The sequence below is a fragment of the Melozone crissalis genome, unplaced genomic scaffold (assembly GCF_028551555.1).
Source record: "Melozone crissalis strain CALT ecotype California unplaced genomic scaffold, PUWL_Pcris_2 ptg000034l_1, whole genome shotgun sequence".
Classification (NCBI taxonomy): domain Eukaryota; kingdom Metazoa; phylum Chordata; class Aves; order Passeriformes; family Passerellidae; genus Melozone; species Melozone crissalis.
The window spans coordinates 14,335,010-14,443,671 of NW_026535812.1; the positions used below are offsets into that span (position 1 = coordinate 14,335,010).

The window sequence follows — 108,662 nt, forward strand, 5'->3', positions numbered from 1 at the left end:
TCTCTTGGCCCAACAGGCTACAGGCCTTTTCATCACAGAGCTTGATTTCAGTGAGGATCTGGGAGTTGCTCTAAGCTTCAGCAAGTGCTATAATATTCCCTTGTTTCCACATGAAAACAGCCTCTTGCCATGAACCACTCTCCAATGTTTCTTCTCTGTTACTCATCCACGAGTGGCATTTGTCTTTCAGGCTGGATTAGATAAATTCTGGTTTGGGCTAGGCAGAGATCAGTCAGCAAGTCACGATTTCTGAGGCACTCAGCATGTTTTTTTCTTGCATAATTATGCATATGTAATATAAATGTTGAGATAGAGTTATATTTATAAAATGTGACACATGTCTGTAGCTAAAACCAAGACATTAAAAATAAAACTGAAAAGGGACATGAGCAGTAGTAGACAGAGAAATTTTACCATATATTTTCGAGGCAGATTATTGCAAGCATCTCATCTGACATGTAGTACCTCACAGGCCAGAGAATGTCACCTGGTGAGGGTGTAATTTTCATGCCCATAGGACAGGGAAGGACAGGGAAGGAGGTTGTGCTGGCAAGGAAAGCAAACAGGGTGTGCAAAAATATCCAACAAAGCAGAGTCCAGAAATGAACCTCACTGGATAACCTATGGCTAGCTGTACTTCCATAAGCTTTATGGAATCCTAATTTTCAGGCACTAGCCAGTGTAAAATTATTTTCTTTTTCTGACAAGGGATGTGTTATTTCCTCCAGCTGAGGGAATGGACTTTGCATAAAGTGATAGGAGAGAAAAAAAGGACTTTTAAAAAGAGAAGCTCTTATTCTCCTTATAGCAATAGTTTCCAGTGGTAACGAGTCTTGGGTCATAAAAGAAACCTTTAATAGCTTAAAAACTGCTGTCTTGCAAAAAGATTTAATTGATCAGAACTTCCAGATAAAAACTAATTTTCTGGCCATTGGTGAGAGCAGAGTTATTATAAGAACAAAAGAGATAACATTGTCTTCCTGGTTATTGTTGGAAGATTAAAAAAAATAGTTATTTATATGTATTCTTGAAGGGCCTTATAAGGATAATATTCCTGCTGGTCTTGCTTGTGAGATAGTAAGGATGGCCTACACAAAGCTATACATCTGCAATACTGGAATCTTGTGAAAGTGTTAAATGTTTTAGCAAGAAATCCAGGCAGTGGGGCAGCAAAGCTTTTATCCATTTGGATAAAAAATTTAGCCCATAATTAGTCCCAAATTACAAAATAGTTTGCACATGCAAATAACTTTTAGTTTAGGTGGGTTGAGATTACAACTGTTCGATGAACTCATCATCCCCCTGATATACAAACATAGCACAGAGGAATCACAAATGAAACATGAGCAGAGTTTGTTTTGGGGATGACACAAATCTGTGCAGAATGTGGAAGTTTGCTTTTCAAATTTAGTATTACTTACTCCATAAGATGTCATTATTATTAGTCTATAACTGTATGCAGAAAATATGTTAATATGCATAGGCATTGATGTGATAGGTAACATCCCTTATGCTTGCACTTTCAGGCTACAGTTTACCAACAGAAAATCATTAGTATCTACATTTTTTAAGGCAAGATGGGGTATGACCATCCTCATTCATTCCCTTTATGCCTGTGTCTTTTGTATCAACTCTGAGGCCTGATGTTCTTACAGATTTGTCCCAGTGTCTGTTTTGGCTTGTGGAGCCTTTAGGAAAGGATACCTGCCCCACAAAGTGTTGGGCTCAAATGGCAAACAGGCCTCTCACCAGCTCTGTGCTGGCCTGGGCAGGTGGACACTTGAACTGGACACTTCAGGCACTGCAAATTTACCATGTGCAATGAAGGCTTGGAGAGAGCAGTATTTTTGCAGGGCCAGAAGCTGTACTTCAATGATCCTTGTGGGTCCCTTCCAACTCAGCAAAGACTATGATTCTATAATTTGTGCTCTCTTTGAGACCTTTGGAATCCATTACTCAGGAGGTATGAACAGTCCTCTAAACCTCATGGCGCTGACAGTGCAGAGGGCACATTTATGACTCTGCAGGACAGCTGTAGTGGTATTCTCACCTCATGGTTTGCTACTGCTCACATTCCTGTGGTCTTCTTTCTACAAAAAGTATCTTCAAGGATGCAGAGCTCAGACAACTGTGTGTAAAAAGTCCCATTGCTCCCAAGATTCAGTCCTGGCATGCAGGAAAGCTTTGCCTTTCTTATCATCAAAGATCAATCCCTTAAACAAACCCGATGCTCTTCAAGAAGTGTTGTGCCAATTTCAGACATCAGTCTGAAATACTCCTTTGAAAGCCACTGGTGTTTGGTGTGTGCTGTAGTCAGCTTTTGCCTCAGCCTCACCTCCTGCCCAGCTAAAACACATAACACCGGGCTGCTCAAAGGTCATTCTTTGTTTGCTTCTTGACTGCTCTTAGACAGATGTTCCAAGGCACGACAGAGGATATAAACACGTGCACACTGGGGGAAAAAAAAGGTGTCCAGGTGTTTAAGCAATGCCAAATGTGAAAGAATTCCAATTCACTGCCTTCTGCTTTAATCTGGCAATTCCAAGGGACCAAGCGTGTCAAGACTTGTACCCAGAGCACTTTCCGCTCGGGTGAGTTCAGACAAGGTCTGCATTAACTCCCCAACCTGCGAGAAAATTATTTGAAACAAAAGGTTCAGATATGTCCTTTTCCCTCCAACAAGCCTGGAAACAAATGGTACAGGAACAAGGTCAGAAAGGAATCATCCGCCTACCATACCCCTGAATTCATTTACCTACCTCAGAGCCCATTCAAGGAGAGGGGTGGGATGGGGAACAAGGAATGATATAAAGCGGAATGAAGCTCTGGGGTCGCTCGCTACATTACAAGATTTGACAAGCCTTTGCCAGCCTTCAGCTTCTTTGTGTCTTTCACATAATAGAGAAACACAAACTGAGCAGCCTGTGATCTGGGGGTTGCACTATTAGACAGAGCAAACCCTTTGCAAATGCTAATAGTATTGTAGCATCCTGTCAGGCAGCAACACAAAAAAGGATGTTGATTTTCACATGAACCAGAACAGACTCATTGTAAAGAAGGCTGCAATGAATGTTCCATCTCTAAACATCAAAAGCTACAGGCAATTGGCTTGTGGACATGAGGCAAACTGCTCCCAATGTTCCTAAATATAGGGGGCATACTGTTACCTTAATACTTATTTCATGAGGCTGGCAAAGAGAGGGCAATTGCTTGAAGCAGAAGTGAAAATGGTTTTCAGTTATGATTTCTGTAGTGAAAGAATATCTAGATCTAAAGAGGCTTTTGTTGTGCAATTTACTGTTTTTCAGCAGTCTGGAAGAGATGATCCTTTATGAAATGTGAGTGTGCAGATTCAGTCCAAGGCAGAGCTTCTGTCACTTCCAAATTGTAAGGTTGGTAGTAATAGGGCACAAACATGCTTGGCCTTTGCAGTTCTAAGGATGTGGCAGCTGTCACTCCTGTTCCAGTAAGGCTCACTTGGTCAGGTGTTTCCTGAAAAGATCTCTAAAATGGATGTCACACTCAAGCTTCTATTCTAAAACTTATTATAAAAAACCCTTTTAATTCAAACTTCACATATACCCCTGTACTAATAATGGTATAAGGCAAGGTGTTATTGCACCACACTGACTAACCTTCAAAAAGTTTGTTTTTGTCCTTTGGGTGAAAAACCTGAACAAAGCTCACTTTGCTGCTTGTCACTACAAAGGATAGTTTACAAAGCCATATTAAAGTCATATTGGGAAATCACCACTGCTCTGGAAGTCCTCTTGGAGCCTACAGACTGCCAAGAGCAGCAAATAAACAGTCTTCTATCAGTGTTCTGCAACACAAACACACAAGCATTTGCAGCTATGTGCAATGAACTGCCTTTCAGCAGATAGGACTAGAAATATTTCTGGAATTGGCACTGGAACAGCACCTAAAGCCAGTCCCAAGAAACTTGACTCAATTTCAGAAATGTTTCCAGAACAATTTGTGAATTTGGCTCTAGGACTGTTTCATCAGTACCTTCAGAACTGCTTCCTCAGTCACTACTAGTCAAAACTAAAATCATGTCTCTGACTTTCAGCACTTCTTACAGAACAGCCTGGATAATTTCACCTCCTGATGTGCTGAAGCACTGAGGTGATGGCAGATGCAAGCAAGATTTGTATACACAGAAATTTGCATGGGTTTTCCATTCCAGCACCACAGTATAAACAACTATTACAATCTCTGTACCATTTCAGCTTCTTCCCATCCTTTCTATATAGTACTTTATACGAAAAAATTCCTGGCAACAGCTACATGCTGTGAAAGCTCTGTGATAACAGCCATCTAGAACTCATAGCACTTGTGAAACTACAGCTTTAGGAGTTACCTATCTTGCAAAGGTTTTATAATACATTTAATTTATCTTACTGAATAAAAACTAGCAAGTGATTGATCATGGTCTATAAAGATTACTGCAAGGGAAGATGGATTACTGGACTAATTAAAAAATAGAACAGGATCCAAGAACTTTAGACTGACATTTAAAAAGAAAATGGTTCCTGGGATATGGTAAATCACTAAGATGGCAAGTTTTTTCAGACAGAAATCCCCATATTTCGACATTTCAAATTATGAAATCTCTTGCATCTTTTTAAATACAATTGTTAAGAATTACTAAGCTACATTAAGTTACATGAAAATTCACAAAACCTTTAGCCTTGGAACTACATCATAACTCAGCTTATGTTCAAAATGCACTTAGCAAAGAACCAGATTCATGTGGCTTTGATGATGAAAGAGCATACCAGTGTGTGAAATAACCAAGAACTTCATTGATGTATTCACCCTCTATGTTTGGTTTTCACACTTCTAAACATTTCCAAAATATTAATTTCTCTCATAGTCTGATAACTTAGGATGAGGTTACTAGTAACCACTGAGAAGGAGTAATTTCTGACATTTGAAAAGACATTATTTGTATCATTTTTACGAAAAAGTGTCATAATACCTCTTGGCCATTAGTATTTAAACCTTGACTTGTAAATGGTTCATTTTATAAAGACCAGAAATAACTTAGCATATCTACATGACAGTAATGAACATGCTTTGGAAATGAAATATCCATTTATGGAACAACAACAATATTTACATTAGGTGATTCTCCTCCTTAAACTTAAAAAGATACAGAAATTTCAGATTAGTCATTGCTCCTTACAATGAATTGCTGTCTCCAGAATCTGAAGGAAGCCTATGAAACACAGAAAAATATCATGAACTTGTGCAAACCAGTTTGGAATAACATACCCTTCAACACCACATGAATTTTAGGCAGTTCATATAATTGTGTTTTCTGTCTCAATACTGTTGTAATATTCAGCAAATCCTTCTTATGCTGGTTGATATAAGATCTTTGTCTAAATGTATTACATAAATGGTACATTAATTTATATAGCAAAGATAAGAGTAGGTACAGTCACCACTGACCTGGTGCTGACCCAGCTCTTCTCAATCAGACAATTTGATATCATTAACATGTACTGGTATCACTGATGTACACTTGTTCACAACTTAACCAACGAGAAAAAGAGGTCAAAGTGACTTCTCAGTTAGGTGCAATAACACCGTGTTCAAACCTCACATTTTATTATTCCTTCAGTTACATTTTTATTCAATAAATACCTAGTTTCCATGGAATACATCATGCTAAGTCTTAGATGAGCAGCACAGAGAAGTTGGAACTAAACCCATAGGAACATCACACTAAAAGAAATTAGCATTGGGCCACTGGATGCGATATTTTGCAACATTTACATTACACAGAAGTTTCAAACAGTGATCTCTAGGTAAATGCAAAAGTTTTTGTTTGTTTCTTTGTTTGGTTTTTTTTTACAAAGTACAGACTTCTTTCACTTGCTATACACAAAGGTGTCTGCCTTCAAAGTTGGGCAAACTCACGTTTCTGAAGTTATCTTCAGAGGATGGCCATGACAAAAGCCATTTTTTCATTTTTCAGTTCTTAAACACTCATTTTCAGGAATTAATTTTGAACAGAAAATCTCCAAACATTCAGTTAGATCATCCTGAAATATTTAAACTTTCAACATAATTTTAAGCTCTATGTTAGCTTTTTGTCCACATGGCTGAGTATTTTATGTCCAAACATTTGGGGAACATCTTTCCAAACTCTGTTTTGTTTCCTCTTAGAGCAAACCAAAAGGTATCTGTTGGAAAACATTCAGATTCCTCTCTTTTCATTTCTACATATCAAAATCAATTGTCTTTTCAAAAGGGAAAATAAATCCAGGTCACTTTTTCAATGTACATAATCAGATAACTGCAACACAAACTGTTTCAGGCCGAACACCTTCTTCCACACAAGTATTCAGAAGTGTATCCAGATCATTTGTGGCAAAGTGTGGGCAGAGAAATGTGGTGGTGATTAACCACCAGGCACCTATGATAGAGAGCTTATATCATGCCTAAATTTGTCTGAAGTAACATTTCTATGGCAAAACAGAAAGGCAGTTTTCAGTACCTTACTAATTTTACTGAATGATAGACATCAAGTGGGTGTGGAAGGACCTTGTGCATGACATTCTTATAGAAGTGATTTTGGTCTTACAGTAGCTATTAGTAAAAATTAAATTAATGAATTTTTTCCTTTTTTTTTTTTAAGGAGAACTTGGAATTGTACATTCTTTTTACATTTCACACCTATTCCATCAGGTTACTCTGTACCTATGGTGAAGGGAAGAGTTAACAAGGAAATCTGAGTCTGTGCAATCCCAGAAATGAAATGTAATCGGCTGACATTCAAAAGTAACAACATATATCAGGAAAGAACAGGTAAAAGGACCAGCTGCTGACATTATTTCCTGAGCCTAAACCTTTTAAGGTGTCAATGAATAGCAGTCTGTGCTTTCAGGTGAAAGAACTACAAGAATTGTTTGGCTGACATCTCTAAATAGTTTAGGAGTTTAACAAAATCCACCACTTCCTCTCAGGATGTCAATACAATGCTTTTAAATCTGTACCACAGTGATCAGCAAATGCTTCAACACAGAGCATAACAGATACAAATGGCATTACTTAGAAGGGCATTTTAATGTACATACAAATACTAAAATGTTATGTCAAACTCCCAGCATCATCTGCAGGCAAGAAAATGACAACACATAAAATCATTTTATGAATCTGATCCAGCTCTACCATACAAGACACATACTAAAAATAACAAGCTTTTTTCCACTTTCAGGAAAAAAAATCCTTAAATGTACAACTTCAGCAAGCTCCCAAGCTATCTCATTAATACACAAATCAGATTCTTCTGTGCATGTAGCTTCAAAAATTAAACGAGCAGGTGGATTTTAACTGAACTTCTCAATCCCATATTTTCAAGACGTTATTTTCTTTCTCCTTCAGCATTTCAGGATGCTCCCCAAAAGATAGGAAAGAGAATGGGACACAAAAGCCATTTCAATTCAGTCTTTGTGCACGGTATCCTGGAGAAGGTTGCATTCTTGTGTAAAGTTGCTGTTGAAACAGAATGACAATTATTTTAAAATATGTACAAATGTATGACAGTACTTGAGCTTATGGATTTGAAAATTAATATAAATGAGATTTGGAAATTACTTGTATGCAAATATTTTTCTAACGTTACACAGTGTCTGTAAGAAAAGCAAAAGAACTAAAATGCTTCAATAGAAGAGTGTTCTATTAATTTTGATTCCAGCTAGGTATACTTTCTTCTCATAATACAAATAAAAATATTGAACTGAGAGTAATCAAATAGCCTACAATGATTCACAGTACTGGTCAGTAATTGTATTTTTACTAAATTTCATATCTGCTTGTAGCGTAAAAGCAGCAAGTGTTGTTCTGCAGATTAGAAGCAAGAAGCAGCAGCAGCCAGAGAATGGAATAAAACAAATAGAAATTTTCACAAAGTCTGTATGAAAACATGCATTCAAATGAGATGGATAATTTTATATAGAGCAATGAGATAGCTGTAGCAATCTCTTTATGATCAAAACATGATTACCTGCTTGAACAATCTACTTTTCTTGATGGAGGGCTTCTATGAAGGCTTCAAGCTTCTCCTGGATTTCCCGAACTTTTTCTGGTGGAAATAAAAGATCCCTGTTCAAATACCTATTACTATTAAGTGCCTGAGGACAGGCACCAAATGAAAAGAAAACCCACACAAAATCCATTAACAAAAACATGCAAACACAAACAAAAATTAATGCCGTCATCGATATTACCCTAAGCATTTTGTTTCTCAATTACAGAGGTACATTTTTATGCATCAGAAAAAAGGAAACCCTGTCCTGTTCTAAGAACTCCTACAGATATATTTTAAGATTATCCTGCTAATTTAATAATTCAAAAATTTCCTGAAGGAATCCAATACTAGAAATGTATTTCAAAAACCTGAAATTTCCCTCAGATCATGCACAGCAGAACTACTGTACACTTGTTACACACAGGGAGCTCTTTGGTTTTAAATAATGCCCACTAGTCCCTTTCTTCTTTAACTAAATGTCCTCATTCTCCACAGCAAGTGTAACAAACACCAGTAATCATTCCAAATAAAGTTGAAAGCTCATGCCCTTTCACCCAAGAGAATTTCAGGGAACCAGATGTCAGTATTCAGGACACCTCCTCCAAAGGGCACACATGATATTAATGTTTAAAACTTGCATTTTATTTTCTTACATTTCAGTAGTAACCAGATGGATGTGGGCGGAATCTCATTTTATACAAAAACTAAATCTAGGAGTTTACTTCCCTAACAAAACAAGACTTGACCACAACTACAAATAGTTACTAGGAATGAAAAGGCAAAAATAGATTGCAAAAAATCCAGGGGTTTAGGCATTTTTCCACTCTTTTCTCAATTCCATACAACATTTGTCATCATATAACCTATGTGATTTATTAAATTGCTTATGGAGCAAGATTTAGAACACAGCTGGAATCCAAACCCTGTGAGATTTCCTGATTCTATCTCACCACATCCTCATTTGAAGCTCCTTCTGTGTGTGATTATAGGCATGAAAAACACACACTTCAGAAATATGAAGGAATGGGGGGAGAGCAATAGGACAGACAAAAATAAGTTAGATGAGCATAAACACAGACAAATATTTTTTTCCAAGCTAAAAATACTATTGGATTAAAGCCATATGTTCCCTTTTCTGAGATACAGGGTTTGAGCTTTTTTTAAAAAAACTTTTATTTTTTCTCCTCTTTATCAATACCATATGTTATCAACTTTGCTGAGCTGAAGTAACAGCAAAACAAAACGAAAAATAAAACAACCAGCTTTAAATGGGATATGTAAGCAAAAGTAGAAAAAATTACTTCTAAAGAGAACACTAATGTAGATATGGGAACTGAAAGTTTGATCTAACAAGATGACAACCCCACAAACAAACATAAAATCCATTTTAGAGTAAGAGTAATAATAATAACAACAACTCAACAAATCCCTGCAGTCCTGTTCTAACAGAAGTAGAGAATTTTAGTGAGCAGTTGAAATAAAGTATGGAAAATAGCCTGCATGAGTATGAAGAAACCTCAAGCTTCTCTCTTTATCTTGCAGCTCTGAGGTGATGAAGGGTAAGCTTCTGACACTTTCAACACTTCAGCAGGCCCTCCCCAGTGGGGCTTATCTACAAACACAAGTACAGTGAAGCTGAATCACACTAAAGTCCTAGAGAAAACACCAAAGCAGCTTATTGAATTTCAGCTGATTTTTTTTCTCTTAAGGTACTTTGATATTAAATGAAGATTACAGTCAGTGTGAGGGCAAAAGCTCTACCTTGGCAATTTAGAAACAATAGTAGCTGATTTTTACCAGGTTAAAAAGAAATTAATTCTGATTCAGTTCAGCAGAACCTTTGAAAGCCATCAATGAAAAACAAAAGGTAGTCCCATGATCACTTACTGAGCACATTCAAAGTGTTTTCACTACTATCTTTTTAAATGAAAAAAAAATGCATTGCATGCCAGTATATAAATATCTAGTGTATAGAAAATATTATTTCTATGGCATTAATTCAGGCAACTTCATTAATTAACTTAATTAGCTCAGCTTCCAATACTGTTGCTCTATGAATGTCTACAAAATCAGCCTTTCTAATAACATTTTACTATTTTGGACAGAAATAACTTATTTTTTGCCCACACTATGCTGCATGTGCTTTGACCAACCTAGAAGGGAAGTTGGAATGAGATGATCTTTACTGTCCCTTACAGCCCCAAATATTCTATAGTGATTCTGGGTTTACAGATTATTAATCTTGGACCCTGCTCTCCAAAATGAACAGCAGTTTCCTGTGATAATGGGAATAAGATCTCACAACTCAGAAGATCTCTTTATGTTGTACTTTCAGTGGTTTTCTGTGGCATCTTTTTTTCCTAATTGCAACATGTTTTCCCAAGTGTGTTCTTTGTATTGATCAAGCCATTAGACCCAGTGAAAGCAGGCAGATTTAGCAGTATTAAATGCAAGTATTTTCCTTTCTCAACCTCTTGCTAATGAAATATTCCAGCTCTGAAAATTAATAGCATCAGCAAAACCCTGTCATTATTATTTCACCCTTAAAAAAAGTTTTGTGCCAACAAATCTATTCTAATTTTCTGATTAAGGCATATTAAAATAACAGGATAGCAAATATGTATTCCACCAGAATATACTGAATCAGCTGTGTTTGCTCAGAGAACATGTATACTAAAATTGACTGCATACTATGAGCACTTTATTAGTTTTTATACTTGGACTGAATTGAAATGATTACTTAACTGTAGTAATTATGAAGTCTTGAGGTAATTTAATACTTTCAAATAATATGCTGGCTATTCTTAAAAAAGAACAGCTACAATGAGTGCCAAATAGCTGCAATTATTCATGCCATGCCCTGTATTTTAAGCCATGGTAAAGCCTTTTGCAGCAGCAGATCCCAGGCAACCTGTAACACACTTCTGCAAGTCCATTCTGTAGCTCACAGAAGCAGTCTGCTGGACTGGTTCACTTTTGAAATAGGCTGAGGGCAGAGTAATGCATTTACACAACACTCATCTTAATAAATAGTAAATATAAATGCTTGGATAGAATTCTGATAGAGGAGTGCAAGTGCAGGCCCTGCAGTTCTGGGTAACTGTCCACAGTTTCATCAGCACCATGTCACTTTGTATGTGCAACAACTATTCATTCCCACAATTCAAGAATCAGATGTTATCCAACTTCAGGGAAAGTGAAATGCACAAGCTCTGCACCTACAGCTGTAGGGTTTTGACTGACACTTAGATCAAGGTATCAGTCATTTATCCTTGTAAATTATAGTACATTCTGTTTTGAGGGAAGTTTATCAGCATGCCAAACAGTGAAAAGCATCTGGGTTTCAGGTAAGAATACTTACTGCAGAATAGGGGTAGATTTAGAGACCTGTTGCTCTATGTCTTGTGATACTCTGTTTTTCCAAGGATAAGTAAACCACAGATTAAAAGCATTCAGCTTGCTAGCAAATTACTTCTGTAACTGGTTGAACTACCCAAGCTCTTTTATACAATGCTCCCATGTCACAAAGGGGACTTTAACAAAAGTGATACACTTATTACAAGGTACTATGTAAGTTTTAATACACATATTGCTTACAGTGGATTCTAGAAAGATGATGTGCTCTTTGCTAGCTCTAATGCAGACCTAAAGTTACAAATAAGCAATTCTTCCAGCACCTGTTAAGCACTGATCAAAAATCAAATTAAATCAATGAAGAGTAACTGTAACTAAGCCCTTGTTTCCACCTTAGAACAGTAAAATTCACAGGCCTAGGGGCCATGAATTGTTATTCTATTTCCCATTTACCCCATGTTTACCTAAAAGATAAGCTGGTTCATACATCAACTCATTATGCCTCTTGATCTGGTCATGAATATTCCCATAATCCTCCCTCCATATCCCATAAAACTTCACGGACAGAATGAGGAAATTCTTTATTCAGATGTCTCGAGATCCTCATTCATGCTCAGTCCCTCCTTATCTCCATATGAAATGATATTGCTACCCGCTCATTTTCTGTTCATTAATCCTGTGATCCCAAATCTAAAAGGCTCAAAACCAGACTAATTGAACTGTAATGAGGATTTGGAATACACTGTGAATGCAGAAAGACACAGGCACAGATAGAGTTTGCTTTTCCTGCTATCACAGCCTGGCCAGAAGGGAACCCCTCTGAAATATTCAGACTTACAAGGAAGGTTTGTTTTCTGATTGCTGCCTGAGATACCAAGCTTAGCTAGCAATAAACAGTGCTAAAATGAAACAGCTGAAGCAACTTATCAAGCAAATCTCCTGACGTAAAGCCAAATAATCCCAAATAAGAAACACAAATTACAAAAGCAAAGTATATTACTGATTTATTTCAAACACACTCCTAGAGGCAAGAAAAGGTTTTCTTGTATTTTCCAGCTGTGTTAATTGGTTTACTAAGAGATGTGGCCTCTGTCCACAAAACCTGTCTTGCTTATGATTTTGAGGATAAATTTGAGACATTCAAATGCATATTCACCTGTAAAGAACCAATAATTTTAGCACAGAATTTTAAAAATATTCATGTCTGTCTGTGCCAGAGTACATGAGTACTTTGGGCAAATCAAAAAGCTTTCCCTTCCCAATTACAAATGTGCACATATGATACAAAATTTCAACTGCAGCAACAAAAAAAATTCTAAGATCTTTCTGGACAAAAATCCATTTTTATTTTGTACTTTGATGAAACCTACAGTATGAAATGACCACAAAAATGTGTTAATATCTTATAATAAATCCTCCTGTTCTACATTAAAGTGACTTCTGTCTCCAACTCATGTTTACATGGCTTTGATATTTGAAAGCTCATGGTTGTTGTTCCTTTTGCTCTGGATTGTGTTTAGACTTGAGTTCTCCCCTTCCTTTTTTTTTTTTTTTTCCCATCTTCCTTCCTTTCTTAATCCCCTCCTTGCCCATAAACATTCTCACTGCTTGCTGGGCTACTTCTATGTTATGGTTAGTTAACCACAGAGGCAGAAATTTGGAATTTACTGCTGTGAATGCATCATCTTTCCTCCAGTAAAAAGGAAAGCCCTGTCAGTCAGAATTCATCACAATGCCCAGAAATACACCATTAAAACTAGAGATGTCAATCCAAAGTTTTCTATTGAAAACTGATTTTTACCTTAGGGCTATCTAAAACACAAACTCCATAGTTGTACAAACCCCTGTGAACAGTCAGGTGGAGAAGGGGGGAGGGAGGAATCATCTCTTTGGAGTTCAGCCTTTGGTGCCACATTCCTTGATTTTCTAAGGGCCATGTGCAAGCTTTAGTTCTTGTTAAAATGGTATGAGATAGATAGATAGATACACTCCCAGGCACTCCAAATAATGCCTGAGAAAGCAGATTTCCCAGCCACAGTTACCTGCAGCAACATGCTTACTCCTGCTTTGTGCAAACACTGCCATAATTCCCTGATCACTGCAAGGTCATGTCCTGCTGAATTTTAGAAAATCCTTTGAAACTACCTATCACATATTTTGCCAGTTTCCTCTTGTTCACATACCATATTTTCCTCTGGATAAGACTGAGGCGAAAGCTAAAGTTTTAAGGGGGAAGAAGGAAAAAAAAAGGCAAAACCACCCAGGCTGCCCTTAAAGAGACAGAACATAATTTGTCAGCTGCAAAGACAGATTTATAAGTAGAGGGCCCCCTCTGTTCCTTTAAGGCTGCAAAACAGATGGGAAGTGAATGGACAGTCAAACGGTCAAGAAAACACATGGGAGGTGCTGCTTGCATGCTGTATGTTCCCAGCAAAAGAAAGAGGTCAAGATTGTAACTGCATGGCTGGATGCTGGAAAGGTCTTTTCTTTAAGCTGTTACAAAGACAAACGCTGTTCTTCATCCTGCTGTCAAACCGCTATAAATATTGTTTGTCAAGAGAGTTTCAGCAGCTAAAAGTTTTTTTTTAAAAAGGCTGAGCAGGAGGATGAATCATGTGAATGATTCTTAAACAATTAGCTCATTAGTGTAATAAAAGCACTGCAGAATCCTGAAAAGTTTAAATGGAATTTATAGTAGTTCATATAGTAAATCCATGAATCATGAAAAATATACAGCCTTTAAAATGCAAGCTTGCAGAATGTAGCTGGCATGGTCATTGGTTACCAGTAGTTAGACTGAATGAAGATGCCAACTGATGCTACATGGTAGTACCTGTCCTTGAATGTTATGTTTTTTATATGTGTTGCTATCTATCAGAACATTTGAATTTGCATCCAGTTTGATCTCCTTTTGCATGGCCATAACGGAGAAAACGTCAAGGACCCTGCTTCGTACAAAGATACAGTTTTGTTTTCCCTGTTGTAGGCAAATCCACCGATTAAATAGGAACAGATCACCTTCAAATTGTATATTTAGCCTGATGTAGAAATATAATAAAATCAAGACAAAAACCCCAAGTCACAGCCGCCATCACTGAAGTTACTTTGTTACAAGTATTACTATCATATGAATTATTAATCCCTTCATAGCACACCTGAACAAAGCTGTCAGCAGCCTGCAGGAAACAGTATTACCTTTATTTCACACTAAAGATAACCAGGCAGCAGCAGAAGCAGCTTGTCTGAAAACATTTCAGCTATTTTTGCAAGCTACGGAGCACTGCAACAATATTTTAGTATTACTAACAAGATCTTTAGCCCCAGAAATGGGAACTATGTATTGTGCTGTTGAAATAGTAGATTTATAATCAATGTCTTGATCTATAGCTGCTCCAGATTCCCTGGCCAGAGCTCTCAGTTTAACAAAACAGTTTTGGCCACATGTTTTCCCTCTTTGGTGGAACAGAACAGAAGCTGGCTGAGCTTCTTGGAGCAATCCCTGGGGCTCCTCAGGCTGGTAAGCATGAAATCCTGTCTCTGACAGAGCATTTCAGAACTGAGCTATGGGGCTAAAGCAAAACTGACAATTATGGAGACTACTGACTTTATACAACAGACATTTCCATGAGCTATTCATGCTCATGGAAATCCTGCTCATCTACAGAAGGAAACAAAATATTACCAAACAGTGATGTGAGGTCACAAACTATTTCTACACTGTCATTGAGGTTAGCCTAATGTACCAGTGATCATTATCCTGTATTAAGTTGAAAGTTTATGAGAGTCACAAGGTCTGCAATATCAAGGTAGGACTTGGGCATCTTTCAGTCCTCTGTCTCCATCTCAGATGTTTTAATTAAAACTGCTCTAACAACTCAGTCTTTCAACAGAACTTAGCTGTGTTACTGACTGGACAGCTGGAAAGAGCACAGTAGCAGAATGACAAGGCAACCTTATAAAACAATCTCATATTTTGAATCAGACTTACAGATACAGGAAGACTGAACTTCCAAATCTAAACTGTTAAACTAGAATGAATCAGAACATGGTGATGCTCATTTTTCAGTGTGCAAATAGTGAAAAGCATAGAGGCAAATCAGAAATACTACCTAACATATCCAGTGATGTAACAAAAGATAAACTTTTCCTTATGCAGAAAGGATATACACAGTGATGAAGATAAACTACTTATGTAAAGGCTACTGTAACCTTAAGGCTATAAAACTGTAAAGACTTTAACATAGGAAATAACTGATATATTTTTGGGTGTTTCTCCACCCAAAAGAAAGCATACTCAGTAATTAGTTAATGAAGTAACATGCCATCAGGACTATTTAAGTTAAAATGTCTCTAGAATATGGCAGAAAATGAAAAGGCGATTGGATGAATTTTTAGATCATAACAATGTTTAATAGTCAGGAATTTGAGTTGCCTTATCCAAATGGTTCTATTATTTTTTTCTTTGCTATCATTCCTATGGGCAAAGTGGAGTCTACTACAATTGACAATGTGCAACATACATGACACTGATCTCTCCAGCTTTTGGAAATGGGAATGTTACATTCCACAGCTCCATACTGCTTTAGAACAAAAACATATACTGGTCCATTTACAAGCCTGTAATTTATACCAATAGTAAATCTCCCATGATAAGTAAATCTCTCCATGATAAGTACTTAAACTTTGATTAATAAGTACCCTCACAAGGAACCAGTACTAAAGAGAAAATAGCATCCAATTAGATGTTTTGATCCTTGCATCATTCAGAAAATTTTAGGAAAACAATAAATTCAGCAGACAACACCACAATGACCCTGAAGTACAAAAGACATGGGTCTAGAGAAAGATTAATAGGCATTAAACATGTCATTATTCATGTAGCAGTTTATCACTATTTTTCAATGTCAACTTTAAGTGATAGGCTTCTTTTAGTCAGTGACAAATGTGGTGAACTTTGTAAGGATCCGTTTTAGGACCTGGACATCAGTGCCTAACTCTTCATCAATAACTAAGAAATCACAGCAGACAGGCTTTGGTCATCTGGGATTCTTAAGTTAAGTAAACCATCACTCCATCACAGGATGTCTGCAAGTGATGTATGTTCTCCCTTGAGGATTACTTCCCTCTGTGAGAAGATGCAGCCTTCTAAAGCACTTTCTGCCATGACACAAAGCAGGAACTACCTTATCTGCACTTTGACACACAGACCATCCTACACATTCTTCTGGTTTTAATTCATTAGTTTCATGCCGCTGCCCCAAAACTCAAGAGAAAAAAAAAAAGAAATTAAACATTTAACCAGTGTCTTTCACATCAAAGTACACTTGCTTGGGTCGATTTCTTAAATTATCTACAGGGAGTCAAAAACATGACGATCATACAAAAATAATTAATTTGCATTCTAACAGGAAGTTTGCAAGTCTACTGTGAGATATTGCTTGGGTTCAAACTTGGGGGAAATCGAAGACACGACCATACAGACTGATTCCAAGCACACTGTCCCCCAAGTTTCTGTGTCATGGAGCACCAGGACCTCTACAGAGCTCCAAGGGAGCACAGGAATCATGCTGCCACCAGCACACTGGGGACACCAGCACAAGCCTGAACTCATTAAGAAACAGCCCACACCTTGTGACTGATTGAGATTTGGGCAGAAACCAGAGTGCTCTAAATGACAAGCAGCCCCTGATAAGACACAGGCCATGCCAACATCCTCAGGGAAGCTGCTGGCAGGGGACTGTAAAGACAGCAGCTCCCTGCACAAGGTTAACAGAAGTTGGAGATTTGTTGGGGATTCCTAGAGAGAAATGGCTGCTGTGCATCTCCCTGGGTAGAAGGCCACACCATCTTCGTGGTGTAACGTTCTGCCAGCCCAGGATGAGATGAGTGAGTGCTCCTCACTGCTATGACCAGGGGAAATGAGAATGAGACTAAAGCGAGACTGTTGGCACCTCTGGAATTGTTTTACAACTATGAAGTAACCATATTTTTACTTAAGTAGCTTCTAAAACTCCAATATTTAGGCACTGTGGAAGAAATAAGAGCACAAAATAACCGTAATTAATCAGATTCTAATAAAATTACTCCTCCATTTGCACTTCCCAAGATGCTTTCCTCTTTCCTATATCTATCTTTGGGCAGCAAGGGTGACATTTGGGTGACTATCTTCAAATATCTTGAAAATTATACCTTTTTTCTGTATCTTGTGAACACTGAAAACCATACTGTTTCTGATCTAAGATCTACTAACCACTGTCTTTTGAGCTGTTTTGTCTAGTTTCTACAGGAAAATTACCTATGATCTGCTTATTTGAGAGATCTTTCCCCCTACAGCTGAGCTTTGCCCCTATGAAACACTGTGACCTTTTAAAAAAAAAAGTTAAAGCTCATAATAGAAGAGCAAATGGAAGCAAAGGCTTTAGAAAGTCAAGTCAAAGCCTGATTTTAAGGAGCACATGTAATCAACAATGTCATGAAGGATGGAGGTCAAATCAAAACACGATTGGCAGTCATCTGAAGGAACTGAAATTTAATTAGGCTACAGTAATGACCACAGTATAGAATTACTTTCACACAACATTTGTGTTCTACAGCTAACAGCAATGAAAGAAAAAATGGTTACATTTTTTCTTTCATTGCTGTTAGCTGTAGAAGCAATTAATTATATGCAAATATAATGTAGGAGCAAGTAATTATATGCAAAGTACTCTTCACAGACTTTATCCCCAACTTTGAACAAATGCATAACAAAAATGGGGACTCACTTGGATGAAAACCAGTTTGTTACACAGAACAGACACAACAGAACCCACTCAGCATAGCCAAATCACAGGAACTTCAGGTCCTGAGTCAGCAACTTGCATATGGAAGTGCCAACCTTAGCTTTCTAACTCCATTAAAATGGCAAGTTTATTATATGACTATATGATATTAAATCATTCATGCTCCAAGTTGGCAAATGGCTTACATTCAACAAGAGAAAAAGTAAATAAAAAATTTAATGCTGTGACTGCAAAGCAATGACTTTAGATATAAAACTTGAAAGTATTTCACTGTAACTCTGGTTTGCTTAGTTTTTATATGTTTTAGTCTTTACAAGAAAATAATTAAGTTCTGCAAACTATTACATTTCATAGCTTACAAACTTCTGACAGAATTGCAACAAATGGCCCTAAGCTGTATTTTCTTCATGTGAGGGCTCACTCCTCAAATGTTTCAAAAAGCTTTTGTGCAGAACAAAGTCTCAGCGAGCCCACGACACCTGTACAGGTGTCAACATTACTGACAAATGAACTTGGAGGCTGATCCATTCACATTCATTCCTAGCAATTTCAGAATCAAGTTTCCACAGGCATTCCCACCTCCTGCCAATGACTCTCCCATGCACATGGTTTTACTTATAATTTGGTGAAGAACTGGGTTTTCTTTTCCAACTTGTGAGGACACAGGATATTGGATGAATAGTATGCTGACCTAGGAAAGATGCTTTGCATGTACTATGTTTTGTTTATCCCATGGCTTTGCAACATTCATAGTTTTGCTGTCCAAAAGGACTAAAAGGAGAGGAAATAAATGAAGATAGGATATATGTATTGCGTTTGGGTCTGTGAGATTTCAAGTCTAGTGAAGTGAATGGCAAAGCTGCTGCTGCCTGCCTGAAGCTTGGATTCACCTGAAGCATTCAACATCTATGTGCACCACCTAGCAGGCTTTAGGTGCTACTGCAATAGGCAGAGATGGCACTTAGCTTTAGGATAAGACACTGGAAGATCCACTTCCTTTCTGAAATGATTAAAGGATTCAATTCCTAACAGTCTTTTCTTAATAAAGCTTACTAAACTAGTACTTTCCACGCAGTTGCTAAGCAGAAATGTTCAGCTCAGAAAAAAAATGACCGTCCTTTACAATCTTAATAAATTGTATGTCGTACAAACAAACCAGAAAACCCCGAGGGGGAGTGAAGAACAAGGGGGACCAGGGACAGGCAAGCGCATCTTCCTGCCGGCGGTGGGAGTGGAGCTCCGGGAGGGAGCCCCGTTAGGAAGCCCCGGGAGGGGATCTCCGGGAGGGGAGCACCGAGAGGAGAGCCCCGTTAGGAAGCCCCGGGAGGGGAGCCCCGGGAGGAGGGAACACCGAAAGGATCCCCGCCCTCCCTCCGCGGCCGCTCAGCGCCACCCCGCGCTCGGCACCGGCACCGCCGGAGCTCGCCCCAGCTGCTCCGGCCCCGCGGGGAAAAACACAGCACGGCCGGCACAGAGACATCCTGCAACCTGTGAGCTGCTTCTGCCAAGTGTGTTACTGGGAACTCAACATTTTCAACAATTCCCATGTTATAAATAGTCTACAAAAAGGTATGATTTATCCACGTGCTATCAGGCATTTCTGCTGAAATTACTAGTCTGTCATTTGTGTTAAAAATAAACCAACAGAAAACACATTATTTGTGTTGAAGCCTTTCCCCTAGGTATTACCTTCCTATTGCCCAATACTGAAGAACATAATTAATACAGTTCTAGGGAAGGTGTGACTTCAAATTATTGTCTTTTATAAGTAACCAACCAAGTGCCATTTTAAAATACACAGAATATTTAAAACCTTCAGTAACTTCAGAGGCAGTCTGCAGGAATATTCAATATCATTCACTTTGGAAAGTTAAACACAATTAGAGGAGAAAACACAGGAATTTACAAATACTGCAAATGTTCACTGATAAAATTGAAGGATATTTATTGACTCATCCATTTTCAAAGGTACTGTAGAAATAAAGGGTAATTAATATCCAAAACAAAGAGCAAGTGGAAGATTTGTGTAGAGGTGCGCACACTTGTGTATAACAGCTGCAGGAATTTGAAGGGACTGATTTGCCACCATTAGATTTTCCCTCCAGCCCAAAGCAGTGCCTTAAAGCCTGCAATACAAACAGGGCAGTCTTGCCAAGAGGCTTTTCTGGGAAATTCTTCTTTTAAAATACTAACTTTTTACCATTGTACTTTCAGGTCTCCTTCTATCCCATTTTACTTCTTATGGAACACATAAGAAGCATATTTAAGATACTGATATAGCTAAGCAAATACTTAGTTGTGTGAAATATAAATTTCAAATCAAAGTATTTTGTCCATCAGCAACAAGCACAATCAAGATGCAGGTGCCAACTGGAAAGTAAATGTAATTCCTCCTCTTTCTGGTGAAGCTATCCAAGTCAGGGTTATGTTTCCCAAATGACAGACAACTTTGGTGAAGAACTTCAATAAAAATAATCCTCCAGAGTTATGAAGGAGGTGGTGAACAACTGCATTAAAACAGGCTCCTATCAACTGCTGAATAAGCCTACAGTACCCAGTTAGACATGTAAGAGACAGATAGCAAATTACTCTTGTTTCTGAATCCTCATAATAAAAAACCAATAAATATATCTCAACTGTACCTACAGTTTTAAAACATGACAAGAAAAGGAAAATATCATGGCTGTTACTTTTCACACAAGAACTTTGGAGTTGTAGCAGATAGACCACTGCAGCATCAGCTCACTGTTCACAGTAACTGGCAAAAGAGGAAATAGACTACAAGAAATTGCTGTAAAAAGACCAGAATAAAACCCAGAAAGCATCATAACACAGGTATATAAATTCATAATGTAGATACATTTCAAATATTTTGTGCAAGGTCTGCTCTTTCACCTCAAAAAGGGTTTATTGCAACTAAGAAAGAGAAGAGTGGCAAGGCTGATTGAAACCAGGAAAAAAGTCTATGCAAAGAGCAGCTACACCATGAGAACTTTTCAAGTCAGAGAAAAGAACATCAAGTGCAGGTAGCATACACGTCTGTGAAGTCATGAATGGCAAAAAAATGAAAAGAAAAAGATTACTGAATGTTTTTCACAGTGCAAGAATTAAGGAGAACCAAATGAAACTGGCAGGTGGCTCAGAAACAAACAAAAGGAAGTACTTTTTCTCACAATGTGTAGTTGAACCCTGGAACTAATTGCCACAGGATGTTGCAGATGCCAAAGTTTACATGAGTTCAAAAAGCAATTAGAGAAATTCACAGGAGGGAAAAAAAACCCTCCATGAATGCCCATTAATCACAAAGATATTACCTCAGGATTAGGAAATCTTGGAACCACAGACTGGGCTGCTGTGAGAGCACAACAGGCAGGAACTACTGTGTGCTTATGCTGTTCCCATGGCTGCTCACTGCCAGGGTCAGGACTCTGGGACACATCAGCCACAGGTGTATCTTTCAGTGCAAGCATTCTCATAGAGTGATTGCATTTTAGGACATTTTTGAATTCAATTTTCCCAATTCAGCTGTTCATACTTTCCTCTGCCCCTTTTTGCACCTCATGATCCTTTCTTCCCAAAGGACCCTAATTCTAGGGCTTCTTTATTTCCACAAACTCAGTAACCAGTAACCATTCACTGGTACAAGTATCATGATCATACTTATGTTAAGGAGTATATTTATGTTACATGTAAAGCATGTTTTTGAAGAAAAGCATCCTTCAGTATACTAAAAAATTAATAATTTGTTCAAAGATCTGTTTACACTTTTTAAAATACCTGGAATAAAACTTGAGATATTAACAGTGAGAAGCAGCAAGATTCAGGGCATAAATGTCATATAAGGAATATTCTTATATAGGACTAAAGTACCATTCAAGGCTGTAGAACACAGACAACAAAACCTGCTCAAGTAAGTTTTGAGTCCTGTGTGAGCTCTCATCATGAGACTCAGTCACCCATGTGAGTAATAGCCATTAACCAGTATCCTGAATAAACAATAAAACACTTTCAGTGCTTCAGCACTAAAAGACTGATAAAACAGCAGTGAGACAGTGTTCCCATATAATCAGCATCAACAGAAGTCATCCCAGCCTCAGGTATATAAATAATTTACATTTGCAAGTAGAGTTTCTAATCAGGAAGTGAATCCCAGCCCCATATTTACAAATTTAGACTGGAAATTAGAAGTCTATTTGTAACCACCAGAAGAATGACATCCTGGAACATGTTTTCAGTGTCAATAGAGAGCCCCAACAAGTAACTGGTTTGAAGACAGAGCTCCAGATATTCGAATCAGCTGGGTTATATAAACACAGCTGCATGGAACAGAGAGACTGCACTTTGTGGCTCGGGAGATCTCTGCCCTTCCTAATTAAAATACCAATACTTTATGAAAGTGTGTCACAAGAGTCAGGATTTTTTCCTTTAGGAGAGTCCTGAACTTTACTAAGTGCTGCTAGAATGAAATTACAGCCATCTGAGAGTTCAATGCTCTATGCTATCAAAATCTATCTCAGGGGTATAAAAAAAGTCCTCTGCATCTTAGAAAAGCATTCTATTCACTAAGGGAAATGCAAAGAACCTCCCTTTTCCAGTCATATTTTCATAAAAATCACTTAGCAATAAAAGCATGCAGAAAGAACACAGCTGATCAGAGCACAGAGCTAAGCAGTGGTAGTTTTAAAATCTTCCCACAGGTACAATAAAGCAGAACATGTCATCATACATTGTTTTGTACTGAGTAACAATTATTTCTTTAGAATAACATGTGGGGGATCTGTGACCTCCTGAATTTAAAGAAATACAGTGCAGTGACATGTTTTTGCTACACAGTAATTTATGAAATGCAAACTACACACTTCAAGCATTTATACCAGGGCACTGACACCTCAGGTTATGAACACACACAGGCTGCTCCTACAGGTCGAGTCTTAGTTTACAAAACAATGACCTCAGCTGCCACTGCTTTGAAATGGAAGCCTATTACTGAGGCTGGGGAAAAGCAAAGTTGACAATACAAAAATTCTAAGTCAATTTCAGTGCAAAATAAAGACATGTTAATTTAAACATCATGGGCATGTTAGGATTTTTTAATTTTGTTTTAAAACACTGAATACCTGAGGATAAATCAAAACCACCAAGGTTCCCTCTATATGAATGTTTGTGCAGGAAAAAAGCCCAAAAAATCAGCATCCAGCATCACAGCAATAAAGCAAGCAGCACTGCTTGAAATAGAGGATTTCCTAAATTTTTTCCTACAAAGAGTCTGCATCCTACTATATAGCTACCACTCATTTTACCTCAACACATACACAGAGGAGGAGAACCTCTTACACTGTAAAACATGTTCTACTTACTCTAAAAGACTGTTTACATAAAGGTTGATACAGGATTTCAAAAGCCACACAGGGTGTTTGGAAAAATTATGCACCTATCATGAAAATTATACACTCATAGCACCGGTTTCAGAGATCAGTCAAGAAAACCTAGGCAACTTGCCCTAGATCACCAAAACTCCTATTCACAATTCTAAAATATTACATTTTCTAAAGGAAAACAAACACAATTCACTGGGATTTCAGTAAAAATACTTCCAATAAGTATTTTCATTATTTTCAGTGTAGCCAAACCAGCACTATTAAAAAGAAATACTTAGATTTTGAGTTTATTTTAAGCAAAACATTTACTTTATATTACATTTTGGATGTAAAATATGAAAAATATGCTTCATACTTAGGTAACTAACAGCTACTGCAGACTTCTCTGTCCTACCGAACCCTGGATATAAGAACTTTCCTAATTACTTTGCTAATTGAAAGTAAAAACACCGACCACAATATTAATTTATTCTGAATTAAATATCCCAAGTCATATTTTAAGACAAAAATTAGTTTCTACATCAAACACAAAACAGGTATCTAAGAAGAATGGTCACCTGTGATGTGAACATGCAGGTATTTATGTAACTACAGGAACTTCATTTGTCACTAGGGTTTTTTTCTTTTCCCTTTTGCACAGCACTGTTTTTTCCACTCCCAGACCAGGTGCACAGCTGGGGTTTAAGTGGAAGTCTCACAGAATGGCACAATGCTGCCAAAAAAAAAATGGTGTGTGTGCAAGACAAGTCAGTCTAAACTCTATTGGGTGTGCAGGCAGACAACAGGAGACAACCTCAACCTGGACTGTCACCTTAAGAACTTTCATTGTTTAAAATTTTATTATATTAATCATAAAACACTAATGGTTTTTGAGCACTTTTTGAGTTACCCAGAGCATTAAACTACTGTAATCCCTCTGGAAGGAGAATCTCCCTTTAAATATTACTCTGTTTTAACCACCCTTTTTCAATGTATTTATATAAGTGAAGTTACATCTAGTGTAAATTATATTATCTCACTATACTACCTATGTTCACCTTAGAATCAGTAAGATCTGACCATATTTAAGAAAAATCCGTATAATATTAAATAAATGCCAGCACATGAACAACCCACATCACACTGAATATTCTCAAGAACAGTTGTAAATTTACTTCATTTCAAGCTTATTCCAAAACACTGTAGAGTGTGTACTTACTGAGATCTTCTGCAAGCTGGACTCTCTTGCCAGTTAGGAGCATCACCTTCTTTTCATTGTCTTCAGCAAAATCTTCAAGCACTTCCTTTACATTCTTCTCCAAGCGCCTCACTGTAAAAAACCAAAACAACAAAGCAACCAAAAAAAAAGTGAGAGGCAACACTTTTGCAACTCCAAAGACCTAAGGACAGGATTTTGGGAAGATCTGTTGGAGATACAATATATGTTACCCTACTTCTTAACCTGATAGGAGAAAAGGCAAACTTCTGAACACAGAAGCCCCTTCTTTGGGCCATTAAGAATGGAAATTCTTTGAAAAAGATTTTTAAACTTCAAAGGGTATTTCCACTCTAAGCAAAATTATTATTGGATGAGTTTTTTAGAAGGAGATAATTTTTTGTTTCAAGCCCTTCCAGTGAGTGAGCCTTACCTTCAGTGTTGGTGAGCTGCTGCCTCAGGGTGTTTGCTGTGATGGCCAGCATTCGCTGTATCCGCCAGAAGAGCACGATGTCATTACATTCAAGCTGCAACAACAGAACTTGTGGGGTCAGACCCCTGGTGTCCACTGAACATCCTACACACACAAGAATCCCTTGACACTTTTAGCAGCAAATGTAACCTCATGTACCTATATCCAGATCTTGCACAAAAATCCCACAGAATTACTGGCGTAGGTAACAAGGAAACACATCAAAATAGACTTCACAGGAACCACATCAGCCTTATTTAATGCACTGCATCACCTTCATGTCTGCTATTTTCAACAGAAAGAGCTGTATCATGGGAAACCATGGAAAAACAATTTGCACACACTTTATGCACGCTGGGGAGTGTAACCTAATGCTCACTGGAACACCACTGCTGGTAGCAAATTCACTGAGAGACAACAGCTGAGCTCCAGGCTGTGCCTCCCTGCATGGCAAATGCTTCTGAAGACAGGGCTGGGCCAAGAGATGTATTTGTTAACAACAGAAGAGACAGTATCTACACCTGCAAGGACGGCAGGAGGGAGCATTAGGTTCACATCAGGGCACCTTAAAAAAAGACAGGAATACGATTAGGAGTTTAAGGATCATAAAGAGGGAGCTCTCCATATTGTGATCTCCTTCTCTCTTATCTCTTACAGGCAAAGGTATTTCTAAAGTAACAAATATTTCTGGCTTCATGGCTTAGTAAGAGAAAAAGTGAGGAGCTCTACCTTTCCAGCAGTTTCTCTTTGATTTAAAATATAATGGTAAAAAAACAGTGTATTCTTTGAGTGATTTGATCCATACTGTCATTTCTTGCACAAGCTCGGGTTCACAAAACTGGAAAAGTTATTTATAAAGACCTGTTTGGAAACTTCATAGCTGTTCATTTTTTCCCCATTGATCACACATGGTTCCAAGCATTAACGATAAACATTTACTGACCATAGTTTTCCTAAAAATCCATAGGGATGTTTTCTAAATTTTTTTGTATAAGTGAAGCAAATAACTATCAATGGGAAAGCAGGAGAAATGGCTATCAAAAACATATCAACAGCTGTACACTACCGGTTTTAACAGTGCATTTTCAATACACAAGGATTAGAAACAGATGTTTAGGTCACGGCTGATATCCAGTGGTCATTTTACATAATTACCACCAGGATGGCATTTTATCCATTACAAGCCTCATGTAAAACGTATCTGGGATCACCAGCTATCTGGTCAGGCTACTTTGAAGTACTTTTAGATTCTTTTTTCAGCTGAAATAGAAATATTAAGGCAAAACACCAGTATAGATGAAGAACATCTGTTCTTTAACTTACCTCTGAGTCCACAAAATGCCTCTGATAATAATAGAAGCCTCTTCGACATAGATTGCAGTGGCTCAAAGCAGACTTCAGGAAGTATCTTCTATAAATTTGGTGCCATGTGTCTTTAATCTAGGAAAAGAGTATTTAAATTTGACTAAATAAATAAATACATACACTCACTATCGTGCTTAGATTAATGATTGCATTTAATTTTATAATGTAACTCCAAATTCTACTGTTCCTATCATGTAACATGCATCTAAATATTTCCCAGCAATTTGTCTGCAACTGGGATATGATTAATGTGTTAGTTACACTTGGCAAACACTACAGATGACTTGTCAATTTAAAAACCTACTCTTCCATGAACATAACTGAATGCTTAAAAATACAGTTTCTGGCCAAAACACGTTTAAATTATATACTAGAAAACATTCTTTACATTCACACTGAGAACACATTTTTGAGTTGTACCCATTAATTTACCAATTAAACCAGAGTAAAGCTTAGAGAAATATTTAATGGGTCTTATGTAAACAAACATCTATAACTTGTCTTGATTAGGTTTATTATGTTTCAATTCTTCAAAATTAAACATGTGTATCAAGATGCCTCTCTGGAAAACCCATAAAACATAATTAAGAAAATCAGTTGCTTAGCTAGATAAACTTCAGTTTCCACTCAGCCTCCTCATGTAGATGATGTGGATCACTACTATGACCTTTATAAAAAAATGCTAAGTGCTGTATAGGAAAGGAGCAGCAGATATTACAACTCTTCTTCCTAGAAGAAGTGCATGTATTAATGGTGTAAAGGTAGCCAAAGTTATTGCAGAAAATAAATCACTGCTGTAGAAAATCTACATCTATTACTTATTAATGTCTGAATTCTCCTTTATTGAAAATCTCACATTTAATGAGACAAGAGGTCTAATTACCCTTCAGGGCCTTTCACTGCAATGAGAGATGTAATTTTCCAGAACATTTCAGATGTACAATACAATCCCTTGGGACACTCTAAAAGAATCCTGCCTTTTTCTAAGTATTTTTTTTAAAAATTTCTCTCTTCATTGTACCAGTGAACTGTAAACTTCACATACAACCACACTGAAAGCTTTAGGATACACAGTATGTTTTTACTGTAACTTGCTCACAAAGGCCTTGATTACATCTGAACAACAATTTCTAACAAGTTTTGTTACAATGTAGGCAAGAAAGTCTGCTCAGCAGATTCTGATTCCAGTCTAAAGGGACAGATTCCAAAGTGCTGCACAGCCTTTGTCTGCCAGCCAACACAAGTGTGTGAATTGCGTGCAAGCAGTCACTTAGGGATTTGTTTGGAAACATCTGCATTACAAACTCAGTATTCAGATGAAATCTTTTCTTTGGCATCTAGAAAACATTCAAATGTTCACAGGGGGCTTCCATGTGTCTTGTTACAATTCTGCATCTCACCAGACATGGATCCACTGCTACTCCTCTTGCTTCCAGATTCTTTCTGACAGTCGTTACTTCATCATTTGCCAGATAAGCTGGATGATCTTCATTGCACTTGATTAATTTCTCAAGTTCATTTTTTGTTTCATTACGAATATTCTAGGATAGGAATGATTAGTTGGCATTTATTATTAGCAACACAGAGATCATCAGCCCCTCCCCACTAAACACTCTATCTGCTTAACAAGCCAGGGCAGAAAAAACCTCTGACACTATTAACTATTACTTTTAAGTTACTTCAAAAGGAATTTGTGAATTTGTGCAAAGACACATCAAATATAGCATTTTTAATGGATAATTCACTGTCAATTTTTTTTTTTCCTTTTTCATTATACACAGAAATGCAGAACAAGAATAGAAAGGTGGGAAAAAAATCATTTGTGTTAGCCCCCTTTCCCCTAGATGAATATCTGCTAGCAGGGTTTCACACTCATATGTCACTTGTGACACTGATTAAAACTGTAACTTTTGACTATTAGCTAGCAGGAACTCTCAATGGGTTCATACCTTTAAGCTGCTGCTCATAAAAACCAACTAATATAGGCTGAAGTCACTACCATGCTCCAATAGCTGGCTGCATATAGCTAGCTGTAAAACTCTTTTCTGCAAAACAATTACTTCCTACTCTATCCTTTAAAATTCTGCTTACTTCTTTAATGTATGAATCAGTTTGAGAAACATCTAGGAAAAGTAATATAAAAAGCCTATCATCTCTGGGCATTGAACAAAAGGTGCAATTAAAATTCAAACGAAATTTCCAAAAGCTATGAGCAAATGAGAGGAGATATTATGATGAACAGGGCCTATCAGAAGATACAACTGGGATTACAATTCAAATGATAATACTATCACATACTAATTAAATCCAAACAGAGCATGACAGGAAACTGCATGTGACTTCTGTTTAGAAGGCAGGCATAAAAAGTGTAGAAGAGAATAGCCCAGTTTCCACCTGCTTACACTGATTTCTTTCTACTCCAAGAACTTCAATACACAGGTCAATGGCATAATAGCAAAGATTTAATTCAGCTGAAAAATGGAAAACAGTTTACAAGTCACTCTGTAGATGGAGCATGGAAATGTATACTAAATTCTCCATGCTATTTAAAACAATGACAAGTGAGGTTTTTTTGTAGCCATCTAAATAGTGTGAAGAGAACTGGTAGTTTTGAAAATTAATTGAGAAAAATCAAAGTTTTCTAAAGGTAGTGAACTGTAAATTCTTTATAATTTTTTTTCCTATTACCTGTTCTTTGGTGCGGCCTACCCAGTGCAACCACCTTTTTTTCCAGTCTGGACCCACCATATCCTCAATAACCGATTCAGCTGAAAAAGGAGGTATGATGTTAAGTATCAAACAAAATATATGCAACCAGCCAAATTTAAACTTTCAAAATTAGTTACGTGAACAAAAACGAACATTTAATGTTGAAGAACATAAAATACACCACACTGAGTTAAATCAGGCGTGTTTTACTTCAAGCAATGGTTGATGTATTTTACTAAAATTTAAAAATTACTTCCAGTAGATAGTTCAAGAAGTATATAAAAAACACAACAACCCTCTACTGAGATCACCCTCCTGGTTCCAAATTATGCACTAAAAAACCCTCAAATCTTACCTTGGCTGCAACTTGCATCAAAACTGATTATGTTAGAAACCATAAACAGACCAACTATTTTCCCTGAATTTATCCTGTTCTCCATGTGCATTTAGACCATTTTTTGACTTTATAGATATCTACTGCTTCTTATTCAGTTGCCTCATTTTAAGAGCAAGAGTATGAGAGTTTTCAGGCTGCATTTTGCTAAATATTTCAGTATCAGTACCACTGCAAGCAGTCACCACTGTATCAGTTGGGCTGATATGAAGGCTGCCCTTCAGTGACGTGAGCTAGCTCAAGATTGGCTTAGATTAAAAGGAGAAGAAGAGTGGAACACATGACACCACTCACTGTCTTTGAGCCGACTCTGGAGCGTCTCTTCCATGAAATGAATGGCTGCATCCCACTGCTGCTTGTCAGATATGGACCGATCTTCTAAGGCATTGTGCTGGATCACCCGCTGCAATGCACAATGTCACCTCAGCACACAGCAAATCAATCCTTCAGGATTTAGTTAGCAACCCATTTCTAGTATTCTTTTCATTTTTAATGGCTGATAAAACAGATTCTATTGGGCATGCACAAGAGATTCAAGAGGCACCTTTCAAGGCACTGCCAAAATTATTTTTATGTGCCTTTGATTATTTTTGCAGCCTGCATAAATAATGGAAAAATAAAGCAAAAGATATGAAATCCCTCTGGATTACAGAATCTATAAAGATGGAAATGAAATGATGTTATTTTATAGGGCTACACTGAACAGAACAAATAAGCTGATGCCAAACAATTCTCACCAGGCTGCCCTTGTGCAGCCAGTGGGTTATGGAGGACACTCATGAACCAACCAAAACAGTTCTGTTAGACATTCTTTAGGGCAATAACTAATAAAAGATAATAATGAAATGAGAAACACTAAATTAAAACATTATATAGAAAAGGTGAGATGAATACAACAATAATAATTTTATGATTACAGTGAAAGAATGCAAAAATACTGATTATTCAACTCTAATAAAAACATTTCAAGGCAAAAAGCCCACTACATTATACCAGGCTATCCTCTGCTCTCTCATTCCATTTATGCCTCTTAATAGTTTCTTCTTTGACAGCTTGCTTCAGTTTATCAAAGATATCATCGTGCTCTTTTCCTTTTTTTTCTGTCATGAAACGGGAAAATTCTTCTTGCAAAGTCTCCCATGCCACCTGCAAAGTTAGCAAACAATTTCTCCTGAAATGGACCATTACACCATACACCAGCTGATAAAGACACATTTACCACAATTCTTTCAAGTATGAAAATATGGAGACTTGTCAAAAAAAACCACTCGAACATAAATCACTGACTTTTCCTTTGCTGCCTTATCCACTGCTAATAAAAGCAACATTAAACTTTGCTTCACTGTATTGTAGCAAGCAGAATTCTGTTAAACTTGCATAAATCTATTAAATGTGAATACACCTACTTGAGGGGTTTGTTAACCTTGCAAAAACAGATTTGGGTTTTTTCTTTAATAGACAAAATGCACCAGAAAAGCAAAATACAATGTTTTTGCTATGAATGGTTCTGAGACAGCAAGATCTTGCCAGCCTTTTTTGACATGTAAGCTAGTTAAAAGAACTGCAGTTCAGCCATTCAAACATCATCTTACTTCTCTGGAGTTATGCTTTCATTTTACATTTTAATTAAGTTTTAATTTGATTTTTAAATTTAAATAACTAAATTCTCACCTCTACTGCTTTATTAGGCAGTTGCTTGTCAGTCCACTGCTTCAGTTTGATGTCCACAGTGGTGTTAAATGTCCCTGAGTTTGCAGTCTGTGCTGCTGGCAGGTATATGTTCTCAATCACATGAGTAGATACCCTTTCCCATAAAGTTTTCTCAAGCATCTCCTCCCTAAAATGAGAATTATTGATAGTTTCCAGTATACACAAGTGACTAATAGGTGTGCATTCAATTTGTTAGGAACACAGAAAACAAGATTACAGATCACAGGAACCCAATACATTGTCCAAGAAAAAAATTTTCTTACTTATAGTTGATAATGTTGTTTTCTAGAACTCTATTTTAAAGGCAAACTTCTCCTAGTAAATAATGGGAAAAAAAAATTACTGTACCAGTGCTTTGGGGTGACCTGAGTCAAACTTATGACTTCATCAAGAATCTCATTCTTTGCTTTCTCAAACAGTTCATTCTGTGCAAAAGGAAATAATAACATTAAGTGTAGTTTGATCATGTCTCCATACAAAAAGTAAAAAAATCCAAAACTTTTTCTTTAAGGCCTTTAAGCATCAAATGATATCTCCTGGTCATGTTCTGAACAATGTGTGTGCTTATCATCAGCTGTCCTGGTTTACCATACATCTTCCCTCCCATCTCTTGGTATGCCTTTGTCCAGGCATGGCATTTCAGTATTCACAATCTCTATAAAAGAATTACAAAATGAGATCCCTATTGTTTTGTTACTCTGTCTGATAGACCAGGGAATGTAACTTCTCTTTGCCAGTTCTGTCATGATCACAATGAAACACTGACCTATCCCTGGGGGCAAGTTAAGTCAGGTAACTGTATTCTAGAAGAGTGAAGGACTTAAGTGCTGAAGCATCACAATTCTGAAGAACAGTATTTCCTTCCCCTACAATAATTTACCCTGACCTAACATTTTGAAATGTCAGTACTTTGTGTTAAGTTTAAGAAACCTTTACAAATGAAATTAAAAGGCATAAATTTAGATTCACAGTCTTCAACCCTTAGCAGCACACAGTAATAGCAGCAGTGTAATTTACCCTGTCAAGCTCTCGCAGCCGGGGGTAATTGTTCTTCCATTCTGTCTCCAGATTGAAACGTGTGGCTGCAAAAATCAGAAACAGGGCCTTGTTCTTTTAATTGTCCATAAGCACTTCATGACTATCTTAGAAGTTCAGCAGGTCTTAAAATTCCACAAATGTTGCTTATGAAAAACTCTCCAAGAACTTTAAGTGTGTCTGCAAATGAGCAGAATTCTTTTCTGTCTATGCCAAGATACTCTGTCTACAAATTGCAGAATTCATGCATTAAAAAAGCACAGTGGAGTCACTCAGCTTCCAGCTCTGCACACATCAGCCCTGCCCTGGCTGACCAGATGGTACCTTTATATAAGAAGCCATTTTAAACATCTTAATCCAGTGGAAGAACTGTATTTTGCTCACAAAAAAAAAATCCAACTTGATTTTTGTTCTTCATACTTTTTTACTCCTTTGGTTTTTAGAGCAAGTAGTACTTTGCAACATAAATTACATTTTTAGTTTTTTTCTAGAAATTACCTGGGAATTTAATTCCCAATTAATGGGAAATGCTGGTAATAAAAAATGTATGAAACAATTGCCCAAGCATGCTGGTAAAACATTATATGCATATGGAAGAAATAATTGTTTGATAGCAAGTTGCTAGTTCCTTTTTTTTCAAAACATGTTTACCTTTAAAAGCATCTGCTTGCTGCTCCACAGACTCTCTCACCATTTTCCAAAAGCAGTCTGACACAGCAAGACTTAAGTTCTTGGTTGTTACCTGATGTGCTTTCAGCATACTTGTCCTGTAAAGAAAGACAGCCAGAGGAAGTTCTCTGCATATCCAAGCTTTCAGCCCCCATTTTCTGCTCTCTAGAATAAAGCTTTTGCTTCTCAGAGCAGAAAATAACAATGTGACTGTGTACCAAACCCAAATTCCAGTCTCTTCCTCTAAAATACTCAGTGTAGATCATCACCAAAGCAAGGAGAAAAAGTCCCAAAACAAAACATAGGAACAAAAAGCCCCCCCCTAAGTAAGTTTTTATTCTAGAGGCTGCAGTGCAGTTACTACAGTCCCAAAGATCATGTACTGTACTTTCCTGAAGAATAGCAGCCTGTGAAATCAAAACTCCACTCAGTGTTCACTCAGAACACACAAACCAACCCTTTGAATACAACATGGTCACACCAAGACAACTGACGTTTACAGGCACTAACACTCACTTTTGGGCTCGATTTACTCCTCTCAGCTCTAAGTGCTTAGACAGGTTGAAACTTAGTTCTTGTAGGGCTGATGGAGAGACACACAAACCTTGGAAGAGTGGCCCAGAACTGCAGTGGAATCAGCTGCTGCCTGAAGATGCCTGTCTGTCTCCACTGACTTACAGCAAGCATTAGGAAACCAGGATAAATTGGTCACCTCAACATGATACTTAATTTAAGCATATTAAATCTCAGTTGGTGTTTCCACATTGCAATCCTTTTAAATTCCACAAGAAAAACTGATGCTAGCATTTACCAACACAAGCTCATTTTAACAGAAAGGATAAAATAGCAACATACTTTAAAAGCTTTGAATTCTGGAAAAATTCCTCTTCATATTCTTTAATGGATTCAATGCTTTCACTGCTGTTTCCTGCAAAAAGAAAAGAGTGCTGCAACAGTTCCATTCAGAGAGCTTTCTGGGCTACCAAGAACAAAATAAGCAGAGCTAGAGCTCTCTTTACCTTTTCCAGTAACAACTGCAAAATAACCCAAAGCCTTCATTGGGAAGAGTTTGCCTTCAATGATTTGCTGGATCTATGAAAATAAAGGATTAAAAAAACCCATCAATTACTTTGCACAGAGATATTCCACAGTTTTAAGGCCAGATCTAGTCATAGCTGTGCATAGACTACAGCAGGAAGCAGTTTGTCATAGGATATGAGTTCTACTGAGATTAAAAACAAAACAAATTAAAAAAATAAAGGCATAAATCAAAAAAGGCATAACACAGCAGAACACAAAACACAACAAAAATGCCTATATCAGAATTTCCTTAGCCTTTCTGGGAAATGGAACGTGCTCGGGTCACCTTCATGAAAGGAATCAGTATTACAGCAAGCTGAGACTGAAGTCCCGTAGCTGATCATTAAAAGCAAGGCCTGAGAGAGATTAAAACAACAACTACCAAAAAAATCATCAACTCAATACAGAAATAAGCACTCAAACCCATCTAGAACAAGCACGTGAGGTCCAATATCTCTGCCAGCATCACAACTATTTTACCATGTGTGACTTCAGCCAGCACAATATAAGAAAAAGTGTTTCACCTCTTTGGACTCACCCTGTTTGGACTGGCCACATTTTTCTCTGCAAGATCAACCTTAGTCAACACAAATATTGTCCTTTTTCCTTGGGGATCCATTTGGCTGACTAAGTCTGTGACAATACTGCGTTCTGCATCCACTGACCCATCTAAAATAAATACAAAAGTTTCTTTTAGGGACTGTGTAATCTAACAGTACTGAAAACACAGTAGCCATCATCAAGTTTCATGTTACAAATTTAACCCCATAAAAGTAGACTTACATTCCATTTTTTGGATATACATAGTGGAAAAATTGCTTTGTTCCCAGAATCAAAACAAAGCAGTTTATTGTAGTTCTCTAAGTTTTCAAGAAGTACCAGCTTACTCAAAATATTCAACATTATATTATATTCAATATTATTGCATGCTACCTCCAAAAACACTTCTGTGGAAAACTTGAATTTTATTATCACCACCATTTTTCTTTAATGCTACAATAACTCTTAGCAAAAAGTTGCTTTTGCCACAAATTTTGCACAGATTGCCTTAATTTATAAACAGATATTCCACAGCATGCTGTTTTGTACACTACACAAATTATCACAAAAGGAAAAATACCATCAGAACAGACTCCAGAGTAACATATGAACCATGATTAAAAATACAAGTGGATAATTGTTCAGACTCTTAGTACCTTGAATACAGAGGATGATGGCATTAGGATTCTGCATGTAGGCTTTGCTGATGCTAAAGATAGTTTCCTTTGTATCTGGAGCCATACCTGATGTCACAGTCTTTAATATGTGCATGGAGAGAAATATTTAAAGAAAAACAAAGAAAAAAACATGTTAAAAATCCCCAATGGCTAATGTTCTCATCAATAACACTACTTCATTTACATGTCTTCATTTTTACAATTATTGCATACTCACACTAATGACTCCAGGTAAATCAACCAATACCATTCTCTGCAAACCAGGACCTTTCACACTTAAGGAGATGGTCTGTGAAATAAAATTGAAATTAGAAGTTTATACACCATTTAGTTTGAATATAGTTACATAGACAAACACTATGAAACTATATGAACACATATTTACACACATATGTTTTATGCAGCAACAATCTGTCATTTTAAATAGGAAGTACAACTTTTAATGCAAGTATAAATGCAGTATTGTTGTATGAAAATGATTTTAACAGTCCAAATACACCTTGTATACCTCAAAACACAAAGTATATGCAGACTGGATTCACCACAATCCCTCTGTTGAAGAATACTTCCAAAACATATACACATACAGATATTTACCATGAAATATTTGAAAAGTCTTACCTCAGTGCTAACAGTGCACCCTTCTTTCACACTATTTCGCATTCTGATTTCTATTTCATTTCTCAAAGCTGCAAGCTGTTACAAGAAAAGCAAAATATCAAACAGAAAATTCTTTATAACTGTGATAGAAGAAAAATTACCTACACAGAAAACCACTTTTAGTTAGGGATGAAGATCTCAGTTTATAAGTTTTATTTCAAATGCATCTTTACTAAGTCTGGTAAATGGGGAGGGCACTAATTGACAGATTACCTGCAGATCCCTTCATGCTTCAAAAAGTGTCCTGGCATAAGGAGCACTCAACATTTTATCCACTTCAGTGCCAGCCAAAGAGATAATTTAATAGCTTATACAATGCCTTGCCCCACTAAACATCTTTCACTCTAATTAAACAGGGGCTTAGAGATCACAGAGATACAAAATTATTCAGAAAATCAACAGAAGCAAGTCTCATTAACTTCCAGTCACTTTATTATACTTACATCCTCCTCTTTGGTCAGATCAAACTCCCGAGAGCTGTCTTTGAATAAAGCCACATGGTGAGGACCTTCACTAAGGGTCACCTAAATGTTAAAAGCTTAAATGAGAAAGTATAGCAAATCTAACACAGAGAAACATGAGAAGTACTTGACATATGTACACTTCCCTCTGTAGTAACACAGTTATATGTAATGATAATTTTGCACAAAATTACTAAATGGTACTGGCTCCTTCTCAGACAGTACACATGGATCATATACAGACCTGCAGAGCTCTTGTCATTGGCTGAAACCTGAAACAGCTCCCTTGCTTACAGGCCATTTTATAAACCTATGTACATGGATGCTTCAATCAATGTCATAATCAGAGGGAGAACAATGCAGCAAATGCTGATTCAGAGATGAGGATGTTCCTTACCTTGACAGGGGAACGTGTCATCATCTCCCCAGACCCTCGAGGGAATATGCGGGCCTGGGCGATCATTTCTAACACGCTGGTTTTTCCTGCACTTTGGTCTCCAACCACCACCACCTTAAGTGAAAGTTTAAACAGCTATTGGCTTTTGGAAGGATATTTTGGAAGTTTAGACAAAAGCTGACTAGGAAGACACGCCATCTCTATCAACATCAGTCATTTCCATTGAAAATGGAAAGCTGAGCACAGCAGCAGTAACTGAATCTAGACAGGGTTTATCTAAGAGCCAAAACAGGCTTAGCATGGTTAAATTTGTTATTTTCAAAATGATCTTATTGCTTTTAAAATGAAAGACATGTCTTAAGCAAAAGGGTGGAGTTACAAGAAAATAGCCTAGCAGTAACTCTGGATTATTCTGGAATATAATGAAATGCTCTATTTAATTGCAAAACTGTTGTTTCAGTAGAAATCATTGAACTTGTTATCTACTTACTCGAGGTAGGTGATCTTGAGTGTTATAACTGGCATCATAATCAGACAGGATGTCAAGTACTTCAGAATACATATCAATCAAGGACTTCTACAAAAAAAAGTACACAGATAAAACACAGCCAAATAAGAGAACAGAAGTTTCAGACTACTTCTTCTGTAAATTTGTGTAAAAATTATTTTACTTTCTCCTGATGGTTTGAAACCACAGCTGTCTATACTACAGCTATCTTTATTATATGAAATATTGACCAAGTAAAGTCACTCCTTGACTCCTGTGGATAAAGAGGGAAATGAAAGTTCCTAAGTACAGCATAAGAGAACAACTGAGTGCAAACTTTGCAGCTTTCAGGTTAAGCTAAATTGAGTTTCTTCCATTAAACATCTACAATTATTTAGTTTGATGAACAATAAACATTAACAAGGATACAGAGTTATCTAACTTATTATGCACGAGTAAGATTCATCTTTCAGTTCCCAGAGGAAAGAACAAGATCCATACTGGTTAACAAATCACACAGAAAAGCAGAAAACATCTATTTTTAAAATGCTCAGGATGTTGGCAGACAAAAACAAAAGCTAGTCTCACAGGACTTATCCAGTCATTAAATTATGTTCCCTGACGCCATAACTTACTCCTACTAAACTCAATGAGACCCATGACAAAGCACAAAGGTATCAGATTTTGTGTGCAAAAAGAGTTGGAAGCAAGATTATCTGAAAATACATTGAAGCTACATGAAAAATCAAGCCACATTTCCCAATCTCTTATGTAAGTTATTTAGTTAGACATGGTAAACCCTTTGTGGTTTTCAATTGAAGCCACTTCCAAAAGTTATATAGTTAAAAAATAAAGGATGTATGAAAGTCCTGATGACATAAAAAATTAACAGAGGTATCCTAAAACAAATGTTAAAACTTTATATATGAATTAACAAATGCAATTTAGAATAGCATAATGAAAAATATGGTGTAATTATATTTCAATGTGGTTTTGTAACGCATACCTTTAACTTCCTCTGATGAATTCCCTTGTCATCTCTCTGCAGTACCAATTTTCTCAATTCTTTGTTCTCCTTCTCTAATCGCTCAAGCATTCTTTGGTATTTGAGCTATAAAAAGTAGTACAAACATATTTGTGTAATTATGGATGTAATAGATTCACATGAGCAAAGTTTTACCTATGAAAAACTTAAAATCCTTCAGGCAGGTCTTTCAGAAATATAGAAACCTTCATGATCACTAGTTACTAAGAATACAAGGTCACTAAGAGAAGAGTGTCAGAATTACTTTATTTTTTGCAGTGCAACCCATTTGCTTCAAAAGTTTTTATAAGAGCACACTATTCAAACCTCAAGACACAAAGATCAATATTAAAGCATCTTAAGCATCATTTTCAAAGAAGCTACACATATGGAATCAGACAGAAATCAGTGTCAGTGAGAACTGGCCATTCAATCAAAATGGGCAAGCCTTGTTTAGACCGTTCTGTCTGGCCTATCAAGGTAAGATTAAAACTTGGTTGCAATGAGGTCTTGCTTTCTGTAAGTCATTGTCAGAGAAGGACAGACTAGACTGACCTTTGCTCTCTGCCAACACAGGGGACTCTGCATTCATACATTCAGAGATTGAAATAATCACTGCATTTTTACCAAATATACTTCAGGTGTGCTTTTGTCTAGTAAATATGAGTCTGCTACACATAAATCACTACTTAAGGCAACAATAACTCAGAAAAGTCACCTGAGTGCGTAGTAATTCTTCTTGAAGTTGATCAATCTTCTCTTTGTCAGAAACCTACAAAGAAAAATAATCATGGCTACCATCACTTGTTTAGTTTAAGCACTGTAAGTAACCAAATTACAAATTGGAAGTTTCATTCAACATAAGAAAAGTGATTTGACATGCATTTTACAGCAAGTAAAATTCTTCAATTAGCATTTAAAATTTAAAGCTGATGGAAAGCCCTGTCTGCAACAGGAGCTTTCCATCAAAGAATTGTCTGAATTTCAGTACATGCAAATGTAGAAATTAACCCTTCAAGACTTAACAGTGGGAAAGTGGGCTTAAGGAAAAGCAGCTTCATATAGTGCTGAGATTTCAGGCCACTGAACTAAATATAGTTTTAGTGGTCAAACTCTCAGGATCTTGTATATCCACTTTCTGAAGTAACATCATCTTAATGTGATAAAATCACTGAACACCTGTTTACTACAGAAAACTTTCAGGTGAGTATTCACTATTTATGAATATTCATAAAGCATTCTTATTTCATTCTTATTTGTTTGTCAGAATTCTAAACATGCTACATCACTTCATACATTTTAGACAGGCAGGACAGTCTTGAAGGGTTATTTCAAAATTATTTAAATTACATTGAAACTAGAAAAATTAGGATATTATACTACAAGACATCTTGAGATTCAAAGAATTAATGTAGTAAGATCAAGCACTAAGAAACATTTTAAGCCAAAAGTTCCTAAAATGTGTTCATCAAGATGCAGTAAACAGTTGTTTTAAACAATCCCCTTTTACTAACACAAAGGCAAAAAGCATTAATGATGGAATACAAATTCTTATGATGTAAATATTTACAAACAACAAAATCTAATGGTCGACTGATAAAATATTCAATTTAGAAAAAATGGTAACCTAAACAATTATTGAGTGTGTCAATACTTAAATAAAGTTCATGTGATAAAGCCCATGTGACATTTACAACTCAAGTTGGCTTCAAATGAGAAAGAGCATATTATCTAATATGCATAGGACAGCTGTTATTTAGACATAAATTAATTCCATTACTAAAACTTTACAAGAGTTGTTACAGACGAAACAAGAATTATAATCCACAAGTATTCATCATGCTCACTATCATTTAGCTGTTAAGCCTGAGAATTGTGTCTGCACTTTATAGAAAGAAATCCAAGCTGACACTTCCATCTTATTGCCATTATTTTCTTTCATAAAGAGCAAAGACAAAATGCTGTAAATTAACTTTTCATTGCGGTTAATTAGTTCAGTGGTAGCAAAAGTACATCAGAAACAGGGTTAGTTGAACAGAAGATTTGATGCATGCAGCTACAGGCTGCTATATGTAAATATACATTTACATATACACACACCTCCAACACCTCAGAGATATTAGGGGAAAATAAAAACAGGAGGCAAAGAAAGTGAGGCACAGAGCCAAAAGAAGCAAGAAAATTTAGGAAAGAAAAGGAAAACAAAGTGTTTCCATGTGCTGCAGACTTCCAAAGGAGGTAACATTTTCTCAGAAGCCTTGAGGGGCGATGATGCACCTCTGAATGCTCCCCTAGAGACCCCTCCAACCATGGGCACTGTCTGTGTGGGCTGATGCTTCTGTTCAATGCAGAAAAACAAAATACTGCACAGCCTCATGTTGTGAGATCTGAAGCAAACAATCATCTAGCACTAGATGATGAATTCTAACAAGGACTTTAGGTAAGTCATGTCAAAACTAACAAACAGCTCTAGAATGATGCCTTTGCCTCAGCGCTTGGTGCAGGTGTGGTTTCAATGTTAGTACATACAGTATTTTGAACATGTGGTCCTTAATATTGCCAGAAATTTTAAAGTTGCCATAAAAGCTAAAGTATCAATTTGAAGTACTAATAGTCACATAAGACTGATTTCTGATTTCTAACCCACCCTCCAAAAAAAAATCAACTATTACAGTTTGTTTCTATAGGTACATGAGTATTTGTTTAATCCAGTTCAATATAGCTTGTAACTCAAGATTACTCCCTCTTTCCCCATTGCCACCATAAAGAATTATGAGAAAAGAATGCTGGAGACTTATTTTTAATCAAGGGCCCTTGCACACAGATATCTGTTCACTGCAAATAATTTTAAACTGATTATGTGCAGAACTAAAACAATTTCCAATAATTTAAATGAAAATATTAAGGCCCAGACAAAATGCATTCAAGCACCCATGCACAGTGCAATGGTAAACAATTTTACTGCTACATATTTAACAGACTGCCCAAAAAAAATTAAAATTCAACAAGAGAAGATGAAATTTTTGTTTTTAGTATCTTCTCCTTATTGTAAGATGGTTTGTACTGTTACTCAATTTACAACTGCACTAGATTTAATAATGAGTAAATAAATTAAAATGGAAAAATATGCAAGTACATTGGGCAACAAAACTTTCAAGAACTGAAATAAAAATACTATGTTTTATTATAGACATGCAAGCAAGACAACTCAGTTAAAAAATAAAAAGGGTTAGTTTATGCCCTGTCAGAAGGGTCTGCAATGACTTATTTCATTGACAGTCACAATTTGTTCTTCCAAAAGAGAATGTGGATCAATCATTGGATTCTTTGACCCATATCATCATATCAAGATACTAAATAAAAGAGTTTACCACCTCTTTCAAATAGATTAAAAAATAAAAGTTAGTTTGACAAACATGACTCATTCTTTTTCTTAAGGCATGTATGCCAAACAGCACATTGAATGCTAAGTGAAAATTTTCCATATGCAAAGGAAGGTAGACCTTCAATCCTATGAAAACACAGAGTACCTGTCATGGAGGGCAGGATAACATTTACAAAGACAGCCCTTGCAGTTTCTTCACAGCTTAGGAATTGTGGAATTAGTTGCAAAAAAGTACTAAAAAGTAGAATCTCAATCATAAAGAAATGTAGTATCAAGCTCATTTTTCCCTGAATGTGTTTATTAGGCTGATAAATTTTTATATATCAAGTATTGCATTGGTTCTCCAGCAATTTTTACATGTTCATACATTTTATTATTACTTAAGTCTATTATTCCATACTATAGCTCTCTCAATAAACTCTATACAATTGGACAAGGGAGCTTGTAACTCCAAACCATATAAAATAATATGGCAAGAAAGTAAAACACTGAAGTACTACTATACTTTCAGAGAACACTGTTTTCCTCTGTTGGACTCAAAAGCATGACAATTACAGCTATGCAAACATGTCTAAAAGTTTAATTCATATTTAGAGCATTTCTCTTCCTGTGGGATTTATCTCCAGATGTACAGAAGATCAAGTTCTGTATTCAGTGCTCAATTCCAAAGCTGCTGAGAAGTATAACTAATCAGGAAGTTTTTAAGGAGACACAAAAGCAGCCAACAAACCAATGTGGTCAAGAATTACAGATTGCAACAGATCAGACAACTAGAACATCCCAATTTAAGAGGGATTTCCAATCAGCCATATAATAATTAACAAAATGATCAGAGCTTAAATTAAATAAGTAAAGAGAAGCACAGATGTTCCAACAAGTGCAACAAATCAGTAAAAATTCTGCTTTAAGATGGAGAACAGACAAGAGACTACCACTGATGAATGTACAGTAGATACTGTTATTATCAGCAGCATTCAATTGTCTGTGCAAAATTATTACTAAGGAGCTGCTGTCATTTTCAGATTGGCAACAGTATAAAGCAGGGGAGAAAAACTCCCAGATATATATTCCCTGTAAATAGCTACACTCTTACAAGACAGAGCTACCAGAAACAAGCAACAGTAAACAGGTTTGATTCATGTACTTTCCTTAAATGCATTTTTAATGTTTGAACTTTACATAACACTTGTTATAGAGGCAGAGATGATACAATTTCAAAGCGACACAAAGTACCTGTTTTGCTTTTAACATCATGCTTTAAATGCAACTTGGTTAAACTGAAACAGGACTACCCATCTGTAGTGAAGTTGGCCAATTACTCGCATCCACAATTTAATTAGTTAGATTTTTCTAGCTCAAATGCAGAGAGCTGAAGTATTGGATTAGAGTGAATGCAGAACATTTTGTCCCTCAGGGCATCACCTTGCGCTTCTGCTGGGAAGAGAAGCCAGCGGCTCTGCGTGCTTCCTCTTCGTGCTGCTGGATTTGCTGTTGTAACAGAATGAGCTCCCCAAGCAGGCCCTGCCGTGAGTTTATAATAAAAAGGAGAGGAAAAATTTGGGGTGTAAGGAGAACAAAGTTAAACCAAAAGGCATGATACAAAGACAGATGAAAAACAGGTATGAACGGGTCAATTCAAATGCAAGTGGAATTTCATTAGCAAGATCTCTTGCTAGCTGGAGTGGATAGTCAGCAAAACCATGCACTTTGCAAATCCAGGCAGAACAAAGCAACCAATCTTTAGCTACATTTTACAATTATATTCAACTTTAACTAAGCATCTAAATATTTAAAAAAACCCATCTGTAACTATCTCAGTTTTAAAATATTATTGAACTGTTCAGTTCAGCTTTGTCAGTAAAAGTTTTGCTAAAAATAAAAACAAAGCAAAAATACCTTAAAGAATACAGACAGTTTATAAAAAGATGGTTTTTAGTTGGTACTTAACTTTCTAAAACTAGCAGAAGAAAAAGTTTCTTGAGCATAAAAAAAAGAAAAAGCTCCCTCTCCACTTCCATAACACACTGCAATTTAAATTCATGCTGTCATAACTCTTCCTGATCATTCCAAAACTTCCTAAAACTTGATGCTTATTTTTTTACTCATTCAGCATTTCCACAAAGCTTAGTTCTCTTCTCCCTCCACATCAAACAATCCTATGATGGTGATCTGTCTTTCAAAATTGGTTGAGAAATACAATGCCAGCCTCTACCAGAAGCTTATGAACTGTTTATTTCAGAGAATGCAGAGAATATTAATGAACTATTTAAATAAATTTCTTTTTAAAAAGTATTACATCTTCTAAGAAAACATGCAGTGAAATGAAATGTTTCAAAAATGTACTTCAGGAATCAAAACAAGCTCTGAAACAGAACTTTGGTGTAAGAATTCAAGACATCCATCATCAAGGTATACATCTGTTGCATGAAATACACACACAGGCATGTACACATAAGGATAAACAACACAAGAGAATGGATAAAAGGAGAGACACAATCAAATGACCAAATATAAACATTTGTTAAACAGTGATTTGTATAATTTGAAGCTTCTTGCGTTTTACTAAACCACTTTCAGATTTAATAAATGCCTCTAATGCCAGACGAGCAACTGAGCCAGGAACTCAGGCAAAAGATTTGATTCCTCCACAGCAGCAAGGAGAGGAAGCCTCATGAATACATTTAGTATTAGAAGAACAAGAATTATACTTTGCAGACAAGGAAACTCTCAATATGACCCAACACATTCCCTTTAAACATTATGCTATGGGCCCAAAAATACAAGAAAAGACACTGAACAAAATCTGCCATGAAGGCCTTTCAGCATTTAACAGGAAGTAACAGAAGTTTGAAGTCATCAAATCGAATTATTTAATCAGCAATTCCTTTCAAAGACATCTGGTACATGCAACTCCTATTCCACAATAAAGTATGACAAGAATAATATGCAACTACAGTCACACCATTTAATAAAATATTCAAATAAAAAAATTATGTCATTTAAAAGACTTCTCTGATAGATACAAAGAAGATAATGTTACAATCAATAATCACATTATTATTTCCTTTATATTTTAGATCTTAATTTACTGTTTTAGATTAAAAAATAAATTAATATTAAAAAATTAAGAACTTTAAATAGCACAGAACTATACACACAGCACCCCAGCTGGCATATATCAAGACACAAATAAAAATATTGATATCTCTCTATCATTGGACACTATCACTGCATGTCCCCTCCACCAAAATCAACCTGTTCTTTAAAGAATTTTTGCTAGAAAAATCAACACCAATCAATTAATGCGATTTCAAAAATCAAGTTCTTTACAACCATTACATTACTGTTTTCATTGTCAAAGAAACCATGTAAAGGGTAGGGAATAACAGGAGTTAAAAGAGTACAGTAGTTGACATATTGGGATAAACCCTGACATTGTTACCATGTATTCTTTAAACTTCTCCCATCCCCTATTATCTTGCATTAAAAGTTAATATACTGCACTACAGCTGAGTATGACTCTATCTTTATTTTAAAAGGAATACAAAGGAGTGAAAATTACAAGATAGGTAAAGAGATCAATTTTTAGGAATTTGAATAAAGGTAACAATTTTATCCAGAGCATCTATAACATGAAACTGGAAATTAAGTTGGGAATATAATAGCACTCTTAATAAAAGAGAAAATTATGGAAACTTTATTGCATAAGTTGCAAGGAAGAGCAAAACAAAAAACAAATGTTTTAAAAAAAAATCCAAGTGAGTGACAGTCCTTACTCAAGTCTCTCTCACTCTCCAGCAGCAGCTGTGGTCAGGGGCTGTGGGATTTTGTGCATCTCCTTACACCAGCTGAAGGTGACCCTGTGCAGGCTGGGTGAGACAATCACACACTGCAACTGCTCCAGGGGGCAAAAGGGTCTCCACAGTACCAAAGAACCAGAGCAGAAAAACGACTCTAAGCCCCACACCAAGACCTGAGTCACAGTCTTCAATCCAACTCCATCACAGCTATAATCACTATATGTTTTCTTTAATGGTAAAGGCTAAGCTTTGGAATTTGTCTGCTTTAAGAGGAAACTATTTCTTAAAGAAAATTTTCGTGGAGACACAATAGTGCAAGATGACCTAAGAAGGTAACACAGTTGTTTCAAGTAGAAGCCTCAAATAGTTCCTCACTTACAATACAGTACTTTTACTTCACTGTAGATTGTAGTTTTTGTAACCATGTTCGCTCTTCTTTCTCCCAGAACAAAATTTCTTATTTAATCCAGGTAAAAAGAGATTTAGATGCCACATACTTAAACTACTTATCTGAACACTCCAGTAATTTTAGTTTAATTGTCTTTTAAAAATATTGTACTTTTTGGATTAAATGAGAGATATGAGATAAACACCAAATCAGGCTGTACTGCTTCTTATTAGCTAATGTGTTTGGGACATCTTTCACTCTCTTAAAGTTACTTTGCAAAACAACTGGTTTCTCACTCAGTCTACTGGAAGCTTTTAGAGACCTGTCTGAGGATCACATCCTGTAACAATTATTCAGAAAATTCCTCCAAACAAATAATTTCTAGATTTATCAGTTAAACGAAACGAAGAAAACCATCTCTCATCAGGCACTTTGAGTGTCATACTAGAGCACCCATACAATCACTTTATGAACTCATACAATCACAGTTCTTAAACTAGCATTGGTTGGCAGTGCTAAGCATAGAATGCAAAAAGGCCATCTTATCCATTGTCTTGAAAGTAATAATTTTGCCTGTCAACAAACTTGGTGATTATGCTCTTTTAGGGATTCATATGTGCCTAGTTTGAAATATTCTGTCCAAACTGATCATATTAATTAGCAAATTAACAGCTTCTTATCACATATAATCACTAGACCAAACAAAATTTTCTTAATCATATTAAGTTAGTCTGGTGATATTTTCCACACCACAGACAAAGTTAAAATGCAGATATCACTGCATCCAAAACAACCACAGGATCATAACAAGTTTTAATGATATTACAAGTATTCAATAGAAGTGTCAGTTATTTCAATCATCAGAGACAATAAACTAAGATGGCCACTTCTTCACAAATCAATAGTAAAGTGTTCTTTAAGATTTATGCAGTGAGACCTGTGCAAAGCAATCACTGGAGAAAAACACAGACACTTTACAGACAAAGGAGAACTAAAAAGCTAGGTTAATTCTCATGTAAAATCCATCACTGCTCTACAGGGGAAAAAATGGTTGTAGGATCTGAGCTTTGTACATGTTTCACTATGTTACCATGCAGAATTAATGCAGAATAAATGTATACATGCCTGCATATACAGAAAAGTTTATGGAAAAAACTCAGTTATAGTTCAGAAAATTTCAGTTCAAAAATAACTATATGATAATTTACAAATTCCCTGATATATATTGTTTCCTTCCATTTTTGTAAAACAATTTTTAAAAACAGACACAAGAAAAATAAAAGCCTTTAAAGAATGAGCAATATGACAATTTAGGAATTTAGCAGAAATGTTCATGAAAACAAAAAAATAAACTTCACCTTCTTGACTTCAAGAAAAAAATGTTAGGTTATCAAAATACAGTAACATTATTTTCCAGAAAATAGTAACAAAAATATGATGAATGCTTTATCTAGATAAAGAAAGTAAAAAACAGACTACTTTAAGAAATGGAAATTCTTTAGGGTAGAAATTCTTAAATAAGAATTAAAACTATGAAAATGTCAACAGAAAGGAGTTTGAAGCAGAAATGCTAGCTAAACCCACTTCAGTAATAAGTTAAAAACTCAAGTGCAATGGAGACCGTGCCCTGAAAAATTGCATACGCACATACAATGCCTAAAATCACATTCTTATTACAGACCAATTTTCTTAATTATGCAATTACTCAACATTTTCATGTCTGCATTGTATTTCCTTACACCAAAATGTTTATTCTCCCCGCAATAATTTTATATATAAAAAGCAGTAATGCATACTGAACTAATATTCAACAATAAATACTTTTTAAGCTCCTTCCAATGAACTTCTGCAATGGGCTATGATGCACTTTCAAACCATAAATACCTGTTTATAGAGACATTTTCAGGTTTGCAAGTGAGTAATTACCTTCTTGAACTGCTTGTCATTGTCATATCCCTGGTCAGTAGCCCGGAATGCTGTTTCTCCTGGGGAACCTAGGACACAATTATAGAAACTAATAATAAGATGCAAAAGGCTCTTAAAAATTCTCAAACTACAGTTACTAGAAAATTAAAGCTTCAACCTCTATGAGTTAGTAATTCAATTATCTTTAAAGTTCCTATAAAAAAACTTCATCTTAAGAAACTGAAGAAGAAACTCAGTTTAAAACTCATCTGAAAATTTTATATCTAGTTTATGACGCAGATTAATTATAACACAAGGGAGCAGAGAGCTTCAGTTAGACTATTAAAAGTTCTCAAAATATTGCAGAATTAGTTTTTGAGAAAGAAGGATAATACAAAATCCACTGATGTTACTGTAATGAGAAAAAAAAACCTTTCCTATTGTAATGACAGGTTTTCAAAAGAAGCTTCCAGAACAAGCCTGAAATAAAAAGCATCTGCTAAAGACTGTGGCAGAGATACATCAACCATTCACCTATTCATTCCCACAGAGGAGGACCTAGGCAGGAAAAGTTCTGCCCCCAGAGAGTGGCTGGGCACTAGAACAGGCTCCCCAGGGATCTGGTTACAGCACCAAGCCTAGCACAGCTCAAGAAGCTTTTGGACACCTCTCTCAGGCACAGGGTGGGATTTTCAGGATATCCCTGTAAAAGGCCAGGAGTTAGACTCAATGATCCTGATGGGTCTCTTCCAATTCAGCATATTCTGAGATTCTGTGATTCTATGAAGTATCCTAAAAATAGTTGGAAAGTATTTATAAATCCATATTAAGTTGCTGTAAATAGTTGTATTTATATTGATATTCACTCCTCTTAGTATAGCAGTGTTTTAACAGTTTGCTGTAAAAAGGCAGGTTAAAGGCAGGAAAAAGGGCTTTTACACACCTAACAACAGAAGTAGATCAGAAGCTCCTATGACTTCACTAACCAAATTGTAACCTGTGAAAAATCAGCAGAAGAGGGGAAATAAAAATTATAGACACAAAACAAAATGCAAGATAAAGATGAGGGATCTTTGTTTCATTTGGAGGACCACACAATCATAAATGGCCATTATGCCAGTGTGAGTATGATAACAGGTAATTGGTGACATCTCACTATTGGTCAATAACAACACAATTTTAAACTGTTAAAATTTTAAACAGCCAGAATACATAGGAGATTGTAATCTACTTGTCACTCAACTGAACTTGGCCCTACTTAAGATTCTTGCTGCACTTGTAAGATTAATGAATTAGTTCTGCCATTGACAGTATTTCAAAGAAACAAAACCACACTTCTTAAGCACATTGATATGAAAATATTTTCAAACACACTTAGAACAATGATGTAACCCCTCACAGATACATTAAGCCTCCTACTGCCTGGATACAATGAATAGACAAACCATCCCTATGCCTTTTCTGAAGGATTTGGAACTCACCTGCTCCTCTGAAACACAGCCACACCTAACCTAAATCTCCAAGAAAGTTTTCCTGAGTCCATGACCAGATGGAAAACATCATTCAACCCAGAATACCTTTATTACAAATCCCCTATTTCACATACTTGCAACATTAAGAACCTTCACTCTTAACAATCCAACTCTTTTCTCCTATAACAGCTGTGATATTGCTGCTGTTCAGTGGCACTCTCACCAAGTTCTAGCTGGACACAACCAGCTTCTCTGACTCGCTGAAGAACTGAGCTTTCAAGCTGAAGAAGAAGCTGAAGCTGAATAGAAGTTTTCTATTCAATTTCATATTATAGTTCTCTGCACTTGTTACTAGAATTCTCGCTTTTAAAAATACATCACACTTACCTGTGTCCACAACTCTTTCAGAAGAGATATTCAATGCAAACACAAACATTTTCATGATCTGCTTTGTTTTAGTATCTAAGGACATACCTACACCCTCGTCATCAAATACATTCAGCTTTTGAAATTAAAACTTAGCTGAAAATTTGTTCTCACCAGGAGAAAGAAATCCTTTCAGTGAAGCAAGGCTCTCTCCAATCTTTTCAAAGTCAGGCATAAGTTTGGCAAGGTCATCTGCATCAGGGAGGGCTTTGAGAAGTTTTTCTAGGAAAACAGTACAACAGTTAGTGAGTTGGGCTTTTTTCTATTATTTTTGGAAAAAAAAAAAGTCTTAGGCTATAAAACCTAGCAACTGCTTCAGGATATGGCTTTGAAAATTTTTTTTTAAACAAGTATGAAGAAGTTTCTCTCCACGTGCACCTCCCCCCACTACTGTTGGGAAAGACTATCAGATCTGAAAAACCACTTGCTTTTTTAGACTTTGAACTTCCTGATAAGTTGGCTGCCTCAGGTACTTTATAATTGCTGAAAACTTATTGCTACATTTTACCACATTTCATACATTATCCTTTCACTTACTTTGTAATGTTTTAAATGGATGTTTTAAAATTACTGTAACTGAAAACTGTACTGAAATTGTAACTATGCTCATGTCTTGAATCTTTTCAGAAAAGCTTAGTTTTCAATTTCATAAACAAGCCAATTTTGTGATCCTTAAAATAAAAATCATTACCTTTAAAGCACTATAAAAATGTAGTGTCCATTTGCAGTAAGGACAAGAAAAACTTGTATCAGTTTTCAATCTCTGCATCTACCTATGCAATTCTCACACATGGCATATCAAGGCTGGAAGTAAACATCTATAAATCCCTCCCACTCCAAAGCATTCTACCATTCTATGCAGTAAAATCTTCTTTTTTTTTTTTTTTAAAGATCATCACATTTCTACCCTGCATACAAAATGTAAGTCAGAGCTTGATTTTCAGATTTCTGTCTTTCATCTAAAAATACACAAAAGCCTCTACTGCAACCTGAAGGCTCAGGAAAGCAAGTCTATATTTTTCACTTTCTTTTCTTCTGTATCTTCAAGATAATTTTGTGGATAGGCAGGTTCGCTATTCTGCATTTTCAACTGGTCTTTTCTCACACATTTTTTTTACTATCTATTTATATCTTCACTTGTAAATCAACCATATAGAAAGAAAAAACTTACTGCATAATACTACCAAAACCTGTGTGAGTCTCTTAGATCATGCCATAACTCTCCTTTCACTAATGGGGCTATATGGCTTTATGAAAGGACCAAGAACATTCTCAAATGAAAGGATGCATTAGGGAATATCCATGCTAAGTAGAGCTTAATTTCTTCTTACAAACACACTGATACAAATTCTTTGGTGAAACACACATCAAACTCCAAAAATAAAAGTCCACTCAAATGACACCTGAAAAGCTACTCCTGGAGTGAGGCCCTGAGGACCTACACTCCTGTGTTAAGTTTTACACATGCCAGTCTTTAGACAGAGAAACATCATGGCTTTGTGATACCGATGTCAACAAGTTCATCAAGCTCCCAAATGAAGTCAGGAACAATCCACTTATAATCCTCGAGATCTGGTATCATGTCCTTCCACTGCTCATAGGTCTGACAGAGAAAGGAGAAAAATCATGGTAGAAATAGAAAAATAGAAAAAAGAAAAGTACATAGAGAAGTGTATGAGCAACTGCTACCTACACATAAAACATACTAACCCAGCATCTTTAGCTATGAGTAGTACTTTGATCTTCTAAGATCTACAGAAATTTCCTAAACAATGTTATCCATATTCACTCATCTTTATTATCATCAGTTAACCAAGCAATGCCACCCCATATTTTTGTGGCTATAACAAGAACTTCAGTTCTGAAGTATGTAATAGCAAAGAAAAAAATGCATAAAGTAGCTTCCAGAGATAAATACCTTCTTAGCTGTGTAGCCACCTCCTACTGCAGATCCTAAGATGAGATAGCGAACTCTGAGAAGCCTAGAGGCCAATCTGGCCAGCCAAAAGTTCCTGTGGGACTGGTACCCATGTTTGACATTCAAAAGTTTTGTTTTGTGAAGGGGAAGACGATTCAGAGAAGAGAGCTGCTGAATGGATATCCTTAGGGGAGGTCTCTGGAACTTTGCACTTGGGTAGTAGGGATGATGTAAACTGCGGGAAACAAGATGCAGGTTTTGAAGCGGTGATTTTCTCTTTATTCCACAGCTGCTGTTCACTAGACTCTGGCAGATGACACTAAAAGAAAGAAATAAAAACTTCAACTGATTTCTTCAACACACCATTAACTCAAAAACCTCTTTAGAAGCAATCCACATTATATTTCAGCTGGTTACACATACTTATTACATCACCTTGAAGACACAATTTCCAGCCACTACTGCTATGCTTATGAGGAAAATAAAAAGCTGCAAACATTGTTAATGGGTACAATATTTCTAGTGGTTACAGACACAAAAGCTTCACTACAAATTCTGAAGTCTGTTATGGATTACATTTAACTTACACACTGCAATAAGGCAAGTAACAGGTGTGGTAAAGCATTGTTTGGGCTAAAGAGTCCACAAAACACTTCCAACATACAAGAAAACATACAAGTTTGGCCTGTCTTATTCTGTAAATAAACTTCTAGAAAACAAGTTAGTAGAGAACTTCCAAACTTTAAAAAAACCCAATACACAGAAAAAAATTCTTTGTAGAATACATTTGTCCTATTTAGGCCACCCATGTACTTAATGACATCTTCCAGTTCCTTTCACTTGCTGTAGTTCTAGGATTACAAGATTATGGTTTTGTCTTGGGTCATGCATAGACAAGATGAGTTGTGGAGGTGGTTGCATCATGTGCATTGATGCTTTCATGAAGGAACTCAGATTTAAGAGGGAAAAGTCTGGAAAATTTGAGTCTGAAAGCAGAGCTCAGCTATGAAAAGCACACATTAAAACACAGGAGCCTAATCAATCCTGCCTATGTTATGCAAACACAGGGTCTGGAATAATTGTGTACTATGAGTGAAATTACAGGTTTGAAATTTTGGAAGTTGAAATGAAACCTTGTCCTTTTTCAGAGTTTCCAATATTATCAAGTGCCTCTACTTCCAAATGGGACAAAAAAAGAAAAGAAATGCTTCATATCACTGAAATGGCAAATTACTAATCCCATAATCCTAAAACATTTAAAATTATCAGAAGAATTTTAACAAGAACAGGTGAATTATTCTTAGTGGAAAATATCACAACACTTTCTAATAACATGCTTTATGATCTATACAGCTCTTTGCCTCAAGATTTTCATGTACTAGAGATGACAAGCACATTCTTAATGTCCAAAGAAATGAAAGACTTTGTCAATAAAAAAGACTTTTAATCCAGAAATTGAGCTTTGGGAAGATAAATTAAAAATCAGAATTCAGACATTTTTCTTTCTTAAAGACCAATTTTGCCAATGATCTAAGTTTAGAAATTTCCTTTAGTGCAATGGAAAGCTCAGTAAAGGAACTCCTGCTCTGCCAGTCCTCATTTCTAAGTCCCTGTGGCTGAGGACTCCCTTTGCTGCCATACTAAACCATCTCTGCAAGGCTGGGCTTTGGCAATATGAAACTTAGAACCTAGAAAGAGATTAATAAGCAGGAACAGAACAATTCCTAAACCACTAAAGCATTTCTCCTCTTGGACATGGAATTACAAAAGGCTCAGAAATTAACTACAAACAGAACCAATACAAAAGTGCCTCCACACTTGGAATGTTTAATTTCCCAGTTTTGAAGCCAGATTTTTAAATCAAGGTGTGAAATCCTGTATGAAGCATGCCAGTGACTGGGCTGTTCATTATTTTGTTTTGCAGTCATTACCATTTCACAGATATTTATTCTTTTCAGCAGAGACCATGTGGTAGCACATACTACAGCAGTCACTCCTTGTTATTCATCTTCACCTAGGCTAAAGGCATTTTGTGCAATATTATGTAACTTTCTTCTCTGTGATTTTTCTTTTAGAAAACATTGTGGTTTATAGCATTGTCTGTGTGCTTAAACTGAAGGGAAAATTGAATTTCATTCTGGCAAAACCTCAATCCACAACTTCCTTTTGAGTGTTATTGCATGTTTCAAACTCAGCTCCTTTACTTACACATCTGAAATCTTATAAATCATTAAAACCCCCACTACTCCTCCATCACACCAAAACTTCCATATTCTATTTCCTCCCTCCTGCTGCTGCTAAGTCTCCTGATGAATACTGACCAAAAACTCACCTTGAGATCTCCAATGAAAAGTACAGCCAGATTGAAAAGGATGGCAGGACAATGCTATTAAATGAGCACTTAATGAGTTCCAAATTTCAAGCCTCTGCTAGGTTGGTTTTAACAATAACAAAAACTGTCCTTCCAGACACGAGTGGCTCTGCCTGATTACAGGCCTGCAACCTGCAACACTGCACTGAGATTATAAATGCCTTATAAAACACAAAATAAGTGGGCGGCTATGCATGTAACTACAAAGCAAACGCAACCCAACAAAATGCATGGTGGCATTTTCTTTCTCCCTCAGCACAAGACAACGCTTATTTTCCTACTGCTGCTCCCAAACAGGGGTTGGAACTAGGTGATCTTCACGTTCCCCTTCCGACCCAAACCATTCCATGACTCTATAAAATTTGCCAAGGAACACCGTGCTGTTATCCACCAGTGCCTGTCACTGCTCCAGCCGGGAATGCTGCAGCAGAACGGTGGCAAACAAGCGGGACGCAAGGCAGCTGCTGGCAGGGACAATGCCTGGACACGAAAGCGGCCGGAGCTCCCCATGGCGAGAATGCGGGAGAAGCAGCCCCCTCTCCTCCTACACGCACCGCCTCCCCCGGCCCCAGGGGAGCCGCAGGCTGGGAGAGCGCCCAGCCCGGGGCGACCAGGCTGCGGCAGCCTCAGGCCCAGCCCTGCGCCACCCGCACCTCGCACCCCACCAACCCGCTGTGCTGCGCCGCCTGCGGCCCGCCGGGGCCCGTCCCGCTTACCAAGCCGCCGCCGCCCGCGTCCGCCACATGGTAAGGGCCGGCAGGGAGCGGGAGCGGCCCGGGAGCCGCAGGAGCGCGGCCGCGCTGAGGGCAAGGGCAGCGGCAGCCGCTTCCGGGCACCGCGGTCCGCGCCGCCCGCCCCGCCGGAAACCGCGCCTCACCGCGCGAAGGTTCCGGGCTCGGCTGCGGAGGAGGAGGGAGGGTTTAGAGGGAGCACCGCGGCGGCTGGGCGGCCGGGAGCGGAGAATGGGGGAGAGCTGGATCTGTAGTGCTTGGAGTAGGGATCCCTGCCCCGGGATCAGGGATCCCGCACCGGGATCAGGGATCCCTCCCCGGGATCAGGGGGCTCTCACACTGGGATCAGGGGTCCCCGGACCGGGATCATGGAGCCCTCACTCTTGGATCAGGACACTCTCACACTCAGATCATCGATCCCCGCACCGGGGGCATGGATCCCTCACACTCGGATAAGGGATTCCCACACCGGGATCATGGAGCCCTCACACTCGGATCACGGATCCCCGCATCGGGATCAGGGGTCCCTCGCACTCAGATCACGGATCCCCGCACCGGCGGCATGGAGCCCTCACACGGCGGTCCTGGATTAGTCACACTTGGGTCATGGATCCCCGCACTGGGATGATGGTTCCCTCACATCGGGGCCATGGGTCCCTCACACTGGGGTTCTGGATCCCCCCACACCCCCGTGATCGCCTCGGGGCCTCATCCCTGTGCCCCTGGCTGCTCTCGGCAGGCCTGGAGAGGGTGCTGAGGGCAGCCCAGCCTGGATAGGGGCACCGGGGGCTCCCACGCTGTTACAGGAAAGATTCTGATGAGTCCCCAGCTGTTGTTGTGCCTGGGGAGTGCATGACATGGGTGGCAGCACTGCCTTGAAAGCTGAAAAACACAAGGTGTTTCCCAGTGGGCTTCTGCGAATTGTTGGGGTTTTTTTCTGTCCACAATGAAGCAGGAGGCAAAGGCAACATCAGAAGAGTTCATCGGCTCTGTCCATGTGCGCTCACACAGGACCACCTCTGTTAAGGTCATTTCTGAGCAGCGCGTGCCACACCTGTCCCTAAAGACCACAGACATTGGAGTGCTCACCTGGCAATGCCAGTGCTTGCTGACTTTAACAGCAAGTATTCCCTTGTGCCTGGTCTGAATCTTTCTTGTAGCATGTCCACAGTGGACAGGGATAATGTTACATTCTCCAGTTACCTGTTTGAAGATTGTTGCCATGACTCTTCTCAGTCTCCTTCTCCTTAGATAGAACAACACTAAGTACCTCTTCCATATTTTATGACTCCTTTGTCATCCTTCTCGGTGCTCTTCTGTAGAATGTCACCAGTTGATTCACAGCTTCCTTTCTGTAATGTGGCCAGAACTGGGTGTCACATGCTGAGAAACAGAAAATGAGATTTGGGGTGCTTTAGAGGTCAGGTTTCTGTTTATACTGTCAGATTTTTCAAAGCAAAATAAATTGCCTAAGGATGACATAATACATATATGTATTTTCAGGACTAGGATAAAAGTTGAGTTGAGGTGAGGCATGTGTTTTTGTTGTTGCCTCTTGCTTGCCTACTTTGTGACTATTTATAAGTTTTAGGGACTATATTTTAATTCCTACTTTGCTTTTATATTTTAGCTTGGCCAATTATTTTTGTAATTTATGTATGATTTTTTAAGACATGTTTCAATTTAAAAATATGAATGATAACACTCCATAGGACATGATAACAAATAACTTTTTATGAATAAATACTATGTAATTCTTACTCCAAACAGTAGAGAGCATCATATTACTAAAGGTTCCAATTCAGGCTGCTTTCTCTCCAGGCAGTGTGAACATGCTTAAGAAAATGAGCAAATGTCACCATCTTCTTTGGTTCTAGATTAATAATTTGATGAATTATTATGACAGATTGTCAGACTCTGGAAATGATGAGTGTTTTGCACCTTTAACCTGTTTTTTCTTCCTTTTCAGTTGTGAAGGTATAAATACTCCTACAAGGGTGTTCTCTAGGAGTGCAGAACACCTCGGAGCTGGAATAAAACTATGAACAGTTAAAAGATTGTATGAGTCTTTATTCTTCCCTGGAAACCCTGCTTTGGTGGGAACTCTGCATCTCTCATCTCTGTGCCAGAGCAACCACGGACCCCTGCTGCACCCTAGTCTGCTACAGGCACTAGAAAGGGCAAAGGTGATGTTTGGGAAAGCAGCAAAAGCTGACCAGGCAGAAAAAGCGTGTGTGACCATCCTGTTTTCCACACCTGGCACCTCCCAAAATAATGAGTCATTTCCCAAAATCATCAGCCTGCCTTAGAAAAGTTACCTTTGCAGTTGTTCCCTGTTTTCGTTTTAGTTTGTACTGTGGCTCTTGTATAACAACTGGTTTTCCCTTTGCTTGGTCTCAGAAGAATAAAATGGTAAGTTGAGAGGCTCAGAGCAAGTTGCAGTGGGAGGAAAGAGAGGGTAGCACTGAAGCTGGGTCTGGAGAGAACCTTCTTCCCTCTTGATCTTGTGCAATAAACCACCCTTACACAGCTTAGTACAGATATATCCTTGTCAGTGCAGCCTCTGGCCTGGGCTCCCTTTGGAGGTGTTTAGGTTTCAAGGCAGAACAACTTGCCTCCAGTGCTTAGCACCAGCATTTTCAAACACATCTGTCCCTGTGCTGGGCATGGGTGCACATCTGTTTGTATTAACTGACCTAATTCCTTCACTTTCTCTTCTCTGTTTCCTGCATTTCTCTGTTTCAGATCCTCTGAGCCTGCCCACTGGAGGATAGGCAGTGCTCTTTCCTGTTGCTTGAGGTCTGGACTTGTACAAGTCCATGCCTCATGGCAGCAAAATGCTGAGGAATAGGAACTAACTTGATACCTCTTGATCTGTTTCAGTCACCCTAGATGTAATGTTTTAGTTTTCTTAACATACTTACTGGAATAACAGGTTTGCCTTTCCTGACCTCACTTCTGAAATATTTCTTGTGTAACTTCTTAAAAAGTAGCAAAGTACAAGGAAATAGTAATAGAATGGGAATGAATCACAAGACTAATCAGCAAATGCAGCCCAAAAAAAAAAAAAAAAAAAAGAGAAAAAAAAGAAGTGGCAAAACTCTCAGTGTTGTTTTCCTGCCAGCTTCCTTTTGGCTCTGATTTAAAGGTCGGAGACTGACATAAGTGGGAAACTCCAGTTTTCCCCAGGAGTGAGTAAATAATCTCAGCAGTGTCTCCCAAAGCTATATGGTGAGGTCAGAAGACATTCTATGAGGATATTCCCAATAATGAATAAAGCTCCTGGTTACAGATCCTATCTGGCTGAATCCTGACACACAGTCAGTGTACAAATCCACCTGCACACACTGGGGACCCTTTTTCCAGTGCCAGAGCTTGATTTATTTTCTACAGCTTATGTGGAGATCACTGCTGGACACTTAGCTCAGACTGGTTGCTAAGAGTGTTAACAACAGCAATGGCTATTTTGTTTCTTATTTGGACACACTCCTGGTCTCCAGTGATTCCATAATCTCTTGAAGAAAAATACTCCCCTCTTGCCCTCCCCTGAAAATTTTGTGCCAGCAGCGCTTGCTTGCACCTACCAGAGTTATGCTCTGGAGTCACATTGTGTCAAACACTTGTAAGACTGAACTTTTTCTTTCTTTCATTTTTGACTGAATTCTGCCTGAATTGCAAAACTGCAACAACAGAATGGAGGGAGGAGGGATAAAGTGTTACCTGCTAACCCCAGAGAGGGAGGAGCTCCCTGCTTCAAACATCATCAGAATTATAAGGAAGGTGTGTACTTAGAGCACTTCCTCAATGTAGAAGTTCAAGCACACTATGCTGAAGACCTGTCCTGAGGGTGCTGTAGAAAGTCTCCAGAGGGTCATTTCATGGGGGAAAATCCTGCCAAGAACCATTATGCACAGCTTAACCAGGGAGAAGAGAATGAGATGGTGAGTTGTGTCTCTGTCTAGGTCTTTCTTAGCTTGAAGCAGGGGGCACGTGTTCTGCAATAAAATGCTACAGACTGTAATTGAATTATTGCTAGCTGGGGTGTTTCCTTGGCAGAAACATACAGTTAGAAAGGGATATGATTTTTTTTTTTTTAGCAGAAAGAAAATAAATTTGATTGTGTCCATTGGATTTAACTGGTTATCCCCTCCAACAGGGGATGATGACTCAACAGATTATTCATGTGGTGTTACAAATCTAGATGGAGATGGTTTAATATGAGCTTGAGGGACGGGCCAGACTGGGATCTCCAACCATTTGACAGCTGGGTCTCCAGGATCAGCTCCAGTTAGAGAACAGGAAACCTTGGCTTTCTCCAAAACATAAAAACACCTGTTATGTTTGCATAAATTACTGACAAATGCAGTCTGTTGAATTGCCAACCCTATCTCAGAAGCTGGGATTCCTAAATACTGAAATACTATATTTCTTTCCAGAGTTTCCCAGGGAGAAATGTGTTTGCATGCATTTTGTAACATCTGGAAATAAGTCCCATGTTTACACCAAATCTCTGGTCTCCTGCATGGCAATGCTGTTAAATAGTAAAGCCAGTAGACAATTGAAGTGAATTCAGTGCTTCTGAGCTGCTTTGGCATTACTGTGTATTATGAGTCAACTATTCACATGGATTCTGTCCCTCTAATAGATTCTGCTGGAGATATCAGATCCATGATGCTGCTGTACAACAACAGTTCTTAGGCATATCTGGTAAATGCAGTCCTTCTCAAAATTCCTGTGCTGCAGAGCCACTGGAGCACTGCTGTGAGTGCTTGCAGGATTTCAATAGTGAAGCTATTGGAACATAGTCACTTCCAAGTTGACACAACTGTTCTCTTTCAGAAATCCTGGAGAAGTCTTCAAATTCTCCTCACCAACATTATTGTTCTAGTGAAAGAGACTGTGTCACGTGCAAACATGGATACCTGTTATCTTGCAAAGAAAAATGTAGATTTTCAGACAGCCCTCTCAGCCATCCAGGGAAGGGGAGATGCCCCATTTTGCGTAATGCAGACCTGGGGAATGCAGCAGAGAGTCACCCAGCAGCACGGAGTGAGCAGTGCAGGAAGCACAAGGCACTGGCTCCCCGGGTGGGGACTAATTAGCTCCGTGCAATGCAGAGCCCGACTGGCTCCGCCGGCCAGTTACTAAACCTGCTGGCAGCGCCCCTCTTCTGGCTCTAGCCCTGGTGCTGATGTGCCACTGCTCCCCAGCTCCAAACAGCTGCTGGGTTTGTGCCTCTGCTCCACCCCGTCCTGTTCTTCTAGGACTATAAACACCTGATGTGCTCTCACTGCTATCGGTGCTGTCTCTAGCAATGCCAGAATTGAGCTGGAGCTAATTAGGTTTAAGTGGATTGCCTGGTGCTGTGTACAGTCACACTGTTGTACCCTGAATGTTCAGTTCCAGCTGTGCACTGCTGGGACATCCAAGCTGTGCTTGTATGGAGCCAGTTATGCCGAAGATGTTTTTATTTCTCACCAGTATCTTACTGAGTCCATGTGTCCTGAATCTGGTGCTCAAGGATCTGTGAATCTGAGGTTTTCCATGCACAGCTACTGTGTGTGCCCAGTGTTGAGTCAGTCTTCACTATGAATCCAGAGTTTCTGGCAGTTGCCATGCTCTCCATGCCTGCAGTGAGTCGGATCAGTGCTCATTCACCTGGGGTTTCCAAATGGAAATTGAAGAAAAAATACTTGTAAAGCACTTGAGTTGAAAATGCAATTAAAACTGGAGCAAATTATGTTAATTTAGGCAGGAATGCATGTGTTTTTGTTACATAGATAAGAGAGAAAAAAAGTATGATATAGAGGAAGATATCCCTGAGGATATATGAGGTACTGTAAGAGACAAGAAAAAAAGCAATGTGTGTATAGAAAACAGAGAACAGCTAATGTGTGTATTTGTGTGAAAGGAAAAAAGAAAGTAGTATGTAAATGAGAGTACTTGTGAAGAAAGAGAAATCTTTAAGTAGAGGAGTGAAGAAGAATATGTGAAGTAAAGAGAAGTTAATTTTTTTAAATTCAAAGCCGTAGAAAATATTTTTTGATGCTGTTTTCAACAGTCAGTTTAATCTACCTGAACTAAATTATTAACAAGAAGTTCCTGACCTTTCAAACAAGATCAGATCTCTAACAGCTGACACTGTGCAAGTGCCAGTTCTTCCAGAGTGGAATAGTTCAAGTAATTTGAAAGAATGTAAGTCATTCACTTGAACTCTGGATGTGCAATGCTTCCTTCTGTGGAACCAGCTGTCCTGTTTGCTGAGGAAAGATGGGGAACTCTAATAAGAGGAAATGCTTTGAAGATTTCTTCTGTTATTTCCATTTCTTTCTTCTGTTATTTCCACTTCTTGGTATAGCTGAGGTGCTAGATAGTCCTGGATTTAAGAGTAATCACTCTGACTTAGGAAATCTAACCTGTATATCCTTGTGTATGTCTTCGGGATTACTTTACAATTGCTGCAGAACATTTGCTTGAATTAAACTTCACTCTTCTGCTATGCAGCTAAAACTTAGCAAAGCGTATTCAGAGCATGAGATAAACTCTTTCTCCGCAATTATTTGTAGTACCAGAAAGATCTTAGTAGTGTGAGAGAACTCTGGGCACAGCAGCTTGCCTCAGAGAGGGCTAATAGTATGCTTCCCTTCGGAAAAATCTGCTTGAAGATTTTGAGAAGAAGTACATTTACTGTATATACTGAATACAAAGAGAAAGTAAAACCACAGCTTTATGCTCTCTGCCAATTTGATGTTCTTCTCTGCACAGCTTGGGAATAATCATTCCCTTTGCACAAAACCTGAAGTGTGAACCTTAAGTCTTGCAGTGCAAAAGATTGTGATAGACTTTGGCAGGCTGCTGCTTTGGGAAGGATTTTCCAGCAGCCTGTCCTAGGCATGTGTTCCCCCATTTCTTGGGCTGAAGGAATGGAAGAACTGCAGTCAATCAACTGGTGCACCCCAGTTTACTGCTGCATCTTGGCAGCTGTCTGCATCCTTTGAGAGGCCACAATTCTGAAGGGAATCTGGTACAGGAATTTTATGTACTTTGAATTTGAAAAATGTAACTGTAAAAATTGAAATAAAATCTGAAATGTACAATCTTGTTGCTAATGGAACAATAGTGAATGTCGCTACTCATTTCAGAGACAGGGACAAACCTCTGATGAAACAGGTTCTGGTTGGTAAGACTGAGTTTCAGTTATTAAATTGCTTGTGAAACTTAGCCAGTCTTTCAAGTCTAATCCTATTAACTGTTGTTATAGCAACAGGTTGCTCATAATAGGGTACCTGGTGTTGGGGTTGCAGAAATATGACCATTCACAGCCACTGTTTAGGTTCCCTGATGGTAGCTACAGGCTTTGTTTTTACCAAAGAAAAAGGTGCTTGAGTTTGTTTGACATTTGCATTTAGATTCTGTTGTGCAGATGACCTGGCAATTAGAGGCAATTTTTATTTTAAACATAAGTAACAAAGACTTGCTGGACACTAGAGTGATAAGCCCCTGAATGCTGGCTTTGTGTGATTGTAAAAGCAGCTAAGAACCTTACTTGCCACTGAGCAGGTCTGGCAGCTTTTTCTGTCCAAAAATCCTGGCTGCTTCTTAGACCCTTCACTCACAAGTCAAACCATTTTGTTACAGTCACTCCTGTGACTGTTGTGAGTCTCAAGAGAAAAGGGATGTTAATAGATGAAGAAACAAAATTTTACTGTACACTACAATTTATTAAAAATTTTTCTATAGAGATGAGATGAAACTGTATACCAGCCAATTCTTTAGATGGTGTTACCTCCTATGAGGAGTCTTACAGATAGCTAATCTTAATTTTATTTTCCACCATTTTCTAGTCTGATGCACTCAAGAACCCAGATTTTTGACTGTGAACTGTTTTATATGCCAAATGCACTCATTTAACTCCAAAAACTTGCTCATGCATTAGAAAAGTTGTCAAGCTGCAAATCTGTATTCATCAGATCCTCTTCAAAAGAAGCATGTCTGCATGAGTGCAACAAAATGAAACACAGCAAAAGTTATTTCCTTAACAACATAAAACTAACCTGACAGACGTGTTCTCGCTGCAGTCGTCTCAGCAGGACTTCTGCCAGCCTTGAAAGTATTGTTTGCCATAGTGGACATGCATTTGCCTGGAGATCTTTGTAGCAGAGGCTGAGTGAATCAAGAATTTCTAAACCCTAATTACTAGAAGTCATTCATGTGCCTAAACAAACCTGCACCATGTGTGTGCCTGTTCCTCCCTTCTTCATGCAGATTGTGGATACCTCTGTTATGGGTCTAATATTCACCTTTTTTGTGGAAGATAATTGTTTTAAGAATTTTTCTAAAGAATTTAATTTTGACTTATCTGATGAGAGAGAAGTTTCTGCTTTAACAAGGAGTTATTCATGTATTTTTTTTTTATGAATGCAGCATTCATTGCTATAATCCTTCCAGCTGAAAGCACAGGGCAAGAAAAAACTCCTCAACCTAACAGAACATTCTGTACTGAAGTTAAGCTTGAAAGGTTCTGGCTCGGAGAACTTTGGCGCAAGTCAAAGTTGGACCTCAGTCTATTTCCCTGCCTAGCTTTACTTCTCAGTGATGTGGCCCAGGTGACCCACTCCAGACATTTCCAAACTGTGGGATATTATTTGCTTTGGCAGTAGATTCCATCATGGACACCCTGATGCATCAGTTAACATCTGATATTTATACTTTCCCAGCTTACTTGTTGTAGAACTCCTAAACAGCTGTATTCAGAAATGTCATACTCATCAAGACATGAACCAACAAACCTGAACGAAAATCTCTGTTCTTATGGCAATTCATGCCCTTGAAGGGTCAGAACAGCTCAATGGAATCCCTCTGTCCATCTGTCTCTCTGTCTGTCTCGGGAAAGTCCCTTGTGAGAAGCAGCAAGATCCAGCACACAGCATAATGAATATCTTAAAGGGCATGTCTTTTCTTCCAAGATGAGCTGTTTTCCTTCTTTCCCTCTCTTCTGTATTTCAAGATGAGGAATACTGATGCATGCTTGGTTCTGGGGAGTGTCTTGCAATCTATGGATTCAAATCACTTTTTGAGTTGAAACTAATCTGGAAAAAAGGCCTTAAAATATATGCTGGCATAGGGGGACTCAGATACATATCTTCATATATTGGTGTGTGGTTTCCTTGGCAAAAATTCCGAGTAATACAGTTTGCTCTAGTTTTTTGGTGGTTGCTGTGTCAGACTTGGGAAACCATTGAATATTTCAGTGAAGAAGACTGCCAAGAGATGATGATCCCAAATGACTGCCAAACATAGGCAGAGCATTCACCCTCTCTCTTCTTAATTCTATTAGTATAGCATTATTGACTCCTCAGACATGGGGTGTAAGACACAAAAACTGAAAATTAAAGGAGTGATTCACTGGCAGAAGCTAGATGCACATGGCAGCAATCCTGCTCTTCCCCACCCTGATATTCATGCCCATCCCAGTTTGAAAATACTATTCCAGTTATTCCAGGTCCAGTGATATACTGAAGGAAGTCCGAAGGCGTGTTCTTTTAACAGTTCTTCCCTTAGGTGTCTCTGTCTCCTTGGGAGATCCTTTGCCTCGCTTACAAGCTGTGAAGCCTGGATCCAAGCTAGTAAGCAATCTGGATCCTGCTGGTAAGCATTTGCTGTGAAGAGTAAATTCACATTGTCCTGTGTATTATGCTATGTGTGGGTGCTGACACTATTTCTTTAACCCTTTTGGTCAGGTTATATCTAGAGAGAGTTGAATGGAGACTCTTTACCTAGTTATAGAAACATGTGAATATTAATTGCAAAACTGCCACACCAACTGCCTCCTAGCAAACTTGCCTGTTTGCTGTCCTCCATGGGCTTTCTTCTATCTGCTGCAGAGTTGTCTTATTATCTTGGCTGCTCAGAGATTATGGAAGCCTTCGAAAATGCAGTGTGCTTATCTCACAGGTGGTATGGCTACTTTCCTGTGTTGTTTACCATAATTTTTCCTCACAGTTGCCAATTTCTTCCCCTTAGAAACCTCTTGGATATTGCCTAGGATGACAGAGTCTGTCTTTTGGAGAATGCCACAGAGCAGGTGTGCCAAGGCAGCATGTGGAACCACTGGGCAGGGCCTGCATTTCACATAACAAGCAAAGACTCCAGCACAGAACCAGGAATTATGCATTAGTCATCCTTACAATTACATTGCCTTCTCTTCTCACCTTATAAATGGATCTTGCAATATCTGTGGCTGCAGATATCTGATCCTCAGAAGCAGATTATGCAGTTGCTGCGGATATACTCAGAAGAAGGAATTGAAGAACCTTAACCCTTATGCCAGCAAATTCTCCTGGTCACCTGATGTAATTGCAGCCATGGAATCTCCCATCTTAGCTTAGGCTGCATCTTCTCTATAAAGGTGCTGTATATGTTTGGTTTCACATTTACTGAGTCCCTGCTAGCAGTACTGAGAGGAAATTTGGCCATGGTACCCAGACCTGCAGCTCTTAAAATGTAATGCTGACAGACATGTTTGGGGCAAGTCACCTGACTGTAACAATTTCCCCAGCTTTAAAAATGAAATAATAATACCTACTCATATAACTAAAATGAGTTGCTTCCTTTGGCCTTCTGACATATAAAGCATTCTGCAAGGATTCATTAGATGTTCTTTCTAATAGTTGTTATTATTACTATTATTGTTATTATTATCATCATCATCATCATCATCATCATCATTAGCTGTCAGGCCAATGGCACATTGACAAGCTCCAAAATCCCCATACTGGAGCTGTCATGGAAGAGGGTAACAGCTCCAAAAGCTGTGTCTGTGCCAAGTTGTGCACAGCAGCTCCAGCTGGTGCAGGCACACAGTGTTATTCACCACCAAGCAGAGACATTGGGTGAGTGTCTGAAGTGCATTAGTGCAGATCACTGCTAGAGCAGTGATCACTTCTAAGGCAGCAGCTCTGCACTGGTCATTCACCATCTACTTAAGCTCTTCAGCTGTCTGACCCTTAAAAAAGCTGATGGTCAAATCTGAATTCCTGAGTTGGATTAAAGGTTTAAAGCTCTCTATTTTGTTGTCATTCCTGTTCATGTACAGACAAAATAATGTTTCATGCCGAGTTTCACAACTACATAAGAATAGTGGTCAGGTTACAGCAATCTGGATTTTGTGAAGGTGGATGAAAATTCTCTTGAAGATGCAAATTTTTTGTAATCGTGCTTAGGATACCTAAAGTAGCCAAATACAAGTTCTATGGCTTGTTTTTCACAGTACCATACCTAACAGTAGCTATGGCTGAGCAGGGAGTGACAGGAAGGTGTAGTATTCCAGGCATTTCTCTAGGAGAAATAGTAATAATTTTTGTCTTCTTTTTGCTGTACAGGAGATATTTGGCTACAAAACTCAAGGCTGCCGAAGGGCCTTGTGCATTGCTGGGTTCATCTTGTCCTGTGGGGCTCTGAGGCTGCTGTTTTACTGGAAGCCAGAGTGGGATGTGTGGATAAACTGCATCCGATGCAGCTTGGAAGAAGCTGATATTGTTCTGCTTAGAACAACGGTAGGTGCCTACTTTAATCTTTTAATTAGTCCCTAGTAGGTGGCTATTTGGAAGGTGAGTTAACTGTAAGGTATCCAGTTGGCTGAAATCTCTTACATTGCTGGTTTCCTGCAATAATATCTTATGTGCACCATCGTTGATCTAAAGAACTTCAAAATATCCCACAAATTATGTGTATGGTGATCATGGGAATGGAGTGTAACAGCTGATCAGACAAAGTGAAAGACTTTGGGCTGATAAAACCCGTAATATCTGTGGTTTCAAGACTGTTCTCAGTCCTTCCTCCCTTCTATCATCCCTGTGCTTTCTACTTTGTAGCCTTGTGCTCCAGATTCTAAAGCACCTGTTTGTTTGGCAGTATCCAGCAGGTCCCATTTCCCTCACTTGGCTGTTCTGGCAAAGATGTCGCTCTCTGCCAAAATTCATCTACTGGGCCAAATTAAAGATTTGTCTAGCAGCGTCCCAGCAGTGTCCAAGTGTGTCATGAGGGATCAGTACACAGAAGAGGCCAAGCCTACACTGCTTGTTTTCTTGGCTCTGTGTTTCCATTTCCCACAGCCTTTCCCCATGTCCAATAAGCTTGCAATCCTGCAGTTAATGCTTTCAGAGCTGGCACATTTTGCTGTAGTTTCCTGATACAGGTCACTCCTGTTGAGGGCTGTACTGAAGCACTGCAACATATGAAAACCCTTGGTTTTATTTCATGGAAGCTACTGCAACACTAAAGAAATAAACTGAGACTTGGGTCTGAATACCAGCTGAGCCTGAATACTCCAGGAGCTGGCAGAGTTGGTTTACTTCCAGAAATTTGATTTGTTCTGCTTCAAAGATTTCTGAACAATGGCATTTTCAATGTTTGCAATTGCAAAACGGATCACTTACTGCTTCTGTGTTTGAGCCGCCTTCTTAAATAAGCACAGCAGCATGTAGCTAAAACCCCAGGTTTTGAAAATCACAGATCTGCCTATTGAATACTTTATAATGAAACAATCTGCATCCTTATAGTCTGGGGGTATGTTTTTTCTTTTATTAAAAACATCATATTAGGCTTAATATCCCTTCTTAATCTTCAATTCAGTTTGCATTTTTAATTACCTGTTCTTGTGTGTAATTATAAAAAGATGTGCCATGCCAAGCACTTTTCAAATAAATGAGTTTTTAAATGATCCTTTGTGTAATTAAACAGCAATTGGATCATATTGTATGTTCTTGTTATCAAGAAGCTTTCTCAAATGTGCTCTAAGTGTTTGAAAATTTAAGATTTCCTTCATAATCATTTGTGTTAAAATGACAGTTTTGTTTTGTTGTGCTACATTATGATTATATCAGTTCTCAAATGTGATGGCTACTGCTAATGAGGATACAAGTAATCTCATCAGCTTGATCCTTGGAATTATCTTTTGCTTCACATAAAACCTTAATTCTGAAGTTATCATTATCTCTGCATTTGCAATATAAGAGCCTATTAACTCTCTTTGGTTATTGAATTTTGATTCACTTTAGTTCAAATGATGAGCACCTGTGTTATTCACTGGTTCCCATCTCAATCTGCATCCCAATGTCTACACATTCTGAAATCTAAATTCAAGATAAATATCAGAAAATAAATGTTATTCTACTCAAAAGACCAGTTTAAGAAGAAAAACGGGCAAATAAGATATATAAAGTTATTAAAGTTCTTTTTTTAACAATTAAATTGTTCCAAAGGGCTCATATTTGGTACAGAAATCTTTTTTACTCTTCCCTTTTCTGATTAAAGTTTCATAACTGCAAAACTGCTCACACACAGGATGTAAGTCAGTCTCATGGTTGGCCTTAATGCATGTAGTTCAGTGTTTGGGGCTGAAACTTAGCATGGGGCTGCTCAATTCAGTAGTTCCTCTAATCTCTCAGAGTGTGCTACCAACCCTTGTCATCAGGCAGTTCTAATGTTCAACTTGCTTTATAAAAAAAGTGAAGGTCATGAACTCAGTTTGTGGTAAAAGCTTGTCTAAGGTGCCATAAGTGTTGACACTTCCAATGAAGTGTTAACTCAGGAGTGGCTGTAAAGGCACTGGCACTAAACATCCATTTTGCAGCACAGCACTGTGTTCCTTTTGATCTTCCCTTTACAGCACGGTCACTGCATCTCAGATTGCCCTTTGCTGTTTGCCTGCCCTAGATCTTGACCTGGGTGTTCACATTCCATCCTTATCAGCCACACACCAGACCTGTGGTCACTGAAGTGTTTGCAGTACTCACATTTTGACAGGGCAGTGGTTCTGTTCCTATTCTAATGATTTTTCTCTAAATCACAAGTGTTGGGAGGCTTCTGTTGGCTAATCCTTAAAAATAGCCAGAGTAGTACTCTAGAAAGGCTGCTGTAATCATTGACTCCAAGGTGAAAGTGAATTTGGTCTGTGTTTGGGGCAAATTGTGACATTTCTCTTCTATACCCACTTAGGATGATTTTCGGACTTATTCTCGTAAGACTGTGACTTGGATCTCTGTGTCTGCATTTATCAAAAGCAGATCAGACTATCCAGCCACTGAGGAAGACTCAATCTTCAGCAAAGCTGTAATGAAGCCAAGTTTGCTAGTAAGTAAAGTATTCCCTGCAGCATCTGGGAGATGATGGCAAATCTCAGCCATGCTTCATGGAGTAAAATGCATACGTGCTGCATATGTGAAACATATGCAGCTAAGAATCTTGCAGCTTGAGGAACACAGTGAGCTGTGGAAAAAGAAAAGAACTGTATTCAACTGTACTCACCTCTGAAAAAGTCTTATTCTGACAGGGGTTTTGAAATGAGAATTCTCACAATTTCTGAGAGAAAACCTATGTTATAAGTAGGAGAGCTTCAGGAGACTGGGGTTTGCAGAGGAGAATCAGTTCCAAATTAAAAAAAAAAAAAAAACATTTTTGGCATAGGAAACAGGGAATTTAGAGGTGACTGTGTGTCTGAAAGGAGACTGTGCAGAACAGAATGCAGTTGCCCCAGTAACATGAAAGCAGGGATTAATTCCGATAGGGAATAGAACAGAAAAGAGTCTGAGCTGGATCAGTATTTCCAGAAATGTTTCATCGACACATTTTGCTTCTTTCCCTTTGTATGCACCAATTTCTTCTTGAAAGTGCATTTGCTGGAGTCGGGTTAACAGGAGTCAGGATTAGGAAGAGTCAGGAACAGTTGACCGGAGTCGGGTTAACTGTTAATAGTTCTTGCAAAAATGTATCCTGGTCTCTGCCAGTCCCATAGATTTGAGATCTCGCTGAGACACTGGGGGGAAGGTAGATGATGGATCTACCCAACGTAATTATCCCATGTCTAAAACATGTACTAGACAGTTCAGCTATGTGCCTTGCTTAGCATTACATGTTAAGTTTGTGTGAGCAATAGGAATGCAAAATGATACATTTGCTAAATCTGGCTCTTGATTATAGATACTAGAGCACTGCACTGAGGCATCCAGTAAAGAGCTATTTTCCCTTTCAGGAAATAAATTTATGACTTACTATAATTACTTTTTATATCTACAACAATTTTAAGTAAATATTTTCAATATAAACCTAACTTTAGCTGAGCAAAACTTGTTGCTATTTCTACTGTGGACATATATTAATGTACATAGGAAAGTTTAGTGCCAACTAATTTAATCAACTGGCACAATATGAAAAAAGTGGAGACAGGTCTGTAACATTCTTTTGAGGATCAAATTAGTAACAAAAAAAGGCCAAATATAGCCTCAAATAATAGGTCCTTTGAACACCACTTTCATATCAATCAAAACATCTAGATAGAAAGGACCAGATTTCAAAGCAGCAAAGAGAGAACAATTTATTCCTTCCCTAGCCATTCAAAAACCCCTGCTTATCATTCAATTTCAAAGTGTTTTTTCCATTTAAGCTACCTGAGTGCACAGTGTTCTGTAGTGCCCAAGAGCTGTCCAAGGACCTCTTCCGACAGGGAGCTGAGTCTCTTGCTTCCACTCCAGTTGTTAGCATTGCAGATATTGCAGCTCCTACTGCATGAAATCCTAACTTCAGATTTCTTGTTAAGTTAATGACTGTGGTTATAGCTCCATTTTGAGTTGGTGGATGAGCTGAGTCTAGATTTCATTGGCCTATAATAACACTTATTGCTCTGGGCAGGGAGAGTTCCCTGGAGCTGATTTCTTTATCACTCATGTGTACAGGTGTATATCCCTGCCTTCTACCAGCTGATAGTAAGTGCCATTATCTCTAATAGGCTTTGTTATTGTTGTGCTAGACAGGACAGACTCCTCTTGCAAGTTATAAATGACAGCGTGTGCTCCTAATGGATAACTGCTCTGCAAGGGCTTAGCATTAGCAGTGACTCAGTATCCTGGGATGGCCTTTCTTGTCTGTTGGCACATCTGTTTAGCTGAAAGACTCAGCACCATGCTTGGAAATAGCCCAAAGCTCCCTGCTTTCCCCAAAACTAGACAGAAGATAAGAAAGCTGTTGGCTTTTTCAGCTGCTTGTGTAGGCACCATGGCATCAGTGATCTCTAACATTCATTCTGTGAGATCAGAGTGAAGATTATTCCTTTTTTCAGAAAGAAAACTGCTTTGTACTTGCTTGACCTAAAGATCTGTAAAGCTTTCTGGAACCCGTACTGTTCCCCAGTTATAGATTGGGGATCCCAATCTAGAATTCATCTAGGGTTCAGTGAATGCAGTCCTGTCTTCTCTCCCACCTTGCCCCCATAAAATTTCCCTGATCTGTACTTGACCCCAGTGAGAATGCCCAGCTGAGCTCTGTGAGCAAGTCTCAGAGTATTTTTGATTGTTGTGTTGCATGCTTTGTTGTCCCTGTCTTGTTTTCCAGGTGAAAACTATCCAAGTGCAAAAAATCCGCTATGTCTGGAATGACTGTGCAAAACAGTTCCAGAAAGTTGGGTGAGTTCACTGCACTGGTTGCACAAGTCTCTGAAGGAGTCAATTGTCTTTGTGAATAGCATCCTAAGGAACATTCTCCCTTTCTATTTTAGAGTCCTAGAAGATCACTACACTTGCTCAGCTATACATGATAAATTTGGTTCTGGTCTCACCTGCAATGAACAGAATGTCAGGTACTCATTGTAAAACATGAACACCCAACATATGGATTTCAAATATATGTAAATTTGATCTGTTGGTGCACTTCCCATGAGTTTTTTGTGTATTTATTAATATGCACATAATTTTAGATGAAACAGCCGTGCATGGAAATATTGAATGAAAAAGGCTAGAGAATGTTGTTTACTCCTTGTCAAAGTTTTTGAAGTTTCTCAGTATTTGTCACTGTTATTGTTCTCAATCAGGAAATAATTGTGTTCTGTAACTAACTTTAAGCAGTTCTTATTTGGAGTAAGAGAAAGTCTCTGTGGAAGAGTGCAGATAAGTTGTGTGTTTGCTTCTTCAGTGGAGCTCCAAATCAACTAGTTCTAGTCATTGAACTTATTCTCATAAACTACTGTGTTATTAAGCGAGTTACAGAACATGTGTTTATGAAATAGAGAAATAAATAATCTTCAGTTGATTGAATACTGAAAATCCAGGTCCTGATCTTAGCTCATGTCAAATCTTACATTCCAATCATTCTTAACTTTTTGCAAAATTATTTGGGTTTGGATCATTTAGTTTTAGATGCAGAATTCCTTTGTTTATCGTCTCTCAAAGTAATCAAATGTATGATGGAAACATTTGCCTAATAGGTTGTGTTGCACTTCTTGTGTGCATAAGTAAATGTCACTGGTACAGCCATCTTTTCTGATGTAAGCACTGTAGGGATATTTAAATTTCTTTTCTTGAAAAAATATCCTCCCAGCCTTTAAACTGGAATCAAAAGATGCTCTCAGGACTACTGAAATCTGTATTTTCTTGAGCAAGTGACACTGTCACTATTTTATCTGTAAGTGATGTATCTTTATTCCATACAGGAGAGTTATCTGTGGGCCAAACACTATTGATGTTCCAGTGATCCCTATTTGGAAACTACTCATCAAAGAGGTTAAGCATTTCTATTGCTTTTATTCTAAGCTGCTTGGGAGGCCATATGTGCATATAATTGATTCTATATCTGATTTAACTTCCCACTACTCACTCTTCAAACACATTTCATTTTCAAATCCTGTTGAAAGCTGTTCTATTAAATCATCATAAATTCCTTCATTCTCCCTTTTTCCTATCCTCCATCTCCTTACCTGTGTGTCTGCTTGGTATTTCTATGTATCTGTGTCCTGGGAGCTCATTCTGTTTGCCTGCTGAGGGCCATTGGAGGTTTCCAAGCTGCACTGGAGATCAAACCTTCCAGACAATGGCTGTCTCTTAATTAACAGAGGTTAAGTGAACAGCTGTACCTGGTACATGCCTATAGCTGCAGAGAGCTCCAATGAGCTCATCATTTTGGGCACAGCACCACACAAAGCACCAATATCTCTTTCAAACAGCCTATAGGTGGCCTAAACAGGATGTTTGTGGCAGTGTGCTTATGGAATGTGAGCACCATGCTCACAGCACAATCTGCTCTTCTCTCACCTTTGTTACATTTCTTGTAAGAAGCAAACAAAACAAGGATGGGACTGAGTCATTCACATTCCAAGTAATATCCTATTGGTCCATATTATTTGTCCCTTCAGTCAGATGAAGATGGTCCAATCTGATTAGACTAAAGTGACTACTGAGAAAATTACTAAGGGAGTCAGAAGTCACAATACTTAATGTCTTTTATTCCAGACGTTTTCTAACAGGTTGGACTGTCTGAGTATATTTGGGCCATTTAAATGTGGCCAGCTCTTTACCACTGCTGTCTCTCCAAACAGGTCCTAAATCCATTTTACGTGTTCCAGCTGTTTAGTGTGTGTCTGTGGTTTGCTGAAGATTACATGGAGTATGCCATTGCCATCATATTCATGTCTCTCCTCTCAATATTTTTGACCGTATATGATCTTAGAAAGGTGAGACACCTCACATTTTCCACAAGGCAGATTTACTTTTAATGTCTGGGGCAGGCCAGCATGCTACAACATGTACACAGAGCTACAAGACTTACTCAGAGGTTTAGTCTTGTGACATTGTGTAGCAGCAGGTGCAATGGCCTGGCCTCCTAGTCATCATAATCTCTGTGTGGTACCTTACCCACATCCTCCCTTCCCCATTCCAGTGCTTCACCTGGTAACATTTTGTTACATTCTCTGTAATTAGGGTGGGGGATTTCTTTCTCTCTGGTGGTTTAGTTCCTGGTAGGGCTGGAGCCCAGTTTCTGAAGGCTCTCATAACCACAAATAACAGAAGGAAGTGATTGTTAGTGGACAAATTGCATCATGTAAGTAAGATGTAACATTTTGTTTGTTCTTCTTTAATTTATAGCAATCCATTAAACTGCACAAACTGGTTGAGTCTCATAACAGCATCATGGTCACTGTCTGCAGAAATAAGGAAGGTGACTCCTCTTTACTTCTTTTTTATAATGTGCTTTGTTTCTATAGCAATTTCCATAAAGTATGTATAGTAACAGATTTATTCTAAAGTGGTTTTCATCTGTTTCTCAGCTCAGTTAACTCACTTCTGCGCATAGAGTTAATTTGAGTTGGAAATGCATTGTGCCATATCAAACATATTAATAATTGAGTGCAGCCTTAGATGAAAATTGTCAGGAAAACGAAGTAATTTTTCTTAAAGCAGTGCTGATATAGCCAACAACATACCCATTAAACGGCTGTGAGTCCACCTAATTGCTCCATGCAAAGTCTGTTCATTGTAAAGGTATCTAGAGCACAATCCAAAGAGATGAAGACAAATAAAGAAATTTAGATCCAAGGCTCTTCAGTTAGGTCAGTGAAATGGAACAGTAACCAGTGGTTGGGATCCTGGGTAGATAAGGAGGAATTCTACAATTGGAACTGATGCCTAGGCATTTCTTAAATATTGGAGGTTGTATACATAGGTCCTACTCTGCTCCTTTGTTTAATAGCCATTACAAAGAATTCTATTTAGCAATTAGTTCCTTGTATTTTTCCCCCTTGCTACAGAGAAATATATGAAGCACAAAGTTTGCACTACTTTTCATTTTCAGGTTTCCAAGAGTTGGAATCACACTATCTTGTTCCTGGAGATTTGCTGATTTTGAAAGAGGGCAAAACCCTTTTGCCTTGTGATGCCATCCTGGTCAGCGGGCAGTGCACTGTAAATGAAAGCATGCTGACAGGTACAGCCATCCCTCTCAGGTTTGCCACCTGAACACCATCATTGCCCCATGGCTTCAGCCAGTGACACAGGACAGACAGAGTTATCATGCACACCCCTTTCTGTGAGACAGTCCATAGCTGGCTGAGAAGGTGATTCTTTTGGTTCCATATAATAGAGTTTGAATTGTTGTTAATTGTCTAAAGACTTTAGGAAGGGCAATTTATCCTTTCCTACCTTCATGGGGTGCAACATTTAGGAAGAGGTGATCTGATTAGAAGGGAAAGAGTGGACAGTGAAGAGGAGTGAGCAGAACAGGAGAAGAAAATGGATATGAAGCAAAGTTGTTCCTACACAGGGCCCACGGTCCACTCTGGCTGCAGGGTTTTCTGTCACTTACTGGATGTCTCATTGCTGCAACATCTCCTGTGGAGTGTCTGTTTAGCCCTCCAGACACTTAGTCTCACATTCCTGTGATAGCAGTGGAGGACACACCAGGTGGGAGAGGTTACTGGAAAGCAGGATTTTTGGTGCAGGAGGAGGTCACAGTTCCATTTCTTGTCTTTAAATTTGGTCTTGGTCTGAATCAAACTGAAACTGACAGTTCTGAAATTTCATGTAAATGAGAAATTCCAGAAACACATTTCATTTAGAAAACTTCAGCTGTCACAAAACATTTCTCCTTCACCTTACTGTCTGGCATAAATAGGCTATTTGTCACCTGTCAAGCACTGAGCTCAAGGCTCTCCTTTTACTAGAGAGGGAGAATAGGGGATATCATGTTCCCATCTGCTTGAGGGAATGTGTAGTGACCTGCACATGAGGTTCAAATTAGGTGAACAACTTGTGGCCATTCAAAGGTAGTCATGCAATATCAGTTCAGGCCTCTTTTCAAGCCTCTACATCTACAGTCAGGGTTTGGAGTCCTTGGACTGCTTTCAGTTCTCAGACTTACTGAAGTTAAGCTGTACTGATGCAGAGGAAAACTCTTCTGTGGCAGTCTATTCATTTCCTAGGCTTTAAGCTCTATTCACTCTGAAGATGTCAAAATATAAAAATAAAATTTCTGTGAACTGGTTTCTCTAGTAAATACCTTTAACTTACCATCTAGATGTCTGGGTGCTTATTTGAAAGTCAGCAGGCTGTTATTAAGTGTACTGCAGTTTTCCTCATCTGAACTTATCTTCCCTAGGAGAAAGTATTCCTGTAACAAAGATCCACCTACCACAAGCTGATAATTTGAAGCCCTGGAGAGTGTACTGTGCAGAGGATTACAGAAAACATGTCCTCTTCTGTGGAACAGAGGTCATCCAGACCAAGGCAGATGACAGAGGAGTAGTGAAAGCTGTGGTGCTGCAGACTGGTCAGTCAAAACTTGAGTTCACTTTTCCTTCCATGATTTTTTCCACTGGAACAGTCTGACAAAGTGTCAAATCACATTAAGTTAAAGGCACTGATCCATATTTACAACAGACAGATGGAGAATCATTATCCTGGGCTGGGCTAAGTTATAATGCTTTGTTTCTTTTTGCTTGGCATAACTTCTAAAAAACTGCCAGCATGTAATTACAAAGAAGAATTTTGCTTTGCTTCTAAGACATTGAGAAAATCCTTCCCCCTAAGGAAGATAGGAAAAAAATCCTTCCCCCCCTAAGACAAAAATAACTCCTTTCTAAGGTCACATACACTAAAATGAAACACCTGGGCCTTCTTTCATAAGTTGCAGAAATTATGAATAATTTTGAAGCCCCCCATTCTTTGCAGAGAATTAAAATAAATATTTTCCCCTTGGAATGACTTGTCTTTCCAGGTTTCAACACAGCCAAGGGGGATCTGGTGAGATCCATTCTCTACCCTAAACCCATGAACTTCAAGCTATACAGGGATGCCCTCCGGTTCCTGATGTGCCTCATAGCATTTGCAGCCATTGGAATGATCTACACAGTGTGTGTATTTGCACTTAATGGGGTGAGTTATTAATGCAGGAGAAATGGTTCACCTGAAACCCTTTTAAAACAGTTCACTCATTCTCGTGCATCAAAGTCAATGGGAGAACAGTTATACACTGTAAACAGTAGTTCTGGAAATTTTAAAGCCTAATTGATTTAGAGCATTTTCAGAAGCTTTCAAGAAATCATTTCATGCCATGATAATTATCTGCCAATGTAAAGTCCAAGTCATGAGTTGTAAGGTTGATTCTATAATTCAGCTTTTGAATAATTTTTCTCCTGAGGCATAATCTACAATCAGTTGGCTCAGAAGATTATTTCCCCTTAGGATATCAAACAAAGTGTGTTTAAGAACATATTCTTGTGTCTGCTTTGCAGTTTTTCCTTTTTTTTTTAAATTTAACTTCCCCATTGTAATATGTAAAATACATGCTGATGCTATCTCAATTGCTGAAATTGTCTTGTCAATCTTTTAAGCCTGAATCACAGGATGTACTAAATGCTTTCTCTTCTGTGAGGGTTTATCTAAAGGTGGGTGGTAAGTACTTCATTCTAACATAAAATAGATACAAAATATGATCAAACTGGTGTATTCTGTGGTCTGAGACAATATCAATGAAGGGAGAACCAGAGCATGACAGAAATTCAGCACATCAAACACAGCATGATTTTTGGTCAAAGTCCCAAGCTCAGAAGTAGTAATAGTAGATCTCTATGATGGTTTGCAAGTACTTCTGAACTGCAAATGTGCTTCAGTTTGCAGTGTCTCGGTCCTGGGACCCCAATTTGAAAAGCATTCAATTCTTTAGCATTCCCATCAACTGCCCAGAATAACTGTGTCCACACTCAGCATCCTGGCAGTCGGTTTTACACTGACCCCTAAGCTCCCAAATTATAGATTGCTTTTACAAAGGTAACTGTTACTTCCATGTCTGTTCCTGCAGGTAAAAGCATTTTTCTTTCACAACTCCTAGAACATAAGGTCAGAAGAAATCATTAGCTCATACATTCTGCCCTCATTTTCAGCACCATCCCATATGTCTCACCTGTCACCTTAACACGGAGTCCAGAGCTGTGCCTATAGGCATTTGGACAAATGCCCATATAAATAGCAGATTCCTGTATGCTGTGTCATGGGAAAATAGGTTTGACTGCGGGTGCAATGATCTAGCTGGCATGTTTGAACACATGCGTTTTGGAGGAGGCTGTGAACCTGGCAGGTTTGTTTGCATAGAGAATGGATGAGGGCCTGGAGGCTGCCCTTAAGCAGTGATGAGGCTTTAAAGCCCCTGGTTAAATCAAGCCTATTAATCTCTTATGGAGATGAATATGTGGTGAACCACAAGCAGAAAACAGCACAGCCTGGAGCACCTGCAGAGGAGGGGAGGAGCAATGAAGTGGGCTCAGTGCAAGCAGCACTTCTTGCCACTCTCTTCCTGATAACTGTCCTTGTTATTATGTCAGGAGGAGACAGGAGAAGTGGTGAAGAAGGCTTTGGATGTTATCACTATTGCTGTCCCACCAGCTCTGCCAGCTGCCTTGACAACAGGAATCATTTATACCCAGCAGAGGTTGAAGAAAAAGGGCATCTTTTGCATCAGCCCACAGAGGATCAACGTGTGTGGACAGCTGAACCTTGTCTGCTTTGACAAAGTAATGGCTGTGTGGTGGTTATGCCCTCATTGGTGATGGAGCTATGCTGGGAGTGGGAGGCTGGGGTTTGATGAGCATTTCTATTGTATTTTAGAAACAAAATGACCAGTGCTGTGTACTTCAGTTCTTGTCTGAACAGAAGCTGTGGCAATTTCTTGTTTTCCTTGTAATCTAGGAATTGTCTGGTAGCCCTTTTACTCTGCACTGGACAGTAACTTCTTAAAATAATTCTTGTTTTTCATTTCTATTGGAGCTCTTATGTGGGAAGTTAATTTTAATGTACATTTTAACTTAGACTGGCACCTTAACAGAAGATGGCCTGGATCTTTGGGGCTTGCTGCCCTCTGAAAGAAACTGGTAAGGCTCCTTGACACACCAGTGGCATCTAAATTTGCTTAGTGATTGGATTCTTCTACTAGACAAAGGACCAAATCTGGAAGACAGTTATTGTTAAACAGTTAAGCAGTTGAAGTTCCCCATGTTTAGATTTTAAATTTCTTTTCTATATCCTCTGGAAAATGAATTGTTTGCCTTGTCCTAGGGGTCCTGCTCCAGATGAAAAGATACAGCCACTGTTGCCAGCATTTGGCACAGTGTGTCTGGGCAGACAGTGTTCAGTTGAAAACCTGGGTTAGATCTCAAACTGCAGTGTAACCCCAACCCTTTATGACAGGAAGTCACTCTTACCCACAAGGTTGATACTCTGTTTTTTTCAGTGGCCTTGATGTTGCCCATTTACATTTCCAGAAATGTGCATATACAGACTTGTTCAAATTTATATCAGCTTCAGAACTCAAAGAATCTTTGCACAAGCCTCAAGGAAGATATTTTATAATAATCTGTTCCTCTCTCCATCCCATTGGATTCCCTAACTAGACATCACACACCTGGTTTGAGCATGTGTATCCCAGCCTTTACAGGTGCATGAAAAGCAGTTCATGTGGGAGGAAAGTCTCCAGAACATGCGTGTGGTTTGGGCTCAGGATGGGACTTTACCTCGCCTCAGTTTAGGATTTTTTTTCTATTGGTCTTATGTTGTTTGGTGTTCTCTGAGAGTAACTTTTATACTCTCTTTTGCTTTAGCTTTCAGAATATTCACAGTTTCCCTGCAGACCATGGCCTGCCTTGGGGCCCAGTGTTCAAAGCACTGGCAGTTTGTCATTCATTAATTGTTTGGGAAGGCAAGATCCAAGGAGACCCATTGGATGTGAAAATGTTCGAGGCTACTAACTGGGTAAAGCAGTGACTTATTGTTATGCAAACAACGGGGAGATCACCTTGCCATCTCAGGTTTAGCCAGACATCTGTTAAAGTTATGAAAATCTCAGGAATTCTGTCAAATAACGCCTGTGAAACAGGAATAATTGAGTTTCTTTTGAAATGAAAAAATATTTTTGTTTCTCACAATCATGTTGTGATGATAAAAAAATCCAGAGGATTTGTGGAATACTTCAAGAACAGCACTTTCTACATTAATACAAATCCTTGTGTATTATTTTCTCATTGAGTCTATGTTATATCTAAAGATTTTCCTTTATTTAATTCTGTTGTAATGAATAAAGGATTTATTGTCCATGAGAGGACATTGTCTATTTGCTGTGCAAGGGTACAGCAGTGTCTTAGTGAACCCAGTGAGGCTTTCTACTCGATTGCTAAGAGAGGCTGTGGATTTTCCATTGTTGGAAGTGTTTAGTTTAACATCAGACAGACCCCTCCCAGGAATGAATAAGATACCTTGTTTAGAGACAAGGAAAAGCTCTAAATGGATCCTTGAGGTTCCTTTCAGCTGTACTAATGTTTCAGTCTGAAATATTTTTGTCTTTCAATACACAGGTGATGGATGATTCCAGCAGACATCAGAATGAAGGTCAAGGATCCACACATGCCACTGTTGTTAAACCTGGACTTCAGGCCACCACTGTAAGTTACTTGCAAGAGTCACATCCATGATCAAGTTAGACTGTCAGTGTAAGGGTTACCTTTCAGTATAGTATAGGAAAGATTGGGTGTCCTTGTCCAAGAGAGCTCTTCCCCACTTTGTCTTTCCTGTACTGCCTGCAGAGAGAGTGCCTTGCTCTATCTGATTACAGACGCCTGGGGGAGCTTGCTGCTCACACCAGAAACAGGGGGATGCTGGATTAGAGATTGTCCAGCTCAGGGATGTGCCTGTCCTCATGGCTTGAGACTCAGTCTGAACTCAGCTGAGTGGGGAATGCAGTGGAGTCTGCTGGCTGATGTCAGACCCTTACTAGTGACAAACACTGGTGGGACACTCTCTGACAACCATTTTCCCTTTGCAAGACCAGTGTGAGACCAAACAGAGTCTTATTAAAGAAACAGGACTAGTAAATTCCTTTCAGTAAATTACATTTTGTAGTCTGCTAAAATTGTCAACAAACTTTTCCTACTGCTTAAGCTAAATATTTCTGCACAAATTTAATCTCATCTTTATGTACCAGTCATTTCTAAGTGTGACAAATTGGCCCATTATACATGGTTGGCTTCTTACTATGGCCCAAAGGACAGACCTAAAATCCTTCAGTCTGAGTTTAAAATCCTTGCTAGAGTATGTAATCCACTTGCTTTTCTCCTAGGCCCCTGTGGAAGGAATTACCATTTTACGTCAGTTCCCATTTTCCTCAGCCATGCAAAGAATGTCTGTCATTGCCCAGGAAATTGGTGGGGACCCACAGGCCTTCACAAAAGGGGCTCCTGAAACAGTGGCCATGCTGTGCAGAGCAGAAACAGGTAACAAACATTTATAAATGCATCCTAGAAAAAGATATGTATAAGTGACTTTGGATGGTGCAATGAAATGGAAGGCCAAAATGAGATGTCTGTCTAAGGCTTTTTACTAAAGCCTGAAAAGTGTCTCTGTTGTCTTCCAAGTCTAAGGCTAATCTCTCACACAGCCCTTCTCAACAAAGAAGGATTTTGAGAGAGATAAGAGATAAAAGTAACTACTAACTCCTATACAAGATGTACACTCCCTGTCAGAATAGATATTTGGAAAAGTTGTCCACAGCTCCGCCTCCCTCAAAAAAGTGAGGTTTTTTTCTCCAAATCTTGGGAAGGCATCTAGAGAAGCAGACATCCTTCATGACACCCTGGAAGAAGGTAGGTCTTTGCAGTTTAGGACTGAAGTTCCAAGTGACAAAGGAGAGGCAAAGATTTTCTTATTGAACAAAATTTCCTTTCTTTGAACAAAAACTCCCTTCTTTGACATGCTTGGCCTATTGGTAGACTCTAGGTTTACAGGTCCTCTGGGACATAAACCTTCCATGCTACAAAGCTTCCTTCCATTAGAAAGCAGTTCAATGCTGTGATTAACGGTGTTTTCCTCTTTTGCACAGTCCCATCGAACTTTGAAAGCAAGCTCCTGCTCTACACAGCCCAGGGCTTTCGGGTCATTGGCCTGGCCTGTAAATCTCTGCAGGCAGGGAAGCCACCTGCTGCTCTGACAAGGTAAACCATAAAAAACACAGCTCCTGCCACATTCAGCCATGGGCCAGGGGTGCCTCACAAAGCATCATCACCACATCATCCCTGCCAAGAGCAGAGTCATAGTACAGAGTTTTGTTAGATTCAGGCCAGTGGGAGTCTGATTTAAATCTGGATATAGGCCTGAGACGAGATAGAGGACACTCCTATGGCACATGCACAGAATCCTTATGTATTTATTCAATTTCAAAACTCTGGATTAACATAGGAAGCATGAGTCTCTAACACTCTGAACACTAGCAAAGGCCCCCTCTTCATTCCATCATTTACACTGGTCTCCTTGCAGATTCACCCATGCTTTCAACTGAAGGGAAGTACTTAAAAATCTTTTTCTTACCCACACTCTTCAATTCAGCAAAGAAAGTAGATGACCCCCAGTAGTGATCTCCAGCTCAGTCAAAGGCAGGGAAAGGCATGCCAAGGGGAACACAGAGCTGCCAAGACATGGCTTCCTCCACAGCTTTCTCCTTGGAACCAGCCTCAGCCCAAGGCTGCTTTTACTGCTCTAGGGTTAGGGTCACGCCTAGGGTTAGGGTTTTGAAAATCACAAAGCCCAGAGCAAGCTGTCTTCTGCTGTTCTGTTAGTTCACTCATTTAGCTTTCTCAATTTTACCCTTGGTTTGGTTTCTATTGAAGCTAGCAAATTCTTCTATCACGCTTGTGGTATTAGTTTTGTAAAAACTGTGCTTCACAAAGGAGCACTTCTCACTTGAATCCCTATAGTTTTTTTCCAAAAGCCTTTTGCTTTTGTATGTGGTACTCCAGAATCACCCCTTCTGAAAATCTGCATTTACTGAGCATCTGCTGACCTCTGATTTTACTAGCTACAGGTCCTAATCCAGGTGAGGCTCACTTGTTTTTTCACAGGGTTTTTTGCTTTGCTGAAAGGGCTGATGATACTGAGGTAGAGTGCAAGTAGTTACATAAATCTTGCCTCAGGTGTCATAACAGACCTTTCCACCCAACGAGCAAAGGTGTGTGAAATGGCCCAGATTTTGCAGTTGCGTATGCAGTTACAGCATGTGTGATGTTTATGCTGCCAAGAGAAAGAAGAAAGCTTGTGAAAAGCAGTGACCATTCAGGCACCACCTGACTCAGCTATTCTGACTACCATGCAAGTGTTTGGCATCTCCTTGGGGTCTAAAATGAATGCTTGAAAGCTTTTCTTCTTTTCAGGTTCTTCAGAGTCGACCTGTGTCCCTGAGAGACCTCTAGTTCATGACTCAGGGGTGGGGTGTCTACTCAATTTTGTTCTCAACTACTTATGTTCAACTGTAAAAAAGCAATAGCACAGGTGAAAAGAAAAATGTAGGGGAAAACAGAATTGGAGGAAATTGAGGAAAACATAATGCCACAGGTTGTTTGCTCTTACTGTCAAGAGGAGCAGACACATTAACTCAGGTGTGTTTCTTCGTTGTACAGTCCTCAAATGAGAAAGTCTAGTGTGCAGGGACTTTTCAAATCAGACCACCACAGTATGGGAGTCCTGCAGGAAATTCAGGGTGCTGGTACTGAATTAGCACTGCTGGTATTGAAATAGCACTGCAAAAGACAGACATCCTGGGTCTGCAGAAAATAGACAAATTATTTTCATTCTTTTGAGTTAGATGGGATGGTTGATAGTCATAACTGGCTATCACCAAATCCAATGGTGATAAAGGGAAAATAAATAATTTAACCTGTCTGTCTCTTTTTAACTGTTAGGGAGGAGGTAGAATCTGATCTGACATTCCTGGGCCTGCTGATAATGGAGAATCGATTAAAGAGGGACACAAAGCCTGTTCTGGAAGAGCTCAGTGCTGCCCGCATCAGGAGTGTTATGGTCACAGGTATTTAAAAAAAGGTGCATTGTTTTTGTGGTCACTGGCCCACACAGGGAGTCCAACAATGTTTAAGTGAAAAGTCTTCTGTTGTCAGCACCACTGGTTGGAAGGCATGGATATTTAATCCAAGAAGGATCTGTGTTTTAAAAATGACATAAGGTGAACCATGATGTCCCTGGCAACTTCACCAGGGCATGTCTGATTCTAATAAAGGCTTGTCATGGAAGATCCCTTTTTGATAGGGCCTCCTGAAATGGCATGCATGCTCAGGACAAATATCCAAACCTTTTGACATCTGTTAACTCATGCCTACCAGTGCCTGCCTATCTTTTTTCTTCTTCTTCTTGTTCTTGAAGGGCTATTCTATCCAAATCCAAACCAGAGTTTGGATAAAATAACCCCAAAGTTTTTCCATTGTCCAAACACTTGGGCCTCACCCCTTTCAGCCCACATACACCAAAGCCAATCAAAGAGAACCAAGCAGCAACAGAGCACTGAACCCCTTACTGTTTTTGTTTAAAACAAATAATCTAGGAGCACATTCCCCATATGGATTTCTTTGAGCTGAATATGAAAATACTTCATGTCCAGATCAAAATGTTTCTTTTTCAAATGAAAATGTGTTTATTGATTGAGACAAACCTTATCTGCAAAGGTTTAATCTTTATAAAAAACTTTCTTATGCACAGACACTGACATTTTAGTAATTCTTCTGGATATATTTGAAAACTTAGAATTCAGGCTAGTGAATAAACAATTCCTCACTGCAGAAATGTTTTGATAACACTTCCTTTGACTTTTGTAGGGGACAACATTCAGACAGCTATAACAGTTGCCAAAAATGCTGGCATGATAGCTCCAACACACAGAGTGATTCTTGTGGAAGCAAACGAAGGGCCTGGATCTTTTTCAGCATCTATAACCTGGAAATCCCTAGAAGAAAACAAAATTGAAGATTACAGAAGCCTGGTGAGCATATCAGAAGCAAGTTTTGTGTAGCAGGAAAACAAACTAGGATGGAATGCTTTAAACAAGGAGTGGGTTTATGGTAGTATAACAGAGAACTGCCATTCACCAGCAGAATATGTGCTAGAAGAGTGTTTATGAGAGGGGATATTTATAAAAATGTGCTCCCCTAGAGCTTACTTCCTAACATTTTTTCCTGTGAACACATTTTTGCTAACTGCCTACCTGGGTTTGAGACCAGCTCTGCAGAAATATCAGAAAGATTTGTCTCTAGTCCTCATGCTTAGCTGATGCCAGTTTAAGTGCTTGCTTTTCCTGCAAGACAAATTTGATGAGATAGATGTGGACTTAAAATCTGTGGAGCTGCATTGAATGAACCAGCCCTGTTCAAGCAGGTAGTGTTAGCACTTCCCACACCTGCAGAATTAAAACACAGACCCACTGTTGAGAAATTGCATGTACACAGTGAATCATAGGCAAGCCAGGCTAAGAAATTTATTTCATCAAGCATCTCCACAGAGAAGCTGGGAAAAAGATTAGTTACTTTCTTCCTGAAGAGTTGGTCTGAAGGTGCTGAGCCTTCTCTGGCAAGTACAGAGTCAGGCAGATGGCAGGGGATATCTGCAGTGGTTCCTCAGCCTGAGCAACTTCTGCCTGTGTTTCACTGCACAAAGACTTCCTTAGAAGTGGCTTTAGTCCCTCTCATTTCCAGTGCAGCCCACCAGATTGGCACTGTTGCCTGAATTCCACCAAATGCAACAATCCATTTGATAGAACTCATGCAACAAAAACCCAGTAAACACTGAAATTACTGGTATTATATGCCTCAATCTCTTTAGAAATCCAAGCAAAGGCCATGGGCCTTGAATCCAAGTTTCCCAGAGCCTTCAGAAGTACCCTCTTCACGGTATGCCCTTTACCTTGTCTGTAGTAGTGTCTGTGTAAAAGCAGAGTAGCTTTTGAGGACCTGGACACAGCACTCATTCTGTCTCATTTTATAGGAGGATGACACTCAGACTGAGCCAGGAATCAGGCTGGCATTGGGATCAGGCCAGTATCACTTTGCCATGAGTGGAAAATCTTACCAAATTGTAGCACACCATTTCAGGCACTTACTTCCAAAGGTAAGATCTGGATTGTGTAACTGGAATACCCTTGCCATGCAGGAGATATGAATTGTCCTGGTACAATTAGCTGAAGAGATCTGTATCAGGACATCTTTGGGAACAATTATAACCCTGAAATACTTATAGGCTGGATGAATCTCTGATATTATTATATGGGGAACGATCTGAAAATCCCTGTGTTTTTCTCTGCACATAAGAGAAGCAGGCATGCCTTAAGCTGTGAGGACAGAATTTGAAACATTTGTGCCCAAATCCCTACCCCTTGCACAGCACTGGCTCTGATCTGTTTTGGAAAACAGGAGAAAATGAGATATTACACATGGTGCAATTCAGCATAGCTAGTCTGTTCCACAGACAGACTATAATGAATTCTCACAAATTCTCTTCTTATAACTCCCTGCCTGGCAATCTGTGTTCATCAGGTAACTCAAATGGCATACCAGGCCTCTTGTCCTTATTGTCATTATTACTTTTTCAAAGTAATTGATTAAGATCTTCTTTATCTTTGATCATCAGCCTTTCCCTCCTTTCAGAGTGTAGAATCAGTTGTTTATGAATGTGATATTTGGTGATTTAAATTCAGATTACTACTGAAATCACTTACTTCAAGTGTTTTAAAAATAATTTCCTATTTTTCTCCTTGCAGCTCTTGCTGAATGGAACAGTTTTTGCTAGAATGTCTCCTAGTCAGAAATCCAGTCTTGTAGAAGAATTTCAAAAGCTGGAGTAAGTTCCTTGAATGAATTTGAAAATGTTTGTTGAATTCACAGGCTTGTAAAGAATCTAGTGAGAGCTAACTTTTGTCTAGCATAGTTTCATGGAACTGCACAAAACTGAAACCCTCACACATCTGCAAGTTGGCAATTAAATTCCAAAAGTCTTTTAAGAAAGAGGCACTGAACTCAGTTCTGGTTTGGCAACCTGTCAAAGATCAAATACTTCCATGGTCCTGGATTTTGTTTGTTCATATCATCCTTTGTCTTTACTTCTCTCTGGGCCTGAAGATTTGTCTCCCCAAGATTTATAAGAATCTCTCCCAGCACTGCAGCTTCTCTGAGCTTGCTGTCTTTTTACTGTGCTACTGCTGGCTCAATGTGATGGGTTAGCAAATGTGTCAGGGCAGTCTGGATTGTTCACAGTCACAGTGATATAAATAGATAAATAAATAAATATAAAGAAAGAGAGAGAGAGGGGTAGATATATTTCTGAATCCAAGCATCTTGTTTCCTGTTGCTCAGCTGTTTCCCAAGTCTTTTGAAAACCCTCACCCTTATTTCACATAGCTAGCCCCAGGCCTTGTCCTAGAGCAAGGTGAGCTTTAGATTTGAGCATTTCAGATTATCAACTTGGTGTGTGCAGGTGAGCACCTCAACTGCTGTCTGGTCAGACAGGCTTTAACTTTCCAGAAAGGCTTTTAACAAAACTCTTGTATGACTTGCATAAATGGCTTGCATGGAGCAGGGTCTGATTCCTCATTTGCCTTATCACTTTATTTTTTAGCTACTTTGTGGGCATGTGTGGAGATGGAGCCAATGACTGTGGGGTAAGTGAAATTTTTTTACAGTATATTTTAAAAATGAGAAATTAATGCAATGCCAGTAGAATATTCCAAACTGAGCACATGCTGGAGATGGGAGTGTACCACTTATTCACGGAGCAGCTGTACTATTACCAGTATTGATTTAGACCTGATCTCGCTGTGTGGTCCTTACCATGCAAGAGCTGTCCTAGGCAGAGATTTTTGCAGTTTGTTATCTCAAAGACTGGTTTATTTTCCTTGCAAAAACCACCAGAAGATTCTCCAGGGGGGAGCAAGCAAAGAACCCAGACTAGCTGCATAAAATGTGGGAACAAACAAGTGCTAAAAAAAGGAGGCAGAGACAAAGAAGTTAGGGTTGAGTCTGAACTATTTGAGTCTTTTGCAGCAGGTAGTGAATGGCTGTGGGGTCTGTGGAAAATGAACTTTCCCATGCTCTCATCCCCATTCTTTCCCTGGACTTGGCATCTGTCTGGAGGAACCCTCAGGGTGGAGCACACCCAGGGAGTGAAGAGGGACTGCTGTCCCAGAACACATCCTGTAATAAGGGGTCACTGCTTGGCTGACATGTGAGATGCTGTGTCTTCCTGGTGAGCTCTGAGGAGGAATGTGACTTTCAGGCTTTGAAAGTGGCACATGCAGGGATATCCCTGTCGGAGCAGGAGGCGTCTGTGGCTTCACCGTTCACATCCCGAACGCCCAGCATAGCCTGTGTTCCAGAGCTAATCAGGTAAGCATGGGGTTTTCTTGCCTATTTCATAAAGAAGGAAGCTCCCACTCCTCTCAAACATTAGCCTTGGGTGTTCCCATCAAGTTACAATATGCGTATCTAAAAAAGTCTTTCACCTTGAAATTGCCGTTTGCCTAGTCCCTATCTGAAATTCCTTTAAGATACATTAATTATCACAAGAGGAAGACATTTACAGTTGAGCTTTATGTCATCAAAAATATTTTAAATGCAAAAGAGATAACAACATGAACAATGGTCCATAAAGCTGAATCACTAAATGTCTGCCAGCCAACCTGTAAATGAATTTTAGGTTCTACCTCTGATACCCTATGCCAGTAAAATGTGGCATCTATTATGCCAGGATCCTGCTTTTCCTTACTGGGGCATTTGAGTAGCCAGGGAGAGAGCATTATCCTGGCTGGATATTGTATGCTCACTGTAGGAGGAAAAGACTTGTTAGTTCTGAACTCAATGAGCAGCTGCTTGGCTTTGTAAGTTTTCCCTCATACAGAGTTTGCTACCTACACTATCAATGTCAGCAGAAAAAGTTGCTGGGGTAAACTGTGGTCTACAGAACACAGGTGACAGGAATCAAGCCCATTTCATTGGACAAGATCTCTGCAAGTGAAGATTTTACTTTCATTTAGGTCAGATTTTATTTATTTCACCTCCCAGCAAGATACTGGTAAAGGCCTTTCTGCTTGTGACACCTGCCCTGTTCTTCATCAGCCTTTTGGGAGAACTGGCACCAGGACAGACCCACCACCTAATTGCTCTATTTTATTTATGTTTTCCAACAGGGAAGGCCGTGCTGCTCTTGTCACTTCCTTCTGCATGTTCAAGTACATGGCACTGTACAGCATAATTCAGTACCTTGGTGTTCTCCTGCTTTACTGGGTATGTATTGGGAGCACATTGGCTGGAAGTGGATAAGCTTCTATTTCCTTGTAGGAGAAATAGGGCATAAAAGCCACATGAGACTGGGAGATGGAGATTTACCTTTACCTGAGCTGCAAAATTCTGTGGTGTGATCATGCAGCCCTCCAGTAGAAAACTGGCAAGATTCTTCCCATTAACTTCAGCCAGGGGGCTCGAGATCCAAGCTGGGCAGAAAGAAAGCTGAGGTACTGAATGGTGTTTTGGATGAGGGCATATGTCTGTGAAAAGGAAGAATCTGATGTAAGCATATGCTGTTACAATTTATTCAGCATTTAAAGCATGAATTAACTTGACAGTAAGCAAATCCCCTGGAGTGCCTTAAACCACTTTTGCATGGCTTTTTCCCAGACGGAGAGGAGAGCTTTGTGTTCAGAAGTAACCCAGCAGTGAGAAAGCAGTCTCTTCAAATGTTCTTCTCTTTCATTGCCTGGAGTGAACTGAAAGTGTAGTTAGTCCAAACAATGTGCAAAATGAGAATATTCACCGCAGGCCCAATGGTGAGGAACCTATTGGCAGGGTGGTGAAAGGTGTGGTCTCCTTATCAGCAGAGCAGCATTTCACAACAAACAGCAAAGCAGCATTTCAGAACAAACAGAGCAGGAGCTCCATGGATATAATACGGCTTTCTGGAGACAATATAAACATGCCCATGGCAAATGTCTGTTTTGTGATTTTTTTTTTTCTTTGTTTTCCTCTTTTCAGCAACTAAACTCCTTTGGGAATTACCAATTTTTGTTCCAAGATCTGGCTATTACTACTGTAATTGGTGTGACAAGTAAGCCCCTTAGACATCCTATGTATTAATGAGAGAATGATCTCAAATACTTTTCTCCTCCTTGGAAATACATAATTGTAGATAGAGAAAGGAAGAAAAGGAGACCAAGCTTTCTGCAGACTAAACTTCCTCTATGTAGAATACAGGATATTTGGATTATTAGAAGAGGGGTCTTGTTTGAGAAAAGCCCTAAATATGGGAAGTACTTAGTGGTGCATTTGCTGAGCGTATAGGTTGTTGGTAACTGGGCTGCTGTCTTTAGGACCAAGGAGTAAACCCACACCAAGTGCAGTGGAAAGTCTATTCAGGCAGTTTCCTGTTGACTTAGCAAGGCAGATTAAGAAGACACCTGACTCCATGCCCAAATGAAAAAGTAGAGATTAGTTTTTATCAGTTTACATTTGAAGCTGTGTAAACCAGAGCCCTGAAAGAAAAGAGAGGTGAAAATTGAGAAGAAAGACATGACAGATGCCAGACACTACAGAACAGGGAGCTGTAAGCCAAGAATAAGAGGGGAAGCCAGTGCTGAGGCAGAAAGACAATTTTATTGAGACAGAATAAGTGCAGGGAAAGAAGTAGGAATGGCAAGGACAGGGCCATGAAAAGCATATAGCAAAACCACATCCTGGTATGTTCCATCCTTGCTGGAACACAGACAATAGGAAAAGACTTTGATGAAATCAAGCCTAAAAGGTCAGCCACAACAACACTGCGTGCCAAAAGCTACATTGCTGTAAGTAGTTTATCTGCAATTGAATCAAAGCTTTGTGCATAACTCTTTGAGTAAAAGTCTGGATAATTTTGTTAAACTTAAGAGCATTACCTGTTGTGTGAGGTAATGCTGTCCTTCTCCAGCTCAAATAACCTGGTTAGATGTTTAGTTCAGGAGGATGAGGAGACCATGAGCAGCAAAAAATCCCAAGCCACAGCTGACAAGTGACAGAAAGAGAAGAGCATAAGTATATGATCGTAATCTTGGGCCTGACAGTAGCCAAATAAAATAAAAACCCAACATTTTATTTTTCAAAAATACCTCATGATAGATGACATTAGTTAACCTCTTCTGTGTCAATATGATTTCGTAAGAAAACAATTCTGTGTTTTTGTACTTGATACAATCTTTGTATGTTTTATTAAGAATATTGCAGACTGTAAAAGTGCCAATCAGTATTACACATCATCACTGCTTGTATTGTGGGCACACTAGTAAACACATCTGTGCATATTTCAGTGAGTTTCACACGTGCCTATCCAAAGCTGGTCCCCTACAGGCCTCCAAGCCAGCTCATCTCACCCCCACTGCTGCTCTCTGTTGTGCTTAACATCCTCTTCAGCCTCAGCATGCAGATCTTCGGGTTTGTGGTGGTCCAGGAGCAGCCTTGGTACTCCCAGACTGATATACACAGGTAGGACCCCTCTCTGGGATTCTGCATACCGCAGGGTTGACCTAGTGGGGCAGGTCTGTGTGAAGCTATTGATCAGCTGATGCAGGCCTGATGAGCAGCTGCAGCAGACCCCATGCTGCCCACAGGGTGCAAACACTTTAACCAGTGTTGCCTGAGGTCCCTAAGCTCTCCAGTGACCTGCCATGCACAGTTCTTGTGGGGAGAATGCTTCTGCTGAGCACAGAGAGGAGGATTTGATTGCAGGAGAGACCAGGTCTGAGCTCAAGCTCTAACAAGTTCAGCAAGCTCAACCAGTGGTGAGATTGTGGGCATTGCCAATAACCTATGCCATGGCTGTGAGGGAAGATTCCTGATAGTGAATAGTGGAAGCTGGGGGAGATACCCAGGACAATGGTCATTCCCTGAGCAGGGTGACACTCTTTTTCAGTGCCTGCCTGTCAGTGAACATCCATGAGAGGAATTCATCCTCCAGCCTGGGCCTCCACGGGGTGAGAGATGGAGCCCATGAGCAAACAGACAATGGCTTCAAGAGCTATGAAAACACCACAGTGTGGCTGCTAAGTACCATCAATTGCCTCATTGTAGCACTAGTGTTTTCCAAGGGAAAGCCTTTCAGGCAACCCGTCTACACCAACTGTAAGTATGGGGAGAGAAGAAATGATATTTAAGTCAACTTATATAAGGAGGTCCATTTAATAGGGGAAAATGAAACTTGACCAAAATTATGTCAGCCAAAAAATCAGGAGAGAGACTGTCGTGTGAAGGGAAGATGAGTACATATGTTTGTGACAGTTCCAGAAAATGCAGTGAGTCATGGAAGAGCTGTTCTTTTTCTCTTTGGGACAAATACTGCAGCATGCTCTTAGACAAAACTCTCTTCAGCTCTTTTTTATTATTTTTACTGAAGAGTTGAAATAATGCAGCAGCTTTCATGGCTTTGATGTTTCGGTATAGTAATAGTGAGGAGGGGACATTCCTTGTAGAGAGCAGAAAAGTGGGTCATCAGTGTCCCATAACAAGGCCAAACACAAATGAGTGGGTGGAGGATGAAGTTCAGTGCATGCTGGCTGAAGAGAAAATTAATTTATTTATCACTGGAACATTTACCTACAGATGGAGAAGGCAATAGGTTCTCCATTACTTAGACGCTTTAGATCCTGATCAAGACCAAAGTCTTGACATTACTGAAGTTGAAGGCTGCATTCCTAACCATATTCAGAAGAACAAGACTATATCCTGGCCATTTTTCTGAATCACACAATATACTGTGATCAGAGAGAGACTCACTGGAAAGCTATAAAGCTTCTCAGATATAGAAGGTCAAATCAATTGTTCAAAATACCCATTTGGTGTTTTAAATCTGTGGCTACAATGCTTGTCCCACACTCATGTATATCCACTTGATTTAGTAAAGCTGGGGTTTTACTCTGTTCATTTTTCTCTTGCTGAAAATTCCTTTATATCTCATAGATTCTTTTGATGACTGTGTAACACAGAAAATTATTACAATCTTCTACAGTAAAGGCAAACAGCTGAGAATGCTCATAAACCTGTGGGTTTCTTTCTTTGCTCTTATCCCTTCAGATGTGTTCATACTGGTGCTCATAGGGCAGCTGGGCATTTGCCTCTTCTTGATGTTTGCTGACATTGATGGTCTCTACTCCAAGATGGATGTGAGTATTGTTCCAAAGGGGATTTTCTTGCTACTGCCAGTCCATTATAAGCACACTGGGATTATTTTCACAGAAGGCACAGATTTTTGCAGGGAGATATGGCATCTCTAAAGACAAATCATATTTAAAGAGGTGGATTTTAGATTATGGGATTGTAGAAACTTCTGGAAATACTGTGACTCCAAAGTAGTATCTGTGCATTCAGCAGGACAGCTACACATGTAATTTTGATTGTTTCAGAACATTGTCCAAGCAACAGAAGATAACATCACTAAGCTTATGTGTAGTATATTGGTGGCTTGTGAAGCCAGGAGCAGAACAGGGCTGGGCTCTGTGGGTTTAAAATAAAGCACCACGTTCTTGTGTTTCTCAAGCTGTGCTACTCTGCACAAAGGCCCTCTTGCCAAAATCTGCCAGCTGGCACTCAGAGCAGCTCTCAGTTCCGGTCCCCAAACTTTTCAGGCTCCCTGTTTAAATTTTAGGTAGCCTGCAGTTTCCCAAGATTTGGGTTTAGAACAATTGTAGGGAAAGAATAGTGGGGCTGCCATGGCAAGAGAGGATCTGTCTTGATCCTTGATTAATAAATACCAATAAGGCTTGACTTATGTCGTCTGGCAGAATGCAGGCTGGGAGTTGTCTTGAGAGCAGGATAAGATCTACATCAGCTGAAGGACTGGGTTGTCAGTGGAGCTGACAATTAGTATGTTGAGGCTGGGAGATATTAACCTCCTCTACTGTGACACTCTCACAGTCTTGCTGTAGGAGTCACAGGAACAAAACATGAAATGCACCACACAGCTGTTTTTTCTGTACATTTGCAATCAGAGCAGTGGCCTTGAGTCACAAGTGCTGAACAAAATGCAGCTTCCATTCCTGTATGTTTGTATGTCAGTTAGCAAGTCGATTTAGGCATGGGATTAATGGAATTTGTAAAAAGAAATATAGTAAAGGGTCCAGGTCTCGAATTTAAATGTCAAACAGCCCACTTATCACTGTTGCCTGTAACTATTTTCAGAGCTCGTCTCAGCAGGCAAACCCAGTTAGGGAACCTGCCACGAGATGGCACTTTAAAGCAAGTCATCGTCCTGTTGTGGACTGTGGTGGCACAGGACACTTTTCAGCACTGCAGCTGCAAGGGGATAAAATGCATTTGGGGAGAACTGCAAAACTCCCAGCCCAAGAAGTCTGGAGGGAATTCACTGGAATCGCTGAGAACAGAAAATGAGGGAGTAGCAATAAAAACCTCTGCAATAGCCTAGCCCTGGAGAAACTGCTGGTCCAAATTGTGGATCTGAGCTGCATCTCCAAAAGCAGAAAGAAAGCCAGTCCCATCTCTGGGAAGCTGGAACTGGGTTTGGGGCTGAAATACTCAGTTTGAACTATTTCTTAATATTAGGAAGTAAAAATGCAGTTAGATTTCCTCTTGCAGTTCTAAAGAATGGTTTTCTCTACTGCATCATAGATTTAAAAGCATCTTTATCAGTAATTCCTCAAGACAAATAGCAGTATTAGCTTATCAGCAGGGTTAGCCAGTTTGAGAGTTTAGCCTTTTATGGCATGAAGCTGCTGAAGATCTGGAACATAAGTCTTGTAAGGAGTGTCTGAGGGAGCTGTGTTTGTGCAGTCTCAGGAAAAGGAGGCACAGGGGAGATCTTAATTCTACAGTTACCTTACAGGAGGTTGTAGCAAGGTGGATGTCACTTTTTTTCTCCCATGTAAAAGTGATAGAGAGGAAATGGCCTCAGGTTGTGAGCCAAGGAAAGTTTAGACTAGAGATTAGGGAAAATTGTTAACTGAAAGGGTTACAGACTGGAACAGACTGCTCAGGGAAGTGGTTGAGCCATCATCCCTGGAAGGATTTAAAAGAAATGTAATTGTGGCACTGCAGTGGACTTGGCAGTGCCATGCTTATGGTATGGCTTAACGACCTTTAGGATTTTTCCCAGCCAAAATGATTCTGTATTCTATTGCACAAGTGCCCACCAGTGTTTACTGTGGATTCATTGCTGAATAGCTTCTCCTGCTTTTCCCCCAGCTCGTTTGCACCCCTACCACGTGGCGAATCTCCATGGTGGGAATGCTTGCAGTCACACTGGCTGTGTCCTTCCTTGTTGAGGTGAGTGTGCATCCTTGGATGTGTTGGTCAGCACTATTGGAGAGATAAAATTGTCAAGTCTTGCTCTTTCTCTCTCCTCCTCAGCTCAATTTGGGAATATCTAGTAAAACAGGAGTAATTACTGCTACCTCACCCTTGCTCCCTTTTCTTAAAGCACTCTGTCTGAATGATAAGGGAATGCAAGGCATAGCCACCTTTTCTTTCCTCTGGTGAGTGGGAACCCTGCCCCAGGTTAGAAAAATATGGGCAGTCTGTGGTGTTTTCTGCTCAGATCCTGAAGAGTCTCAGGAGGAACTGGTCACAGTTCTCTGGTGGAGAACTCTGGTGGAGCTGGTATGAAATGTGATCCATAAAAGACTGTTTAAGGGACATGGATGAGCAGGGCAGGTGGGAGATCTGTGTCTCCACTGTTTTCCCCATGTTTGTACTCTGGATGAAGAGTAAATGGCTGTCCAGGTCCTCTTAAACCCTCTTTTTGCTTTTACCTTTACAGGAAGCAGTCATTGAGAACAGACCCCTGTGGCTGCTTCTGAAAAAGACATTCCAGTACCACTCAAAGAGCCACTACAAGAGGCTGCAGCGTGTGTTGGAGCAGGACTCAGCCTGGCCACCTCTGAATGAAACCTTCTTCTCAGATTCTGTGGCAGTAACAGTAGAAGGAAATATGGGAGGCCATAGCAATCCAACATTTGACAGCAATGAGGACTCGCTCTGAAGGACACTGCAGTGAACACAGGTCCAGGACAGTTGAATTTGATCTTAAAAGACTCAGTGACTTAAAAAGAGGAAGAGCTGCTCTCCCATTCTAGGAGTAACCAGCTCTTGCTTACATCTAAGTTAACTGGAAGCACGAAATCTTCTGCAGTAACATAAAGCCACAATGATGTTTCCTCTGTCCCCTTGCCCATATACAGATGGCTGCCAGCTGAGTATTGGTAAAGTATTTGTGGTTGAAACAGCCATTACTGTGTCCCTCTGTTGAACTGCATTATTGGGGTCCCTAAGGGTGGGAGATGCTCCAAATGAAAAGTAGCTAATTGCAATAGCAGCACTCCCCTGGGCAGATCTCCTTTGAGAAAACAAGTAGAACTTACTGCTAATAGAGGCTGCTGAGCATAGGTGTACCTGGGATTCCTCTACAAAAAAATGTTGACCTGCAAAGCAGAATGATTTCATTATTTAACTTTTTTTTTTTTTTTTTTTTGGCAGGAGGTATTTTTTCAGGATATCCATTACACTGTAGAATGGAATGTGTTCATTACAAATTATGATCCTTCAAGGACATGCTGACCCTTGTAGGGTGAGCTTTCTTTACAAGAGTAGATTCTGCACAGCTGGCTGCCACCTGGCATCAGTTTTACCAGTGCCAAAAGAAGCAAATATTGAAGAGGTTATTACCCTCTAGGACCTAAGGCCTGAAATAAAAGATGTGGAACCAGCTAGGCCTCAAAATAATTTTTAAAAAATGCTGTGGCATGCTCTTAGAGTCCAACCATCAGAGGTTTAGTCTCTGGTTTCTCCATAATTGTAGATGCAATTCAATCATCAGCTCATATCCCTCACCTGCTAACCTTTGATAAAGAATTTTACTCACTTTGCTGTGCTGTATTTGCCATACATAAATGCAACAATACTGCACATTCCTGCAAGTGTTACCTACTAAGAAAAAAATCAGCTTCTACCTGCACCTACTCTCTCAGCCCACTGATGTTAATCTGCCTTTCTCCCCACTGCACTTTGCAATTTTGGTTCCCAGCTGGATAAAACAACAAGATAGTCAATCAGAAGGGCTTTGGACCAAGAGGAACTCTTCCTTCATTGGATAAGATGTGCAGAGGAGCTGTGCCTTTTGAGTTGCCTTCACAGCTTGTTTTCCACTCTTGGAGCTAACCCATGTTTTTACTGGGTGGGGCTGAGATGCACTGGAGACTGTATTTTCCCACCATTGTGTGCTAAAGCACTCATGTGCTGCCACAAAAATCCAGGAAACAGGCAAGCTGGGAATCAATTGGGAAAGACTTATTTGGGTTTTAGTTTTAAAAATCAGTTTGGGAAACAGGGAGCAAATCAGAAGAAATCATTAATTGTTTTGAGTCAATATACCTGCACCAGAGTGGAGTCTGAAAATAATCTAGCCTGAACCTAAAAATAACCAAGAAAATAAAGAAATAATAGCTAAGAATAAAAATAAAATACCCAAAAAACTTAAACAAACAATATTTCAACTTGAAAAAAACATTTATTTGAGTCAAAGCAATTTTATCATCTGTTTTTGACAAGTTTGACATAAGCAAATGGAGTAAATACCTTCCCACCTACGGTAGTTTACCTAATGGTAAATGCCTGTCACACAACTTGACACAAACTAGAACTATTTCATAATAATTCCTAGAAGTGTCTCCCAAGTTTTCCTGGGTTCCCAGTTCACAGCAAAAGCCACTGGAAGGAGAAGGCTGGATGCTCTCTGCATTGCTTACAGCTGGAGGCACCAAAGAGCAGGTTTAGTGGAGGTGCTCCTGACATTCTGTCTTTTAGGTACAGTAACATTTTCTGAAAACAAAGTTCACTGTCCTGTTACAAACTCCCTGACAAAGCCAATATGTTGCTGCATGTGATACAGTGACAGCAGCAGTAGCATTGCAGACCAGGCATGTGGTTTATGTTTAGATATCACTGACACTATAAAAGTATCAAGTCTTGGTAAACCTGTGGTAATTGTTGGATTGAGGAGATAAAAGCTGCTTGCCTGCTGCTGAAATACAGCCTTACCTGCAAGAGAGCAGAATTCAGATGCCAGGCAATGTTTAACCTCGGCCACTCTAAGCACTGTCATCACCTCTGCTCCTTTTCAAAGGGGTCAGTGAGTCAGGCCAGCACTTGGGGGGACAGTTAGGAAATTTCACCTGGGTGCTTTGGGATGGGGTGGCTGATACTTCACAGACATAATCCGTGGTGGAGAGCTGGTGAGCCTCTTTTTTGGCTATTAGCACACGTTTCTGGCAGAAGCTTGCAGGGAATGATAGGAAGCTAAGGAGATGCTGCATGCTTGTAACAGCTAAATATTTCCCTCATGGTGACTGTGTCTCTTCTTGGAGAGCAGTCCTGCCAAAGACTGATGTCCTTCTCCTCTGCTGTGGGCCCTCATTCCTGACAGAACTTTTCCTGTCGACAGGGACGTCTTGCCTCCTGACTGAGCAGCAGCACAGACCTGGAGCACTTGTGCTTTTTGCAGCTGCTGGAACCACAGCCAAATCACAACTGCCCTTTCATGGAGGCTCTTGCTAACAATCTCTATTTTAGTCCAGCTAAGGCACACTCGTTTTCTTTAACAGCCTTGGTTTAGTAGTCCAGAAACTAAAAATCACCAGAGAAATGCTGCTGCTAGGCTTGCTTGTGGCCTCAACAGCAGAATAAAGCACAGAGGAAAATATTTACAGAATTGATATTTTTAATTTCTTTTTCACCTCATAACTTCCTTTTCTCCCATGACATAGACATGGGATGTTTTTTCCTGAATAAATAAGGAAATACTGCAGGACTGATCTTCCTCTACAGAGGACAAAACAAATACATCTTGTGGATAAGAGGAGAAACAGTTATGGATAGTTACTTGCTGAGTTTGCATATAGAAATGGCAGGCATGTGTTTCTGCATGCAGGATATTTTCATGCCATCTGTGTTTACTTCACTGGGCTATGGATGCTACATGAATGTCCTTAAAATGGGAGATACCTCTGAATGCTGGGACTCTAAACTAGTATGTTCCTGAACTTTTACTGAAGTATGTTTGAAAACCTACAAAATTCATGAAAATTCCAGGGCTCTTGAAATGGGTTAAATTTGATGTTACCAACCTTTCAGTGCCCTCTGGACAGAGGTTTTGAAGCAAACTCCAGTGTGGCACTCTGAAAAGTTTATTTAATTTGAACTTTGTATTTTCATCCAAGGCTGAAACCTCATGTTTGAAATACTAATGGTGGTGCCTGGAGGCAGACTGGTCCTCATAAGCTTGTGGTAGTTCAGTCCAGATACAACTTCAATGTCCAAGGGCTGGCACCCTGATTTAGTGTCTTTCGCTTTGTTCTAGTGAATGTTGAAGAATGCATTAAATTTTCAGTGAGGGACCAAATTTGTCAGATAAATAATTCATTTAAGCTCCAATCTTTATGCAGAAAACACTTTCAATAGCTATTTTAGTTCCACTAGCTCTCCAGAATAGTCTGTCACTAATTCAGAGAATCCGAGTGGTGAGCAAATCTCCAAAAAAACACCATTTAAACCTTTTGCTGTTATTTAGGTACCACAACAATAAAAATTATGCTCTCAGATATCTGTGGGGCTTGTGGTCTGTTTTAACATAAAACATAAAAGCAAGTGATGACTATTGTCATAAGGCTGACTGAATGTAGAGCAGCTAAAAGTATGCAAGTACAAGGAAATCAAACCATTATTTTAGCAGTAGTCTAAGGCTGATTACTGCTGACCTCACAGACCATCAGGTTTTCTTTATTCCAGATAAATATATTCACAATGACTTTCTTAAATCATATAAGATCAAAGACTTTTCTGCTAACTCACTCTTCTCCCTCCCCCATATTTGGGTACTGTGTCCTGAACAGCAGTTACATATCATCAGAAATGCTGCCTCTGTTAGACGGCTCTGCTGGGAAATCACATGACTTACAGTCATGACAAACAAAGTTACAAACATGTTATAAACAAAGTCTGACTTTGGGTTTTCAACATAGTTGCTGCCAAAGAGAGTTGCCTGCCAACATCATCTAGCTGCAGACATGTGTTAGCTGATAAGCTGCTCCCTAGCCAGGAGGAACAGCCCTGTCCTGAGGTGTCCATGGCGCAGCATTGCCAGCCAGGCAAGGGGATTCCTGGCTCCTGATATGTTTTATTAATCTTTAGGAAGACATAAGGCTTAGGGGTCAACACTGAGAGTTGCAATTGCTGAAGATGGCATGGAGTGAAGGGACGGCAGCCCTGAGGTGCACTGACCTGTTTGTCAAGATCACGTGCTGCTTAGAGCCAGGCACAACTTATGTTGCCTCCAAATTCACTGCTATAATCATTGTTCCTGAGCTGAATTACTGAGCAAGGGCAAGGTTCAGCCTTTTGAGAGGTTCCTTGGGAAGCTGAAGTGCTGCCCAGGAGAACTCTTATTGCTGCCTCTCACTGATCTTGACAAAGTCCATGTGAAAAGCTGGGGCTTTTACCTGCACAGGTGTGTTGGCTGCACATCACATTTTTTGTATCTGTAGTATCTGTAAGATGAGTAGCACTCCCATGCTGAAAAACTGCTCAGAGATGCCAGTGTACCTTTGTACTTAGAGTATTCATGTCCATCATTTTGCAATTGTAATTTTTACATCAAGATAAGGCATTCTGTCTAATGGACTTGCAATGACAATTAACTTCATCATTATCTCAGGAGATCCAGTTGTATGAATTAAATTGCAATAACTGCCAAAGCTCAGACACCCAGCTAAATTACAATTTCTGTATTTCTTCTTACAACGGCAGTTTTGTAATGATAGTCTTTACAACTTGGTGGTTCTGTTGATATCCTGCAACTGTTGAGCACAAATAAACCTTCTACTAAGGGAGTGCAGACAGCAAGGCTGCATTTAAGTGTGCTGACCCTGGCATGAAGCAGGAATTGCTCCTTGAAGGCCAAGGGAGATATAGGGGCATGAATTGGAATCAAACAGAAAACTGAATCGATGCTCCCACCACAGCTTGTTCTATGTTAACTCAATGAACTCACATCCTGACTTTTAATGAGTGATGTAACACCTCCCTGTATAACTCCAAGTTGAGGTTTTTTGCTGTTAGCACAGAACTGTAACTTTCTGTTTCTTGTTGACTACTGGTGTCTCGCTGCACTTTCCCATCCACATCAGCCTCCCAAGCTGCACCACCTCGCTGAGGAGCATAACAAAGTTCAGGTTACCATCTGCACCAAGAGAGGAGTGTCACCTGCATCTTGTTTTCCTCACCAGCCTGTATAATGAACTAACATGTTGAAATGTATCTGAAATTGCACAGCAAAGGAGGAATGGGGCAGAGGGAGGTGAGGTGGGCAGGGCAGCAAGAAGTGTGGTTACAGCCTGTATGATGCAGTAATGATGCATCTGTGTCTGCAGCATCTGTCATTATACAGTTGAAACCAGTAATTTGTGTTAAGAGTCTAGAACAGCTTGGAAACTTAATTTCACAAACAAACAACTAGATAACAATTCTGGCCTTCCAAGACCTGCTTCCTGGCTCTGCTATAGGCTGGTTACACAAAAATCTTGTCAAGTAGTTTGCAGGTGGTTTTTAAGGAGTTTAGACACATGGCTCCCATCCAGGTATGTGCTTTCTTTCCCAGCCTCAGATCCTCACCCATGCTCACTTGAAGAGAGAGGTTTAAAGGGCTGATCTCTGAGCTGTTGTTTTTCAGCCAGTGTTATTTCTAAGAAGCACTGGCTTAAAATAATACAGTGGAGAAGATTACTGATACTGTGTATGTCTTGATACTTATTTTAACTGCCCAAAACTTGTGCACAAGTAAAGTTCATTTTTGTATTTGTCTACAGGAATCTTGTTACTTACTCCCTGGAGACACATTTCTTTTAGGTGGGAAAAGGTTCTGTCTCCCCTGTGATGCTGTCCTGATTGATGGGAGCTGCACTGGGAATGAAGGGATGTTCTCAGGTGCAGCACTGGAGATAGAAATGCAAAGGTTCTCTGAAAGGGAGGTGTCTCTATCTGTTCTGACAGCAAATTATTTACTATTTATTAGTGTAGTTTGCAGCAGAAGGGAGAAAATCTGTGGCTTGAATAATTCACAGTTGTCTTAAGCTTTTGGACACCGTCATTGTGTAATATGACTTTCTTATCCACATTAAAAACAAGTAGCAGTTATCTACTCTTAGGAGTAGAAAGTGAAAATGTATACATGAATAAATGGAGTTACTTGACAGAATATGTATTTTTTCAGTTTTTGGATTCTGCTGTTGCAGCAGTTCAGCTCAAGCACACAGAGCAGAGAGGCCAGTGTTAGCCTTAAACATCACAACACTGCAAGGCATAAACTTGGTTCAGGGACAAAATGTGTCCCAACCTCCTCATACATAATGTACAGAACCATGGCTGGGAGGAGGCAAGAGAAGGAAAGGAGCTGCTCTTCTCTCTGCCGTGTCCCAGCCTGGAGTGGTTCTGGATCTCTGCAGTTAACTACCTTGACATTTCTTCTCCTTCCTTGTCAACCTTTTTCTCAAGAGAGCTACCCAAGTGTTTTTGGGGAGGCAGAGCTTGATGGGTGTCCCTGCTCCTACTCAGCTCCTTCCCTCTAAGGAAGACACATGGGCACTGCTGTGGCCCATGTAGCCACAAAGGAGGCTGCTAATTCAAGGCAAACAGAATTCAGCAGCAGCCAGATTGCTTTTAATTACCCTGAGGGCATTAGGAGAATGTGCACAGGGCTGTTCAATTATGTCATTCTCAGCACAGTTAATAAATATTCTTAATCTAGTCAATAAACCTTTCATCTTGTAAATGTGAGGATAATGCTCCTTCTGTTGAAATTAAGTCTTGCTGATTTTGGTGCTTGTCAAATATCACCTACCTTCTGCAAAATCCATGCGACCACAGATCAGAGCTGCAAAGGTCACATGTCTTTAGGGACTTCCCTAAACCCTGGCAGGCTAGATCTCAATTCCAAGCCTAAAGACCATTGAAATAATAAGAAATAACCATATAAACATGAAAGTTGATTATATTAAACATTGCACTATTTAATTCATATTGCAAAATACAATAACAGACCTCAGCACTTCAGTGCATGTGATGCCAAGCTCAAAGTGTTAATCTTTTCCAGTGGCCAGGACAAATCATACACCCCATGTCAACTCCCAGGATCATAAGTAGTTATTAGTACAACATATCTGTTCATTCAACACCACAGAGATAATTATGCCATAATGAATGAAAGAAGAAATTCATTGCAAGAGGAGAATAATCACATTCCCAATACTTCTTAAGAAAGCTGAGAGGAAATTACTATCTGATGCAAATTAATGAGATGAAATTAATAAGTGTCAACCAATAAAGTACTTCTCCAGTGGGACCAGGCTGCAGGCACGTAGTACAATCTCTTCTTGGCCTCCTGCAGTGCCCTGGGGAGGCCCCATTGAGGAGGTGCACATTGAACAGGCTCACAGAGCACCACCACCAAAGGGCAGACAGATCAAGCAGCGCCAGAGTGATTTTCACCAAGGTACCCTTGCAGGCAGCGTCTCACATAAGCAGCAGAACAAAACTGGATCCATGTGCCAGAATAAATTCCTGTAATTAAAGCCATCCTCTGGAAGGTATCACAATGTAAAGCTCTTTTTGCAGATGTGTCCAATGTGCATCCAGCTCGGGAGGTGCTGGTGACCTCTTGCCAAGAACACGAGGAGGAGCTGCTGCTGTGGGCATGGATCTCATCAGTCTATTTGCATAATTACCCTTTCCTAAATGTTCACATTTTTAAATGTATTGTAAGACTAGCTGCCAGCTAAGCTTAAAACTGTGACGCAGTAAAGGAATTTAATTCTACTTACAAAATATCCTATTTTATGTTTAATAAGATATAAATATTTGTTGGTTTTATGTGATGTTTAGCAGCTTCACAGTCTCTGAAGTATTAATTAATTAATAAGCCAATTATGATGAGGCTGAGAACAAGGTATAATGTGCTGGAAACAGAAGAGGCTTTGATGGCCCAGAGGCACAACAGGTCCTGGATTCACTGTGCTTTGTAACAGAGCTGCTTGCTTCCAGAATAATTTCACTGTGCCTGTGCTAGTAACAGGGGATGCTAGTGGTGATCAAAGATAAATATATCTGTTTAAAGCTCCCCTTAACAGGCCAGAGTAAATGGTGATGGGCCGTGTTGTGGTCTGGCAGACGCACCTTGTCAGCCAGCAGCTCCCTAGGGGAGAATTAACTTCCATTATGGCATTACAGAGTCTTCACCCAGCCCAGCCTTGCATGCCTTCAGTCTGAACTGCATGCCCTGGAGGGAACAAACCTCAGGGCTGGGCTGAAAGACAAAAGAAAGAAACAGAAATAAGTTTCTTTCATAGAAAGAGTTCAGGGCATGAATCTCTGAGTTATGCTGAGGCATGGTGTCAAAAGGGTCTAACCAACTTACCCATTTTTAACACCAAGGTGGGAGGGACAAAGTGCCTGTGGCTATGAAAATGTAAAATCTACATCTGGAAGTGAAGCTGGGACTCTTTGTGGCTTTCAAACTGCTCCCAGGATCACTGGGAGCAGGCTAGCAGTGCCAGTGCTTGTCCAGCCCTGTGAGTGAGCAGCACCAGCCCAAGCAGATGCACTCCCTTTGCAGCCTCACAACCCTTCTCCAAGGGCTCATCCCCAGGATATTTTGAGAACCCTGTTGAGGGTTCTTTCCTCTCTAGTAGGGCAGTTTCTGCTCACACAGCAGTTGCTAAATAAGACTCCTGTCACAGCCCACCACAGTGTTCTCCTATTTCAGTTACTTCACATCAAGGAAAACTCATGAGAATTAATGATTGAGTACTATTTGGCCCTCTTAAAAGCAGTCCCACCAACAATATGCTTTCAATATTCAAGTTTCAGAAAATCCCTATGTTTCCATCCTCTGCCTGGGGAACTGTATGTGAAAGAATGGAGACTTGTCACATACTGGTTGTTTTGGATAAGGAGATTCAGGGAAATCCCCTGGATCTGAAAGGGTTTTGAGTGACCCAGGGCTGCCTGCATTTGCTCTCTTAATTTGACTTGAAAACACTGGAGTCTGAGGCAGGGGAGGGAGAGCCTGGTTGTTGCTTGCTGAAAGATGATCAGACCACACTTCAGAGGGACTTCATCTTCAAAGGCTCTTGGGAAGCTCTGTTCTGACAGCTGAAAACCTGTACCCAACCAGCCTCTTCCAAGCAGAAGGAGCAGGATTTCTTGTAACAATACCAGGAAGACACTGCTATGGAAACAATGAAATCAGTCTTGTTTCACAGGCTGCTCTGTTCTCATGATAATGTCACTGTAACTCAACAAATTTCAGTTTCCAGTTTTCCAGGACTGTAGAGTCAGGAATATTGCATTAATATGTGTTTATTAAGAGAAAGGCTGGGACAAAGACTGGAAAACAAGTGAAATATAAAGAAAACCACCAGGATTCCTGAGAAGTATGCTGAGATGACAGTTGTTGAGATGATGGTTCATAAACTTGAAATCAGTGGTCTGATTACACAGCTAGAAGACAGAGAATGTGAGTTTGTCAAAAACAGAACACTCACCTGTTAATAATATTTCACTTTATCGAGAGTGATATTAGTGATTAAAGTTCAGGATGGAATCAGTTTGGGTAATCAATGACCCAGATAATATCTCAATTTCCTGACCCCTTCTGGGCTCCTGTGGAAGGAATAGCAATCCTACCTCAATTCTCATTTTCTTCTGGGCTGTGGAGAATAGCCATTGTGTCACAGAAGATCAGGGAGGAACAGTATAACATGTACATGAAAGTACTACCAGAAATATTATCCAGCTTTTGCAGACAAAACACTCATGTGGAGTTTCTACAGTCACACAAAAAGAGCAACTTTATAGTGGTTTTGACCTTAATCAAAACTTTAATCAAAACTTTAATCAGAGTTTCTACAGTCACACAAAAAGAGCAACTTTATAGTGGTTTTGACCTTAATCAAAACTTTAATCAGAGCTTATGTTGGAGCTGAAATCCTAAAAGGATTTCCACTGGCCCCACTGCAACTGCATGTATGTGATTCCTCCCACAGACAAGCCTTGGGCTCATTAAATATCATTAGTTAATTCTACAAACAAGTTTTCATTGCTTGTAAGTTAAAGATGCACAGAGCCCAGCAACTAGAGAGATGCACAGCCTGAGGTTCAGCTGCTCTGTATCTCTTAGCTGACTTGCATCTGCTGAAGATTTGGTGCATAAGTAATATTGATATGTCAAAATATCCAGAGCCGATGTAGGATCACAGTAATTGCCTGTGTCACATCAAATGTGTTGTGCTGCACAAGTTCTTAAATATCCTCCTAACTTATTGCCTTGTAAATTCAGCATTGAGTTACTGACCCAGCCTGTAAAGGCTTTAAATCTAGCAGTGCAAAGCTCACTGTGGACATGGTAATTACTGTTATTAAGGATAATTGATATTAATACTCAAGCCAAGGCTTCTGTCCTCTTGCTGCAGTAAGCACAGGCTTTTCTTTTCTGTCTATCAAAATATTATAGGCTTGTACTCAAATTTGTCGGCAAATTTGAAACTCAGGTCACTCCTGTGATTCACTGAGTACCTTAAAACAATCCCAAGCAAACACAGAACCAGTGATCTGTGGCTCTGTGCTCTGTTATTCTAGGTGTCACTAACCTGCAAAGAGGTGAGGAGCTCTTCAGTGCAAGAAAGACAAGGAGCTACCTGAGGGTACAGCAAAGACCACAAAGATGATTTGGGGTCTGGAGCATCTCTCTTATAAGGACAAGTTGTGGAAGCTGGGCCTGCATAGTCTGGGGGAAAGTGAGAGGAAATCTCATTAATTAATATAAATATGTCAAAAGTAGGTGTCAAGAGGAGGGTACCATGCTTTTTTTCAGTGGAGGAGCAGTGGCCATAAACTAAAACACAGACAGGTCCACCTCAATATGAGGGAGAATTCCTCTCTACTGAGGGCAGCAGAGCCCTGGCAGAGCTGCCCAGGGAGGTCATGGAGCTCTCCCTCTCTGGAGATGTTCTCAAGCCACATGGATGGTTCCTGTGTCCCCTGCCCCAGGTAACCCTGCCTGGCAGGGGGGTTGGACTGGAAGATCTCTGGAGTCCCTTCCAACCATAACAATTCTGTGATTCTGTGAAAACAGTTTGAACAGACAATAGAAAGATTTCATTTAGAACCATGTAAGATCTAATGACACAAACCTCCAAACAAACCAACAGCAGCAAGAAATATGTCTTCAAAATAATGTTCTGCTTTCCTAGGTTTCTCAATAGCTCCACTTATCCTATCTAGATTGTTTCTCTATTGATTCCAGATTAATGAATCATTGGGTACTACACTGTAAAGCTGTGATTGCAGTGTGTAGTGGAAGGTATATGCACAAAAATGCTGCAGAGTTAAAAGGAATTCTTTGCTTTTAGAATCACAGGAATGATCAGAAAATCGAAAATTTAGCATTTAGAAGAATTTTCACATTAACACATAAGCATTAAAGCAATTGCTTCAGTCATGTGATTTACTACTGACAGGCTGCAAAGTCAGGCTCATTGAAGGAAACTGGAGGGTTCCATTCCAGCTGCCACTGCCTGGAGATTGGCAGGAAAATGCAAGGCAAACACAGCTGCTCCCTGTGTAAGCACTGCCAGGGATGGCTGCTTTTGAGTGCCAGGGGGAATTTAATGCTTTTAATGCCTAATAACTGTCCCCTTGCTGGGGATTCAGAAGTAGCCCTGAGGAACAGAGGAAACCCTGGGGGTTAGTTCATATCTACCCCAGGGTACATGGAACTGGGGTAAGGACTATGCATCCACTGGGGAGAAATCATTAATAGAGTGGTTTTCTCTCCTCAGGACTTGCGGCAGTACTACACCAATAACTGGCAAGGCTTTGCAGATGCAGCAGTGGCTACCTCAGTCATGCTTGAAGTGTGCAGAATTAATGCAGTTATACATACTTGTCTGTGTGACAATTTGCTGGGCCAAATTGCAGTGTCTGAAGTAGCAGCCTGTGGCTAACAGCAGGCTGGCATGTGTGAAAATGGGTAAAGAATAAAGTATTGCCAGGAGCAAATTTTACAAAGGGAGCTTGCAGAAAGCTGTGTCCCTGGTTTCCTGGAGGGAGGCTGTCAAGGTGGAAGGGAAATGGCATGTTATGACCTCAGTCTGAAACTAAATGTTGTCTTAGTTCTAGTAGGTGTATGCTCATACTGAAGTAAACATCACCTTGGAAGAAGAAGCCTGAAACCATTTTGCAATTAATGAAAAGTTGTCTCAGATAATTGTCAAGCGCTTGTACAGCTGGCTGTCAAAAGCAGGTTCAGAGAAAAAAATGCACTTACTTGTCCCCCTATTTTATTTCATGTCAGTGGTGTTCTGTTGGGAGAAAGTGTTTTTCTGTCAGCAGCTGTAACATCACATTTTGACAACTCCAGGCAAACTTCCACCATGCCTCAGGTTTAACCTGAACAGCTTGTTTTCAGCATCTTGTAACCCCACAGATGCCAGGGGTGGCTGTGGTGCTGTGAGCAGCTGCACAGTGGAGTTACTCCATGGTCACCTTCTCAATTCCAGTTTAATTAAAAACATCAACCCCATGGCCATGTGCCACTTCCACAGCCAGCAATGGTCTTGCTCAGCAGGACCATCAGGAATGTGAAATAACCACTTGTAGCAGCAGAGATCTTCAACTCCTATCTCTCAGTCCACTAAAAAGCTTGGGCTGGGACAGATTCTCAGATTTTATACTCTCTAAGCCAGAGTTCCAGGTAGAAGAAACTTCAGGCTGAGCAGGGTTATTGCTGCTGTCATCAACCATCTGTTCTGCACTTGGGGAGCCCTTGCCATGCCTGGCTGCTCTGAAGGCTGCTGCAGAGCATGTGGTGATCACTGGCACCCCAGCACCTCTGACAGAGCAGGCGAGGCAGAAAACAGCAGGATAAATATTCAGTTAGAGGACACCTAAGCCCTAAGGGGAGCAAAACCATGTCAAGGTTTGAGAATTGGGACTAGGACATTTGACAAGTGTTAGGGATCCACCAGGCAGGTCTAATCCTGCCTCAGTGGAGCAATGGAAGCACAAACACTGCCAAGGCAGCCCAATGCTCTTTATTGCAGTTAATGGTGAATGTGCCTATCTTTGGCAGGATGT

At 39.3% G+C, this 108,662-nt stretch overlaps 2 protein-coding genes across 5 annotated transcripts; one reads left to right on the forward strand and one right to left on the reverse strand.

Moving 5' to 3' along the window:
• Nucleotides 1-5,595: 5,595 nt before the first annotated feature.
• OPA1 (OPA1 mitochondrial dynamin like GTPase) lies at nucleotides 5,596-54,939 on the reverse strand. Of its 4 annotated transcripts, XM_054282561.1 has the most exons (31): nucleotides 54,815-54,939; nucleotides 51,728-52,046; nucleotides 51,316-51,412; nucleotides 49,924-50,031; nucleotides 48,855-48,908; nucleotides 47,933-48,000; nucleotides 43,241-43,339; nucleotides 39,152-39,205; nucleotides 38,416-38,520; nucleotides 37,413-37,499; nucleotides 36,923-37,036; nucleotides 36,508-36,588; nucleotides 36,026-36,100; nucleotides 35,622-35,693; nucleotides 35,384-35,483; nucleotides 34,726-34,856; nucleotides 34,127-34,199; nucleotides 33,963-34,035; nucleotides 33,090-33,205; nucleotides 32,421-32,485; nucleotides 31,752-31,828; nucleotides 31,365-31,530; nucleotides 30,687-30,839; nucleotides 29,988-30,096; nucleotides 29,279-29,358; nucleotides 27,991-28,131; nucleotides 26,549-26,665; nucleotides 25,187-25,280; nucleotides 24,757-24,867; nucleotides 8,021-8,098; nucleotides 5,596-7,509 (listed from the first exon to the last, which is right to left on the reverse strand). In XM_054282561.1, the coding sequence occupies exons 1-30, from the start codon at nucleotides 54,841-54,843 to the stop codon at nucleotides 8,034-8,036; spliced, it is 3,033 nt and encodes a 1,010-aa protein (XP_054138536.1). In that variant the 5' UTR covers nucleotides 54,844-54,939; the 3' UTR covers nucleotides 5,596-7,509; nucleotides 8,021-8,033. The 4 variants fall into 4 exon arrangements, with proteins under 4 accessions (XP_054138536.1, XP_054138537.1, XP_054138538.1 ...); XM_054282562.1 differs by lacking the exon at nucleotides 48,855-48,908; XM_054282563.1 differs by lacking the exon at nucleotides 43,241-43,339.
• Nucleotides 54,940-58,707: 3,768 nt separating this feature from the next.
• On the forward strand, nucleotides 58,708-95,463 carry ATP13A4 (ATPase 13A4). The gene is made up of 30 exons (XM_054282442.1): nucleotides 58,708-58,770; nucleotides 66,211-66,384; nucleotides 68,828-68,962; nucleotides 71,216-71,286; nucleotides 71,379-71,459; nucleotides 72,309-72,378; nucleotides 73,191-73,325; nucleotides 73,738-73,810; nucleotides 74,444-74,575; nucleotides 75,746-75,916; nucleotides 76,364-76,521; nucleotides 77,967-78,155; nucleotides 78,451-78,512; nucleotides 79,239-79,389; nucleotides 79,989-80,075; nucleotides 80,750-80,903; nucleotides 81,509-81,620; nucleotides 83,361-83,485; nucleotides 84,285-84,448; nucleotides 85,447-85,569; nucleotides 86,219-86,298; nucleotides 87,073-87,115; nucleotides 87,730-87,839; nucleotides 88,640-88,736; nucleotides 89,481-89,553; nucleotides 90,785-90,959; nucleotides 91,387-91,595; nucleotides 92,544-92,632; nucleotides 94,668-94,748; nucleotides 95,242-95,463. The coding sequence occupies exons 1-30, from the start codon at nucleotides 58,708-58,710 to the stop codon at nucleotides 95,461-95,463; spliced, it is 3,609 nt and encodes a 1,202-aa protein (XP_054138417.1).
• The last annotated feature ends 13,199 nt before the right edge of the window (nucleotides 95,464-108,662 follow it).

Bases quoted from the DNA above. Each gene is read 5' to 3' on its own strand.
- OPA1 (XM_054282561.1), bottom strand. From the start codon at position 54,843: ATGTGGCGGACGCGGGCGGCGGCGGCTTG. The intron at 36,101-36,507 runs GTAAGTATAATA...TTCTTGTAACAG, and splicing joins ATCTGACCAAAGAGGAGGAT to CTTGCAGCTTTGAGAAATGA. The intron at 8,099-24,756 runs GTAAGTACACAC...TATTTCCACCAG, and splicing joins CCAGCTTGCAGAAGATCTCA to AAAAAGTTCGGGAAATCCAG.
- ATP13A4 (XM_054282442.1), top strand. From the start codon at position 58,708: ATGGGGGAAAATCCTGCCAAGAACCATTATGCACAGCTTAACCAGGGA. The intron at 91,596-92,543 runs GTAAGTATGGGG...TTATCCCTTCAG, and splicing joins GCAACCCGTCTACACCAACT to ATGTGTTCATACTGGTGCTC. The intron at 92,633-94,667 runs GTGAGTATTGTT...CTTTTCCCCCAG, and splicing joins GTCTCTACTCCAAGATGGAT to CTCGTTTGCACCCCTACCAC.